At 40.5% G+C, this 126076-nt stretch overlaps 1 protein-coding gene across 4 annotated transcripts; it reads right to left on the reverse strand.

The window, feature by feature from the left end:
- Nucleotides 1–44014: 44014 nt before the first annotated feature.
- LOC135212171 (AMMECR1-like protein) lies at nt 44015–114262 on the reverse strand. Of its 4 annotated transcripts, none has more exons than XM_064245603.1 (7): nt 114014–114262; nt 105747–105890; nt 103833–103996; nt 93647–93757; nt 93242–93447; nt 79899–80029; nt 44015–46152 (listed from the first exon to the last, which is right to left on the reverse strand). In XM_064245603.1, exons 1-7 carry the CDS (start codon nt 114065–114067, stop codon nt 46123–46125), a joined length of 840 nt encoding a protein of 279 aa, XP_064101673.1. In that variant the 5' UTR covers nt 114068–114262; the 3' UTR covers nt 44015–46122. The 4 variants fall into 4 exon arrangements, with proteins under 4 accessions (XP_064101673.1, XP_064101672.1, XP_064101675.1 ...); XM_064245602.1 differs by lacking the exon at nt 44015–46152 and adding an exon at nt 56347–62553 and having other exon boundaries at nt 114014–114258; XM_064245605.1 differs by lacking the exon at nt 44015–46152 and adding an exon at nt 56347–62553 and having other exon boundaries at nt 113899–114037.
- Nucleotides 114263–126076: the final 11814 nt, after the last annotated feature.

Below are 126076 nucleotides of genomic sequence, written 5' to 3' on the forward strand. Positions count from 1 at the left end.
ACATCATTCAACAGCAAAAAGCATATTAGAATGTTTACACATGGGCGCGTGGGACTCCCGCCAACTAGACTAGTTAACTACCTAACCACCTTGATCAAAAGTTAAATGGCCATTCCAGCTTTGCTGAAAGTATAATTCCTGATGTACAGGACAGACGGTTTGTATATTGTGTAGGAACAATGCACTTTTAAAATAGTGTTCCCCGCATTCGTGAGAGATGCGTACTAGACCCCCCGAATAGCTAGAATCCGTGAATAGTTGAAATCCGTGTAAAATGCTTAAAAATGACATTTTCATAATAAAATAAAGTTTTAATTATACTTACCAGTAATTATATAGCTAAGAGTTTCACTCTCTGGCAGTTAAAATCCCAAAATTTGTGGGTTGCAATAATTTTCTATTTGTTTCGGTTAGGTAACAATGCCCTGCCCACTTTAGGGGCAAGAGAGAGGAACAACACAGCAAAGAGCTCAGTTTGTTTATGCTCATTAACATATATTCATGCTAGGGGATGGAGGGTGGGCTCCGATCATATTATGACTGGGTAAGTATAATTAAAAATATTTTATCATTGAAAGTGTCATTTTTAATTAAACAACTTCCCCCGTAATTATGTAGCTGATTCCTACATTGCGGGAAGGTGGGAAGCATGGATAATTCTACCTCAATTTCATAAAAATACATAGACCAAGAATAGAAAGAACATTGCCAACATTAATTAAAACGTTTGTCAATTCCTTACCTGATAAGAGAGTTGTAACAGGAAAATACTTCCTATGGTTGTCACTCATCTTGTCATGTAACGGCGTGGTGGTAAAGCCATGTAGCACCTATTACATAGTGGCACCTTTGCAGCAAAGGACAATTCCAATGGCTAACAAAGGATCAACATTAGTTGCCCCTGCTGAGGGCTCAGTCCCAACATATCACCAGAAAAGATTGTTACCTACAACCAAAATAATAAAATATCCACCACCACCCTAACAAAGGACTGAAGGGTACTCGAGGTACTTCATACCTTCAGGCTTCCCATAAAACCTCACACCTTGTGTCAAAGAGAAAAATATTTTAGGAAGGGTTGTTTCCTACACTTCCTTACCCAACATTACACCAGCCACAAGAAACAGAACCAGGGTACTGCAGTCTTCATACACCGTTTCAATGTCACGGAGATAATGTGATGCAAACACGGATTTGCATTTCCAAAGCATAGAATTGATAATAGAAGTAAGAGATAAATTTCTCTTAAAAGCCAGATAAGTGGCTACTGCCCTAATCTCATGAGCTTAGCCTCGCAGACCAGGAGAACGTCCTCCTCAACTGAAGAATGGGCTTCTCAGATGACTTCTCTTAACAAGAATGCTAGAGCATTCTAGATAAAGGTCTGGAGGGTTTTTTAACAGAACACCAAAGACTGCCAAAATCTCCACAGATTTCTTTAGTTCTGTGAAGGTAGTACTTTATGGACCTCACTCAGCACCGAGTTCTTTCCTCATCATCATTACCCAGAGCTTCTGTCAAACTAGGGATAAAAAAAGAGCAAGTCCAGGGATTAGAGAGAGACGCATCCTTGGCTAGAAACCCCAAGGAATATGAACAAATAGCATTCCCTTTTGAAAAACCTATTTTCTTATCAAGTGCATGAATCTTGCTAATCCTTTTAGCAGTCGCTAAGGACACAAGAAAGAGAGTTTTTCTAGTTAAGTCCCTCAGACTAAGTTCATGCAAAGGTTCAAAATGAGACCCAGACAACCACTTTAACACAATATCCAGATTCCAAGGCACTATAGGAGAATCTTTACGATAAGAAATACAGTAGTGCCTCAGGATACAAAATTAATCCGTTCCAAAGCGGCCTTCGTAACCTGATTTTTTCATATCTTGAACCACGTTTTACATGTAAATTGCCTAATTCGTTCCAAGCCCTACAAAAACACCACAGTAAATTATATAATAAAGCTAAATTAACCAATAAACAATGAAATACAACAATTTGGACCATTCAATGACTAACATAACCATGACTGTGTACCTGTAAATAAAGTGTATTAGTGTACAGGGTACAAGAAATACATATGTAGTAAAATATGGAACCTTACCTTTCAAGTGAAGCGATCTCCAAAAGTAGCGATAGAGGAGGACAAATGGCAGAAAACATGAACACTTAACTTTACGAAACACATTAAAAAATGGCAGAAAACATTAACACTTAATTTTACAAAAAACTTAAAATTAAATTTCTTTCTTTTTTGTCTTTTTTTGATTTTTATATACTTTTTTACACTTTTTTTTTTTTTTTTTTTTTTTTTTTTTTTTTTTTTTTTTTACAAAATTTCAATTTCTTCACCACTTTCAACTTTCTGTTTTTTCATATCACTTGGATCTTCCTGTTTGCTTACTACTACTAAAGGCCTCTTAAAAAAATAACTATCCAAGGAAGATTACTTCTGCCTGCTTTTCACAATGTTCCTGAAACGAGTCAGGCAAACGTCATGTACTAGCTGCTTTGATGGCTTCCTTCTGCTTAAGGATGGTGCCTATCTTCGACAGATTTCAGCCGTATTCCTTAGCGATCACACTCAACAGCATGCCAGCTTCATACTTCTTAATTATCTCTATCTTCGTCTCCATAGAAAGCATTCTCTTCTTTCCGTGAACTTCAGCAACATTCTTGGGACCCATGGCTAATTAAGTTAATTAAGTTCACACACAACATGATAGAGTATACAAGTAGAAAGCGAAACCACTATCACGAATTTACGTTAACTAATGAAATACGTATATGTGAATGAATGAATTCCGCGTGCGTACGATAATGCTGATGCGACGAAGTGGCCGAAGGACGCCTTTATGTAGAGGCATGATGGGATAGATGCTGACCAATAGGAGAGCAGGATCTTACAGCAGTGACTAGCATCAGGAACCAATGGGAGAGCTGAAGGATGGTGGCAAGTCTACTGAGTTAGCGGCACGCGAGTTTTAAAATTGTTCTCGGCGGTCCGGGCGAATCTCGGACTTCACAGTACACCCTTTCGCAACCTGAATTATTTTCTTATACTGAAGCAAAAAAATCTTCGTTTTTGCTTTCGTAACTTGGATTTTCCGTAAGTAGGGACTTTCGTATGTCAAGGTTCCACTATCAAACAATCTAATGAGATCAGAGATGTCTGGGTTGGAGGACAAGTCCAAGCCTCTGTGACAGAACAACAGTGCTAACATGGCCCTATAGCCCTTGATGGTATAGGAAGACAGGTTTCTTACCGACCTTAAATGAAGCATGAAATCAGCTATTTGCATCTCAGTGGTCTTAGAAGAAGAGATGTTGGAATTCTTACACCACTCTCTGAAGATTCTCCACTTATTCTGATACACGTTGCTAGAAGATCTTCTACACATGGAGATAGCCTCTGAAGCTCCCTTAGAAAACTCTTTCTTTCTAAGGAGTTTCTGGTCAGTTTAAATCCTGTCAGGGCCAGAGAGGACAAGTTTTTGTGGAATCTATGGAAGCGTGGTTGTCTGAGTAGCTGCTTCTTTTAAGGAAGCAGCCTCGGGAAGTCCACCAATAGATCTATGAGATTGGGGAACCATTCCTTTGATGGCCAGAAGGGGGCCACCAAGATCAGAGACACGTTGCTGTGTACAACGAACTTGTTCAGCACTTGCCTTACCAGACTGAACAGAGGGAAAGCATACAGTTCCTTGTCCGACCAGTCCAGAAAAAAAGCATCCACTGCCAACGCCTGTGGGTTTGGAACTGGCGAACAAAATAGAGGGAGACGATAGTTCCGGGATGTGGCGAACAAGTCAATCATCAATTTTCCCCATAGTTTCCAAAGGTCTAGGCAGACCAGAGGATCCAATGTCCATTCCGTCGGCAGGACCTGTTTCCAACAACTTAGCTCATCCACTAAAACGTTTAGCTTTCCCTGGACGAACCTGGTGACTAAACACGTATTGTTTCTTTCTGCTCAAATGAGATCTTTTGCCGCTTCATAAAGAGAGAAAGGCCGAGTCCCTCCTTGCTTCTTGACATATGAGAGAGCAGTAGTGTTGTCTGCATAGACCGATCGTCTTGTTCTCTACTTCTGATGCAAAGAACTGAAGACCCAGGCCTTTAGCTCCTTCACATTGATATGCGGAGATCTTTGCTCTAAGGACCATACCAGATTTCGCTTTGCTCTAAAAGCACTCCCCATTCTAGGTCCAATGAGTCTAAAAAGAAGTTCAGGTCAGGGTTCAGTTGAAAGAGAGACTTGCCTTCCAACAGCCTCTTCTCTTAATTCCACCTATGTAGGTCCTCTTTTTATCTCCTGTGTTATAGGAAAAACATGCGAGTCTGGAAGCTCCTTCCTGTTCCAGCTTGTTTTCAGATAGAATTGAAGGGGTCTGAGATGTAGACTGCCGAGTGACACAAACCGCTCCATCAATAAAGGGAACCCCAGCAGACTCATCCAATTGTTGGCCGAGCACTTGCTTAAGGCCAGAACTTCTTGTATCTTTCTCATGCAAGAATCTACTCTTTTCCGGATTGGAAAAACCCGAAAACTCTGAGTCACTATGATCATTCCCATATTGAATCTCCTGAGTGGGAATCAACCGAGATTTCTGGGAGTTTACGAGTATTCCTAACTCCCGTACTAAAGAGAGAGTCTTTTTGAGGTCCTCTGGACACTGACTCTCTGACTGGGCACTTAAGAGCCTGTCTTCTAAATAGTAGTGCCTCAGGTTACGAAATTAATCCGTTCTGAAGTGGCCTTAACCTGATTTTTCCGTATCCAGAACTACATTTTACATGTAAATTGCTTAATTCGTTCCAAGCCCTACAAAAACACCACAGTAAATTTTATAATAAAGCTAAATTGACCAATAAACAATGAAATATACAACGATTTGGACTATTCAATACCTAACCTAACCATTACTGTACCTGTAAATAAAGTGTATTAGTGTACAGGGTACAAGATCTACTGTACGTACATGTACGTACATATGCAGTAAAAGGTGGAACCTTACCTTTCAAGTGAGGCGATGTCCAAAAGTGGCGACAGAGGAGGAGGACAAACAGTAGAAAACATGAACTCTTAACTTTACGAAACATATTAAAAAATGGCAGAAAACGTTAACACTAAACTTTACGAAGCGCATTAACAAATGGCAGAAAACATTAACACTTTTTTATTATCTCCATCTTCGTCTCCATAGAAAGCATCCTCTTCTTTCTGTGAACTTCAGCAACATTCTTGGGACCCATGGCTAATAATGTAAGTAACTGAGTTCACACACGACACAATAAAGTAACTTACAGTACAACGAAAGTGAAATCACTAACACGAATTTACGTTAACGAACGGAATCTATGTGAAAAAAAAAAATTCCACGTGTGTACAATAATGCTGCCGAAACGAAATGGGAACTCCCTTACGTAGATGCATGATGTAACAGATGCTGACCAATAGGAGAGCAAGATCTTACGGCGGTAACTAGCATCAGGAACCAATGGGAGAGCAGGAGGATGGTGGCAAGTCTACTGAGTTGGCGGCACGCAAGTTTTAAAATTGTTCTCGGCGGCCAGGGCGAATCTCGGACTTTACAGTACACCCTTTCACAACCTGAAATATTTTTGTACACAGAAGCAAAAAAATCTTCGTCTTTGCCTTCGTAACCTGGATTTTTCGTACGTAGGGACTTTCGTATGTAGGGGTATGACTGTACAAGGATATTTGTATCCCCTGAAAGTGGAGCCATTTCGCAATGGGAGCCATTACCCTGGTAAATACTTGAGGCGTCGTTGTTAGTCCGAAGGAAAGGGCACAAAATTGAAAAATCTTCCCTTCGAACACAAACCAGAGATACTTCCTTGACTGGGGTATATGGGAACATGGAAGTATGCGTTATGAAGGTCTATGGAAGTTATCCAATCTCCCAGGAAAATGGACAACAGGACTGTTTGGTTTATTTCCATCTTAAACTTCATCTTTACGAGGACATTCAGGGTGCTGACATCTAGGATGGGCCTCCAGCCAGCCCAATGACTTGGGGACTACAAAGAGATGATTGTAGAACCCTGGAAAGTAACGATCTTGAACAAGTTCTACTGCTCCTTTTCTTACAGTAGAAATTACTTCGTCCTCGAGAGCCGAAAACCTCTCTGACCCTCTTGAATAAGCTGTTAAGATGACTGGTGTGCTGGATCTCTGTCTGGCCTGAAAGGACTGTCCTCTTGAGGGAAGAGGTTGCCTTAAAACCATCGCTGGAGGATCTCTCGGTCTTTTGAAAGACTGGGTGAGGAGATCCTGCGTACATTTCTTCTCCAGATCCGAAGCAATTTCTAAAACTGTGGTTTCAGGAAACAAGTGCCTCTTATCTAAGGGGGAGAAGTGAGGAAGTAACACCCTTCGACATGTAGGAACACCAGAGGTCCCTCTTCTTGAGCATTCCCAGCGTGTAGAGAGAGGCCAAGCCATGGGAACTGTCCCTAATTCCCTTAACGATACACGAGAACTTCCATCCAATCCACCAGGAGGTTTTCCATAAGCAAAGGGCAAGACCTAATCTTGCAGACCAGAGTGCCAACGGACCAGTCGAGAAAGTTGAAAACTTCAAATACCTTAAAAATACCTTTCAGAAGATGCACCAACTCTGAGGCAGACAACAAAATCTTTGGCGAAGAAAAAGCCGAGTGTCTGGCTGCGTCTAACAGACCAGATAAATCTCTGTGAAGAGGCGCAAACACTCGAGGAAGGAGCCTTTTTCATAGCATATTACAAGTATCTCCATCTGGAGATTCGTGAAGGCAGAAAACAAAAAGAGGTCTTGCCTTGTTCCCGCTTTTCAGCAAGCCAAGCGTCTATCTCTTTAAAAGCCTTCTTAGCTGAGGAAGACAAAACCATCTTTGGCATCTTCCAGGGTTTCAAGAAAGGCATACTCTCCATAACAAAAGTTGATTCAGGAGACTATAGAGAAGTTGGCTTGAAAAAAGATGGTTATGTGTCGAGCAAGAACTTCATTAAAGCCACATACGTTGAAGAGGGAGCCTCTTGATCCTCTGTAGCTTCGTCTTCAGACGAAATAGGAGAAAAATCCACATCTGCAGGAGCCTGAGGTGTGGCCGCATCAGATTGTGTCCGTGTCGAAACAGCCTCTATTGGAGATTGCAGCGCTGAAGTGTCTCGAGATGTCTGAGGAGAGATACCAAGGGAGCTTCGACCACTACTGGCACTAGCTGAACTGTTTTCGGCGCTTGCTTGACTGTCGCGGGCACTTGAACTGAAGAAAGCGGCTTATTTAGTAAAAGCAGAATACTGTCGAGCTTTGACTGAATGGGATAAACAGCAGCAGCAGCAACAGCGGGAGCCGAGGGAGTTGATGGAAGCTCCTGCGTGATGCAACCAGGCGCTAACTGGTGTGCTACAGAAGGGAGCTTGGGCGCTTGACTACGTTCGATGGATGCGCCGAACAACAGGTACAGGAGCTTGAAGAGGAGCCAAGAGCAACAATGAGCCTTGGGCGCCAGAGGAGCGTCAACTTCCGAGAGGCAGCTGGAAGAAAAAGGCTCTGTGCTGTCCCAATGACTGCAAGAGGGGCATGGATCTCTGGGCTTCTTAGTAGGAACCACTGGAGCTACATCCGAAGCGCCTCTCTTCAACAGCTGAGACTTGCTCCCCAAACGCCACTGGCTTCGTGGAGAGGAGTCATCCAAACTTGACAAGTTATGCACATCCAAGGAGAGACCTTTCCAACAGTTCTCCTTTGCAACCTGGGAAGCGACAACAGGTTGAACTGAGGGGGCGACTGCTCATGGGCAGACCCGACCGACCTCTCTTGGGCTATCAGTTTGACTCCTCCCCTGCACTGGGGAGTGTGACAGTGACCTTGCCTAGGAGCACTGGTGGGACGAACAGCCACCTCCTCCACTGACACAACACTATCACTTTTCGCCTTGTCCATTAGGACATACACAGATGCACCAAGCTGCTCCATAGTCTGTACTAACAGAGCAAAACGCTTGTCAGTCTTTTTTTCCAGAGTGGTGATGGGGTTGGGATCGGAAGTGCGGGAGCCTGAAACTGGAGAAGGCGGCTTAACAAGAAAAGTGGGAGTGGGAGGCAAGGAAATAACAGGAATTCTCAAATCTGAATTCAATTCAGAAGAATCCTGGCTAGCTGAATTTACATTAGCCCTAACCAAAGCTTTTCTCTTCCTGTCTCTCTCTAATTATTTTAAATGAGATTCCAATCTCTTCCACTTTAGTGCATAAAGTGTGGTTTATCATACGATTCCTTGGTTAGCCTAGTTTTGCAACCTCTAGTGCATACCTGAAGCTACCCGAACCTGTGTCCGCCCAAGGAAGAAACAAAAAGCAAAAAACAAAAAGCTAGTTCTTTATCAAAGAACCTAACACTGTCTAAATGAACAGAGTACTTCACCAATTGTGATTACAAAAGGAAAGTCCAATAAATTTCAGGAATAACTGCAACTGACAACCATAGCCCTCGGCTGGCAGAAACAAACTGAGCTCTTTGCTGTGTTGTCCCTCTCTTGCCCCGAAAGTGGGCGGGGCATTGTTACCTAACCAAACCAAATAGAAAATTAGCGTGACCCGTGAATTTCGGGATTTTAACTGCCAGCAAGTGAAACTCTTAGCTATATAATTACTGGGGAAGTTGTATAATTAAAACTGCCTATTTTGTTAGTTAAAACTAACTAAAAAAAAAAAAAAAAAAAATGTTTATATCTGGTTTTTTAAATAGTTTTATCACAAAAAGTGCATTTTATGATGAAATTGATTTAAAAAACGAATTTGTGGATATTTCTCATAAAAAATACTGCGAATACGGAAATTTCCCGCGAATAATGGGTAGATATGGTCCATGGAGAAATCTGCAAATGCCGAGAATGCGAATATAGGGGGTCCATTGTATGGCACTTGTAAAACTGGTAACTGACAGCCCTTTTCTTGAGGGATTCCATCTGTATATAGTAAATGCTTGAAAAAGACCTTCAAAATGAAAAATGTCACATTTAAAGCTAAAAAAACAATGAATTCTCTGCTTGAAGCATTTTGCCCCCTTGTGATTGATAGAATGGAATAATGAAAATTAAAATTATACATGGAAACTAGAAATGATAGATATGTGCCTTTAAAACAAAAGATTATGCATGCAACACCAAAGTTAGTATGTTCTCTGTATGAATGATCCAACAGGTTTTGAACTTTGGTTTGGCTTGGGCCCATTTGAGGGGTATTTACTCGTGTTACCTAAATGATTCGTTAGTCCTGATGTTATCGGAGATGCAGTTGCTTTGGGTTAGAGGCTGCCTCCTTTTTGCCACGAGTTGGGAAATTTCGTAAATCTGGAGAGGTCTGACCTCATTCTGGAGCAGTAGGCAAAGTGTTTGGGTATGTTCACAGATTTGGCAACTGTGAGAGCCTTCCCAGTGGAGTTGAGAGGATTTAGTGAGTTCGATGGATAACAGAAACCTTGAACTCTCCTTCTCAGAGATGCTTCTATTTCAGATGCACCAAAGAACGGTTAGTGCACACGTGAAAGGTTGTTGAAGGACAAACCTCATCTGTGCTGCAGATGTACAATGGGTGTTTTGCTAAGCTGTTGAGTTTTCAGCCAGATAAACTCCTAGCAGGAGGAACACCCTGGCAGATCAATTCCATCATCAGGGTCAGGTGGTAAGGACAGTGCTTTTTACACTCACGAGTAGCAAAAAGGGATTTTGACGGAGGAAAAATCTATTTCTGGACAAGGACCTGTGTCGTCCAGTGAAATGATTCCTTAGCACTCATTTCTAGGGTATAAATATTGCTATTAATACCAGAGAAAAAAGCTAATATGGAAATGCCAGAGTATTCTGGCTCGCTCACCTTATTCAAGGTATCGGTATGGTATCTGGGGCTAGTGAAACCACTACCAGAGGTCCCTTGCCATTTAGTCTCTTCATCTACAGAGGAGCCGATCTAAGCCCCACTACTCGCTACCACTAAGGCTAGTGCCTCGGATCTCATTCCTGGAGATAGCACCCAAGCTTGGGCCAAATAGGAAGGGAAAAAGAAAAAGGGGGTGGGATTTCACTGGGCGACACAGGTCCTTGCCCAGAAATAGATTTTTCCTCCATCAAAATCCCTTTTCTGGGCTCAGCCTGTGTCGCTCCGTGAAATAGTACCAGAGAATTGGCCCCACAAGCTCTGAAGAAAGGATGTATACAATTAACTAAATTTAAGGTAAATTAAAACTCTATTAAGATTAATTGTTATAATCCAGATAAATAGTTACAGTAATGAGCAACAACAAGTTTAAACGAACCTTAAAGCTAAGTATGTACAACATAGGGCTAAGAAGCCCGTTGAAGCTTACAATACAAATGGTGCGAACTAGGGAACTAGTCCTAGATACAAAACAAAACTGAAATCCATTACAAATATATACATCAAGTGCCATCCAAGGTACAGTACGACTAATAATGACGACTGAGCTACAGCAAGAATGCTAGCGAGGCAGGTAAGAGAGAGAGATGTAAGGAGAGACATAGAATAAACTACTTACTACTAAGTTAAGCAGTGTCAGGGGAAACTGTTTCCGGCTGCCATTGCTGGAAATTTAAGGGCTTCTAAGGACTTTAAATAGTGGCGTTTGAATACTGTCAGAGATTTCCAGCCTGTGTACTTCTTCAGATCATCAAAATTCATATGTTGAAAATAATTAATAGTAGTGGCTACTGCCCTAACCTCATGTACCAGTCGGAAGGATTGTGGGTTAGCCTGTTTTATAAAGTATAAAATCTGTTGTCTAATTTCTTTTAAGGAAATAGTGCCACCTTTTTCCCTAATGAACAGAGGACCTGAAGATATCAGGGCAGTTCTGCTTAAATATGCTCTTAGTGAATTAACTGGACATAAGGACGGGTCCTGTGGAAGTGAGACAATTTTCCATGGGGCCCACCTATCCTGTGGGTCCTCATTTTTAGCTAGGAATTGACGATCTGGCGAAAGTAACACTTCTCCTGAAGGGAGAAACTCTATATGATCTAGTTCTCTAGAGAGAGCCGACAGTTCAGAAATTCTGGCTCCTGAGGCCAAACTTATTAGGAATAATGTTTTCCTTAAGATAGCTAAATAATCACATGAGTCGTTATTAGTGTCAGAAGCCAATTTAAGGACATCATTTAAGAACCATGAGTCTAGCACAAGCCTTGGGGATAGATGAAAAATATGAATCTGTTAGATCTATTTTGAATCCAAACTGGAAGATCTTCTTAAGAGCCAATTTGGTAGTAGTAATGGTACTAGCTGCTAATCCTTTCTCGAACATTGTTCTGAAAAAGGTTATGGCCAGATTCGTGGTCATGGTTTGTGCATTTGAGTCCTTCAGAAATACAGCTAGTTTCTTAACTACTGAGTTGTATTGATGCAAGGTCGATTATCATTTGTCAGATTCTAAGAACCTGATGTTCTGAGGATCGATGTTGGCATCTTTCTGAGCTGCAAACTTCATGAAGTCCATAAAGTTAGGGCTTTCTGAATTCCTGAGGAAGTGGACACTGTCCGCGTTTGTACTAGTTGTGTCAATTTGGGATTGGGAATCCGTTGAGGTCGGAGTCCCAATTCCAGTAGAAGAGGGAACCAATTACTCTTGGGCCAATTGGGGGCTATTAGAGCGATGTGACCCTTGAATGTCCTGAGTTTGTTCAGGACTTTCAAGAGAGGATTCACTGGAGGGAAGAGGTAAATTTTCTTCCACACATTCCAATCTATAGCCATCACGTCCGTGGTGTAAGCCAGAGGGACCAGATTGGGAGCCACATAACAAGGAAGTTTGTGGTTCGACTCCGTGGCAAAGAGATCTACCTGAAGCCCTGGTACTTGTTGACAGACCCATTTGAATGACTTCTTGTCCAACGTCCACTCCGACTCTAGCGGAACTGACCGTGACAGGGCATCCGCCACCACTTTCCTTACTCCCGCTAGGTGAGTGGCTGACAGGTGCCATTTGTTCCTGTCTGCCAGGGAAAATATGGGTATCATGACATGGTTCATGTGGCTCGATTTGGAGCCACCCCTGTTTATGCGGTGGACTACCACTGCACTGTCTAATACCAACTTGATTTGAGACTTCTTGGCTGGATGAAGCTTTTTCAGGGTGAGGAACACTGCCATAGCTTCCAGTGCATTGATATGTAGCTGGCGGAATGGTAGGGACCAAGTTCCCTGTACCTTTTTGTACTGTGAGTAGCCTCCCCAGCCGCTTAGTGAGGCATCTGTGTGGATCACTAAAGCCGGCAGAAGGAACTGCAATGGAACTGTCTTTGACAGATTCTTGATATCCGTCCAAGGGCGGAGTCTCTTTCGTAAGATCGCCGGGATGGGGGCAAGCTTGTCCCGGGATCTTTTGTTTGCTCTTGATCGCCAAACCCGGTTTATGTCCTTTAGTTTGGCTTTCAGAAGAATGTCCACTACTGCAGCAAATTGGAGTGAACCCAAGATCCTTTCCTGGTTCCTCCGGGAAGTCTGTTTGCTTTTGAGAAATTGTCTTGTGGCTTTGGCTATTTCTCTCCTTTTCAACGGCGGTATTGATAGAGTATGAGAGTTTAAGTCCCATTGGATTCCTAGCCATTGGAAACGGGACTCCGGCGTTAGCCGGGATTTGGTTCAGTTTATCTGGAAACCTAGATTTTCCAGAAACCGGATTACTTTGACCGTCGCCTTGCGGCATGCTTCGATGCTTGTGGCCCACACGAGCCAATCGTCTAGATAGGCTACTAGCATTATTCCCTGAGACCTTGGTTCTTGAACAACTGTCTCCGCCAACTTTGTAAATATGTTGAGCCCGAATGGCATCACTTTGAAGGAGTAGGCCTTCTTTCCCAGTCTGAAGCCTAGGAACGGGCGGAACATGATAGTAGGCATCTGTAAGATCTATAGAGGTGGTGACGGCCCCACGGGGAAGTAAGGTCCGCACCTGTGAAACGGTCAGCATCCGGAACCTGTCGCAGTGAATGAATAAGTTCAGACGGGATGAGTCTAGAATTATTCTTCGCTTGTTTGAGTTTTTCTTGATACTACTCCTTTTTGAAGTTCTTGGGAATACTCTACCAATTCCGCTGTTGGTTCTTGATAAAAGGTGTTGGATGGAGGGGGGCCTTGAAGACAACTCCACCCTAGACCTTTGGACACAATGCTTGGGCCCATTTGCTGAACCTCCACCAATGCCGATAGAGATACAGCCTCCCTCCTACCTGGGGATTCTCACTGGTTTGTGGAAGGACGTCCACCTCATCCTCCACGGGAACCCCTGCCTCGGCTCGTGGCTCTTCCGGTGCCTCGGTGATGGAAGGAGCCTCTAGCTCTGCTACCCCTGCCAAACCCATTGAAGGCTTGAAACGGCGAAGTTTCAAATGCCGGGTTGTAAGCAGGAGAGACAGCATAGGAGGTTGAAGCCTGTGCTTGCTGAGACGGTTGCGTCAACAGCACAAACTGCTGTTGTGGCTGCGCCTTGGAGGTTGATGGTTGCGGTACCTGAGATACCGGAACCGCCTGTACCAGAGTTTGTTGTTGGGGGGCCTGGAAGTGCTGGAACTTCCTAGGCCTTTTCTTTGACTTGGGATTCGTTCCGGCGGACTCCGGTTTTCGTTTGGAAACGAGTCCCCAACGAACCCTTAGGCTCTGGTTGAACCTAGCCGCCTCGCAGTGCACTTCGTTCACTACAGAGGCTGGGAAAAGGTCAGTGCCCCATATAGATGAGGCGATCAGTCTATTGGGTTCGTGGCGGATCGTAGCTTCCGCCAGCACATGCTTCCTACAATTCCGCCGAGCTATGACGAAATCATACAAGTCACATTGCATTGAATACAATAGTGACTTGGCAATGATTTTAAAAAGCGCCTCTTCTCCGTAGATAAGAGACGATACCTCTGTCATAGTCAGGGAATTGAGAGACCTGCTGAGCCTCATCCTGGCGTCATATTCGGTCTGTATGAGGCCTTCAGAGAGCCTAGGTAACCTTTCGCTGAAAAGCGTGATACCGCACTCCGGCTTAAGCTTACCTACCGAGAAAGTGGCTGGAAGGTCCATCCAGTGATTGGCAGTTCCGGGGAGCAGAAGGGAAGTCGGTTCTGTCTCCCGGAGCTGAGGCATAGGCTCGTCTTTCATGGCTGCCTGTAATGTTAATTCTGCCACCTTAGATGTGAATGGTATAGGCATGTCCTCGTCTACGGTGAACATCGTAAATGGGCTCTTGAATGCAGTAACCTTGGTGTTAGTGCATTGCCACTCTTCTAGGTTACGTATCCATGCCTGTTGGGCTTGGTCCCGGGGAAGGATTACCGTCTCCTTCGGGACCTTGTCTTCCCTCCTCATAGCTACTTCTGTCAGTCGGACATAGCCTATGAAAGGGGGCCGGAGTCCTTCCGGATAGAACTCAAAGTCCTCAATCCTTCGAGTTCCACAGCCCTCAATCGTAAGCATGCCCGCTACATATGGAGCGTGTGCGGCAACCCTCCATGGGTTGTTCGGCTTGAAGGGAGGAAGGGTAGACGAATCCGGCATTGGCAAGCTCTGGGCTGCTTGGCCGGATTGCACAAGTCCTGTCGCCATATTGTCCCGGAGACCAGCCATAAGGTTCTCCTGGGTGACTAGTGTATCCGAAATGGATTGGATAGACTGTACTGATGCTTCTACGGTGGAGGATAGTTGAGCAAACATTTCTTGGAACATGGACTGAACCAAGTTCCCGACCATGCTGCCCATCTGCTGCATAATATTTGCTGAAATATTTGCAGAGAAAGCATCGGGATCGAAGGGGGAAGGCTCTGCCTTCTCCTTAGGAACCTTGGACCTAGACCCCTTAGCAGAGGATGCCTCGGGGTCGGAGGAGGAGGGTTGAGCCTCCTCCTTAGAAGTCTTGGTCCTCGACCCTTTTGAAGGGAGAGTCCACTTTGCCTTGTCAGCTCCGGGATGGTGAGCCGGAAGCTTAGCGACATGGCCGGTTCCTGACTTCTTGGACAGGGACTTTTGTAGCGATTTGTAGTCTCACTTGCCTTTATTTTTAGGGATCGCCAAAGTGGACTTCGGTCTGACCGACTGAAGTCCCCCGGTGAATCCCTGGAAAGAGGTAGAAGTGGAAGGAGAAGAAGCTCTAGATGGGCTCAAGGAAAGCCCTTGAACCTCTACAGTACCTGCCTCACCAACACTCTTACCGTGATCCATGTCGTCCACAGTCATGGGCTCGAGGTCCAGGTCAAGAGCTACTACATCTTCCGCGACCTCTTGAGTGGCCACTTCCTCCGGGGGTTGTGCGACCACTTCTTGAATAGTAGTGATCAAGGGAGCTGCCACTTTGGGGTCCACCACTGAAGTACTCTTCCCTTCGGAGATGAGAGTGGCCATCTCCTTGGAAAGGATGCAGGGTTGGCCCTTGGCAACGTTACAGCCAAACCCACCTACCCAGGCCTTCAGGGTGGTTAAGGTAGCGTCCCAGACTGCTTGAACACCCTGTAAAAGAGGGGTTATCATTAATACTTAAGACTAACACTTAAGATTAAATAGTAACTTACTTTAGAAAGCATATAAAAATGTCTTAAATTTCATTGATCCTCATTGTATCATTCTGTTTAGTCCCGAGTGTCACCTACCTCAGAGGAAACTTGGTCCACTAACTCGTAGCAGATCAAGCAGTTCTTGTGGTGCCAGACCACGGACAGCATTGCAGCCTACCTCCAAGCAATGGGTAACCTGTAAGTCAAATGATACATGAGTATCATCGTCAACCTTCCGGACTAGGTCCGTGGTTGTGATATGCCATTGACGCCGGAGTACTCCGGCGTTAACAAACAATATTACAATAAAATATGACCCAGTCTCGACCTGCTCTATTGCCGTGCACCTGTCGAAGCATCCGGCGGCAGGGGTAGTAGGAAAAGGCTTGAAACAGTGTGTATCCAGCGATGCCGGAGTTAAAACTTTACACTGAATCAGGATAACAACCTATTCCCATTATGCTGGAGTAAGGAGTAGTCCAAACAGGCACCGGGTGTGGAGCAGGAGGTGACCGGGTGGAGAGTTAAATACATGGCGGAGTTCGACAACTCCGCCGTAGTAAATAACTTATAACTAGAACAGGGTGGGAGTTAATACCTGGCGGAGTTAGACAACTCCACAGTCGTAAAAACTTAGACTAATAGCAATGGATGTCATTATGTGTAATAAAACATGCATGCAACATAGGGTATCCCTTGAAAAAGGCCGGAGCCTCAACACATGAAAGTCAGCTATCCTAATATCGGGCCTGGCTTACGCCGGGGTCCTGAACCCGCCGGGGCGGAGTTAGGATGTGCTGAATATATAGCAAGAGGGATACTCGACCAGCGAGCCGAGGAGAACCGAGCTCTACCGGGCCTGGTGGCCAATCAAGGCTCGGCCGAGCAGGGCTCCCCCCTACTCCCATTGAGAGAACGGCAGGGTAGCGGGCCAGCTCACCCAGTGTCCTCCCAGACACCTCCCCCTATCCCCCATAGAGGGGGGGGGGTGCTCGGATCGGCTGCCTGAGACAGCGTGAGCGAGCGTCACTCCACCGAGGTGGGTGAGATGGGGGGGGACTGGGAGGGGTCGGAAGCGGGGTGGCTCGTACGCGGTCGCCTAGGAACACTCTCGGCCGGGTGAATAGACACTCAGTGAGAAAGGCCAGGCAATCGAAGGAGGCCTAAAGGCCAACTGATGCCGTCTCAATGAACATATAACACATAAAATAACTATCCTGTCCTAACACGGGGGGAAGGGAAGTAAAAATGAAGTGAGAGAAAAAGAACTAAGTCCTAGAGAAGCTGGGCTAAAGCCAATCGATAAGATTGGGCAAAGCTTGGCAACTCTGAGCAGCTAGCCTAGATGCCGTGATGAAATAATCGAGGGGCAAGCAGCCAGGGTGGCTCGAGGGCAATAGGGCGAAAGGACCAGGGTCCTCCGCACAAAGGGCGCCTAAAGGAGAGGTAACCTAACAACTAGAAAGATACATGCATGTATGACAATCTAAACTGGAAGGCTAACTGGTAGGCTATGAACCGAGAGCATGTGCTCGGTCGAAGGCTATCCCCCGTGAACGGACTAATAAAATACGAATAATATTAAGAATAATATTAACGTCAATCAAATGCATCATTGATAATCCAAGTATGGTACTGCTAAACAATGCATCGAGCCCAACAGGTATAGGAGACCAATTGGAGCGCGTAAACAAAGCAACATGAGGTAGTGAGCCGAGCACGGCGGCGCGGGAACGGCGCCGCATGGGACGTCATTCTATAAAAACCTAAATAATTTGGTTTATCGTGCCAAAGGCAGATCCTAAAAAGTGTCAACCATTAATAGCAGTACTTAACTTAGATGCAGCAACAGCTTGACATTCCATGATGAAAGAAAAAGTTGGATATTCCAGAAACACAATCACAAGCAAAGAGAACGTGTGCAGCGAGAATCGTGCTATCGAAAGGAATGAGATCCGAGGCGCTAGCCGTAGTGGTAGCGAGTAGTGGGGCTTAGATCGGCTCCTCTGTAGATGAGGGATAATGAAAGAGGAAGAGACTAAATGGCAAGGGACCTCTGGTAGTGGTTTCACTCGCCCCAGATACCATACCGACACCTTAAATAAGGTGAGCGAGCCAGAATACTCTGGCATTTCCATATTAGCTTTTTTCTCTGGTACTAATAGCAATATTTATACCCTAGAAATGAGTGCTAAGGAATCATTTCACGGAGCGACACAGGCTGAGCCCAGAAAAGGCTGTTTGAGCTCTAGGTTCACCAGTACTTGATCTTTCATTACCACAGAAAAAATGGAATTTTCATTATAAAATAAAATTTTACTGCATACTTACCGAACAATTATACATACAGCTGTAGGTTCCCTACAAATGGCAGACAATAGATTCAAAACTTCCGCAGTGGCGCTGCCATCGCTGATGTAGGTGACGTCATCTCCCTCCACTCGAGGGAGCTACAGGTACAACTGCCCAGGTAACATCAATTCGTTCTGCCCAGCCATCCACCTGTGGGGAGGAGGGAGGGCTTTGATTAATAATTGTTCGGTAAGTATGCAATAAAATTTTATTTTACAATGAAAACTCCATTTTTATTGCAGTGTCTTACCGAACAATTATACAGCTGATTACCCATTGCAAGAATGGGGGCCTGTAGATGTAAGTTTTAATTAAAAAATAACATATGATTCTTGAAAATAAAGTACCCAAAAGCACTGTTAGTGCCTGTTGTACCTTACCTTGTAAGAGAGCTACTACAGGAGATTACTGCCTCGTAGTCATGGTGTTCACCCCTGACTCAACAAAGACAACAAAATATTGTCCTTGTCCTGGGCTAAGACCAGAAATAACTAACATGAAAAAACTGTCACCTACACCGAAATAAAAACCTTTACCCACCAAAACTAACACTAAAATGACTGGTGAGTACTCCAGGTACATTGTACCCCCAGACTTCCCTTTAACTCGTCAACCTTGACAAGGCGAAACATAGGCTAACAGAGGGAGCAACCCCCTATGTCGTTTCTCCCAACACGATGCCAGCTACCGAAAGTGGACCGAGAGACTCACAATCTTTGAACACTGTCTCGATTTCTTTCAAATAATGCGTAGCAAACACAGATTTAGACCTCCAAAAGGTACTTTGGAGGGTAGTGGATAGCGACAAGTTGTGTCGAAAAGCGAGGGAAGTTGCTACCGCTAGAACTTCGTGCACTTTCACTCTCAGTAAAGGAAACACTGCGTCGTTAGCTTGAGAATGCGCTGTGACAATTAATTCTCTCAGAAAAAAGGAAATAGCATTTTTTGAGAGAGGGCGAGAGGGATTTTTAACAGAGCACCACAAACGATTCAATTGACCTCTAATTTTCTCCGTTCTGTGGAGGTAATATCTTAATGCCCGCACAGGACATGAGAGCCATTCTTTTTCTTCCTGGCCTATCAAGTCTGTCAGGTTCTTGAGAACGAAGTTATGTGGCCAAGGATTAGATGGGTTTTCGTTTTTCCCGAGAAAATTGAGTTCCACGGAGCAAACTGCGTCGCCTTGAGAAAATCCCACCTTTTTGTCCATTGCGTGTAGCTCGCTAACTTGTCTAGCTGATGCCAATGCAACTAAAAATAACGTCTTCTTGGTGAGATTCCTCATAGACAAAGAAAGTAGCAGTTCAAAGGAAGAACCCGAAAGCCATTTAAGAACTATATCGAGATTCCATGCTATCGAACCCTTTGACGATTTGGAAGTCTCGAACGATTTAATTGGATCGGAAAGATCACTATTCTAGGATAGGTCTATTCCTCTGTGTTTAAAAACTGAAGCCAGCATCACTCTGTATCCCCTAATAGTCGAATGCGCTAAACGCTTAACCACCCTTAAGAAAAGAAGGAAATCGGCTATTTCGTTCACAGATGTTTCAGAAGAAGAGACTTTAGTTTGTCTACACCATTTTTTAAATACTCCCCATTTAGACTGGTATAGTCTGTTAGAAGAATCTCTTCTGCAGTTTGCGATAGCTTCTGCAGCTCATCTCAAAAATCCTTTCACTCTGACGAGACTCCTGACAGTCTGAATCCTGTCAGTGCCAGAGCGGATAATCCTTGGTGAAATCTTTCGAAGTGCGGTTGTCTGAGTAGACATCTCTTTAACAGAAGAAGTCTGGGGAAATCTACGAGCAAGTCGAGGAGATCTGGGAACCATTCTTTCCTAGGCCAGAATGGAGCGACTAATGTCAGAGAAACATTTTTGTGGAATGACACTTTGTTCAGCACCTGTCTTATTAGGCCGAACGGGGGAAAGGCGTACGCTTCCAGGCCCAACCAGTCTAGTAACATTGCGTTGACTGACCATGCAAGAGGGTCCAGGGCTGGAGAGCAAAACAGCGGAAGGCAGTTGTTCCTCGAAGTTGCAAAGAGGTCTATCATTGGCTTTCCCCAAAGTTTCCAGAGGTCTAGGCAGACTTTCGCATTGAGAGCCCATTCCAACGGCAGTACTTGATGACGGCGACTTAGTTCATCCGCCAACACATTCATTTTCCATTGAACAAATCGAGGGATCAGCGTAACTTGAAATTTTTCTGCCCACAAAAGCAGATCTTTTGCAAGGTTGTAGAGGGTGAAGGAGCGCGTTACCCCTTGTTTCCTGATGTAGGAAAGTGCGGTGGAGTTGTGTCCGTGAACCGCTACCACCTGTCCCGTCACGAGATGTGAGAGCGCCTGAAGTCCCAGGTACACTGCTAATAGCTCCCTCACGTTGATATGAAGAGAGCGCTGAGATTTCGACCATTCCCCTGACGTCTCGTTCTTCCCCAACAGGGCTCCCCAACCTGCGTCGGAGGCGTCTGAAAAGAACTGAAGGGTTGGGTGGAGTGGACGAAGCGAAAGACCCTCTACCAGTCTTGGTTTTGAAAGCCACCACGCTAAGTCCTCCTTGATTTCGTCTGAAATCGAGAATACTGTCGAGCCCGGTTGAGTCTTTCTGCACCATGATGCCTTCAGGAAGAATTGTAGGGGCCTCATGTGCAGTCTTCCGAGTTTGACAAACTGTTCCATCGAAGCTAGTGTTCCTAACAGACTGGTCCAATGATTGGCGGAACAGGACTTGCGGTCCAGGAAGTTCTGTACTATTTCCAGACACGACTGGACTCTTTGGTAAAAGAAAAGCCCGGAAAACTCGAGAGTTCAGAGTCATCCCCAAATAGAGAATGCTCTGAGTCGGAATTAGCTGAGATTTCTCCTCGTTTATAAGAAGACCTAACGAGTGAGTTAATGAAAGAGTCCTCTTGAGATCCTTCATGCACTGACTTTCCAACTGACTTTGGAGCGGAGAAGCCAGTCATCTAGGTAGAGTGACACTCTGATGCCCAGGAGGTGTAACCACTTTCCCAGCGGAGTCAGCACTCGCGTAAATACTTGCGGTGCTGTCGAGAGGCCGAAGCAAAGAGCTCGAAACTGGTAGGTCTTGCCCATGAACACAAACCAAAGGTATTTCCTGGAGTCCTGGTGAATTAGAACGTGGAAGTATGCGTCCTGCATATCCAGGGATACCATTCAGTCCCCTTGGTGAAGGGATTCCAACACCGAATGAGTCATTTCCTTATTGAATTTGGTCTTCTGAACGAACAAATTCAGTGCACTTACATACAGTACGGGCCTCCAGCCCCCTGATGACCTGGGGACTACGAACAGGCAGTTGTAAAACCGCGGGGATGGTCTGTCGCTTATCTCCTCTATGACAGCCTTCTGCACAAGAGTCTATTTCTCAGGTTAAGGCTACAAACTTCTACGAGCCTGGAGAGTAGGCAGGTAATGCGATGGGAACACTGGATAGAGGCGGAGTGTCTTTGAAAGGATTGGAGTAACCGAACCAGAGAACCTGGGTCACCCAGGGCTCTGCCCTTCTGCGACTCCATTCCTCCCAGAAGAGGCTCAGTCTGCCCCCTTCCGGAGCATGAAGGATTGAAGGATCACTTGGACGATTTCGTGTCGGGTTTGTTCAAGGACTTGGTCGGTTGTCGTAAATTCGATCGAGGCCTGACGAACGGTCTAGACCTGCCCCCTCAAAAGGGTTTCTTCTACAAGGGCGATTCCGAGGTGGTAGGCATCACAGTTGAGGGTTTAACTCGCTTAGAAGACTGAGCAAGTAAGTCATTAGTAGACTTCTTTTCCAGTGCGGAAAGTGTCTTGGCCACTGTTTCTTCGGAGAACAGATGATTCTTGTCGAGAGGAGAAAACAAAAGGGTGGACTTCTGAGGAGAAGCGACTCCTCTCGAAACAAAAGAACACCAGAGCTGTCTTTTCTTGAGAGTCCTGAATGCAAAGAGAGAGGCCAGCTCATCGCAACCATCCCAAACTGATTTGTCGGCACATGACAAAACCCCAAGCCAGTCCGATGCCAGGTCCTCCTGGAGTGTAGGACAGTCCTCTATTTTCGTAGCAAGGGCTCCGATCGTCCAGTCCAAGAAGCTCATATTCTCTAAAATCTTGAAAATATTCTTTACCAAATGGTCCAACTCGGGCGATGTAAAGAATATTTTAGCTGCTGCAAACGCAGACCTCCTATTTGCATCTACCAGGCCAGAGAAGTCCCCCTGGGAGGAGGCAGACACTCCCATGGAGGGGGCTTCTATATCACAAAGCGATCATTTAGCAGCCTTGGAAAGTACAAGCTTCGGGAGAAGAGGATCAAAATTCTTCCTTCTCATCAGGAAGATGGAAGCAGGCGACCTAGGAGCGGCTGCTACAAAGTAATCTGGGTACATGTCCAGAAGGCAGCATAAAAGCTTCGAGTAGCACGAGAGAGGGATAGAGTCCACTTCTAAGTCCTCCTCGTCATCTGAAGAGATAGGCGACAGAGTAGGTTCTTGATTTGACTCATTGTTCTTCGTACATTGTTAGCTTTCTTTCATCCAGTTCATCAGCTCTTGCAATAATTGTCAACGTAAAGGAACTAAATTCTCGTCTTCTTGAGTTGAAGTCGTAGTAACTGGGTTGTGGACTTCAACACGATCGACACCAGAGGTCTCTTGCGCCAGTTGAATTAAAGGTAAACTTTCGACAGCTTGATGAGTCGAAGATCTCGACGAACTCAGAATCGGTCGTTCCACAATCAAATCGAAGGCGGCTGTTGCTGTCGTAAGAATCCGAGGCAAAGTCCATGTAGCTACGCTACACGATGGGTGAGGGTTATTTACTTCTCCGTTCCTCTTCACAGGGGGCGGAGAGAACACCTTTTCAGTCGAACGTCTCTTCAACAGACGTGAGACTGAAGAATCACGCCACTTACGACGTCTAATCAGCGACGAATCACTCGACTCTGTCAATAACTGATTACAGAACGACACACTTTTCCAATGGTGTTTAGTTGAATCCTGCTGTCGCACCACAGGATCGATGGAGGAAGCGACTATCTGTGGGCAAACCCCAACAGTCTCCCTTGGACCTCCGGTATGTCTTCTCCCCGAGGCGGGGGAGCAGGACAGGGACCTTCGTCTAGGAGAACTATCGGGTCAGACAGCCACCCCCTCAGATTGCACTGCACTGACACTTTTCACTTCACTAGAAGTCTTTTCTATGAAAGACTTTACAGATAAACCTAACTGCATAAACGTATCAGGTAATACATCAAATTTCTTTTCAAATTTAGACTCGAGGCTGGCAATGGTGTCAGGAGAAACTCCACGGGAAGTTGGCAAGGGAGTTACAGGAGCAGGAGTAGGAGGACTCAAGATCGGAGACATAATAAGAGGAGAAGGAGAAGGAATAGGAGTAGGTGCTTCGATAGAAGAAGCAGAAGCTAAACTAGTTTTACTTTCAGCTCTAAGAGCCGCCTTCCTCTTCCTATCCTTAATTACCTTCCCCCAGTGAGAAACAAAAACTTTCCACTGTTGTTCACTCCAATCCTTGCATTCATCACAAGTAGACTCTCTAGAGCACTCACAACCCCTACACTTATGCACTTAGTGTGCGAATCATAGTTTAATACAATTAACATAGTTTTGCACCCCCCGGCACAAAACCTAACTACTGAAGGACAAGAGTCCGACATGATGGTAAGACCACAAAATTGCAGAAAAGAAATTCAGCTAACTAGCTTCAATCCCACAAACACGGAGTTGAGTACTTCACTGATATTGGAGAGATATACTTCCAAACATGAAGAAAAAGTCTGCACCGACCATCGATGTTCACCAGAAGCTGGCAGAGAACGAATTGATGTTACCTGGGCAGTTGTACTTGTAGCTCCCTCGAGTGGAGGGAGATGACGTCACCTACTTCAGTGATGGCGGCGCCATTCGTAGGGAACCTACAGCTGTATAATTGTTCGGTAAGACACTGCAATAAAATGACAAATTGTAGAATCAATTTGTATTTTTCCTAGTTAACAAACCTGAGGTCTTAACAATAGGATATGTCCAAGCATAGTTGGTAAACCGGTTAATACAATCAGAGATTGTAAGCAAGGAATCTGTGAGATCTGGCAATGCCTGCGTATACGAGGTGAGATCTGGTCGAAGACCGCGTCTCACCCCGTGGTACCCAGTCTTTTCCCAGCCCAGGAATAAAAAAAATAATTAATAGAGGGAAGGCTAGAGGTGGGCAGTATGTGTTAAGACCTCAGGTTTGTTAGCTATGAAAAATACAAATTGATTCTAAAATTTGTCATTTGCTCATATGCGGAACAAACCTTCAGTCTTAACAATAGGATAGCCTTATACTTGGAGGGAGGTATAGCCATCCTAAACTGGCTGGGAGTTAACCCACCTGACCACCCCCTAGAACAAGAGGAGTTCTAAAGGAGGTAGACAAATGCCCGTGAGACTATAGATAAACAGATATCTACAATTCAATTATGAGGGTTACAATACAATGATATATGAGTAGATTCATTGCATTTAAGGGACTAGAAGTAAATTCTGGCTGTTCAATAACAAACCATATGATCACAGAGGTCTTTTATTACTCCAGGCCTTCCCGTGCCAGAAGGTGGAGTATGTGCTACTGAATAGAGGGTTTGACATTTGTAAATGCATACATTCAACCAACAAACTATCAGTATGGCTACCAAACTCACCTGTATCAGACCAGGCCAGCATATGACACGTCTATTCCTCAACCTGCCAGAAGGAAGAAGAACGGAAATAAGAGAAAGAAAAAGACCAGCCCACTCACTCATTCTCTCTTTCACACAATCACCATAGGTAAGATACAAACTGTCCGGTCAAGGACAAGGATGAGTTGAACCACTTGTTGGGCAGCCACCACAGGACCTGGGGAAAATGTGTCCATAGACCTGTAGGTAACATCTCTCAAATAAAAGGAGGTGAAAGTGGATTGTCATAACCAAGACCCAGCAATCAAAACTCTACAAACAGCGAAATTTTTCTTGAAAGCCAGAGAGGAACTTATACCTCTGATGTCATGTGCTCTAGCCTGCACAGAATTCAGTGACAGCCTGCTTGATTGCCTCACAAATCCAGAAAGAAATGGTATTCTTGGAAACCTCTTTCTTTACACGTCCTGTACTAACAAAAAGCCTAATCAACCCAGCCAGAGGTGTTGAGTCCTTTTGAGATAGCAACGTAAGGTTCTCACAGGACACAACAAGAACTCTTATGGGTCATTAGCTACAAAGTCATTCAAAGAAGGTATGGAAAAGGAGGCAAATCTGTCATTATGTACCGAGGGATTGTGGCCACAAATTCTGGGACAAATTCGAAAGTCATCAACCCCCAACCCCCAGTATGTTTCACATCATAACTAAGGCCATGAAGCTCTCCTACCCTCTTTGAGACAGCCAAAGCTAAAAGGAAAACTATCTTCAGCATTAAGTTTCTGTCCGAGGAATGCCATAGGGGTTTGTAAGGATCTCTAGTGAAACTCTTAAGGACAAGTGAAACATCCCACGCGGGAGGCTTAAGTTCCCTTGGAGAACAGATCTGCTCGAAACCTTTGAACAATAAAGAGATCTCCCAGGATGAGGAGATATCTACACCTCTCAGGCATAACACCAAGGCTAAAGCTACTCTGTAGCCTCTGATAGCAGAAATAGAAAGACCTTTCTCATCTGAGAAAGACAAAAAAATCTGCTATGCGCTGAATTGAGGTTTTGAGTGGAGAGAAACTCCATCGACGACACCAACCACAGTATTTTGCCCATTTCCCTTGGTAGACTGCAGCCGAGGACTTCCTGAGATGGCTGGACATATGCTTTGTTGTCTCCTGAGATAATCCTCTTGCTCGGAGGAGATACTTGATAGCCTCCATCCGTTAAGAGACAGGGATTCTAATGAGTGGTGGAATTTTTCGACATGAGGTTGGACAAGTAATTGCCTCCATGAAGGAATTTCTCTCAGAACCTCTGACAGTTGAAACAGAAGATCCACAAACCACTGCCTGTGGCCACAGAGGAGCCACTAATGTCATCTTGAAGTTTCAAGCTCTCATCACCCTGTTCAGCACTTGATGGATCAGGCAAAAAGGAGGAAATGCTTACACATCTAAGTTGTCCCAAGGATGTTGAAAGGCATCCTCTGCTAGTGCTAGGGGATCCGCAATCACCGAGCAATAGAACTCTAGCTTCTTGTTGTAGCGGGTTGCAAAGAGGTCTAACATAGGCCTCCCCCACACCTGAAAAAGCCTATCCGCCACGCCCTGATGTAGAGATCACTAAGTGCCTAGAATTTGGTTCTGATGGCTCAACTTGTCTGCGACCACATTCTTTTTGCCAGGAATGTATCTTGCTAAGAGTTCCACCAAGTTGTCAGTTGCCCATTGATGTAATTCGACTGCCAGAGAGTGGAGCTGGCGAGATACTAGGTCCCCTTGTTTGTTCACATAGACTCCATCGTGGTGTTGTCCGATATCAAAACCACAGAATGATCCTCTACCTCCTCCCAAAACTCCTTCAGACCCAAAAAAGCTGCCTTCAACTCTTAGATGTTGATGTGCAGAAGCTTCTCTTCCGCATTCTAAACATCTGATGTGATGAGGTCCCCCAGATGAGAACCCCAACCCTCAAGAGAGGCATCCGAGAAAAGAAGGAAGTCCGGAGGGAGAGAGTTCAGAGGAACACCTATTAAGAGATTCTGATTGTCCAACCACCAACAAAGGTCCTTTCTCACCTCTTCACACAGAGGCACCTTCTGAAGAGGGGAATCTCCTGCTGGGGACCAGAAGTCTTTCAGTCTCCACTGTCTGGAACAAAGATGTAGATGACCATGAGAGACCAGCTTCTTGCGAGAAGACAAAATCCCTAGTAGAACCTGCCATAGGTGAGCTGACTGTTCTGGTTGTGAGAGCAAATTGCATGCTACTACTCGCAACTTCTCTAACCTCTGGTCCAAAGGAAACACTCTCGACGCTGCTGTATCTATTACCATACCTAGGTAAAGCACCTTCTGGCTGGGCTCTAGATTCGACTTCTCTAGGTTCACCACAATACCCAGTTCTGAACAAAGCCAAAGAAGACGATCCCTCTCTTGCAACAGTTTCTTCCTGGAGCTTGCTAAGACCAACCAGTTGTTGAGGTATCTCAGCAGGCAAATCCCTTGAGCATGAGCCCATGTCGAGACTAGTGAGAAGACCCTGGTGAACACCTGACAGGAAGTGGTTAACCTGAAGCAAAGAACCTTGAATTTAAACACTCTCTCTCCAAAAGCGAAGCAAAGAAACTTCCTGGAAGAAGGATCAATAGGAATCTGGAAGTAAGTGTCCTTCAGGTCTATTGACAGCAAGAAGTCATTGTCCCTTACTGCTGCCAACACCGTCCATGGCGTCTCCATCTTGAACCTTGTCTTCCTGACAAAATGATTCAAGGTGGAAAGGTCTATGACTGGTCTCCAGTTGCCTGTTTCCTTTAGTACGAGGAAAATGCAACTGTAAAAACCTGGGGAAGGGTGAATTACTTCCTTTATTGCCCCTTTGTCCAGCATCTTCACCACATCCTCCCCAAGAGCTAAGAACCTTTGTGAATTGTAAGGGTATGTCTGACCGACCAATGGATTGTCCGTGAGAGGGGGAAGGAAGTCGAATGGTAGCAGCTATCCCACCCATAGAACATCTACTACCCACTTCTCCATCCCATAGTCTCTCAACTTGGCCCACTGGCCCACCAAACATCCCCCTACCCGTGGCAACAGAGAGGGAGAGGCGCCCGTACTATTGACGGCCACCTCTGCCTCTTCCTTTAGCTCCCCTCCCTGACTTGAAGGAACAGGACTGAAAAGGACGCTGTTTGCCAGCCTTAGCCTGAGATGAGGCCCGAGGGATCCTAGCCGAAGCAGAGCCCCTAGGGGGTTTGACCGGAGAGGATCTCCTTACCTGTCTCTGAGGAAGAGGAATAGGGGGACGACGTAAACCTGCCTCCGACTTTAACACAGCTTGGTGAACCAATCTGTCCTTGGTATCAGCTCTTCGTCTATCAACCATGTTCTCCAACTCCTTCTTAGGGAAGAGGAATTGAGACCCCAAAAAATCCCAATTTTGGAGTGCCGACAAGGACTCAAGTGTCCACTGAGGCAGCCACCGAGGACAATGCTGCATCTCTCCTAGCTAGAAGATTAGCCCATACATTAGCACTAAAGTGGGACAAATAGGAGAATGCCTTACCCCCAGACTGCAATTGTGGCGGGATCACAAGCTTAAAAGCAAACGGGCAAATCTCCCCCCCCCCCCCCCCCCCACCAAACATAAACTTAATCAATCCAGCGGCCAAAGTCACCCTCAGTCACACTTTCCTCTTTACACTACTGAATACATGCAGGACAATTGACCTACACAAACCCAAAAACAAAAAAACTCAAAATAGATGTACTTACCCACCACTTCTTGACACACTCAGGGCGAGGAGCTGTACTGTCCACTGGATACATCCGTCGTAACACACAACCAACAACAAAGACAACAACCAAGAACAACAACCCCACAACCAAGGACCACAACCCAACAACAATACCCAAGGACCACAACAACAACTAAGGAACACAACCACAACTCAACAACACAGCAAACAACCAAGGAACAACCACAACCTAACAACAAACAATGAATACAACAACAGGTAAAGACCACTACATTAACAATCTCTAACACAAAAAACAACACAAAAAGGCAACACACACACCCAATAACAATACAAAGAAATCACAACAGCTCACCAACAACAACTCACATATTACTAAACAACAAATCAACAAAACACAAAACTTAACTGACTATAGCTATCAATGCCTTCACAGACCGCTGCCCACACTACTGACTATCACAGGTTCTGACTAAAGACTGACTAAAAACACAGAACTCTAACAGCTAGCTCCAGCAGACAACCCAGAACTCACCAACAGCCAATTCAATCGTTAACCATCCAACCACCAATTATCTACTCTCTCTCTCTCTCTAGGACACACAGACGTTGTCAAATGGAACTCCATAACTTCTCCATACTTCCTACCCCATTACATTTGACAATGTCTCCTTACACTCACAACACCCACACTAAATAGCCTTCCGCAACACTAACGGATGCTCGGATGCAACCCCCCTGGATCTTGTTTGAGGGCCCCCATACACACTCTCAGTTACACCACCATCAACTTCTCCCAGACCACTTCCAGTCAGACTACCATTACCATCTCCCTCACTACCATCCTCCCAAATCCCATTCACTATCTCATCTTCTAACTCTTGTCCGAATATCTCTCGTAACTCTGCCACCAAATCACTTACTTCATTTACACTCCTGCCAAACTCCCGAAGAGATCATTCATACTGCCAACTACATCCTTACCACCTGATTCCCTTCCTGGTGAAAATTCACTAAACCCTGACAATTCAAACCCACACACGCTATATGTATTATTCCTCCCCTCAAAGTCATCCATATTACATGCCTTATCCACCATTTTTACCCTAACACTAACCCCTCTATCATGCGGCTCTCGTTTCTCCCTTTCATTCCCTTTCCTTACCTTCTTCTGCTTTCTTTCATACTCAACCAACACCAACTACTGATCTTCCAGACCCATTTGCTCACTGACACTCGGCTCACATTTATTCACTTTCAACCACTCACTCATCCACACACTAGAGGACCCACCCAACTGAATCCCCTTTTCACTTAGTTTCCCAAATTCCCAGCCTGACTCATCCTCTTTCACCTACACACACTCGCCACGTGACCTTCCTTTCCACATTCAACATATTTTGCACGCTGTTCCTTACACATCCTAGCATAATGCCTGTTCTTCCCGCAGTTGCCGCAAACCATGTTCATACGGGTACCCCAAAATCCACTAGCTATGGGCCCTACCTGTCCACACCTGTAACACTTAATATCCCATCTGTCTTAAACTCGCTCACTAAATGCCCCGTTTGCCCACATCCGAAGCACGCTCCTAACGCCCACCGATATTCATTCTTCCTGTGTCCTGGCTTACCACATCTATAACACTGCTGCTCTCGCTTACAACTAACTGACCCTACTCTTCCAACACTCGCACTCCCATCTCTTTTAAGGCTAACTACACTCACGTTACTTGACCTAACGCTCCTATCTACCACTCACTCTGCCATTCGCCTCAGCCCTTCCAAAACTGCCTCCTTATAGCTTTTAAACTCTAGTACAACCTCAGCTACTTCAGTCCTAACACTAACACTCCTACTCTCTCTCATACACCTATCTAACTCGTAATCTTCCACTATTTCTAAAATGTCATTCCACATCAACCTTTCATTCATCCATTGCATTTTCTCCTCACGTTTCAGATTTATAAACTCATATACACTCTCTGGTGCAGTTGCCAACAACTTCCGCGCTAACTCCTTACACTCATTTATCCCTTCATCCCCAAACATTTTCATAGCTAATGTTTCTAACCTGCACACATACATTGACAACGACTCACCAACATTTATTCTTGCCCCTTCAAAATTTTGCTTTCTCCTATATCTACCATCCTGGCTTTCACACTCTCATATGGCACATTCCCTACTCTCATTACCCCATACATACTTAACAAAAATCCTGTCAAAAAGCTACCTAACTCTCTTGTTATCCCCATACTTAGCCTCACAATACTTCTCATATTCCTTAAAAAAGTCCCCTATGTCCCTACTACCATATTCCACGTATTGTGCACATAAGGGTACCTCTCTCATATACACAGCCTTTCGTACTTCCTGCTCACGCTTACTTTCGCTACTTCCATTCTGACCCCTCTTTCCCTCTTTTGAGTACAGCGAGTCAACTTCCATACTCACATCCATACTCCTGATTATGCTCTTTTTACCCTTCTTTCTATCAACCTGTTTCCACTCACCACTATCTAAATCACTCTCAGCCCTTTTCCCAATGTATTCAGTCCTAGTCTCATCCTGTCCATCACCCTTACTAGCCTTCTTTCCCTTAGTCGTCTTCTTTTCCTCAGCCCCCTTCTTATTCTTGTCCTCAGGTTTATCCTTATCCTGTGTCTTCCCCTTCTTTCCCTTACCTATCACAACCAAATCACCTTCATCACTCGTACTCTCATCCACCTGTTCTTTCACTTTCTTTACCACTCCTGGCCTGTCACAAGACCCATAAGCCTACCTCCTACTGCTCCCTCTCCCATGAATCCCTTCATCATTTCCTGCACTGCATTCATCATTAACCCAAATTTTTCGTCCATTTTCTCAACCATTCACTCTTCCTCTCCTTTCACCCCTTCTTTCATTTCTACTTTCGCACTCCTTAGCATTCCTTTCATTTCTTCTAAATTGCTCTTCAGCTCCTTACACTCTACCCTTAACCTCTCATTCTCCACTTCCAATCTTTCCTTAGCTTCCCTCGCCAAATGTAACTCCTCCTTCAGCCTCTTTATCTCCTTCAACCCTTCCATCCTCACTTTCTCCACCAATCACACAACCCAATACCCCAATTGTCCTGCAGCTGCCGCATCCACAGTCCCTGTTAGGGCACCAAAAATTAATGTGGCGGGATCACAAGCTTGAAAGCAAGCGGGCAAATCTCCCCCGGCCTTCCCCCACCCCCGCACAAACTTAATCAATCCAGCTGCCCAACTCATCCTCAGTCACACTTTCCTCTTTACACTACTGAATACACGCAGGACAATTGACCTACACAAACCAAAAAACAAACAAAAACTCTCAAAACACATGTACTTACCAACCACTTCTTGACACACTCAGGGCGAGGAGCTGTACTGTCCACTGGCTATGTCCGTCGTAACACAAAACCAACAACAAAGACAACAACCACGAATCACAACCCCAAAACCAAGTACCACAACCCAACAACTCAACAACAACACAACAACCAAGGACCATAACCCTACAACAACAACACCCAAGGACCACAACAACAACCAAGTAACACAACCACAACTCAACAATACAGAAACAACCAAGGAAAAGCCACAACCTAACAACAAACAAGGAATACAACCACAACAAAAGACCACTGCACAAACAATCACTAACACAAAAAAAAGGAAACACACACCCACTAACAACACCAAGAAATCACAACAGCTCACCAATAACAACAACAACTCACATATAACTAAACAAAAAATCAAAAAAACACAAAACTTAACCCTTAAACGCCAACTGGACCTATTATACGTTGACTAAAATTGTCTGTCGGTTGCTAAGTGGATGTACGGTACGTTGACTACGAAAAGTTTGTTTAAATATTTGCGGAAATAGGCCTAGTTTGCAAAAAATTTTAAATCACGCGCCTTGAGGGATGCTGGGAGTTCACGGATCACGTTGTTGTTTTGTTTACAAGTGTTACCCAGGAGCACATGTGCGAATTGCTTTCTTCTCGCACTAGAAAGCATCAGCAACGCATCTCAAAAATTCTTTTGTCACTTTGTTGTAATTATTGCACCTTTTATATTAGCCGTTACATAGTTTTATATATAAAAATGTGTGCAATTTCATGTAGAATACAACAAAATACAATGCATGGTTGTAGCTTTTATCAGTTTTAGAAATATTTTCATATAAATCACGATGTGCCAAAATTTCAACCTTTGGTCAATTTCGACTTGACCGAAATGGTCGAAAAACACAATTGTAAGCTAAAAATCTTACATCCTAGTAATATTCAATCATTTACCTCCATTTTGCAACAAATTAGAAATCTCTAGCACAATATTTCGATTTATGGTGAAGTTTTGAAAAAACTTTTTCCTTACGTCCGTGCGCGGTAACTCAGCCGAAAATCTCAGAAATTCTTTTGTCATAATGTTTGCGCCGTTTTATATTAGAGGTTACATAAACTTTTATATATATGAAAATGTGAGCAATTTCATGAAGAATACAACAAAAAATAACTCATGGTTGTAGGTTTTATCAGTTTGGAAATATTTTTATATAAATCACGATGTGCCAAAATTTCAACCTTTGGGCAACTTTGACTCGACCAAAATGGTCAAAAATAGGACACATTTCACGGAGCGACACGGCTGAGCCCAGAAATGCAATTGTAAGCTAAAACTCTCTAGTAACATTCAATCATTTTGCAACAAATGGGAAGTCTCAAGCACAATATTTCGATTTATGGTGAATTAAAAAAAAAATTTCCTTACCTCCTTGCACGGTAACTTGGCTGAAAATCTCAGAATTTCATAAGTCACCTTGTCGTAATTTTTGCACCGTTTTCTATTAGGTGTTACATAAATTGTTATACATGAAAATGTGCGCAATTTCATGTAGAATACAACAAAAAAATAACTCATGGTTGCAGCTTTTATCAGTTTTGAAATATTTTCATATACAGGACAATAAGTGCCAAAATTTAAACCTACGGTCAACTTTGACTCAACCGAAATGGTCGAAAAATGCAATTGTAAGCTAAAAATCTTACATTCTAGTAACATTCAATCCATTACCTTCATTTTGCAACAAATTGGAGGTCTAGCACAATATTTTGATTTATGGTGAATTTTTGAAAAAACTTCTTCCTTACGCCCACGCGGTAATTCAGCCGAAAATCTCAGAAATTCTTTCGTCACTCTGTCATAATTTTTGCTTTGTTTTATATTAGCTGTTACATAAAGTTTTATATATGAAAATGTGCACAGTATCATTTAAAATAAAAAAAATAACTCATGGTTGTAGCTTTAATCAATTTTGAAATATTTTCAAATAAATCACGATAAATAGAAACAATTCGACCTTTGGTCAACTTTAACTCGACCGAAATGGTCGAAAACCACAATTGTAAGCTAAAACTCCTACAGTGTAGTAATATTCAATCAATTACCTTCATTTTGCAAGAAACGGGAAGTCTCAAGCACAATATTTCGATTTATGGTGAATTTTTGGAAAAAAAAAACTTGTTTTTACGTCCCCGTGTTACGAATTCATGTATCATTTTGTGATAACATTTTCTCTGTGTTGCTTTGATCGTTTTACAATTTTTTATATACCAAAATCATTGCAATTTAGTGTACAATACAACGAAAAAAATGAACTCTTTAGCTTTAACCGTTTTGCTCACAGCGCGATTTGTATACAATTATACATGAAATTTTTTTTGCGCTGTCATATATTCCAATATTTATATATGATATTTTTTTTTCATTTCTGATGGTTGCATACTAAACTTCAGGCAATGACAAAAAAAGGAGCCACAAATGAACTCTTAATATTAAAAACTAAGCATGCTATGATTTTTTTTAAAAACTTTTTTTCCGCTTCGGCTTTAACTCCCGAACGCCGCCGGCATACGACAGACACTTTGATAAATAGAGGCTCAGTGTTTATGGGTTAACTGACTATAGCTATCAATGCCTTCACAGACCGCTGCCCGCACTAATGACTATCACAGCTTCTGACTAAAGACTGACTAAAAACACAGAACTCTAACAGCTACCCCACCCCCTTTCTCTCTCTAGAACACACAGACGTTGTCAAATGGAACTCCATAACTCCTCCATATTTCCTCCCCTGTTAAATTTGACAACGTCTCCTTACACTCACAACACCCACACTAAATAGCCTTCCACAACACCCACGGATGCTCGAACAAAGGCCCCCTGGATCTTGTTTGAGGTCCCCCATACACTCAGTTACACCGCTATCAACTTCTCCCAGACCACTTCCAGTCAGACTACCATTACCATCTCCCTCACTACCATCCTCCCAAATCCCATTCACTATCTCATCTACCCCTTCTAACTCTTGTCCGAATATCTCTCGTAACTCTGCCACCAAATCACTTACCTCATTTACACTCCTGCCAAACTCCCAAAGAGACTCATTTATACTGCCAACTACATCCTTACCACTTGATTCCCTTCCTGGTAAAACTTCACTAAACCCTGACAATTCAAACCCACACACGCTATATGTATTATTCCTCCCCTCAAAGTCATCCGTATTACATGCCTTATCCACCATTTTTACCCTAACACTAACCCCTCTATCGTGCAGCTCACGTTTCTCCCTTTCATTCCCTTTCCTTACCTTCTGCTTTCTTCCATACTCAACCAACACCAACTGCCGATCTTCCAGACCCAGTTGCTCACTGTCACTCGGCTCACATTTATTCACTTTCAACCACTCACTCATCCACACACTAGAGGACCCACCTAACTGAATCCCCTTTTCACTTAGTTTCCCGAATTCCCAGCCTGACTCATCCTCTTTCACCTACACACACTCGCCACGTGACCTTCCTTTCCACATTCAGCACATTTCACTTGCTGTTCTTTACACATCCTAAGCATGATTCCCGTTCTTCCCGCAGTTTCCACAAACCATGTTCATACGGGTACCCCGAAATCCACTAGCTAAGTACCCTACCTGTCCACACTTGTAACACATAATATCCCATCTGTCTTACACTCGCTCACTAAATGCCCCGTTTGCCCACACCCAAAGCACGCTCCTAACGCCCACCGACATTCATTCTTCCTGTGTCCTGGCTTACCACATCTATAACATTGCTGCTGTCGTTCACAACTAACTGACCCTACTCTTCCAACACTCGCACTCCCATCTCTTTTAAGGCTAACTACACTCACGCTACTTGCCCTAACGCTCATATCTACCACTCACTGCCATTTGCTACGGCCCTTCCAAAACTGCCTCCTTATAGCTTTTAAACTCTAGTACAACCTCAGCTACTTCAGTCCTAACACTGACACTCCTACTCTCTTTCATACACCTATCTAACTCGTAATCTTCTACTATTTCTAAAATGTCATTCCACATCAACCTTTCATTCGTCCATCACATTTTCTCCTTATGTTTCAGATTTATAAACTTATATACACTCTCTAGTACAGTTGCCAACAACTTCCGCACTAACTCCTTACACTCATTTATCCCTTCGTCCCCAAACTTTTTCACAGCTAATGTTTCTAACCTGCACACATACATCAACGACAACTCACCAACATTCATTCTTGCCTCTTCAAAACTTTGCTTTCTCCTATATCTAACACTACTCTTTTTCCTCTTTGCCTGTTCTACAATCCTGGCTTTCACACTCTCATACGGCACATTCCCTACACTCATCATTACCCCATACATACTCAACAAAAATCCTGTCAAAAAGCTACCTAACTCTCTTGCCCAGACTCTCTTGTTATCCCCATACTTGGCCTCACAATACTTCTCATATTCCTTAAAAAAGTCCCCTAAGTCCCTATTACCATATTCCTCGTATTGTGCACATCGGGGTACTTCTCTCATATACACAGCCTTTCGTACTTCCTGCTCTCTCTCACTTTCGCTACTTCCATTCTGACCCCTCTTTCCCTCTTCCGAATACAGTGAGTCAACTTCCATACTCACATCCATACTCCTGATTATGCTCTTTTTACCCTTCTTTCTATCAACCTGTTTCCACTCACCACTATCTAAATCGCTCTCAGCCCTTTCCCCAATGTATTCAGTCCTAGTCTCATCCTGTCCATCACCCTTACTAGCCTTCTTTTCCTTAGTCGTCTTCTTTTCCTCAGCCCCCTTCTTATTTTTGTCCTCGGGTTTATCCTCATCCTGTGTTCCCCTTCTTTCCCTTACCTATCACGACCAAATCACCTTCGTCACTCGTACTCTCATCCACCTGTTCTTTCACTTTCTTTACCACTCCTGGCCTGTCACAAGACCCAGTAGGCCTACCTCCTACTGCTCCCTCTCCCATCAATCCCTTCCCTGTATCCTGCACCATCTATTGCACTGCATTCATCATTACCCCAAATTTTTCGTCCATTTTCTCAACCATTCTCTCTTCCGCTCCTTTCACCTCTTCTTTCATTTCTACTTACTCTTCAGCTCCTCACACTCTACCCTTAACCTCTCATTCTCCACTTCCAATCTTTCCTTAGCTTCCCTCGCCAACCGTAACTCCTCCTTCAGCCTCTCTATCTCCTTCAACCCTTCCATCCTCACTTTCTCCACCAATCACACAACCCAATACCCCAATCGTCCTGCAGCTGCCACACCCACAGTCCCTGTTCGGGCACCAAAAAATAATGTGGCGGGATCACAAGCTTGAAAGCAAGCAGGCAAATCAACCCCCCCCCCCACATAATACTTAATCAATCCAGCTGCCAAACTCACCCTTAGTCACGCTCCTCTTTACACTACTGAATACACGCAGGACAATTGACCTACACAAACCCAAAAAACAAAAACTCTCAAAACACATGTACTTACCAACCACTTCTTGACACACTCAGGGTGAGGAGCTGTACTGTCCACTGGATATGTCCGTCGTAACACACAACCAGCAACAAAGACAACAACCAAGAACCACAACCCCAAATCCAAGTACCACAACCCAACAACTCAACAACAACACAACAACCAAGGACCATAACCCTACAACAACAACACCCAAGGACCACAACAACAACCAAGTAACACAACCACAACTCAACAATACAGCAAACAACCAAGGAAAAGCCACAACCTAACAACAAACAAGGAATACAACCACAACAAAAGACCACTGCACAAACAATCACTAACACAAAAAAAAAAAGGCAACACACACACCCTTACAACACCAAGAAATCACAACAGCTCACCAACAACAACTCACATATAACTAAACAAATCAACAAAACACAAAACTTAACTGACTATAGCTATCAATGCCTTCACAGACCGCTGCCCACACTACTGACTGACTATCACAGCTTCTGACTAAAGACTTACTAAAAACACAGAACTCTTAACAGCTAGCTCCAGCTGCACCAGCAGACAACCCAGAACTCACCAACAGCCAATTCAGTTGTTAACCATCCAACCACCAATTACAACCCCCCTTCTCTCTCTCTCTCTCTCTCTCTCTCTCTCGCTCTAGGACACACAGACGTTGTCAAATGGAACTCCATAACTCCTCCATACAATAGCCTAGCAAGGGAAGACACACTCACTAACCCCTCCGCCTACCTATCAGACGTGATCCTGGCTATTGCTGTTGACCACAAGTCTAACCAGGAGAAGCCACTGTAGATTCCATAGCCATAATTTCCTGAGACGACAGAGAAGGACTTTCAGATCTAACTTGCTCCAAGGTTAAACAAGGTCTCAGACAAATAACGTTTGGGTTAATGTGATGGGGCATCAGATAGACTGAATTTGTTGAATAATATTTCCTGTCGCTTGAGAGGAGAGGGAAGAAACTTAGATGAGCCCCTCGAATTAAGAGAGCCAACCCAACCTGACACCGACGCATTCACATGTTGTCAGACGGACTGAGCATAGCCTGTCAGAGGAAGTTCAAAAGAAGATCTTGGGTCATGGCTGGATCCCATTAAGGCCTCCAAACATGTAGGTGTAATAGACGACTGAGTCTGAGTCCTACATTCCAGATTGTTGAACCCACGAATGAGTTCAACCACTTCCGAAAAGGAAGACATAAACTCCTGACTTTCTCCCTCCTCCTGTTCTGGTATAGGAGACCAACAACAACAAGAAGTTGGTTTGATCGAAGATTCTCTATATGGTTGTAACTCACAAATGAGTTCAACCACTTCCGAAAAGGAAGACATAAACTCCTGACTTTCTCCCTCCTCCTGCTCCGGTATAGGAGACCAACAAGAAGAAGTTGGTTTGATCGAAGATTTTCTAGAGGGTGTAACTTCCAGGGCTGGTGAGACATCCCTCACACTCAAAGAACCAGCTATTGAAGGTTGTTGGTTGTCCGCCAACATAGACACCAAGGACCAATCCCTACTCAAACTCCTTCCAGATTCGTGTAACGAACCAGAAACACCATCGACGAAGTGATCACGTACATGTATGTCAGGCGAAACGTGTACGTGTTTGCGTGAGGGACAGCATACGCAATTTTGTGACAATACACGGGTGCATCTGTGAGACATCGATCATGCCCTGTCACGAGACACCGAACGAGAATGAAGCAAGTTCTTTGGAGAAGAACGGGCCTCAGGGCCAAGCAACCTCCCACTTGGATTACTTCTTTGTCCTGTAGCACCTCCACTTCTGCAACCTTAGACTCTTGATTGGAGCCTTATCATCCTTACGATGACGTACAGGAGCCGAGGAAGAGGGTGTGGGAGCAATTTCAACCACACCCACACGTACATGCAGGCTAGATCTTCGATCGTGTACAGACAACGGAGGTTCAATACTCCTACAGTCATGAACATGTCCAAGTGTAGGTACATGAGCATGAATAGACGACAATGTAGGATATTAGCCTGAAGAGAGGCAACTTTGTCAAGCAGAGACAATGAGGAAGACTTCTTCCTGCTGGAAACCTTGCCAGAATCTCGAACGTTAGTCCGAGATGTAGGGGCAGGAGAAGAGCTTCTCTTGGCAGGATGATCACGGACGAGAGGAGAAACATGGATGAGAGGAGAAACACAGACAGGAGGAGAAGCCGAACCACTCCCTCTGCTTAGAGAAGGAGAAATTGCAAAGTCCTCAACTCTCCAACGTCTGATATGATGACAACGAATTGATGAAGTGTGAGATGAAGATGAAGAAGAAGAGACTACTACTTCACGAGATCTCTTCACGGCAGGGGGTGGAGGTGAGGCCTTCTACTTCTGCACAGTCTCCTTCACAGCGAACACCGATAACTTCTCATCCAAATCAGAGTCCAGCCGCTTGAAGACCCCCTGAAACAAGGCCTCTGACGGATCAGCGAGCGCGGAAGATGGTGTCATAAAAGGCAACGATGACATCACAGCGACGGGATGGTGAGCGGCTGCTACTACTAAAGTCATGGACCGAGAGGATGCTGGGAGTGACGTCACGCTCTCCATATGACCAGAGCTAGTCGATGGCCTGGCTAACGGAGTTGCCTCACAAGATGACTGCCCGCATGACCCAGCATAGAAGAGGCCAGCAAGAGCTTGGGAAGGGGGGGGGAGAGGGACTACACGAAATGGGTCAACAAGCCATCCAAGGAGGGAGTGCCCCAAAGCCTAAGCGATGCCCAAACTGCCGCCATTTTGGAAGACTTCGAATCTGAAAGGCAAGATCATGATGAGGAAGCCTCCCCACCTTCGGGACGAGCATTGGAGCCCAAAGGAGAAGAGGTAATATTACACAAAACATCAGCCTGTGGCACTCCCGATACTTCCATCAACGAATCAATGGAAGAAAAGGAAGGAGACACAGGAACAACAGAATTAGCTACAAACAAAGGAGAAGGAGCTGATGACTTGTTACACGTAGGAGAAGCAAAGCCTTCCCAAGAAGGAAGAGTAGAACTCTCCGATACTCCCTCTTCCTGTAAAACAGCTTCCTCTGAGTCTTAGGCCAGGCAAAACACTCCGGACAAGGATTCGTTATAGTACAAAAGTTAGCTCTGCACCTACTGCAAGTGTTGTGTGGGTCCGTTACCCCAGACACTAAAAACCTCGAGCAAGGAAATCCTTGGACACCTGGACACATACACTGGCGAGGACAAGTAGTTTCAGAGGAAGCCATAATCCTAAACACAATCACTCAATCACACTGAAAAGAAAGAGCACAGGCAAAACACAACCGGCTTGGGAGGAGAGCAAAGCATAAGCGTCTACTCTCCAAGGCGGTTAGGTAAAGACTGGGCATCACGTGGTAAGACGCAGTCTTCGACCAGATCTCACCTCATATATGCAGGCATCGCCAGATCTTACAGATTCCTTGCTTACAATCTCCAAAAAAGATTGCATTAACCAGTTTACCAGGAGTGCTTGGATATATCCTATTGTTAAGACCGAAGGTTTGTTCCGCATATGAACAACTCCCTGTTCTCAGTTCTTCAATACCAGGTTCCTGGGCAGTGACAGAGAACACTTTCCAACACCCCTGGGATAAGCTAGACACGTACTCCTTTCAGCTTCCTTCACAGGGCGGTTGACAGTGTTTGTTACCCCCAGTCTCAGGATGATCCTGGCGGCTCCTGATTGGGTGCAAGTGAGTGGTATTCCAGTCTGCTGACTCTTTTGGCCAGAGATTCTCCCTTGGGGTTAGCCATCATATCCTGCAAGAGATTATCTTGTAGAGCTGCAGGAGAAAAGCCTGGGTACCTCTGTCATTCTTTCCAGGATGTGTATCAAGGAAAGTGTAGAAGGGGTATCTCTGGTCAGAGTGTCTTTTCAGCGGATCACAAACTTCATCCATCTTATCAAGTCAGCTTCTCACAGTCTCCACAGTGAAAGGCTATTGCTCAACCTTGTCCTATGTGGAATTATCCACACTGTTGAGAAACTTAGACTAGTCTTCGTCCTTGGGAGCTATGGCCTCCAGAGTGGGAGGTCTTGCTCATCCTCTGTAGTCTGACCAGGGTTTCTTTCAGTCTTCTGTCATGAGCAGTGGACAGAGATCTTACTTTCAAGACAGTTTTTCTCTCTTTTTTTTTGGTCCTAGCTAAAAATAAATAAATAAATAAATAAATAAATAAAAGAGGGGGGAGAGGGAGAATTAAATGAGCTGTCTTATCTAGTTTGGCACTCTGTAGGTTTGGGATCTCTGAAGTTTTGGTGAAAACTCAGAATTTCTCTATTCCAAAAGGGCAGTTCAGAGTTTCTTGATTCCCTCATTCCGAGAATTCATTGATAATGATGCTTTTGTACCTGGTTTGCACTGTTAAATTTTACTTGAGGCTGGAGTGTAGTAGACTTTTTTAGTACAGGAAAGTAGGATGTTAATCTCCCAGGCATGCAAGAAGCAAATGAATTCAGGGGCATGGGGCCATCCTTAACTTTTCAGAACTTCAGTATTTTGAGTAATGAAGGCAAGAGTTTGGCATAGACAAAGCACTTTTGGCTCATTCCATCTGAGGGATGTCGTCCACAAGTTCTTGGATACAGAAAAGAATCTTGCAAGTACTTTATCGAGTATAAGTCTGGAGGTGTGAGTGTGAAGTAGCTGGATTTAACTTTCCTCTCTCTCAAGAAGCAATGTCCAAGTGTTGCCAAGTGTGTCAACAGTAAAAGAAATTGTAATGAATATGCCAGACTATTCTGAGTTGGTATAGGCATAGAAGAAATCCTTGACCAAATAGGGATCCAACAACAGACTGCACTGGCCAGACTTAGAAGGGACCTAAATATCTTCAGTGGTAGTACCCCAACAGGCATCTTTTCATTTAACAAGATGCTATATTAATCTCCCTATCACTTTATGTTGTTATCTGTATGATAGATATGTCTTTCCTTTACTATGATGACTGGCTGATCCAGGTGTCTGTCTGCTCTTTCCTTGAGGTTGCTATTCTGTAAATATCCTTTTCATCTTCCTTTACCTTTGACTTGCTCTGTAGCTCTTCCAATAGCCAGGCCTGATATCATCTTGGCTTCAATCTCCTCTTTTCTATATTGTTTCTCATCACCTTGTATGCCTCGCCATCCTATCCTTGAAAGCCCCAGACTTCCACTTTGCAAACCTCTACCTAATATAAAGAAGACATAAGCAAACTAGAAAACAGAAGCCCTCTGCATGAAGGTTTCTTGCTATATAATTGATAAACACCCAATACAAATATGGTATAGAAAACTAGGAACTAAGAGATCTCACCGTAAAGGATCCTGACTATATGAAAGTAATAGACCTTTATCATAAAAAGTGGTACACGCAAAACAACACACATGGAATGCTCTAAATGAAGGATCTTAAGTTAAGTTAAGCATATCTTAGTTTTACCAGACCACTGAGCTTATTAACAGCTCTCCTAGGGCTGGCCCGAAGGATTAGGAACCAATTGGTCACCCAGCAACGGGACCTACAGCTTATTGTGGGATCCGAACCACATTATACGAGAAATGAATTTCTATCACCAGAAGTAAATTCCTCTGATTCCGCATTGGCCGGGCCGAGAATTGAACTTCGTACCACCGGATTGGTGGCTGAGCGCAAAAACCACTCGTCCAACAAGGAACTTATGAAGGATCCTGCCTATATACTGTAATTATTATAAATATACAACAAAAGAGGCACGTGGAATATATGGGGGAAAAAATATTTGTCTGCATAATGGATCTACACCATACATGATGAAACCAGAACTTTACAAAAACTGACACATGCAATACTAGGAACAATGAACCTTCTATAAGAAGGATTGCCCCTAATTTAAATGACTTCATAATTGTTACCTTCCAAATAGAAAATGACAGGCAAAACTTTTTGCTTGGAGTCTTCTGCATACAGGATCCTGACTATTTCATGTTGGAAAGGAACATTCAGGACTGAAAAAAATTACACCTGCAAAACTTTATACAAGGAAAGAGACCTTTAAGAAAATGATGGATGCAAAACTAGAAACAATATAAAGCATCCCATCTATGTAAATGATAAAAAAAGATCTGCAAGGCAGAAAAAAAGTCTCTACCAAACTAAAAACATGTCTTCTGCAAAGAAATTCCACATCTATAAATGATAGCATGGAACTTTTAAAAATAAAAGATGATGTATATATGAAAAACTAGAAAAAAGTATAAAAGGTTCCTACTAAGATGATTGATGGTAAATAAAATGTTAAAAATATTATAAAATCAAAACTAGACACGAGTGCCCCACATGCAGGATACTGCCATATAAATGATAAAAAGGACCCTCCAATATGAAAACCAACTTTCAAAATGATTTTGACCTTGTAAATGATAGAAAGGGACCTTTCAAATATAAATAACACTTGCAAATCTACATATAAGACATTCTTTGCATGAAGGATCATAATTTAGCAAACCTGAGGTCTTAACGTTTTACTGCCCACCTCTAGTCACCCCTCTATTTTTTTTATAGTTCCTGGGTTGGGGAAAAGACCCCGTCACGGAGTGTGGTGCGCTGTCTCTGACCACCTCTCACCTCGTACGCACAGGAATTGCCAGATCTCGCACATTCCTTGCTATACATTCTTTGATTGTTTTAACTGGTTACCAACTGGGACTTGGAAATTATCCTATTGTTAAGACCTCAGGTTTGTTAGCTATGAAAAATACAAATTGATTAAAGATTTGTCATTTCTTTACATGAAGGATCATAGTATATAAATGAAAAAGGAGCATCAATTACGAATGTTTACAAAAGGAAACATGGGGTACGAACAATAATCCTCTACATGAATGATCCCGACAAAAAATAAAAAAAAAAAAATTATAAAGACCTTGAATAAAGTATGGAAAACAAGGAGTCAAGTCTCTTCTGCTTGAGGGATCGTGCCTTTATACAGGATAGAGGAGAACATTCAAAATAAAAAATTACTCATGTAGCACTAGGAACCAAGAATCCTCTGCATTAAAGAACCAGAGTACATAAATAAAAGTTAAGGTCCTTAAAAATAAAAACACCTGCAACACTAGAAACTGTGGAGCCTCTTACGTATATGATAGGAAGGGACATTTGAAATGAAAAAAAAAACAAAACACTGGAAACTAAAAGCAGCCTCTGGTTAATGAAATCCTCCTCTATAAATGCAGGGAAGGAACCTTCAAAATATGAAAAGTCATGTGTGTAAAGGATCCCAACTGAATGATATTAAGGTAGTGTCCCTTTAAAATTAAACTTAAGACGTGAAACATTAAGAACAAAAATGACTGCATTAAGAATCCCAAGCATATAGCACAAAGTGACAAAAAAAAATCAGAACTAGAACAGACTGACTGGCAGGAAGGCTTCAGATAATATAAATGATAGCACAGAACAATCTAAATAACACAATGAATAGAGGAGCAATCTTTGTGAAGGACATATATGATAGAATTTAATGCTTTTTAAGATAAAAAAAATTAGAGGTCCCTGTATATGGAGGACCCAGTCTATATAGATGATATAAAGGAACTTCATGTTTAAAAATGCATTTTAATACAATCAAATCCTTTAAAAAGACCATTATAGTACAAGCAAAACTAGAAACAAAGAGCCTTGGGTATGAAGGATTCCAACACTATAAATCTTATAAAATGAACTCTGAAAATGAAAAATGACACATGCAAAATGAAAAATGATCTTGGGAATGAAGTATCCAGTATATACGTTATGTATAATGAAAAACTTTAAATAAAAAATGACACGAAATACTTTTCAACAGAAAAGATCCCACCTACAAAAATGAGAGAGTAGCTACATTCAAAACAAAAAAATATCTAGTGGAATAGAATACAAAACAAGAGTCGTCTGCATGAAAAATCTGCCTATATAAATAATAGAAAGCTGCTTTTAAAATGAAAAATAACACATGCCACACTAGCAACAAGACATAGACTAATAAAAACAAACAGTAAGAATAAAAAGTCACCAGCTGAAAGAATCCTGCTATATAAAGGATAAAAGTGGACTTTCACAATAATAAAGAAAATAAAAAGATCTAGACACCATAAATGATCGAAATGAACCATCAAAGTAATCTAGTGTCTCACATGCCAAAATCTAAATTTTCTTCAATATTACAACATGCAGAGGCCATCGAAGGAACTGATATAGCTGGGGGACTGAAAGCTGTTACAAAATAGAGGTCTCATACGACTGAAGATGTTGAAAAATTGTTGCTGAGATGTTTCTGAGGCCATCATTTGAGAAAAGAAAAAACAATTACATGCTGGCCTTTTGAAGACCACCCTTAGAACGAATGCTGGTACAGCTAGTACACAAATAGTATACTCAAAGCAAGTCTTGGGTGGTTTGAGAAATGTAAAAGTGGGATACACAGTGTACAGTATGGTGAGGAAAAGGGAGGTTGCCAATTCTGACAAAGATGGTGCTGAGGATTATCTGAAAGATGTAGAGGATGAGATTCTTGTTCCCCAACAAGTATTCAGTTGTGATGAAACAGTCTTGTTCTGTAAAAAAAAAAAAATACCAAAGAGGATCAATATCACTAGATCTCTCATACATGTTTGTACAATGGGAGAAGTGCAACGCTTTCCTAGGAAATATCACCCTGATAAAGCTGAAAGAAACCATATTATAAAGCTGCTAAATGACAGTGCTATGCCTCACTTTATGAAATATTAAAATACAAGCAAAAACAAACATCACTGAACAAATTTCCAGTGAGTGAAAAACAAAGTGAGTTTTAAGGAGAAAGTACTAAAAAGAAATATGCAAGGAAAAACCCATGAAGCAAAGTTCTCTGACATTTCTATGGAAGGGGACGTCTCCTCTTCTTCTTGTTCCTCACCTCCCTTCACATGACCACCAACTCTCCTAAGGACAGAAAAAGTGCGATTAAATTTCCAATTTCGTCTATTCTTTTAGCTTTTTAAACACGATTTAAAAGTCCTCTATATTTTTGCAATTTTTAGGCTCTGCGAGGAATTAATCCAATTCACATTGTTTCTTTAGAGACCGGCACTTGGAAAGCCTTTCGGAAAGAATAAGTTAAGAGTACAAAGGTACCAATACTACATAAATATACATACTATACTCAAACACGTGTCTTATCAAGACTCTGAATCAGTCCATACTTCTTTGTTTTTCCTTTTGGCAAGCTTCTCATGAATAAGGAAAAATTACTTGAGTGCTCCTACATGAACTTGGAAGCATTCTGGATCAAGAATGCTTCTAAATTCCTGTGGAAGTAATCAGGAATAGTTCGTTACCATTTTGATGAGCTTGCATATCCCGTTTCTTTTTTGTATTTGATGTTTCCAGCACAAGTGTCAGTTTTTGATACTATATAACATATCAAAACTTCAGCTCTGTGTTGTCACACAGCAAAACAAATTGCTTCAAAGATGAGTTAATTAAAAGCTTTGAAAAATCAAATCTTTGAAGCCAATTTTCTCAGAATGGGAAAAAATGCCTTACACTAGTTCTTCTAACTAGGGTAGAATTTTTTCTTACCCCTGAGAAACTTGTCAGAAGAGAAAAAGTAGTACAAACTGATGCAGTCTTGATAAGAAGATAGTATCTGCAAACAATGCCACTGACTTCAACATATACATGTACAGTCAAACCTCGGTTTTTGTATGCCTCTCGTTTCGTACACTTTCTCTACGAAATTTTGTGTCGGATACCGTGCGTTTCCTTGGTTTTTGTACACTTGGAAATGCTCCATCTGGGCCCCGTATCAACCGCCCAAACAAAGCATCCCATCTTCTTTCGTGACCCATTTTGCTTTTGTGTTCATTGTTTTTGTGCGTTTTTTATTCCAGTGCAACTGCTAAATAAGCCATCATAGGGCCAAAGAAAGTTCCAAGTAAAAACAGCAAAAAAGACAATAGAATTTAAGAAAGAACTTGAAGCAAAGTGTTGGAGGAAGTTGCATGCAAACCTCAGTGAGAAAATGCCTACAAGCACTGCTGTTAGTGAATTTAAGGCCAGCACAGGCTGGTTTGAAAAATTCAGAAAACACATGGGCATAAATAATGTACCTACTTCAGGGAATAAGGACAAGTTTGCAAAGAGGAATGATGTAAAATATTTTGTGGAGAATTATCATCCCAACAAAGAAGTTGTCTCCAACATGTTTAATGATGATGCTGTGTTGAACTTGAGGCAAATTTTAAAGAAACACCAGAAACAAATGTCTCTGGACAGTTTTGTTGTGCGACAGAGGTCCAATAACTCTCAAGCTGGTCCTAGTTCCAGTAAAAAATAAGAAGGGAAGTAACCTCAGATAGGGCCAATAAAAAATGAAGAGAAGTAACCCCTTGATACCTGAAGCCTTTCTGGAGGGAGATTCCCCTCCTAAACAATAAACTCTTCTTCCTCTCACTCCTCTCCATCTTCCATACACTAACAAGGGTTTTCCATAAAGATAAGAGTGATGTTAAATGTTCATTCATCCATTTCTTGAGACGCGTTGTTACCCGAAAATTGTCGTAAGCCAGAACATCATAAAAAAAACCTAAGAAAACCTAACTTTTAATGCTTTGGGTGCATTGAAAACTATTTAAACTACATTTTTATTGCATTTTTCATCAAAAAAACCTTCAAATATTGATTATTTTGCATTTTTGGTGTTATTTCTTCTGCCAGATGAGCATTGTAGGCGTCGTAACCCTGGAAATAACTTCTGATGAATATAATTGAAAAGCGCCTTAACATCGGAACGTCGTAAGCCGAACCCATCGTAACCCAGGGACTGCCTGTATATATATACAGTGGTACCTCGATACGAAATTATGAGCTTTTCGTATCTTGGACCGCATTTTACATGTAAATGGCTAATCAGTTCCAAGCCCTCCAAAAACACACCCCAGTAAATTTCATAATAAAGCTAAATTGACCTATAAACAATGAAATACTACAACAATTTGGACCATTCGATACCTAACTTAATAAGTACTGCTAATATACCTGTAAATAAAGTGTATTGGTGTACATGGTATACAAGAAATACTGTACGTACATACGTACGTATGTAGTAAAATGTGGAAGCTTACCTTTCGAGTGAGGCTATCTCCAAAAGTGGCGACAGAGGCGGACAAACGGCAGATACGTACGTATACTTAACTTTATAAAACACATAAAAAAATGTAAGGAAAACAAACTAAACTTTACGAAACACATTAACAAAACTGTAACACTTAACTTTACAAAAAACTAAAATTAAATTTTTTTATTTTTTTTATTTTTTTATTTTTTTTTTACTTTTTTATACTTTACATTTTTTTTTCTTTTACAAAATTTCAACTTCTTCACCCCTTTCAACTTTCTGTTTTTTAGTATCACTTGGTTCTTTCTTTTTGCTTACTACTCCTACTAAAGGCCTCTTTAAAAAATAACTATCCAAGGAAGATTGCTTCTGCCTACTTTTGACAATGTTCCTGAAATGACACAGGCAAACGTCATCGAACTGTGCAAGCATATGACCTGTGTAAGCCTTTTCAGGGTGTCTCTTTTCTACGAATGATTGCACCTTATGAAAAGCAGCTAGAGCATCCTTAATTTCTGCCGTTGTCATAGAGTCGTCGTCGTCCTCCTTGCCGCTGCTAGAGAACTCCTCTTGAACAACGTTATGTTGCATGGCCTCCAACTCCTTCAGGTCCTCCGTTGTAAGCTCCTCTTGGTGCTCCTCGAGAAGGTCATTGATGTCATCCTCGTCGACGACCAGCCCCATGGACTTGCCGAGTGCAACGATCTCGTCAAGATCTGGTTGCAAAACAGTTTCAGGATCGTCAACTGTTTCTGAATCTGCAGCACCAGCTTCGCCCACGTTGAATCCCTCGAAGTCTCGGGCAGATACGGCATCAGGCCAGAGTTTCCTCCACGAGGAATTCAAGGTTCGCCTCGAAACCTCCTGCCAAGCTTGGTCGATGAGTCGGATGCATATTATGATATCGAAATACTCCTTCCAAAATTCACGCAAGGTGAGGTTTGTGGTATCGGTGATGTCGAAACATCTCTTGAAAAGATGTTTCGTATACAGCTTCTTGAAGTTCGATATCACTTGCTGGTCCATGGGCTGGAGGAGAGGGGTGGTGTTAGGCGGAAGATAAAGAACCTTGATGAAGGAATACTCTGCTAGGATATCTTCCTCGAGGCCAGGAGGGTGAGCAGGGGCATTGTCCCACACCAGCAGACATTTCAGAGGGAGGCGCTTCTCTTCCAAGAATTTCTTCACTGTCGGGCCGAAACACAGATTTACCCACTTGGTGAACAAAAGCCTCGTTACCCAGGCTTTCGCATTAGCCCTCCACATCACTGGAAGCTTCTCCTTAAGCATTCTGTGGGCCTTGAAGGCTCGAGGAGTCTCAGAATGATAGACAAGAAGGGGCTTCACCTTGCAATCCCCACTGGTGTTCGAACAAAGTGCGAGCGTAAGCCTGTCTTTCATAGGCTTATGCCCGGGTAGCTTCTTCTCTTCCTGCATGATGTACATCCGATGAGGTATTTTTTTCCAAAAAAGGCCAGTCTCATCACAGTTGAAGACTTGCTGAGAACTGTAGCCTTCCTTAGTCATCATCTCGTTGAATGTCTTTTTAAAGGCTTTGGCCGCTTTTGTGTCCGAGCTGGCCGTCTCCCCATGCCGCACCACCGAATGGATGCCAGTCCGTTTACGGAATTTCTTGAACCACCCACGCGAAGCCTTGAAGTCTGGAATTGGCGTTGATGTCCCTTCTCCTCCGTCGTCTTCGGCCTGGGCAATCAAATCGCCGAAAACAGCGCTGGCCTTGTGGCAGATTGCTGTCTCCGTTATCGTATCGCCAGCGATTTCTTTGTCTTTTATCCAAACAAGAAGAAGCCTTTCCATTTCATCGTGCACGTGGGTCCTATTGCTGGACAAAATAGTGACGCCCTTGCAAGGTGTAGCTGCTTTGATGACATCCTTCTGCTTAAGGATTGCCTATTGTCGACGGATTTTGGCTGTATTCATTGGTGATCACACTCAATCGCATACCAGCTTCATACTTCTTGATAATCTCCATCTTCGTCTCCAAAGAGAGCATCCTCTTCTTTCCGTGAATTTCAACTTTCTTGGGACCCATGACTACGTATATACTGTACGTAATTATGTTATGTAGTACGTATATGTATGTAGTAAAGTTCTCACACAACATGATAAAGTATACTACGTACAACGAAATCACAAACGTATTTACGTTAATAAATTACATCGTTAGAACGAACAAATACCGCGTGTACGATACAGATGATGCCGTGCAGTGGCCGAAGAAGCACGCCGCTACGTAGATGCATCATGGGAGGGATGCTGACCAATAGGAGAGAAGGATCTCATGGCGGTGACTATCATCAGGAACCAATGGGAGAGCGGGAGGATGGTGGCGAGTCTACTCAGTTGGCGGCGCGCGAGTTTCTAAATTGTTATCGGTGGTCCGGGCGAATCTCGGACTTTACAGCAACAACCTTTCATATCTTGAACAATTTTCGTATGTAGAGCCGTAAAATTGTTCATATTTGCTTTCGTATCTCGAGTTTTTTGTAAGTTGAGCCTTTCGTATCTCGAGGTACCACTGTATATATATATGTATGTATGTGTGTGTATGTTTGTATATATACACACACAATGGCATTGTTCACATATACTATCTTGTTTTCAAGACTTTGAATCAGTCTGTACTTCTTCTCTTCAGGGAAGCTATATGTACAGACAGCCCTTGGTTAATAGCAGTATCAGTTAACGGCTATCTAGTTTTACGACGCCTGTCTAGAGATGCTGTTAACTGGATTTTCAGTGCCGATCTCTGGTTAGCAGCGCCAATTTCTAGTTAACAGCACCGCCAATCTCTGGTTAATGGCGCCGTTAAGCAGGTTTTTAGTGCTGTTATCACTGATTTTCGGTTAGCAGCATCGGCTGGGAACGGAACCCCTCCTGTTAACCAAGGGCTTCCTGTACATAAATATATGCATTAGAGGCAGTCCCTGGTTATCAGTGATCCGGTTTTATGGGGCTTGTCTAGCGCCAAAAATTGCTGAAAATCGGGAAACTGTTTGAGCGCCGATCTGTTCAAGTATGAGCACTGAATGAATTTTTCTCATAGGGAACAATGTAAATTAGATTAATCCCTTCCAGACACTAAACAATACACAAAATTAATACATTTTAATTCAAATTTACACGTACAATATACCGTTTGTTTTTTTTGTTTGTATGGTGTTTTTACGTTGCATGGTTATTCAGTGGTTATTCAGCAACGGAACCAACGGCTTAACGTGACTTCCGAACCATGTCAAGAGTGAACTTCTATCACCAGAAATACACATATCTCACCCCTCAGTGGACTGTCGTGATTGCTACAGATAACATGAAAAGATGTGACAATTATTCTGAAGTATTAATACCTTTACATTACTTGGGGAAAATTTCACTTCCAACAACACCTGATATTAGGCCTTGGTTGTGCACCTGCAGCTATATTTCTTTCTGCATGGCGTATTAAAAGTGGGCTTAATTCCAAGAAAAAGTCAGCTGATTCCCAGACATATGTATATTTCAACTGCAATTACAATACCTTATTCTAGGATGTATTGCACATTTGCTGCTACTTCGATCATCCTCTAACAAGACATTTTTGTACTGTGTTACTGAATGCAATTAGAAAGGTTATGGTCACAACAGAGTGACTTTTCAAAGAGTAAAGAAAATGGCAAAGATATAATGTGAGCCATTACCACTTAAATTGTCTGTGTTTAATGAAACACTGATATTACTGATGCTCATTTCTGAGTGCTTCGTTTCATTTCACTTATACACAGAAGAACATTATAAACCTATGAACACATAATATCAGCTGCTGAGACACAAGGTTTTGAAGTTGGTATTTAGGCATTATTGCAATGGTGTCGATGAACTTTTCAAGGATATGGGCTCAGGTTTCATCTGCAGGTTTTGTAAAAATGAAACAGCCTAACAATCTGGTAATAGACTGAAGAATAATTTTAAAAGGTGGGTAGGGCTTGCTGGATGTGGAATCCTTTAATGATTGGTTTTCTTGTTCCAGACAGAAAAATATTTCAAGGTTTGTGATAAAAATATACATATTTTTAAGGGAACAAAAAAACTCAAATTAAGCTATAAAGCAGGAGTATTTTAGCAGACCACGTCAACAACTAGGGACAGGAAATAAAGACAGAGTGGTCCCTACATCTTCACAAGGGAGGTGGGCTTTTTAGACTTTAGGGAACTGGTGATCAACCTGTTTGCAACACAGCTAAACAGAAAGCTCCCAACGTTCTGCTCTCCCATTGCAGACCCCTTAGTTGACCCTAGAGGATGTCTTCCAGTACCCTGGGACAATTTGGATGTCTGTACCTTTCCTCCTTTCAGTTGCCATTCCAGCTGAAGTCTTTCTCAACTCAGAGAACAGCCAACCCCCACCTGCCCATCACATCAAACTTCCAGTCAGACCAGACAATCCTACTCTCCATCCGCAACCCAAGCACCTTTTAGGTCACAGACTCCTTAGGCATCCTTCAGCCCCCAGCAAGACAAGGTATCTGCAGATGAGGTTTTCTTTCCTCCACTTCTTATGAACCTTCCAGTAAGGCTTCCTCCACTGGAGGCTTAGGTCATTATTGCTCTACATTTCAAGTATCACCTGCTGTTGCCTGGACCATGCTCTTTCAGGCCTTATGCTCATGATAGAAGTTTTGGGCTTTAGACAATGAGGTCTTGTCTACACTTAAGGATGCAGCAATTGAGGAAGTGGATTTCAAGTAGTTTGGCTCTAAAGACAACCTCCTTTAGGATGAAAATGGTAGAATCCATGGAGAGACCAATTTGGGTCATTTGACCTTTAGGACCAAACTTCAACATCCATATTCACCTGTCCTTAGGGAAAATATCTTCAGTTTGGATTAGGGTGGGGAGGGGTGGAGCATACTATAGCTGGTTCACTTCAGGTAGATTCCTGGGTGAGCCATATATCTACAAGACGTTTGTTTGGCAGGCGCCGATTGGCTGGCTGGGAGCTGCCTACCTCCCGGTACCAGCCAATCAGCGGCTGCCAAACAAACGTCCCGTAAACATACGGCTCATCCAAGAATCTACCTTAAGTGAACCAGCTATAGTTCTGTGCCCAGAGCTTTGGACTATTAACAAGTTTGCAGGTCAACTGGAAGAAATCTCAAAGCAGATGCTATCTGCTTTGAGATGCTTAACCCTATTCAAGAACCTGTGCGTCAGTCAGAAGAATTCATTGGCTGTCATCAGCACTTAGCCTGTTTCTTTCCTGCCTACCCAATCCTAGCAGGAAACAATCAGGCATTTGGTATTGTTGGAGAAGTTGGTGCCCTACAGTCACTCCAGTCCACACTATCCAACTGCAGCTTATGTGATGCTTGAAGGCTTCAATAAAGTCAAACTTCCCAGTACCAGTGATGGACAATCTCTGGTGAGTCCCTGTTTCTCTGGACCATAAGTCCTGTTCAAAGGGGGAGAAACACCTTCACAAAGTGTTACTATATTTGAAGGTCGCTTTTCTTGGCCTCCATGTAAACGAGACCTCCTTCAAGAGTCGCAACATCAGACTCTGAACAACACCTCTGCTACTCCATAACACAAGAATCAGGGGAGCACCCACTTCAGTTAATTGTGCCATCTGGTGCTTGAGGTTTTTGGGTAGAGGAGCATGAAGTTACCACTGCCAGGGGACTGAAATATGGTTGTCAGTGCCCTGGGCAGGAAATTTAAGAGCTTCTTTTCTGAGTGGTCATTACATCTGGATAAATGCAGGATGATTTGGGACTTGAAAATACAAGTGTTTAAGGATTAAACATCCCCCTTCTTCCTCAGGGAAGTACTGCAAAGCTGCAAGCATCAATGAACATGTGGACATTCCCCAAAATCTATTGCTTCAATACCAAATTATATTAAAAAAATGAAGCTTCCTCCTCCCACCCTCATCTATTCTCACTGGCAATTGTCAAAATCACAAATACAGATGCAAGTAATAATTTTTCATTGGCCTTAAGTTTAACAAAGATCCGCACCATGGGCTTTCATACATTTGCAGGTATGTGCTATAGCAAAATAAATGTTTCACATCATAAATCTTGAGACACAACAAACCCAACTGGTGTTAATGTAGATTACTACACAAAAAGAAGGGTTATTTTGCTGCTAAACAAAATTAAGATCTTGAAGCAGCGAGAGGGGTCTAGCATTACTCATAAATAGTGCTAATACTAAACTAAAGGGAGGTGCAATTAAGGCTTATTCAAAGGAATCCTCCTCAACTATTGTGCACAGAAGTATTCTCAGTTAATAAACCCAAGTAATTCATTAAAATTAAGTTATGTGACTTACCTGAGAGGATAGAAGCTATGGGTAATTGCAATAAGATAATCAACGCATAAGATATGACAACCTGCTATATATGTTCTGTAATTCCTGAAGAACTCCACTTCCTGTCATAAAGTTACCAAGGTTATGTAACTTACGGTTAAAGTAAGAGTGCCATCTGATTAAATTAGTTGTTAAAAATGAAAAACCTTATATCATTTTGTATTTTACATAACTAACAAACCTTCGGTCTTAGTGTAAGAATAAATTCTCTGGTGCCAGCTCTTGTTCGGATAAAAACAACAGGAGTTGGTGGCAACTGGCATCAACCAATAGGGGACAGCGGAAGCTACATGACTTGCCTTACCCCACCTGCACATAATCAATTCAGTTTCCTTCAAGCCCAGGAAAATATGAGGGGTGGCTTGAGGTGAGCCATATACGTTAAGATCAAAGGTCTGTTAGTTATGAAATACAAATTGATCTAAATTTTGTCATTTGTTCACATAAGGAACAAACCTTGGTATGATGGAGTTAATCTCTCTATTGCCTGCTGGTAGAGGAGAAAAAGAAAGAGAAAGGAAGAAGACCAGCCATCTCATTCACTCCCATTTTCATACCCACCATCACAGGTTAAATACTAACTGTCCTGCCAGAGGCATTGGATGAGCTACACAACTTGTTGAGCAGCCACCACCAGACCCAAGAAAAAAAAATGCCCTCGGACCTGTGGGCTACATTCTGCAATTAGCAGGATGTGAAGGTGGTTTGGTGAAGCCATGTACTAACTGCCTTCAAATCCTGTGAACCAATAAGTTCTTGAAAGCGATGGTAGGGCCTATGCCCCGAACTGTATGGTCAACTCGTGAAGATGATGGGGAAACAATAGCCCCGATTAAAAAAAAAAAAAAAAAAAAAAAAAAAAAAAAAAAAAAAGTGGCATTGGTGGGCAGGAAGTGCTAAATAACCAGCTTCTTGAGAAGAGAGGCACTGAAACATCTTGCTACAAAGATGCCTAGAGAGAAACTGAGCTGATGATGTGATTATAAGGTAAGGCAGGTTGCATAGCTTCATCCGTCTCCTCTATTGGCCAACCCAGTTGCCATCAACTTGTTTGCTTTAAACCGCACTCCAGCTAGTGCCAGAGAATTTATCATTACACTAAGACCAAGGTTTGTTCCATGTATGAACATAATTGTTTTGGTCATCACTCACAGCTCTTTGCAGTGATCTCTTATTTCACAAACATAATATGATATTCTCAATTACTATTTTCTAAAGTAACACTGAACATAAATAATCTTTCCTCTATATTAACTAGGTATTTTCAATTGAATTCAAATCTCACGCACAAGAGAGCTAAGAAATGTACATGACAGCAGAACCAAAAACTCTTGCAGAAGGAGCAAGTCTGGATTTTATAATTGTTATACAGACATGAACTGAAAAGTTTATATCAATGAATAATATTACTTGCTTTGGAAATAATTGCACAAGAGTGATATATATGACCATACTCAAGCTTGTATTTTTCACATTTATCTTCCTGATGGATGCATCCTTACATGGTATATATGCCTTCTTTTAGCAAAAAATAATAAGTGTGGTTTATGTTACGAAAAGGCACTTGCTGATATTCTGGCATTTGTTGTCATTGGATACATCCAATGTAAACTATAAAAAAATAACAAGACAAAAATTATAACACCTGGTGAAAAAGGGCTTTATTTTCATTGGAGATTCTGAAGTGAATTACAATAACTTTCTACCTGTGAAATGTATTCTACAATTTCTATATAAAATGCAAAAGTTCTCATATCATACAACATTCACTTATGTTACAAAGAGCCACACACAAAAAACTCTTAATCAAACAAACAAAAAGTAAAAAAAAAAAAAGACGCTATGAACAAAACTAAACTAAAATGCTTTCCGTTTAAAGGTTGTTCCTGAAGAGGATGTACATCACAAATAATTTCTAATGGCAAAAAGATTATTTTCAAAATATTGTCATGAATATATGAAATTTCATCAATTATAAATTAAAGATATATGGCAAAGGTAACAGAAAGGGCTAAGCCAGCAGAACTTGTATGAGACATAGATCACACTGGTCTTCTGAATGAAAGCAAACAGAAAATGATTGAAAAGAGCTTGAAAAATTTGGCAATAAATGTTTTCTCACTGAAGGTTATGTTTTGTTCATACGTACATCCAAACAAAAACTTAGGGTATCAGCCACCTTAGACCTCACCAAGATCACTGTAAAGGCTTAACCACCTCCTTCAGAAAAATAAAAAAAATACAACAAAAATCAAAACAGTGTGTAAGGCCTAAACTGACTTCACCTAAGATCATTTATGCTACAAGAGGCCACTCCAGAAACAAGACAATCAAGAAAATTTGTCTCAGAGAGAATAACTAGGTAATAAATCTGAAAACCAAGATCATCTTAAATGCAAAATTTTTCATAAAATCTGAACTAATAAACCTTTTATACAAATGGCTGGGTTTCTTTAAAACATCTGCTACTTTCAGCATAGTTTGATGTGATAATGTTTGTGGAGTTGCCCAAGGGTCCCCAGGCTGGCAGAAGGCACCAATATTCAAGACTCGTGTGACATATGATATTAAAGTACTGTACTTAATGCACAAGTAGCCCTTTGGGGATCCAGCTTGGTAATGGAAGGCCCACATTATTATTCCAAAGTCCTGATAATCACTGTTTTCATCTCCCAACAACTGCTTGCCAAACACATGCAAAGCATCCAATGATAATTATTTCTTATTAATCATAGGTAGATTTTTTTTCATTACTGATCCCAATCAAAGCAAAATAGTAGTCAATCATGCTAAAATTTTCTGTCATCAATAGCTATTTAGCACATATGGGAGCATGCTTCAAAAGGCTTGCCATCCAATTCATAACACTTCTTATCTTCCGTATTCACTTCTAATTTAAATTTGTAGCTCACATGACAAACTCCAACTTAGAGAAATACCAAATATTCTCATAGATATCTTGAATTACAATCTCTCCCACATGAATACTGTAATGCCATGCCTAGGACAATAACTTTGTTAATTCAATTCTAAATTAACATCTCTTTCTACATCACAATAAAATCTCTGCCAATTGTATATAGATATATATATATACTATATATATATTTATATATTCACCAAATCTACTCATTGTAAGTCAATACTAAGTAAGATTTTGGGGCCAATAATCAACAGATTACCATATATTCTTAATGCTGTTCACAGAAAAGCATAAAATCTTGAAAACTGATATGAAAATTTAGCACAAAGAAAATATTGTATTCATGATGACCACCACCCAAAAATGACTAACTTGCCAATTCACGACTTTAACTTTCAAGCTTAACATCTGAGAACAAAAACATCACCAAAGCTGTACCTTTTGAATGCTTACCCAAGATTATAGTATGTATAATGCCTGGATAGATTTTGATATCCTAAGAAAAATGATTAACATGCATAAAATTCTTATATACTTTGAAATGCAGTTACACAAGCATTGTATCATAATACAGTATGTAGTTCTGAATTATAATATGAGGTTTACTAGAAACTTTGATCCTATTCAAAACTGAAATTTGAATGAGAGGTACATCTGGCCACAAATGTGGTGGTCAACCATTTTGCAACTAACCGGTCTACAAATCATGTCTACAATATTTCTGATAACTTTTGAATTTAGCTTTTATTTAACTCTCAGTATTCTTGTATTTAATTTTTGAAAACCTATCATCAAATTAATCATCACTTGTATAAAGTATAAATGCACATACCATACAGGCGCACCCAATTCATACCCTTCAAAAGTGAAACACACTGGTAGTGGTCATTCTGCTACATACAAAGTTCAAAACCCAGTTTCCCTGTCACTAATGTACTTTTTCTCATTAATAGTTTTATGCTAAGTACAGTAAATCAAGCAAATTTCTGTTAATGACTACAACTCCTTATAACAGAAAATATATTTTTTCTATTACGTTCTACTGAAACAATCATTCAAAACTTGACTTTCCTCTCTCTCTCTTTTTCTCAGACTCTCAATATATCTGCACTGCAAATAGATAATAACTATAAATTCAAGAGATATAGCAATGAATAACATTTATCATAAAGTACTTATAAATTACTTACACCTCAGTGAAAATTCAGCTAAACTGCATACAAACAGAACAAAATTATGTGACTTTAGTGCTTCACCACACATGGTACTCAGGATTTAAAAAACAATATATTCAACATATGAGCACAATTCACACAATTTCCACCATTAGCTGCCTTTGCCAAAGGACAGGTCACTAGTGCTCAACAACATACAAATACACAATGGCAGTGGTTTGGTTTTGTCTTCAAGTCTTTTATCTTACACCTATGTAAGAAATGTATGAGGCATATTCCTTCTAAAAAATGGAAAGGGAGAGCTACTTCACAATCTGCTATTATAAAATTGCACCTTCGTATTGTAAAAGATGACAACATGTCACAGAAACAAATCTATAAAACTTATCTGAGAACTAAACTTGAGAGAAGTCTGCTGACAGCTTCAATAATAAACTATATTTGCATATATCAAAATGCATACAATAATAATAAATTTGGCACAGCACAACAGGAATTGGAGGTGGCTGCATCATCTAGAGAGGATGAAGTTTCCAGACAGTGATTCATCATTAAAAATACTCAAAGCATAAAATAGTGACATCAATAATTTACCCTACCTCTTTGAAAATAGTTAACTGAAATTTCAAACTTCGTTTACTACATTAAATAAAAACAAAACTTTTGATGTGCCACTAAAGTTGCTACAGATGGATATCCTTCTCAAAATAAAAGTAAAAGAAACTAAACAATGACATTCCCTCAAAAAACGGTGCAATAGTGTTGAGATGACCAAAATTATAATATAGTACAAAAGCAAAAATCCTACAGCTTAAAACATTCATGATAACTAAATGCAACAGGCACACATTAAAACTGCCTGCTACATCCCTGAAACAAACCTATTACATAAATAAAGGCACAAGCCACGAAGGAAAGTGAAACACTGTAGCAGCTGCAAGATCTTTCGAAAGACCTTGCAGCTACTCCAGTGTTTCACTTTCCTTCGTGGCTTATGCCTTTATTTATGCATTTATCACGTTCCAAACTTTCGTGATTCAGTTATTCAAACCTATTACATGTTGAAAATCTTCCATTTAACTTTTTGTGACCAGATTTACCTATCATGAAATTTTGTGATTCTACCTCACAGTCCAACACAATATTAAGTACTCTTATGAAAATAAAGTAATTTATTGAATTTTTCACATGTTCAAGTCATGAAAAAATTATGCATACAATGTACACTTAATTCATACATGCACAAAACCTGTGTACCCCCAAAGACTATTCTAAGACCTTACATCAACTTTCCCCTAAACAAGCATGCAGGAAACCTAGAGGATTTTTTTTATCAACTTTTTAACTTTAGTTTTTTTCTTTAGCAATTTTGTTGCATTTTTTATTTTTTTTTTTTTCAAACCTAACATCAACTTAAGATCTGGTTTAAGTACATTCTATACCTAATTAAAGTAAACATTTTAATCTGTCATAAAAGACTTTTATGAATTCAATTAAAATGTAAATTTGCTCCATTACAGAACCAAAGCAAATTCCAATGTATTATGACAAAGTTGATTAGTCAATATTGCTTCTGATGATCATTCATTGAATGTTGTTAATTAGTATATTATATGCCCAAATTAAATTTTGTTGTTCATCACTGTATTTTCTATGAGTCAGCATCATCTGTGGAATTTGATTACCTTTCTCAAACTCTGAGGAATGTTGGTGACTATCTAATGTTCAGCTAATTCCAAAAGATGGTTTACTATTTGCACCATTTTTCCATGTTCAACAAAAAATGCACTCATGCCTAAATGAGCAACCATGGTGCCATCCTCAGAACTAGAGGCATGATAGGAGCCACTACCTTTCATTCTTGGCACTACACAACTGCCATTTCAAGCCACCTTTGGTATAGTCTATCACATGTTATCACTGAGATGCACTTGGTATAGTTTGGTAACCTCCCGTCAAATTAGCTGCTGCAGACGAGGTGGGTTGGCATTAATGTTTTAGTGGGAATGTTTCATTTTCTAAACACCTCTTAGTCATCCTAATATATCAACTATTCCCACACAACAAACATTATAACTGTAATGTAATAACCGTATAAAATGCATGTCGTTTACTAGTTTTTCATGTATCAACAACAATGTACATGAGATCTTTTCAATAGTTAGTTAAGAGTGAGCTGTACAAGACACCATGCTCACGACTAGGCAGTCTGATATTACAGTATATAAAATTAGCGGCAAACAAACCTCGGTAGATGATGAGTAATGCTAGTAGCTCTTGTTGCACCTTTATGTATGGCTTGTTGACCATAAAAACTTAAACTATCAGCTTCATAAAAATCTACTGGTGTACAAAAGAAAAATCCCATATCCAACAATGTCTTTTTCATAACATTTATTTTTCTTATTGAACTTCTAACTCATCAGAATGTGAAGAGCTTTGTCAGCCGCTGAATGTGAAAGACTGGTGTGGGTTGGGCTATATACATGCCCTATGATCACAACACAGGCGGACGGGAGTGGGAAGGCCAGCTGTACAAATAAGAAAACTAATAATGATAACTACAATAATAACTAATAACAATAATAATGGAATAATAATAAAAATGACAAATAATGTAATGAGCATCATAATAAAAATGTGCTTTTTATCAAAATGAGCTGACCACTTTTCCAGACTCCACACACTACGTAATGTTTTTCATAAGCGCAATACCATGTCACCTGTAGATCAGAGTGTTTCTCCTGACTGTATATATTCTTGTTCATCATAGCAGTTCCTATATTAAAAATCAGCTTCTTTATTTCTCTCCTCAATCATATGCTTTTTATTTATCTTCTCACAGCAACCAGCTCGTCTTGATGTTGAGCAGGAGTATTTGATTCAGATCAAGCATGAGATAAATGATAATGGCACTTTTTTGTAACTTAGCAATTAAAGGGGCTTCTGAAAACCATACTTTTACTTTTTCAGCTTGCTCATAGGATATGGAATAATTAAAAATAAAATGAACAAACTTAAAGATAACATTCAACACTAATCCAGTAATAGACTAACATAACCAATACCAACCATCAAGAGTTAAAAAGGCCCCTTAAAAAGTCCGCCAGCCTGTTGGATGCTCTACGTAAACCATCCATGCATCCTTCTCCCCCTTGTAGGGGGCCTCCACGGTGAGAGCACCAAGCAGGGCACCCACCATGATTCATTAGTGCCACATCTTGAGCTGGAGGCCCACACACTGCCAGTTCATTATGCCCTGAGCTGGTAACACACAAGAGAGATGCGCCAAGCCCTGAGTTGCCCACTAAGTCAAAACCCAGTGGTGGTGTGTTGGTAGTGGTTGTTGTGGTAGTTACAGTTGCTGAGGCTCTACCACTGCTGTTGATACTGCTGCTGCTGCTACTACTACTGCTGCCTCTAGCTGAGTAGTGGTGAAGGTGATGAAGAGGTGATGGGGGAGATCTTAGATTGTGATGATGATTATGGAGGTGGTTGCTATGAGGAAGAAGCTGATGATGAGCATTACTGTGATGAACCAACATTGGGCTGGTGCTGTTTTGGTATTGCTGGAATGTGGAGGGCTGCTGGTGTTGATATCCAGGGTGACCAGTTTCTCGAACACCACATCCACTACCATTACTAATTCGATTCAAAAAGCCACTTTTACTCCCTCCACCAATATTTCCACATCTCCCATCTTTCATATTCAGCGAATGCTAGCACCGACGATTCCTCCAGTAGTTCATGTAATCCTGAAGAAGTATCAGTAATGGAAAAATCTTAGCAGTGTGATAATACAAATGGCAAATAATCTAGCATCTGCGATTCTTTTTCCATATACTGTACAATCTGACCTTTTTATCAAACATAAATGATTACTTTCTCTGGTTTAGTTCTTTCAAAAATATTCCAACTTAATTTCAATACTATACAGTCCACTAAAAGGATTTTAATGTCTACCCTATTAAATATTTTTTGAAATTTTTATCTGGTACCTACTTATGCAATGAACTTCACTAATATTAAACATTTCATCAATAAAAGATAGTTATGGATAAATGTGTTACTTTATTCAATTTTAACATAACTCATACTAAGTACAGCTGTAATAGCCTATTTGACTTATGCAAATGGATACTGTGAGTGTAACACTTAGCCTAGGTCAACAGTTCACACATGCACATTTTGTATTTCGTGTATGGCAAAACAATATGGTAACAACTGATACAAAGTTGCTGTATAAAAAATACTCTAATGATAAAACCATGGTAGGCTGTGGGTAAAGACAGGTAAGCTACCTACCTACCGATTTGTCATTTACAAGAGAGAGGGAGAAAAAAAAGGGGTTGCATTCTTTATTCAGTGTATTTATTATGCAGTATATATTTGTTACAAATATGGCAAAACGGTAAATAATTGCCTTCTGCATAAAGTTTTCAGTTTATAGTATTAAGTGGTCCCCCCGTAATCAAGGGGGATGCGTACCAGAGCCCCCGTGAATAGTTGGAACCCCTATAAAAACTCTGAAAACAGCCTATTTTGCTAGTTAAAACTCAAGAAAAACCAAATAAAATTTTTATACTGGTTTTTTAATAGTTTTATCACAAAAAGTGCATTTTATGATGAAATTGATAAAAAAAAACAGAATTTCTGGATATTTCTCATAGAAAAATACTGCGAATAGGCGAATTTTCCGCAAATAATCCGGGGAAATGTTCCAGAGAGAAATCCGCAAATGTATGAGTCCGCGAATTCGGAGAACGCAAATACGGGGGGTCCACTGTAATGTTTATTGCTTATATGCATATACAGTTATGTAGTATTGACAAGATTAGGAAAGAAGGGTACAGAATTACCCTGGAACACCCATAGATTTTTTTAACCTGCCCTTAACTGGATTTTGCCATTCAATGCGGCCTTGGCTCTACCAATCCAGATATTTGAGGGATTACTATAAATAAATTCAATGACAGCAGGCAAACAGCTATACATTCCAACAGGGGTTCCAGCAAGACAACAGCTCACATGATCAAATTATTAAGAGACGTTTCGTGCCCCAAGACATTGGCACATCATCAGTCTGGAATAAAATTTATTTTTTTAAAAAACTTTAGTTTTATGTTTTTTAAAAGAAGAAATTTTATTCCAGACTGATGATGTGCCAATGTCTTGGGGCACGAAATGTCTCTTAATAAATTGATCATGTGAGCTGTTGTCTTGCTGGAACCCCTGTTGGAATAAATAAATTCATATATATATATATATACACACTCAGGTAGTCCTCAGTTACTAGTGTTCTCGGTTATTGGCAATTCAGTTTTACAGGGCTTGTCTAGCATCAGCACCAATTTTTGGTGCTGATGTGCCGATTTCCACTTATCAGCGCAGATAATTGGGTATTGGTGCCAATACATACCTAACAGGGGCGTCAATAACCAAAAATTTTCAACTTTTGGTTTATATGTACACAAGCAGTCACCACTTAACGGTGGAATCTGTTAACGGTGTTTCGGATTTAAGACTCTTGGCTAACAACGTCGTTAGCCAGATTTTTAGTGCCAGTAAGCGTTGGTTATCGACGGGAGTTCGATTCTTGGCGGGGGGCTGATAAGTGAAAACTGCCATTAACCGAAACTCGGCGATTCATGGCACTTATGGCGCCGATATCCGGTTAATGGCACCTCTACTAGGTATGTTATGATGCCATAACTCTATTATCGGTGCTGGAACTTGGCGTGTTATGGTGCTATAAATCGCCAATTTTACAGCGCAAGATAAGAACCTTAAAACCGGATTGCTATTAACTGAGCCCACTGATAACCAGGGCCTGCCTGAATTGGTAAGCAATTTTTAGCACTGGTAAGTGGTTTATTGGTGTCGGTAAGCAGTTTATAGTTGCCAATCAGTGCTTAAAGCATGGCAAACACCATTTACTACAGTAATTATTGGGATGCTCCAATTAACGACAATTTTCGACTATCAGGCTTCGGCTGGGAACGGAACCCGTTGTTAACAAGGGATACAGGCAGTCCCCAGTTATCGGTGAGGGTTTCGTTCTCATTCTCAGCGGGGTGCTGATAAGTGAAAACTGCCATTAACTGAAACTCAGTGATTTATGGCACTGAGTTTCGGTTAAAATACAGGAAGTTGCGTACGTATAACCATCTTAGTTTGTTTCAATATTTTTTTATTTATTTTGTTTATTCTAGAGTGTGTGTGCAGCCTTGACAAGTTCAGCAAATATCACCTGTAAGCTACAATATAGTTCAAAGCTTCAAGTAATACAATGTGTACAGTACTGAAGTTAGTGTACTGTAAACAAGTTTACTTTGTACGTACGTATACTTTAGGTCAAGAAAATATGTACAAATTTCAGTTCACCCAGTATAATGTAGGTTATGAAAATACTGTATGTACAAATTTCAGTTTACTCATTATATACTGAAGGTTAAGAAAATATATACAAATTTCATTAAGTACAGTACGTATTATGTATTATAATGTAATTTGGTATTTTCATCTCCTGAATTAGTATATACGTATAGTGATCATTTTTGAGATAAGACCCATAGAAAATTCGCAAATTAGTGAGAGTTCCCCAAGTGGAAAAGTGATTGTACTATGTATTGTGTTCCACAATAATCTGTGACAAAGTGAAGCGCAAAAATGTGGGGTCCTACAGCAACTGTCTCAGCTCTCTACATCCCACCAGATGTAACAACAGCGTACGTTGGTTATTCTCATTACATGCCAGGTCTGTGCAAAATAAACATCCACACCAGTCCCATGCCTTTTCGTCATGGAAAGTGGGTGGGTTTGAGGACTCACAGCTGCTACCAAAAATAGACTTTTCTTACATGAAAACTTTTTTTTCTTATAGTGCAGCTGCTGTTCAATCTCAAAGGAGGTTACAAATGAAATTAACAGGTGATGAAATGACTTAGCTGCTAATAAATAAATCCCAAAAATCTAGAATAATTTTTGGTCTGAAGTATAGCCACAGGTTATCAATGATTTCCTTTACCCTGGATACCTATAGGGTTTGGCAATAAAGAACAGAAAACAACACTTGAACCAATGCTTATATATATTATTCTTTGTGGTTTAAAGGTGACTTATCTAATCATGTCACGTCTGGATACAGGATTATTGTGCCTTCCCCAGTAATATCTCAGGACAACCCTTACTCTCATGCAATAGTACAGTACTCGTCACAATAATAAACCGGGTAATGCCATTCAGTTTAGAATAATGTGCCGGCTTTGATGACTTCTGTGCATCCTTACTGAGCATAACATTCCCATTTTTTATCATTTAGTTCGAGGGTGACTACCACCTGGATAGTATCTCATGCGTGACCGTGCTGTTGTTCTTCCCCAATTTTCACCACCTTGCACTGGGTAAAGTGGCTATTGTTCATTTATTATGGGCAAAACAAAAGACTTATCATCTGAAAATAATAGCTTTGAACTGAACTGAATATAGAATTTATGCCATAGGCCAAGCACTGGGACCTATGAGGTCATTCAGTGCTGAAAAATAAATTAATAGTAAAATGTTTGAAAGGTGTAACAGGACGAAAACCTCACAGCTGCACTAAGAATCAATTGTTAGGAGTGTGTGGAAAGTGTGGAAAGTAAGATAGAAGGAAGAGAATATGAAAGGAGGTACAGTAAAAGGAACAAAAGGGGTTGCAGCTAGAGGCTGAAGGTACGCTGCAAAGAACCTAAAGTATAATATTTATAGTGCACCGCATGAGGTGCACTGACGGCACTACCCCGCCATGGGGTATAGTTTTGAAGCAATCTGGCTTTCAAACCAAAGATATAGTGAATCAGACCAGTATTAGTGAGTGTTCGAAAGTATGTGGCAATGTTCAGGGATGATGAGAGTTTGGAAATTCCTAAGACTTTGAAACGGCCTGGGTGCCCCTGTATGATCTGTAGAAGGGCTACAAGTGTGTTGTGTTGAAAAGGGACTTAAGAGGAAAAATCCTCATTTAACAGCTCGTAGAGTGAAGGAATTGAAGCCTGGTGTATTTGCCGAGTGTTTTGTTTGAACAATAAATTGGTGTGTGAGTGAACTTGGATACACGTGCCACTGCCTGACAAAGAAACCCCTTTTAAGCCTTCAGCAGAAGCATTGGAGGGTTGCTTTTGCTAAAAAATACTTTAATTGGAATGAGGAAGACTGGCTCGATGTTCTCAGGTTGGATGAAGTGACATTTACTGTGACTGAAGGAAGAGAAGGACCAGTCCATGCTACCTGGGGACTGTAAAACACCCCAGTTCTTTGATGATAGGGGTTTAGGGTCACCTGTAATTCTACCTGAAACTTCAGTTTCTCAGTTCATATATTATGAGCTGTTAAACGACCATCTCCGAGAGTTGTTCAAGTTAACAGGGTCCCGCATCTTTTAGCAAGATGGGGCACCGTGTCAAACTGCCGAATCAGTCACGCAGTGGCTTAGGGATTGTGAAATTCCCTTTACAGGTGACTGGCCTGGAAACAGCTCTGCATCAACCTGACAGAAAATTTGTGGCACAATTTATAGAGGCACTGCAAGGCAAGGACGTCACCTCCCTACCCAACCTTGAAGCTGCTATCAGAGAGGTATGGGAAAACATCCCCAGAAACCCTTCGAAATCTTGCCCTATCCCTCTCTAAGAGCCTGAAGGAGGTAAAGAACAGGAAGGGAAACCCCACAAAATATTGAAGGTAAGAAAAAATGTTTTCATGTATTTTCTATGACTTTTTTCTTCAAGGTATTGGTATGACAGTTACCCAGTTTATTATTTTGACAATCACTGTATTTCAGGAATTTCTGATGCAAAGTAAAGTCAGAGGTTATCAACTGTTTTCTTCATTCCAAATTAGGGTTTGGCAATAAAGAACAGGGAACATATGAACCTACAAATGTGGTTCTACGGTGAATTACCTAATTATGTTGGGTCATGTGATGGATTACTGCGCCTTCACCAGTTCAGGAATACTGCCTCTAATAACCACTCAGTACACTCAAAGACTTCTTCGAGGAAAACATTTCTGAAGAAAGTTAACAATATAGTAATCACCTTTTGGATGCCAAGTGACTTAGGAAAGGAGTGAGGGTTTGCCTTTTTCATGAGGAACACTAAAATAATTCTCAGCCCACATAGAGTGGTTTGTTTGCTTAAGGTTTGTTTGTTTGTTTGTATTGTGCTTTTACGTTGCATGGAACCAGTGGTTATTCAGCATTGGGACTAACGGCTTTACTAACTTCCGAACCATGTCGAGAGTGAACTTCTATCACCAGAAACACACATCTCTCACTCCTCAATGGAATGGCCGAGAATTGAAGCCGCGACCACCGAGGTGGGGCGCTAATACCATACCAACCACGCCGCTGAGGCGCTGCTTAAGGGTGTAGAAAAAATAGGATCGTCTGGCATGTTTGCCATGATATCTAAGTAGGTAAACCTTAAGTGCTTGAACTGGGCATATCTTATATGAAATACAGAGTTCTTTTATCAGAAAAGGGCATGTTTTCATTTTAAAAAATCCTCATTATTGGCCAAGAATGATAAGCCAGGAGACATGTAAAGGACATGTAAGTGTATGAGTGGTGAAATGTTTACATTGTCTAAGAGTCCAGTATGCTAATCTAGCCCCTGATGCCAAAGCAGTCAAGAGGACTGCCTTTTGGGCCATATAAGTTTCAGTTGTATTGGGCCCATGAATTCAGGGGAGGACAGGAGTCTAAGAACCTTGTTCAAGGGCCAGGTAATGGGGAAACCTTGCAGGAGCTGACCTGTGCAATAAAAGACTGGACAACAGAATATACAATTTCTATATTAAAATCGATTTCAAAACCCTAAGTCAAGGGTTCCGCCAATGCTACCTTATACCATGGTTGTTGAAATAGCAAGGTGCTTGACATTATTATTATTATTATTATTATTATCATAAAGGGTTAGTTTATCCAGACCTCTGAGCCTAATAAAGGCTCTTCTCTGGATGGTTGGCGCTTGACCTTAAAATATTATAAAATGTAAAACTGTTACAACAGATTTCAACTGGGCTCTCAAGTGAGGAGGCAATCTAACCACATTTCCCATATGAACTGGTATGTTGGATAATGAAGTTCATAGTTTTTGCACTTGGTACCTAACAATGTTAGGCAAGTAATCTTCACAGCAGACTAGATTTAAAAATCCACATGTGAAGGTCACAGCTCAGAAAGGAGGAAGCATAGATGACTTCCCATTCTGTCTGGGATAGAAAAATATGGATGGCAATGGAATATATTCTCTTACCTATTGTTAAAGAAATAAGGAACCAATGACTGTTTAGCTAATTCAGAGCCACTAGGCAAGCAGTTCCATTGAAAGCTAGTAGATTGTTCAAAGTTTTTGAAGTCTGAGAAAATGAAGGAAAAAGCTATATCATCCTCCATTCATTCCAGTCTTAAACTGTTGCATCTCTTGCTATTGCTTGAATATCCAGATTTGGATATACATAGCCTGGAAGTTGTTGGTTCTCGCATGTGGCAAGCAGACCCACTTCCAGATGTGGAAGCCTGTTAGCAATTACTGACTTGAGAGGAGCTCAGCATGAGGTAGACGGATAGAGCATCTTCCCAATCTTTGATGAGGGCAATTGCAAAACCTCTGCCTGGCACATGAGATCCAGACTTTCTAAATCATAAAGTCAAAATCTCAGGATTTGATCTATCACAAACCCAAACTACAACAGGCACAGTCTTCCTTCCAATTTATCATCTGGGAATCCTGGGCAGTGCAATGAATATTCTTAGGTCCTTCCTTTCTAGTTTGAGTGCTGTTAGGATGATACAGCTGGCTGCAATGAGTAGCCCAGAAAAGTTCCAGCCTCAGAAAAAGTCTATTGGACGTTATGTAAAACTTGTTCCTATTAAGAAACCTTCTAACTGGAGCCTACAAAATACAACACTCAGGTTTCATCAGCACTCTTCTCTGGTGGCTCCCCAGATTAGTCAATCATCAAAGGTAGGTCACCAGTTAAATTCCTTAATTCCTGAGCCCCCTTTAAATAATTACAGTATATATAAAATTTTTTTAAGAACAATGTTTGTTCAAATCTGACGAGTCAAGGATCACCTTCATTTGGAGGAATGCTTCTTGGGGACTCTGAAGAGCAGTGGTAAATAAAGCCATCTTTCCATTATATGGCCCTTTTTAAAAGGGGCCTGGTTTTTGGAAAAAACTACTTTTGAGGAGGGGGTGAGACCATCTCTACCCAAGCCTATTGAAAATTATGCTGTTTTCCCAAGGGGTGGACTTCCACTGCATGTTATGCTGTAATATACAATGGTTCTGATTCACACCAAGCTTTCTTAGGCTAAAGAAGAGGAAACTATCAAGAGTATTGTTTACCAGATTTACCTTTATCAAGAACAGTATATGTTGTGCAATTCTGTTGTTGGGCACGCTCAAGGAGCTGTGCGACAACACTCTCCAAAAAAGGTCCCAACAGATATGGGAAGAATGCAATTGGGAGGTTACATTGGGGAGTGAAATGCTGGATCCCACCAATGCTTCCTTCTACTGCAGTGACTACTGTTCTGGAAGGCTCCTGAAACTCTTTAACAGGCAAAACCTAACATTAAATCCAGCCATGGCTGTCCTGAGATTTTTCTTGTAGGGGTCCCAAATTGCTGGGTAGCCTTGTCCAATAAGTGTTTTCCTTTCATAAGATAAAAAAGTTGCCCATCTCTTTGTAGCACTAACAGATACTGGGATGGTGCAGAAAAATGGCTTTATTTCTGCTGTATACACTCATTTCCCCAGTCATCACAAAATTCTGCAATTCTGTCTTCATGACCGATTGTTTAAAAAATGAAGAGACCAAAGGCTGATGCCTCCAAGACAGGTTATTGGTTCTGTGAAATTGTTGTTACGCTATACTCAACAATAAACTGGATAAAGGTTGCTTCTATGGCTTTTACTAATAAGACTGCTTCTATAGCTAACATTACTATATTATTAGGCTGGATGCCCATCTCCTTCAATGGTTTCTGAATCCCCACTGAAGGAGGGACAGGCACCCTTCAGCGTTGGGGAAGTCCGCTCTGTCCCAAAATGCAAAATGCTCAACCTCAATTAGTTTTCCTTTCATTAATGAGGTATTTTCCATCTGGTGAAAGGACACACACTGAGGTGTTTCGCTAAGGATTATCAGTATCATTCTTCGCTACGGGTTATCAGTATCATTCTCACAAATAGATATTGGTGCTAGTAATAGTCTGATTTGAGGTTTCATTTTCTGACCTGGTCTTCTTATTATGACCAGTCGGAGCTCTGGGCGTGAGTAAGCTGTTTCTCATTATCCATTCTGATTTCAACAGGATCCAAGTAAAGCAGAAGACTGTCTTCTAGTTCTTCTGGATTCAAAAAGGAAAATTTCAGTGTCTATATCCATTTCATGTCAGGAATCAGTGACCTCTCTTCCAAGGAAAGACTTCGTCTCCATTGGAGGAGTTGAAGTGGTAGTTCTTAGAATCCAATGCTTTTGGAGTATTGACCCAAATGTGGATTATGCTCAGAGAAGGATGGAAAGACTGCTCAGTTCAAAGAAGAGATCATCGTTCAGGATTCAGATTTATATATGGTTAGCCTTGACGATGAATCTCTCTTTACTGATGAATCCAGTTACAGAAACCATTGAAATTATTTAAAATCACTTGCTCCCTGACCCTGACTCCATTTTTAATAATTTATCTGAATGTTATTCACACAATTTATAGAACTGGCTATGCTGGCCACAGCCTTTCTTTTAAATGGCACTCTGTATACGCAGGTGGAGGATGGTTGCAATGGGGTCACCTCTAGGACCTACAATGATGAACACATTCATGGCCTCCCTATAGGAGGGCATCATGGATAACTGTCCCCGAGCTACACTCCCTTAATATACTGAAGGTATGTAGACAACACGTTTGCTTTGTTTCAACAAGACCATGACAGAAATGTCCTTAGATTTTGTCAACAGCCAACATCCTAACATTAAGTTTACTCTGGAGAGGGATACGAATAATAAGCTCCCTTTCCTCGATCTCCTTGTCTCCAGAGACAACAATGGTTTTTGTACAGGCACATTTTGAAAGTTCTTTCACAGAATGAGATGTGAATTTCTATAGTTCCTGTTTTTTAACTTCAAAATGAATGCTATTTCAACTTTACTATACATAAAAGTTTTTACCCATTCTTCGACTTGGGCCATGTTCCACGATGAGGTTGCATTCTTGACAACTTATTTTAGGAATACAGGCAGTCCCTGGTTATCAGTGGGGGTTCTATTAACTGGAAATCAGCACAATATAGCTACAAGGCTGGTTTCCAGAAGGTTTTATGATATATGCTGAATGTTAGAATAAATCCAACATCTACTATCACAACTGTTCCAAAAAATGGTAAATTTTCTAAGACAATTTGTATTTTTCATAGCTACAAACCTGAGATCTTAACAATAGGATAATTTTCTAGCACCTAGCTGGATCTGGTTAAATCAGGGGTGTCAAACTCATGGCCTCCGGGATGGTCTTAAGTGGCCTGTGAGGTGCCAAGAGATTTTTCAACTCGCTACTATAACTGTTAGAACTGAGGAAAATTTAACTAAAGTTACAAAACTGTTAAAACAAGACATAGTAAGTTTTACCTTACATTCATATGACAATAATTTATTAATTTATTTCATAATATAATTGCTGGCAATAAGGCTCTTTTAGTGAAAATCTTAATGAGTCATAAGGAATAAGTAATTACCAAATCTTTGATGGCCCTCAAGACCATAACCAAGTGCATGATTGGCCCTCGAAAGGATTTGAGTTTTACACCCCTGGGTTAAATCGTAGATGAGAAAGCAAGGAATCTAGTGCGATATGGCAATGCGTGCGTATATTGGGTAAAAGCCGGTCAAAGATCTCTCACCCATGCTAATGCATTCAGTCTTTCCCAACCCAGGATGTCTTAAGAAGACAGAGGGGCGGCTAGAGGTGGGCAGTACAACGTTAAGACCTCAGGTTTGTAGCTATGAAAAATACAAATTGTCTTACACAATTTGTCATTTGTTCATACGCGAACAAACCTTCAGTCTTAACAAAAGGATAGACCTATACTTGCCAACTCCAAAAGAAAGATCTACAGGAGAGGGACTGATGCCCAAGAGAAGCTAGATAAACTGATATCCAACAACTCAGCCACCAGGTTATGTACAATATATAGGAAGATTCATTGCAGTAGGGAACCAACGAGAAACTGACTGTTCAATAACAAACCAATGCACCAGGGTTCGTTATTACTCCTCACTCCCACTTGCTAGGGAGCGGAGTATATGCTACTGAAAAGAGGGTTTAACTATTTGAACACAAAGCAACCAAACTATCAATATGACTACCCTACCCACCTGTATCAGACCAGTCCAGAAAATAACGAGTCTATTCCTCAACCTGCCCATAGGAAGAAGGAAAGGAACAAGAGAAAGAAAGAGACCAGCCAACTCACTCATTCTCTCTTCCACACAATCATTTTAGGTAAGATACAAATGTGCCTGGTTAAGGGCAAGGATGAGTTACATGATCTGTTGGGCAGCCACCACAGGACCTAGGGAAAAAGTGTCCGTAGATCTGTGGGCAACATCCTTAAGATAGAAAGAGGTGAAAATTCTATGAACAGCCAAATTCTTCTTGAAAGCCAGAGGGACCAATACCCTTGACGTCATGTGCTCTAGCTTGCACAGACATGGCGGCGGAATCATCAAGAGTCAAATAAGCCTGTCTGATAGCTTCACGTATCCAAAGAGATTGTATTCTTGGACACCTCTTTCTTTGTATGCCCTGTGCTAACAAAAAGCCTATGACAACCTGGCCTAAGATGTCGTGTCCTCTTAAGATAGCAATGCAGAGCCCTGACAGGATATTACAAAAGCTCTTAAGAATCACCGCCCACAAAGTCATCCAGAGATGGAATGGAAAAGGAGGCGAACCTATCATCCTGCAACGAGGGATTCTGGGTCTTGGCCATGAATTCTGGGACAAATTTGAAGGACACTGACCCCCAAACCCTGGTGTGCTGCACATCATAGCTTAGGCCATGTCGCTCCCCCACTCTCTTCAAAGAAGCCAAGGCCAGGAGGAAAACTGTTATTAGTGTCAAGTTCCTTGTAATGAACGACGTAAAGGCTCATAAGGAGCTTTAGTGAAATTTCTCAAGACCAAGGAAACATCCCATGTTGGAGGCTTGAGCTCTCTAGAACATGACTGCTCAAACCCCTTAACTAGCAAGGAGAGTTACCAGGAAGAGATGTCGATACCTCTAAGACGTAACACTAAACTCAGGGGCGCCCTGTAGCCTCTAATGGGGGAAACAGACAAGCCTTTCTCATCCCTGAAGATCAAAAAGTCTGTTATGCGCTGAATAGAGGTTCTAAGTGGAGAAAAACCCCGATTATGACACCAATCACAGTAAATCACCCATTTGCCTTGGTAAACAGCAGAGGTGGAATTTCTGAGACTGGTAGACATATGTCCTGCTGTCTTCTGAGAAAAGCCTCTCGCCCGGAGGAGATACTTGATAGCCTCTAACTATGAAGAGACAGGAATTCTACTGACTGGTGGAATCTTTCTAGGTGTGGCTGACACAGAAGATGCCACCACCAGGGAATCTCCCTCGGTAACTCCAACAACAACGACAGCAGATCTGGAAACCATTCTGCCTGCAGCCACAGAGGGGCTACCAATGTCATCCAGAGACTCTGCAAACTCATCAACCTGTTCAAGACTTAGCAGATCAAACAAAACAAGGGAAGGCATACACCTCCAGGCTGTCCCAGGGATGTTGGAACGCGCCCTCTGCTAACGCCAGAGGATTCAGAACCACTGAACAGAATACCTCCAGTTTCCTGGGTCGTAAAGAGGTCTAGCATAGGTCTCCCCCAATCCTGGAAGAGCCTGTCTGCCATGGCCTGATGGAGAGACCATTCTGTGCCTAGGATCTGATCCCGAAGAGTGAGCTTGTCCACGACCACATTCCTTTTGCCTGGGATATACCTGGCCGAGAGCTCCACCGAATTGCTGACCACCTACTGGTGAACCTCGACTGTCAAGGCGTGAAGTTGACGCGAAACCAGTCCCCCCCGCTTGTTCACATATGCGACCACTGTGGTGTTGTCTGGCATGAGAACAACAGAATGTTCCTCTACTTTCTCCCAAAATTCCTTCAGATCCAGAAAGGCTGCCTTTAACTCTAAGACGTTGATATGTGGCTATTTGTCCTCCAAACTCCAAATGCCTGAAGTAATGAGGCTGCCTAAATGGGCGCCCCAACCTGCGAGGGAGGCATCTGAAAACAGAAGGAAGTCAAACGAAACAGAACAAGGAAGAGCACCCTTCAAGAGATTCTGGTTGTCCAACCACCAACGAAGATCTTCTCTCACTTCCAGAGACAGAGGAACCTTTATTAGGGGTGAGTCCCCTGCCTGAGACCAGAAGTCCCTCAGTCTCCATTGCAGAGACCAAAGATGAAGTCGCCCATGAGGGACCAGCTTCTCCAGAGAAGACAAAATCCCCAGAAGAATCTGCCACTGATGAGCTGATTGATCTGTCTGCAATAGGAAGTCGATCGCCACTACTTGCAACTTCAACCTCTGATCCAACGGGGTAAAAGATTTGACTTCTCTTGGTTCACCATGATGCCGAGTTCCAGACAAAACCAAAGTAGGCGATCTCTGTTCTGCAGCAGCTTCTCTCTGGAACACGCTAAGACCAACCAATCATCGAGGTACCCCAGCAAGTGGGCCCCCTGAGCATGAGCCCAAGTTGAGACAAGAGAGAAGATTCTTGTGCACCTGAGGGGCTGTAGTCAACCCAAAGCACAGGACTTTGAACTCATAGACCTTGCCTCTGAGAGAGAAGCGAAGGAACTTCCTGGACAATGAATGAATAGGGATCTGGAAGTATGCGTCATTTAGATCTATCGACAGCATAAAGTCGCTTTCCCTCACAGCTGCCATCACTGATCGCGGGGCCTCCATCTTGAGCCAAGTTTTCCTGATGAAATGATTCAAGGTGGATAAGCTGATCAGAAGACTCCATCCCCCTGACGCCTTGGGCACCAAGATGTGTCTGTAAAACCCCGGAGACAGACGCACCACTTCCTCTATTGCACCTTTGTCCAGCATTTTCTGCACTTCCTCCTGGAGAGCCAAGAACTTTGGAGAATCTGGGGGATACGCTCGCCTGAGCAGAGGTTTGTCCAAGAGTGGGGGAGAGAAGTTGAATGGTAGTAGATACCCCACCCGAAGGACATGTACCCACTTCTCCGCCCCATAACTCTGCCACTTGGCCCACCAGGCAAAGGAGAGAGAGAGGTGCCCAACCTATCGACGACTCCCCTTACCCCTTATTCTGCCCCTGGAGCCCCTTATTGACCTGTAAGAGCGGGACCGAAAGGGACGTTGGTCCTCTGACCTAGGCTGAGACGAATGGGAGGGCCCTCCCGAAACCGAACTCCTAGACGGCATACTAGGTGACGATCGCCGTACTTGCTGCTAAGCAGGAGGAGGAGGAGGGGTAGAACATCTCCGAGAATGAGACTCTGACTTGGACACAGCCTGGTGCACCAATCTGTCCTTCGTGTCAGCTTGCGGTCGGTCTGTCGCATCCTCCAGCTCAGTCCGAGGGAACAGGAACTGAGATTCTAAAACACCTCAATTCCTTAGCATCAACAAGGACTCAGGGTCAACCAATCTTGCCATCCTGGACAAAGCCGTGTCTCTTCTGATCAGAAGAACAATAGCCTACAAATTGACGCTAAGGTGTGCAAGATACAAGAACACCTTACCCCCAGACTGCAACAAAATGGCAAGAGAAGAAGCACTCACCAACCCTTCTGGGAACCTGTCAGATGCAATCTTGGCAATGACCGTCGATCACAAGTCCAACCATGACACAGTCTGTAATATGGAGGATGCTGTAGACTCCAAAACTGAGGCATCCTGTGAAGCAAGGACAGCGCCACCGACCTCACCTGCTCCAAAGTCAACCTTGGCTTCAGACGTATAAAGTCTAGGTTAAGATGACGAGGCAACAAGCAGGCAGAGTTTATAGCATAATACTTCCTATGCCTCGTGAGTGGTGGAGGAAGCAACTTGGAAGAACCCCTTTGACCGAATGTGACCTGTCTCGATCTGAAACAGAAGCGTTTAGCTTTTGCAAGACCAACTGGACATGCCGTGATAAGGGAAGCTGAAATGATGACTCAGGATCTTGCGTAGCTCCCAGCAAGGCTTCCTCTAAGCAAGAAGGAGTGAAAGACAACCGAGTCTGAGATCTATCTTCAAGTTGTTGAACCCACGAATGAGATCAACAACTTCGGTAAAGGAAGACAAAAACTCGTGTCTCTCCTTCCTCCTGCTCTGGCAACAGAAACTGACGACGAGAGGAAGATGTAGGCTTATCCAACACGCCTTCCTTGTGCAAACCAACTGTAGACCCAGCAGCCAAAAAACTGAAGTGCCAGCAGACCTGTCCGGACTGATGCCAAGCGCCAAGTCCTGCAATGAACCAACCACAACACTAGGAACACCACTACAAACACTCACAATAGACGACTCACGTACATGATCATGTACACGTCCCTGCGGAGCAGACGCGCGTACGTGCGACAGAGAAGCGTCTCGAACTCTTGACATAGAACGAGAATCGCTCGGAGTCGAACCTCGAACAGCATCAGTGGGAGGGGGAGACGAATACTCTGGCTGCACTAATTCTGCGTTCATAACTTTCGATCTTTTCACAGGCGCCTTGAGATCCTTACGACGATGAATAGGCCCTGGTGCAGAAGAAGCATAAGAATCTGCAACATACACACGTATGTGTGAGGTTGCAACACACTCGTGTCTTGAAGAAGAGGACAATGCAGCCACAGCAGATTGCACAGGGGATGAAACACTAACACTCTCGGGAACACGGACATGCCGCTCCTCACTCGTTGACAAAGAAAAGCCAAAGTCTTTAACCCTCCAATGCTTGATACACTGATGCGGCAGAGATGGGGGGGATGGAGGAGAGGATGACAGCACTGATTCCTTACACATCCTCTTGGCAGGAGGAGGGGGCGACGCAACATGCTTGCTCACAGCCTTCTCAGCCAACAAGGCACCAAACCTATCTTCCAAAACAGAGTCCAGTCTCTTAAGAACCGCCTGACATAAAGTCTCAGACAGATCCGCAAGAGAGGACGCAGACGACACGGAAGGGAGAGGGCGCGTCCTGGATGGCAGCGATGACTTCACGGGAGCAAACGATGATGACACAGAGGAGCGAGGCAGCGCAGCTGCCCCAACCAACGACGACGACATACTAGGGAGAGATGACACTGAGGGAACTGGGAGTGATGTCACGGCTTCCCCTCGACCCAAGTAAGTGGCAGAATTACTGGTGGAGCGATACAAACTGGCTGACCCCAGCCACCAACGTAGAGAAGGCCAGGGGAAGGGGGAGAGCTGGGGGGCTGGGTGGGGGGTGGGGGGGGGGGGGAGAGAGAGAAGCATCTGTGAAATGCATCAGCAAACCCTCCAAAGAGGGTGAACCCCATAGTGAAAGCAACGCCCATAGTGCTGCCATTTTGGATGTCTCCAATCCTGAAATCTAAGAAACCAATGAAATAGCCTCCTCCCTCGCATGAAGCAAATTAACCTGTGAGGAAGAGGGGGCGATATTACACAATGCCTGAGGACCACCTCCCGATACTCCCAATGACGAATCGATGGAAGAAAAGGAAGCAAACAAAGGCACGACAACACTAGCATCATGGGGTGTGACTGCGGAAGAAGATAAAGCATTGGGGCGAGGTAAGAAAACCCTTCCCACAAAGGAAGGGTCAAAACTCTACGATACTCCCTCTTACTATAGTATAACTTCCACTGCACTCTAGGCCACGCACGACATTCCGGGCAGGGATTCGTTATGGTGCAAACATTAGGATGACACCTACTGCATGTGGAGTGTGGGTCTGTAGCTGAAGAAGCTAGGAAACGAACTCGGGAAACCTTGAGTTCCCGGGCACATAACACAGATAAATACAAAGCAAAAACGGGCAATGAACCGGGTAAAAGGCTGAGAGAGGGCAAACGCGACTCTCACCAGGCGGTTAAGAAAGACTGAATGCAGTAGAGTGGGTGCGCGTTCTTTGACCGGTTTTCCCCCAATATACGTACGCATTGCCAGATCTCCCAAGATTCCTTGCTTTTTCATCTACGATTTAACTGGATCCAGCTTGGCACTAGAAAATTATCCTATTGTTAAGACCGAAGGTTTCTTCGCGAATGAACGAAAATTTATGCTAATTTTCTCTACCTATATGACAACACTTTCAGGAAAAAATGTCTTGACATATTCCAAACAATGTTCTCAGCTGTGGACTGGAAACTTATACCCAAGAATCCTTAAATTCACGAATCATCTGAGCCATCTTGTCTTCACACACTGTTTACAAATATGTGTGCCCAGGATGTGATCGTGGGATTTACGTTGGATGCATAAGGAGGCTACTATGGGTTTGTATACTTTTAAAAAGGTAAAGTTACAGAACTGGATGTAAACTGACTAATACAGAACATTCAAATATAAGAAACCATGTAAAAATGTGTGAAACCGATACTGATGATAAAGATTTTTCTATAATGGGACAAGCTCGAAATGCAAATGTACTCAAATCTATTATTATAAAGAAGACAGTCCCAACACTAAAAACTCACACCACCTCTGTATAACTGTTTATCGCTTAACCTTTTGTTTATGTTTTCCTCCTTTCGCCTTTCTTGCTTTTGCTGGGCTCTTGAGAAAATTTACATTGTTACTCTTATTACTTCTGCAGTTTAGGTACATTAATGTGCCTATTCCCCCTGTTTTTATTTGTATTATAATTCATGTATATAATGAGTTTTATGCAACTTTTTGTAAGAAGATTGTTGTAATCATTGCAGATATATAATATACATAAAAAATATATACCATACTAATATATGTAATTAATCTACACATCACCTTCACAAAAAAAAAAAGAAAAAAAAATCTACTTACTTGAAAAGTGACTGAAATCTTTTCACTCTGATACCGTGTAAGCTTAATACTTCGCCTAACTTCCCCGGTGACAGGTCCTTTGTAGCCTCCCTTCCTGAGTAATGAATCAATTGTCTGTTCATGGTCCCAACCTGAAAAAAAAAGGATAAAGCAGACATAAATTTTCTTATTTATTAAGAAAACATAGCTGTTACCTCTCTAAGGTTAGTTTAGTTACTGTAACACACTAGTAAGCACACATCTTTAATACTAACCACATTATACTGCTTTGAAATCTTGTATGTCCCATGGGTGACCATTTTAACAGAAAACACCCTGTACCAAAGTTCAAAAGCTTGAGGGGCAAAAGAAGAAACTCAAGTCTACACATTTTATCAGTTTTTTATTTAATAAAGATCTTTAATCTCTCCAAAATATTTGGTGAGATCTTTGTTTGTAGAAATGACATCAACAAGTAGTTTTGTACCAAATTTCTGGCAAGAGGGGCCCTACTTTGCAAGTTTTTGGGCAAATGATAATCACATTCAATTAGTCCTTGGTGAAAGTATATGCTTTGGTTCATAGATAGATAAATTATGGAGCTCCATGGATACAGACAGGTTCCTCAAAGACTTCATAATCCATCCATGCTGACATCCTTAAAAATGAATAAAAAATGAACATAATCACAGGTGTGTCTATCACTTTTTCTAATCTATTCTTGAATTGGCCAGGAATGTTGCTAGAAAACACTCAGAAGGAAGCCTTTACTATTTCCTTAAGATGACAAACCTTAATACCTTTGACTGACCTGTAAACTGCCACAAGCCACCTCTTCACACAATCTTCCATACTTTCCAAGGCATCAGATGAATCAGAATTTAAAAACACATACCTTTCAGAAATAATGGTGTTTTGAAGTCTTTTTCTTTAGACCTCTTGAAACAAACTCTCCATCCTTAAGATGTCTGCTGAATATAGACTTACACATTAATCAATTGCCTCCGACCTTAAGATGCCTTTGGCCCCCAGATATGCATTGCAAGCAACCAATCTCAAACCTCCCCTAAGACTGCCTTATCCCACATACTGGTAACTTGTTTCTTCCAAGATCATGAACCTCTCTTACCAAACAATATAGGCCTGGAGAGCTGTTGGAGTTAGCGATAAACAGCAATGATGCAAAAACTGACTACTAACTCTGCAGCAGGAAAAAGCTGATATTAAGCCATCGTATTTGATACTAGCAATGTAGTGCTAAACTTACTTCTTCCCTCCATCCTTCCCCCAACATATAATAAGGTATCATGGCATCTCCTGGAATTAGTTGGAAAGAGTTTAACCTGAACACCAAGCTAAACATCTTAAAACTCTAAGAGGTTGTCCCAAGCTGGGATGATAATCAAAATCAAATAATATCAATATCAAAACTTAAATTAATATTCTGAAAATGCTGCTATTTGCCTTCGATTGAGATTTCAACATTCACAAAATTCATGGTTAATTGCTAATGTTGCCACATCTTTCTATAGTCGCAATGGATTTATATCCAATAACCTCATCTGTTTATAAAACATTTGAGCTTAATTCTATGATGGGATATAACCTCATGTTGTACTAATAACTGCTGACTGCCACAAAATGCTTTGCTGATTTTTCTTCTGTGACTGATAAACCTTCCTTAAGGGTATCGGCGGCCTGTAAATTTGGTGATATTGGCTCAAATTCGTGAAAATGAGTTATCATCATATTTTCATAGATCTGGGTCCCGGCCATTGCCACACGTAAGATATCGATATGAAGCCTTTTAAACAGTTTAAAGGCCAATTAAAGGCCACACCCAAGTAGAGAATTAAAGGTCTGATTAGGGGTGGTTTTACTATTTCATTTTGCATTCATTCTTCAAGTATTTGTATTTCTTTTCATTGCATTTTGTTTTGTATGCCGTACAATATGTTTTCCTGATAGAGATGGCAACTCTTCCCATGACTGAATAATGTGAGCCAGTTGTCACGAGAGAGAATTCTTATATCGGTTTTGTGTAATCGTGTATTTGTTATTTTCAATCGTTTGCAACACTTCCTTGGACTTTTGGACATCAATGTTGCATTATATATATTACCAACATACCAAAAAAGGAAGTTTAGTACACAAAGGGAAGCAAGCTCTCGCAATATCAAAACTTATCTTGAAGCTTAAAATATAGACAGCTTAAGTTGTGGCTTCTCACATGTTGCCACCAACCATGTGGGCTGAGGAGATGCCAAGTATACTTCCTATTACGAAGCTCAGAGTGAAATCTATTATTTCCATGCACAAATATATCAAGATGATGATGATGATGATAGCACCAACAACTTTGTTTTGAAGTTATCTGATGATGAGGAGGGGGAGGAGGAAGAGAATGAGCATTTTCAACATGTAATTGCTGTCCCTGACATAGCAGGTGATGTCGGTGTTTTATCAGGAGCCAACCTAAGGAGTTTTTTATTGAGAAGTTATATAACTGAAAAAGATCTTCTAAGTGTAAGCAATGATGGAGAAATAGGTTCATCACCCTTGAGAGTTCTAAAAGACGCTTTTAGTTCGACATATTGCTGGCAGCGTGACAGCAATATAACACTCGAAATTGATAAAAACAGTTTTGATGTTGACTTGAAAGTAAAGTGTCTGTGTGAGGCGCCATCTGTTTTCCAATAGTATACCAAAGTGCAAGCTATTGAAAGTGTGACAACAGAACATATCGGTGAAACAACGGCTTCATTTATACAGGCGACCCTCGGTTAGCGGCAGGGGTTCCGTTCCTGGCCACCGACGCCAAGCGATTTTCGCCGCTGAGCAATTTTAAAGCCTACGGCCACCTCACACCTTCTTTCGAAACTCTAGACCAGTCAAAGGCGCCGTAATCCCACAACGGCGCAATAAGTAAAATTATATTTATGCAGTATAGTACTATAGAATTTACTGTACAGTGCATGTGGGTGTCTAGAGTATGTAAAGATATAATAAAGTTTATACAGTGTACAGGTAGCTGTAGTGTTCAGGTTACTGTCATTAGTCTTACGATAGTCCGATTTTATGAGAGATCAAATTACAATGGCCTAACTTTATCCATCTTCTAGTTACATAAGTTCAATAACAGCAAAAGAGAATGATGAAAGTATGGTTTTAACGTTATACTCGTTGCGTGAACGTGTACAGCCATGAACAACCGAACGAGAAACGATTTTTTTTTCTAAGTATACAACAGAACTGGATAACATCTGTTTGGTTTGTATTTCAATCATCGTACTACAGCACAACATTAATGCATTTGTTATAAATGGCGTTATGTATAGAATAGAACTGAGATATCTTAATGTAATAACTTTATTCGCTATAGATCAGAGATCAATATAGATTAAAGATCAATCGGGAAATATACTGTTAAATTTAAACCTAGTTATAACTGAAGCTGAGAAAACTGTTCAAGCTGCTAATGACTATTATCGTACATTGGCAACAAGGATAAAACTGCAGTAAACGTCTGCCATCAAACACAACTAGATAAAATTGGGATAAAATCATTTTAATCAAAACTACTGTGCTTGAAAGAACACATTTTACTGTTGGTTTTACGCCGATATAAGATAAATAACGTAAAATTCGTATTACGATGATATAAAGGATTATTGCGAACGGAATCACGTAATTTTTTACGCAGTAAACATGCCGCCAACGTAATCTGTTAACAAAAAAAAAGTAGTTCATATTCACAACGAGACTTATTCAATAAATATTTCCACCTAAAAACACGCTGTATAAAGAAAAATAACTTTGTCTTATATAAGTCAAGTATATAGATATTCGGTTATGCTAACTAGAAGCAAGAGCATTCGCTCAGAATTGCGTTATGGTGAAACAAACTCGTATTCATCAGCTGATTTCAAACCACAACATTGGCCGCTCCACGGAATACTGGCTTAAATTTGCCGATATTTTAAAATACAATAATATGAGAATAAATACAATATTCTTGGATACAGTGAAATAATGTATAACTTTTTAAAGGAATTATAGAAAAGATGCATAATTAATAAAATAACACAATGCATTTTTCGGAACTGGCGGACAAGAACGAACATGAAAAAACATCCCCTGACAACGTGGAGCGTAGTTACAAAGGCTGCCTTAATTTGTATCTTATTTCTGTACAAAAATGAAAATACCTTTACGTAATATATTTTCATACACATTTTAAACATAAAAGCATAAACATTTAAAAAATTGACACATCGATCGCTAAATTTGCACTCTTTTTAACTCGATATTTTCGGAAGAGTGGCAGGCGGCGAAATACAAGAACGAACTTGAAAAAACATCGTAGTCGATAACTTGAAGGGCAGTTTCAAAAGCTGCCTTTTTATCATATTTCTGCACAGAAATAAAAATACCCTATCCGTAATACATTTTCATACACATTTAAACATAAAAGCATAAACATTTATAAAATCGACACATCGATCGCTAATTTGCACTTTTTTTTAAATCGATATTTTCGGAAGAGCGGCAGGCGGCGGCTCACAAGAAAGAACATGAAGAAACATCGTATTTGATAACGTGAAAGGCAGTTTCAAAAGCTGCCTTTGTATCATATTTCTGTACAGAAATAAAAATACCTTTCACGTAATACATTTTCATACACATTTTAAACAAAAGCATGAACATTTATAAATCGACACATCCATAGCTAAATTTGCACTTATGTAACTCGATATTTTCGGCATAGAACAGCGTCAGAGGCATATATTTTACCCTAATACCTACGTAATAACTCTCCATAACATTTGTTAATATAATTTGCATAACCTTTATGGTCTGAACGGCATTTCTACAAATGTATGAACTCGTTAGACAACGGCGCTAGCAGCGCTGTTAACTGAAAATTGTGCCTTATTTTTTTAATGAATATTTTTGACGACCGCCGTAAAACCGATTCGCCGTTGAGTGATTGCGCCGTTAACCGCGGGCTGCCTGTATATAAAAATATGATAAATGGGGAGGCTTGGCAGCCTTGAATAACACTAGAATTGCCTTAGGTTCCTAACCTTTAGCAAACAGCACTTACCAACTTCATAGAGTATATTGAACCGATTGTTGACCAGACCTTCAAGGAGTCCACGACAGAAGTTGATAAAGCTATATTTGATTATTATGAAAGCATTGGGGTCAAACCAGATGAACATGGTAATTTACCTATCGAGGTAATATATGATGGCACCTGGATGGAAAGGGACATCAATCCCCTATTGGCATAGGGCATAGGAGTTGTTACCAGTTTACACTAAGTTTGTTCTTGATGGGGAAGTTTTCAGTAAGATATATAATTCCTGCAGTAATTTGAATAATAAAACTGAAAAAAAATGAACTAACAAAAGAAAAATATGATGCAGGTTATGAAAAACATATACAGTCTGGAAAATGCAAAAAGAATTTTGACCAAATCTCTGGAAATATGGAAGCTGCTGGTGGTCTCGCATTGTGGCAAAGATCACTAGACAGGAAATTCATATATAAAGTATTTGTTGGTGATGGGGATTTGACAACATATTAAGGAATGAGGGTACTGGTCCTTATGGCACTCCATATCCAGTGCTCAAGGCAGAATGCATACACCATGTTCAGAAAAGGATTGTCTTTCATCTTATATAAGGCCTTGAGAAAGAAATATGTTTCGAAATATGTAACAACAACAAATAAAGTTATGTTTAGGGGTGAGCTTGGAGGACTCAATAAATTGAGTGATAGAAGGGTGATAAAGATTGGAAAATATTTTGGCATTGCAGAAAGAAATGGAGCTAAAGATCCCACTGACCCTATAGTTACCATGAAAAAAATATAATTGTAATCTTTTTACATCTGACTCTAGTGATGATAAAAATCATGATCATTCTCAGTGTCCTGTTGGCACAAATAGCCGGTGCTTTTATAATTGTGATTTGGCAACGAATGTATCTCCCAGGAGTCACAAGAAGATAAAAGTAAAACTCCAACTTACAGAGGAACAAAAGATCCCAGTTCGCCAAATATTTGAAGAGCTTTCCTCTGATGATTTACTGCAAAGATGTGCGGAAGGACACTCTAAATCTAAATGAATCGTTCAACAGTAAAATATGGGCAAAGTGTCCAAAGGTCAGACTTTATGGGAAGGATACTGCGACCTTTGCTTTTCATGTTGCTGCAACGGAACATAATATTGGACAGCCTTTGGATTTGGCTTTTAGCCCATTTTGACTGTATCGTCGGTCTTTTGCTGTTGGCTTTGTTAGCCTTTTGGTTTGGCTTGTTTCGCCTTAGTTTTAGCTCTTGGTTTTGCCTACTGATTTGACTATTTTGCAGCTAGCAATTTGCTGTTGCTAATAAGTATCTGAAATTTATTTATGATCCATAATGAAGTTACAATTTGCTAGTTAATCATATTTCGTTAAGTTGTATCATGGCAAATTTCAAGATTACTGATTGCTCGCTTAATGGGTTTAAGGGAGCTGTTACTAGAGCACTACATAGTGCTACAGCAGCTATTGGTGTAGCTAGTCCAACTTTGATGACTGTGAAATCCAATGTGGAAAATTTACAAAAGCGATGGAACAAATATTTGGATGTATAGGATCAATATATCTCCGAGAGAGATTCTTTATTGATCTCCGAGAGACATTCTTTGAGTAATGATGAGTTTGATGCACTTGAGAAGAATCATGCTCAATATGAAGTTTTGTATTATACAGAGACCAATAAATTATTAGATGTTTTAGATCAACTACAGAGTGCAGTTCCTGGAATTTCCAATCCTGTTCCAACACAACAGTGTGCCAGGGTTCGTTTACCTGAGGTAAAGATTAACAGCTTTGATGGAAGGGTAGAAGAATAGCAAACTTGGTGGAACAGTTTTCCGTTCATTAGTTCATGATCGTAAGGATATGGACAAGGTATTGAAAATGACACACTTTAACCCTCTTACGCCGACTGGACGTATTTTACGTCGACTTACAAAAGTTTTTTTTAAAATTTGCGGAAAAATACTTATAGGCCTACCAGCCTAAAACTTTTGAATCACAGGCCTTGGGGGATGCTGGGAGTTCACGGATCAAGGTGTTGTTTTGTTTACAATCGTTATGTAGGCGCGCAAGCGCGAATTTTTCTTGCCGCACTAAAAAGTATCTGTGACACATCTCGGAAATTATTTCGTCACTTTGACATAATTTTTGTACCATTGTAAATTAGCCGTTACATGAAGTATTACATATGAAAATGTGTGCATTTTTATGTAGAATACAACAATAAAATACTCATGATTGTAGCTTTTATCAGTTTTGAGATATTTTCATATAAATAACGATAATTGCCAAAATTTCAACCTTCGGTCAAATTTGACTCTACCGAAATGGTCGAAAAACGCAATTGTGAGCTAAAACGCTTATATTCTAGTAATATTCAAGCATTTACCTTCATTTTGCAACAAATTGGAAGTCTCTAGCACAATATTTCGATTTATGGTGAATTTATGAAAAAAATAACATTTTCTTTACGTCCGTGCGGTAACTCTTCCGAAAAAATCATACGTGCGATTGTGGTAATGTTTGCACCATTTTAAATTAGCCGTTACATAAAGTTTTATATATGAAAATGTGTGCAATTTAATGTAGAATACAACAAAAAATAATTGAAGGTTGTAGCTTTTCTCATTTTTGAAATATTTGCATATAAATCACGATAAATAGAAAAAAAACCACATTTGGTCAACTTTGACTCTACCGAAATGGTCGAAAAACACAATTGTAAGCTAAAACTCTTACAGTTTAGTAATAGTAATATTCAGTCATTTATCTTCATCTTGAAACAAATTTGAAGTCTCTAGCAAAATATTTAGATTTATGGTGAATTTAAAAAAAAATCTTTCCTTCCCTCCGCGCGCGGATTCTCTGCCACAAATCTCCGAAATACGTACGTCCCATTCTCGGAATATTTGCTCCGTTTCATATTAGGCATTTCATAAAGTTTTAAATATGAAAATGTGCGCAATTTTATGTAGAATAAAACGAAAAATATTTGAAGGTTGTAGCTTTTCTTATTTTCGAAATAATTGCATATAAAAAATATATATATAAAAAAATTCAACATTCGGTCAAATTTAACTCGTCAGATATGGTCGAAAACTGCAATTGTAAGCTAATACTCTTACAGTACAGTAATATTCAATCATTTGTCTTCATTTTGAAAGAAATTGGAAGTCTCTAGGACAATATTTAGATTTATGGTGAATTTTTTTGAAAAAAAATATGTTTACGTCCGCGCGTTACGGAATTCATGCATTATTTTGTGATAATATTTTCTCTGTGTTGCTTTTATCGTTTTACAATGTGTTATATACCAAAATGATCGCAATTTAGTGTACATTACAATGAAAAATAAAGTAACTTTTTACCTTTAACCGTTTTGCGCACAGCGCAATTTGAATACAATTATATATGAAATTTTGTTTTTGCGCTATCATATATCGCATTATTTATATATGATAATGATAATTTTTTTCATTTCTGATGGTTGCATACTAAACTTCAGCCAATGACAAAAAAAGGAGCCAAAAATGAACTCTTAATCTTGAAAACTAAGCACGCTGTGATTTTTTGAAAAAAATATTTTTTCCGCTTCCGCGCTCACTCCGAAACCACTCCGTTGATCAAATCAGCACAGGTCTTGCCAACCACCTTGAATTTCATGATAGGATACCAAATAGTGCCAAATTACATCTGATGGTGATAAATTTCCACAGGATAGTGCCAAATCTCAAGTTAAGAGATAAAGTGAAATCCTCCAACCAGACATGGCAGGAATTTACAGATAAGACTCAGATTGGAACTTATTTAGTTGAAGAAACATCTTCTAAAAACCAATGTTTATTGTGTTCACCAGATAGTCACAGAGCCAGACGATGCTCAAAGTATGCTGATGCAACTTCCCGAAGAAGTAGGCTGATAGATATGGGACGGTGTTCTAGATGTTTAAGAAATAAGCATAATGAGTCTATCTTATTGTTAAGACCGAAGGTTTGTTCGCATATGAACAAATGACAAATTTTCTAAGACAATTTGTATTTTTCATAGCTACAAACCTGAGGTCTTAACATTATACTGACCGCCTCTAGCCGCCCTTCTATGTGTTAAGACATCCTGAGTTGGGAAAGAAGCGAGAAAGTCACTCTGATTTGAGCTCAACACAACTAAACAAAATTACCTCGCAATCACCCTCAGCTGCTTTTCAAACCAAAACATTGATCGCTATGTTTGTATTTTATGTTACAAACAAATAGTAACATGAAAATACATATAATATTATTGGATGCAGTGAAGTAAAGCATAGCTTTTTCATCCATGGAAAAGATGCACATCCATTATGTTTGTATTTTATCATACAATACAAATATGTGAGTATTACATACTTGAATTCTATATCTCATGTAAGATGCGGCCCCCTTAAAATTAGCTCCAAAATTATGGCTTCAAAAGTCGCATGATACGCGAGTATATACAGTAGCTCCTTCACTAAATCAAGATATCCACATTTATAAACATACTTGGAGAGCCATAAAGTGGAAGTAGTTCATCATCACCTTCTCTCAGTACATGGAGAAAAATTGTTGAGTCCCCAAGGCAAGGATTTTCAAGAATTATCTGCTGTACAATCCTGGAATCATACAGTCATTACTGTTTGTAATAGGTTATTTTTAAAAATTTTGCAGGAAAATGACTCATGGCAACTCTTTGGCAACACTCACACCACAACTCAGGATATGAGGGAGAACAATCTTCCATTAGCTTTCCTAAAGGAAGGTTCTACATCTCCCCGTCCCAATACACCTCGCAGATGTTTGCCCATAAATACTATACTCAGGGATTACTGCTGGTTTTATTTCTTATCGTTTATAATACAAACAAAGTATGTTTGTGTAACTGTAATTTTGCACAATAAATTACAAAAAATATTAGAACGAACATATATAGCTCACTAACAGGTGTTGCATTTCCCCATTCCAGTACTTCATCTCGTAAATATTTGTCCATAATATACATACTCAGTGACTGTTGCTAATTCTAGTTCTTGTCTTTTATGATATGTGAGCTGTAACTGTAATTTTGGATACTTTTAAGAGCGTCTTGGAAAAGAGGCCCCGAACAGGGTTGGAAATAATGTCCTATATAAGGTACAGAAAAGTCTTAAAATATATTTTTCCTTATACCCTGAGCATTTGGCCATCTTCCACTTTCCATAGATTTTTTTTTAACTGGCTGACCTTGAAGATTGCTTGGTCTCAGGATGTGATTAATGTATATTTAGCATGGCCTATAGGGATTAACAATCATTTGGCAAACCAACAAATTTGTAGCTTTGCCAAAAGACAATGAGCCACAAGCATGGCCTAGTTCAAAATTGGTGAACTGCTGTCACACCAGCCACATATTTGTGAAACTAGTGGCATAGTTACATCACTAAAATACTGTCTTGCCACTGGTAACTGCTTTTAACTCACAAAATAGCAAACAAACAAACTAACCCAACTGTCATGACCAATTAAGAAGATTTTTTTATGTAATTTGTAATTTTCCTAAATACAATATACAAATCAAGAGCCTTTTATAAAGAGAGGTATCCTTTGGTGAAAACTGGACCAGATGTTCAATCTTGGTAAGAAGGTACTTCTCTAGTGGAAAAAGGGGAGCAAGGGTTTGTATCTCTCACTCCCCCAACAGTAACACACTTCTTTTTAGGCCACAGGGAAAATGTTGGAGGGTTAAGCTGGGTTTATCATATATGAAAATATATAAGGCTCTGGTTTGAATACCTACGGAAAATCTATATTACTTTGAAAAATGAGTTATTTGTTCTTATGGGGATATAACCATCACCTTTTATATACTATATATATATAGGAATGATTTCAGAGAACCATTACATCAGGTGCAGTCCTGATCATGGCTTCCAAGGAACCGATACTTTCAAAATGAGATAAATGCACAATTGCTCGTCTTCTTAAGCACAGTACTGAAAAATACATGTGGTGCCTCCCTGGAGGTATCCAAGATAATGTAATAAAACAAGTAAAAAAACTCAAAAGGAATCTCCCAAATTTTACCCATCTGGTGCCATAAATTCTTTACACTGGCACCAGGGGGTGAACAAACATACTAAGCAAAAGCTCAGCAAAAGACTAAACCTTGGATAAATCTCCCACTTCAGCGTGCATACAATAACTTTACTAATATCAAGAATTTGCCTCTTTGAAAATCCAAAAAAGCAAAGGATGCCATCTTGAAAAACACCTTGTGTGCCGGAATGCAAGAAAACTCCTTGATGCATCTCCTAACTGAGGGGGAGAAGCCCACCTCATAGAGTTAGCACATTCCAATGTATTGAGGACACAAGAGGCCTAGTCTCTCTCAACCCCACCTCCTCAACTAAATGAATTGGAATATAAAATCTGGGGCAAAGGCCAAATGCTGGAACCTATGTGGTCATTTAGTACTGGAACTAAAAATGAGGATAAAGAGATGCACAATGATAAACAAGTTGCTGAAACCCAAAAGACAACTCCTCTACAATAATCTCCTTGACTGCCAGCTAGGCTTTCAAACAAGATTCTTAAACTTATGGCTTATATATCAATTCATAACAATCTTTTAATTAACCCACTTACTGTATTGCATGTCCACCACTTACTAAAGAACTGCCATAACATTGTGTATGATATAAACAAACAAAACAGGAAACCAACTGATTTGTGATTTTGAGGATTTTATTTTTACATCAAGTATGTTATTTTACCTTTATGTACCCATTTTACATTTATGAGAAAAAAAAATCCAGAGATAATCAATTTCTTTTAGCTACTAAAAAATTATTCTCCTACTAATTATTTCGGAAGTGGGCCTGAATCAGCCAATTTGAAATGAAAACATCAGCCTAGCCTACTTAAATGCATATAGCAGATGATCAGTTTTTTATATTATATTGATAACGTGATAATCTTACTATAATGGGTGTTATGTCTGTCCGTCCGTCAGTCAATCAATCACGTCCAACCGGCTGGTCCAATGAGCATGAAACTGGCAGTTATAGTGAAACCTTAAGATGGTTTATAATGGGGTTTCAAGCAACAAAAGGCACCAAAGGCACCAGAGGGGCCAGGGCGTTTCCCCAAAATGGGGCTGGTTCAGCTGATAGACTTAATAACGTTACGAAATTATCATACCTAATTTTTGGTATAGTACGTAATAAATAACATGACTTCTGATTTTCGGTATACATAGTAAATATGACTTACTATCGAATATTGTGGGGGTAAGACATCAATGGCACCAAAGGGGGTCAGGGTTGTACAGGGTGTGACGAGAGAGGGAGTGAGAGAGGGAGAGTAGAGCGGGTGTTAGGGAGAAAAAAAGGGTAAGAAATATAGAAGGTTGGAGAGAGAGAGAGAGAGAGAGAGAGAGAGAGAGAGAGAGAGAGAGAGAGAGAGAGAGAGAGAGAGAGAGAGTTTATCGGTTGCCATTCAGAGTTACCCCGGGCAGCACTAGGTTGGTCAGTTAGTACAATACAAATGGATTCAATAAGATACCAGTTTCATTACCTTAAAAAACAGCTATAAATGTTTTTATGACTTATACAAATAGATACCGTAAATATAACACCCAGAGAGAGAGAGAGAGAGAGAGAGAGAGAGAGAGAGAGAGAGAGAGAGAGAGAGAGAGAGAGAGAGAGAGAGAGAGAGAGAGAGAGAGAGAGAGAGTTGTATTTTTTCCATTGTATTTATGCAGTATATTTTGTTACAAATATGAGGGAAAAGGTAGATAGTTGCCTTTTGCATAAAATTTTCAGTTCAAAAATGAATGGTGGTTGTTTATCAGCATATTTACAGTTATGCAGTATTGACAAGGTAATATGAGGAAGGGAATTGAGTTACCCTTGAACACCTGTACGTTTTTTTATTTGCTCTTATTCAGATTTCACCCTTCTTTGAAGGGCACTGGCTTTATTAATCCGGATAATCGGCAACAGCCAAACTAGTGAATGCACAGAGAACCATACTGAACAGGGGCAAGAAGAATTCTGCCAAAACCTAAAACATTCAAGAGAACAGGTGAACTAGACAGTTATCTTGGTCAGCTAAGAAATTAATCTCCTTTATTCTGAATGCCAACGGCTTATGCTGGCATGAAGATGTATAGCTATCTTTTAAAAGAAAGTAAGATTATGTATCCCAATTAATGGAAATTAATCTCTCAAGTTCCATTATTTGCAACCAAACGAAACTACATATCATTGAAAATAATTACCCTGTTCAGGAGCAACCTCTGGTAGGTAAGTAGCTGTTCGTTTGGCACCGCGTTCATTTAAGAACTCAATACGAATTCCATGAACTCCAATATCCCAATCCCTGTAGTCTCTCCCATCTTCAAAATGACGAAGAATAGACACCGATACTCCTAACCGAGGCAGCTCATCTCTTCCAATGGGCTGAAATCTGGAATCCTTGAAAGCACTGAAAAAAATAAAATAAAATAAAAATTATGCAATTTGTTATTGCTTATTACAATGAAAGAAAAAGTAGTACAATAAAAAAAGTCCCTCAATAGAAAATGAGCCTTAAAACAGCTCAGAGATGTCAGACAAAGATATAGCAAAAAATTTCAGATAACACAAGATTTCTCTCTAATTACTCTAAGGAATGGAAAACTTACCTTGTTGCTGCATACTCTCGGAGCCCTGCATGTAAGCTTATATGACTAAAAGTTCCCATGCACCCTCGTAACCGCTTGTCCTTACCAACCTTCCAGGTCACAAACAAAGGACTGTAAAATAAAAAATTATAAAGTTATCAGTGAAATCCTTCAACATAGCACAGAAATATTACATTTACAAAAGTTTTAACACCAAAGTGCTAATATTCCTTCATTCCTGCACCAACGGTGCAAACCAATTTTGGCAGCCATACTCTGGATTCAGAGGCCTCTATTCCATCAGTTATTTTGAAGCTCCTTACCCTATCAGTATTCTATATGTTTAACTGCTACGTTTTGGTCATGAACTGCCCTAGGGTGGGGTTTCTCCCTGGCTGATAAGAAAACTTACTAATGAATTTATTATAAGGAAACTCACTACATAATATATATACATGGTATGTCCTTAAATCCATGGTAGAAAGGTGAGCGAAAAACTGGGGACTTGGAACAAGTACTACCGTAATTTATTCTACAATTTCAAGTTCACACTGAATATAATAGAAGTTGACAGACCTTTATATAAAAAAACAGAAAGGGGTAACGGGGTTACAGTTTGTTAATCTGGGCAGCATGTTCTTTAAGTCATAGAGACAAGGAAAGAGGATCAAGGGACAATCCAGGATGGAGATTTAAATTCCTTGTTGATGTGGCTTCAATAAAAATGGATTCCAACAGATTCATTTTGCGGTGACCTTTGACCCTGCAGATTATTGAGGAATTATCCCAGTTAATAGCATGGCCTGTCTTAAGCCAATGATCATCAATGTCATTATTCATTGAGCCTCTTGATATAGCATATTTGTGCTGAGAGCATCTCACCTTTAGATCTTTCAATGTTCGCCCTATATAAATCTTATTACATTCTTTACTTTACAAGGAATACTGTATATAATATTGTTTAAATTTGATGGGTTATTCATAATTAGTTTATTTCTCAAACTATTATTATATTTAAATATTAAATTACTATCAATAGTTTTTAAAATGGGTACAGCAGGATGAAATGTTGCAAAGAGAATATGCTTAAGTTCTTTGTTAACACTGGTTGGCTTGTAATGTGTCTTTTTAGCTTTATTTTTTGGAACTTCGTAAAAATAAAGCAAAGATGACATTGCAAGCCAACGAACTTAAGAATGTACCATTTCACCCTACTTTGTATTTAAATGTAATAATATTTTGAGAAATAAACTAATTAAGAATAGCCTATCCAATTCAAACAATATTGTACTATACAGTATTCCTTGTAAAGAATTAAATAAAATTTATATAAGGCCAACATTGAAAGATCTAAAGGTGAGATGCTCTCAGCACAAATATGCTATATCAAGAGGCTCAATGAATAATGACACTGCAGATCATTGGCTTAAGACAGGCCATACTATTAACTGGGATAATTCCTCAATAATCTGCAGGGTCAAAGGTCACCGCAAAAGGAATCTGTTGGAATCCATTTTTATTGAAGCCACATCAACAAGGAATTTAAATCTCCATCCTGGATTGTCCCTTGATCCTCTTTCCCTGTCTCTTTTGCTTAAAGAACATGCTGAACAGATTAACAAACTGTAACCCAGCGTCTCCCATTCTGCTTTATATATACATAAAGGTCTGTTAACTTCTATTATATTCAGTGTGAACTTGAAAATGTAGAATAAACTACGTTAGTATTTGTTCCAAGTCCCAAGTTTTTCACTCACCTTTCTACCCTGGATTTAAGGATAGTATCCCCAAGCACATGTTCCTTTGTGCTACACTGATATTATATATATATATATATATATATATATATATATATATATATATATATATATATATATATATATATATATATATATATATATATATATATATATATATATATATATATATATTGTATACGTATATATATGTGTGTATATAAATATATATATATATATATATATATATATATATATATATATATATATATGTATATATATATATATATATATATATATATATATATATATATATATATATATATATATATATATATATATATATGACAACATTCCACAAATACTTAAAACCCCTCTAAAAATGCTTAAACAGCCTATTTTGATAGTTAATAAACAAAAACCCTCTGAAAATGCTTATGCCAGAGTTTTTTTAATAGTTTTATCACAAAAAATGCTTTTAGTCATGAAAATGATACAGTAATTTGTAGGGCGTCTGCTAGATGAGTTTGATCTTTCTGCTTCTAGTTGTCTGTTCAATGTAGGTTTGTGCAATAAAATACAAACAGATTCAGCTATGGTTAATCTATGGTGACTACTATGTTCTGAGTAGATAATGTCTGTATTCTCTACTAGTTCTTGTGTTGTGGGTTTGTGGTTGTGATGGTCTATGTAGTGTTGGTAGATGGATCCGTTATTTCTATGGGCCTGTAAGCATCTTTTTAGGGTTGTGGAAGTGTGACCACTACGTTTTTTCGGAGGACTGGCACATCCTCTCTTGGCAGGTAAAGTGGTAAATGACGTTGGTACGTTCTTACTTGTCTGGGTTCTGGCTGGTATTATTTCTCATTATGAGGGAAGATGTCAAACTGGGTTTACAGTAAACCTGTACATTGATCTGTTTGAAAGGAGCTTTAGGTGTTATTCTTCTCTCGATGATGTTGGTCATCACCTTTTTCTCTTCTTCAAATCTATCATTATACAGTCATATCCCTACATACAAAAGTCTCTACGTACGAAAAATCCAGAATACGAAGGCAAAGGTGAAGATTTTTTTGCATCTGTGTACGAAAATAATTCAGGTTGTGAAAAGGTGTACTGTAAAGTCCGAGATTTGCCTGGGCCGCCAAGAACAATTTTAAAACTCGCGCGCCGCCAACTCAGTAGATTTGCCACCATCCTCCCGCTCTCCCATTTGTTTGTATGGTGGTTTTGTTTTTGCTTGAAACCAGTGGTTATTCAGCAACGGGACCAATGGCTTTACGTGACTTCCGAACCACGTCGAGAGTGAACTTCTATCACCAGAAGCTCTCCCATTGGTTCCTGATGCTAGTTACTGCCATAAGATCCTGCTCTCCTATTGGTCAGCATCTATCCCCTCATGCATCTGCGCAGGGGAGTTCCTCGACCATTTCGTTTCGGCAGTGTTATCGTACACACGTGGAATTCGTTCATTCACGTAGATTTAGTTTGTTAACGTAAATTTGTGTTAGTGATTTTGCTTTTGTTGTACTGTAAGTTACTTTATTGTGTTGTGTGTGAACTTAATTACGTACTTACGTTATTAGCCGTGGGTCCCAAGAATGTTGCTGAAGTTCATGGAAAGAAGAGGATGCTTTCTATGGAGACAAAGATGGAGATAATCAAGAAGTGTTAATGTTTACCGTCATTTGTTAATGTGTTTCGTAAAGTTTAGTGTTGATGTTTTCTGGCACTTTTTAATGTGTTTTGAAAAGTTAGGTGTTCATGTTTTCTGCCGTTTGTCCTCCTCCTCTGTCGTTACTTTTGGACATCGCCTCACTCGAAAGGTAAGGTTCCACATTTTACTACATATGTACACACATGTACGAACAGTATTTCTTGTACCCTGTACACTAATAAACTTTATTTACAGGTACAGTAACGGTTAGGTTAGGTATTGAATGGTCCGAATTGTTGTATTTCTTTGTTTATTGGTCAATTTAGCTTTATTATAAAATTTACTGTGGTGTTTTTGTAGGGTTTTAAACGAATTAGGCAATTTACATGTAAAACATAGTTCCGGATACGAAAAAATCAGGTTACGAAGGCCGCTTCGGAACGGATTAATTTTGTAACCTGAGGCACTACTGTATTCAGTTCTACGATAAATTCTATTTTTTAAATTGTCACCTGGTTTCCTGGTTTCGTTAGTGTAAAACTGTTCGATTCTTCTTCGTTACATCTTCAATCAATGTAACAAGAAGAATCGAACAGTTCTATACCAACTAACCCGGAAACCGAGTGACGACGATAAAAATATCATCACTTATAGAATTGAATACAATGATAGATTCGAGGAAGAGAAAAAGGTGATCACCAACATAATCAAGAGAGGAATAACACCTAAAGCCCCCTTTGGACAGGTCAATGTACGGGTTTGCTGTAAACCCAATTTGACATCTTCTCTCATAATGAGAAATAATACCAGCCTGAACCTTTAACTGCCCAGAGAGGATGTGCCAGTCCTCCAAAAAAACGTACTGGTCACACTTCCACAACCCTAAAAAAATGCTTACAGGCCCATAGAAATAATGGATCCATCCACCAACACTACACAGGCCATCACAGCTGCAAACCTATGACACAAGAACTAGTAGAGAATACAGACATCATCTACTCAGAACATAGTAGTAGCCATAGATTAATCATAGCTGAATCTGCTTGTATTTTATTGCACAAACCTACATTGAACACTTTCTAAATCACACGCTTTCTCAAGCCCCACTTCCACCCCCCCCCCCCCCCTTTCCACTCTTCCTCTCCCTGTAATCTGTACAGTACCTGCATTCTTAATTCTGTTTTGTTTGTTACCACCAGAACACACAGTTTTTGTTTTCAATGTTTCACAAATTAAATTATGTTCTACTAGGAATTTTATTATATTGCAACTTATATAACTGTAAATAAATTAAAATAAATTTATTTACAGTTAAATAAAAAAAAAAATTTATTTTGTATTTAATGTTATTGTGATGATTTTTTGTATCATTATGGTATTAGTGTAGAACATATTATTATTGTTTGGACGCTACATATCAGTCCACACACTGTATCAAAACAACAGGACGCTATGTCCCGATTATACACTTTGAAGAGGTCACGACAAGTGATGGAACAGCTGTGGTGTTATGTATATCAGAGTTAATCTTGGTTTTTTGTGCAACTTAATTTTGAAGAACGCAGATGATTCAGAAAATTTTGTCAATATAATATGTGGATCAACAACCAAAAAGCCATAAGATTCACGAAATCTGCATACATACGGTACATTTATATATATTTCTCAATTATGAGTAATGTTTTTCCCATGATTTTTAATTAATATAAATTAATTGAAGGCTAGGATCTACATTTAGACAGTTCAGAAATCAATTTATGAAGATTAGGATCTTTGTTTGTTTGTTTGGTGTTTTTTCATTGCATGGAACCAATGGTTATTCAGCAATGTGACTTCCGAACCACGTCGAGAGTGAACTTCTAGATTAGGATCTTTGCCTTTAGATATTGTAAAATCTAAATGAAGGGCAAGTTGTAAATATGATACATCTAAGACTCTTGTCAATACTAATTCTATTGTACTGATTCATTTGCATTTAATTAGTACAGGTACAGGACTTACATTAATGCATTTTGGAATGTTGTCATGATAACTTTCTTTTCCATATTACAATGCATTATCTCTTCTCAGTTGACTGTCAGTATCATCTGGCGTGAATATGGTCACGAATATGAGATATTAAGAGGAATTGATTGACATAGTACATGAAGCTGATGAACACCTGAATGTACTTATGAATGAATTCCGGTATTGAAGTGAAATAGCAAAAGCTCACTGCTATGAAAACTATTACAAAAAAGGTAGGAATTACATAGATCAAATATTGTAGTGAAGTGTATAGAATCTAATAATCCCCCTTCTGAAGGCTTTTGTTGATAGTATGACAGCCTTCGACAGTGTCCACAGACCAATATGTCACTATGGAACTCCTATCGACTATGTAAAACTGAAATTATCAATGAACAAAGTACGTAGATGCAAAGTTAATGCTGATGGGATCTTGTCAAGGGATTTTGTAGTAAACAATGGCATGCTGCAAAGGAATTTGGTTTCACTTTGCTGTTTGCCCTCCTAATACATTTTATAATGAAAAAATTGGTTACATGTAGAACAGAAAGTTTAGATTGGAGTAACAACAGAAATTGAGACTTCGAATATGCATACAATAAATTTCTATAAGCTGAACATCATAAAATTTACCAAAATTGCTTTATAGAATGCAGCCCATACCTAAAAAAAATGCCAACTCAAATCTATATTTTGAAAAAAATAATAATGAGAACACAGTACACTTACAGGGATGAAACAATATTAGATAAAAAATTAATGAGGTTGGCTTTTTCAATATCTATGTACTACAATGATCCAATACAGAACCTCTAAAGTTAGAATTAAGTGAAAGACTGAGAAAGGTAAATCATAAATGGCAGGCTGAATTAGATTTCAAAATCAAATATGTAATGCAGATTGAAATTGCATGAGAAAGATAGTACACTCAAGTCTGTACAATTTGTGTTACTAAATAAATATGACTCTGGTATGACAGTGAAGCTATATCTAAAGGGTTTTTGTTGTAGATTTAAGAATAAAGGTTTAAGAAAAACACTAGGAGTCAGATGGCCGGATAGTTAGAAATGATATCGTAAAAGAAATTGTAGAAGCTACATATGTAGATGAGATATTAAAAAAAGAGAGCTTTGGAGATGGCTTTGACATGTCCTTCACACAACCCCTGGAAGAATAGTATGGGATAGTCAGCTGAGCTCCTGTGACAAGAGAGTTGGAAGACCCAGGGCTATTCAGACGAGAATAACTAGAAGGGAGACTGGAGATGAGTATCGAAGATTAACACACAGGAATGACATGAATGCCAGAATTACAAGGAGACCCTTTGTATCACAGTATTGATAATAATGGTCATCTGTTATTGGACATCAAAGTAAGCATTTAGAAGGAAGGGCAACTGTATGAACCTTTGTACCTAAACTTGTATCCATCATTGTGCCTGCTTTTCTTTTACTTTGTTCTATCTTTTCCTCTTACACATGTAAGAAGTTGACATGGTTATTATGAATGCATGAAGATGAGCACAGGGGAAGCCTTAAATGCTACCAGGTCCTCCTATATTCTATCTGTCTATGTAAGGCATTATGTACTGGACTGTTTATCCAAAATGTTCTCACAATAATACTGATATCTTCTCTTGCCTACCAACCTATATCTTATATTATTTGCTGCATATTTCATATGACTGGCTTGAAGGATTATTAAAAATAAGTTAGGTTTTATTTAATAAATCTTATTATTTATGTTATTACCTATTAAATTTCTTCATTTTTGTCAATTCTCTAATCGAGTTAACAAATATATGATGGAGTTTCTAATTAAATTTCTTTCACTGCCTAGTTTCCAAAAATTACATTTTTGTCAATTATATTTTGGTCATTCCCACATACTTTGTTTAAATACCTAGTGTTGCTATAGATCAATACACACAGGAATTGGAAATGTTGCTACTTATAAAATATATAAGAAGTCATATGAATCGTCAGTTTGAAGAAGGATCAAAATTATGTAATTTCTTTAAATATGATGAATTCCACAATTCAACACAGGGCTTGATCTACTGTATTCCAATTAGTTACTTTCATGCTCATTATTCCATATACTCTGCCATTTACTGATTATAATGGGTTTTAGAGATATTACGTACTCACTAACATGATCTAGTCATAATACTTAAATACTGCTTTGTTGTTTTATTGGCTTCTTTGCTACCATTAATGCTTAAATAGGCAGGAATTCAACATATCAGAGTATTTACAGTTTTACCATAATCATAATTTAAGTAACATACGTGACAACTTAATTTATTGCAAAACAGTAGTTTTGGATTATAATTCTAAGGGTTTCAATTAAAATTCTAGTAACTGAAAAGAAAAACTCTGTGAGATCACAGCATTTTTTCATCTTTTTAAAGGACGATCCTATAGTACATAATTCTTCTGCAAAAACAGAAGCCTTGTTAGACAAGGACCATTGATATATTCTGTTGGATGATATGGATACAAATCCCACTCCTGAAGATTTAAACCCATTAGTGTATTTGGATATGTGATGATCTCTACTCTTTAAATCAATCTCTTCCTCTTTTCTACATATTTTTTACAAAACATAACTACCAGTTGCTACCCTAGTACATACATTATACAGTCAAAGGACCAATAAATACATCAGTCTGTCCCAAGTGGGGCTAAATATAGGGGTGTTCCCAAACAGCAAACCTTGTATTAGGTAGTAATTAGGTATCTAATAAAGACTTTTATATTAAGAATTTTTTACCATGACTCTCATGGTTCATCAATGACTTGTTAAGCAAAACAAGTTTCAAAAGGTTTCTCTCTCAGTACATTAATCATCTGTTGACACAAACTTACTCTATGTATTGCAATTCCCTGTTACCCTTTCCTTCAGGAATCACAAAGCTCCTCTCTCTCTTCCACACTTCCTACAGTAAAATTAATCACAAATAAAAACATTCAACTGTACAATCACTTTCGCTAAAGAACCACCAACCAAACTTACTCAAAAGAGGTGACAAAAGAAAAACCAAATTGCAAGTTTCTCAAGGTGGCAGCATCTTGTGTCAAACCTGAAGTTTTAGCATTAGTTTGCACTTCTCCTCCCTAGCTGGAAGTAGGTTTTTGCCACAATGTCTGCCAGTCCTTGCAGAAAATAATCCAACATATCAGGTCTCACCTCCACATAGATAACAGTGATTTCAATCTCCCAGGGCTAAATTTACCCTTAGAAAGCTAATATGGTGATTCTTCTTGTGCTCTACCTTAGTTCCTGCTCATTGAGTGTAAGGTGTGTTCACTGTCCATTGCTGCAGATGTTCATGAAAAGAAATATTTCAGGACCTTGATGAACCATTACACATCCAATGTGAGATTCTGCATGCCTTGCCACCATCAAAGAACTTTTTTGACATCTGATATGGCAACCAAATGACTGCCTGGCTGATAAGACACGACCACAATCTGAGAAGCTGGTGCGACAGAAATCTTGTCCTAAGTAGCTGTGCAAGACCAGCTTTTCCAAGATATGTGCAAAGAAACTTTAGCATCTTCTGTTGGGCTAACTAATGCTTGCACCATCCCCAGGTAAATGGCCATTTATTTAAGGCAAAAGGTTTAGCTTCTCTATGCTAATATGCAATCCAAACTTATGAACCCGATGAGCTGCTGCAGCTCCTCAGGTGATGCCATAACCAACTGGTCATCTCAATATCTTCTCAGTCAGATGCCATTTCAGTGTGACCATGCAATTACCAGTACAAGTACTCTTATGAAAGCTTGAGGAGCTGTCACCAAGCAGAAGCAAAACATTGTACAAAAAATGACATTTCCTTACCAAACACATCGAAGGAACTTCCTTGAGATGGATGGATAGATGAGCAGATGAAAATAGGCATCACTCAGTTTGACCAAAGCCACAGTTTCCTTCATGAATTGTTACTATTATTGAAAGAGAAAAATCAGATGTATACTTAAGATAATAAAATGAATATGAATACTACATTCAATATGCCTGAATGGCAATCCTGCCATGAGAATCATGTCTAGGGTACCCTGCTTTGCTGTGAACAGTGCTATAGACCACGAAAAAGTGAAGCAAGTAGTTGCTGTGAACCTATGGTTCGAGAAGGCGATAAAAATAATAGAAAAATCTGCAGTCTTAGAGCTTAAGTGTACTGACTTTCTCAAGTCCCAAGAATCTATCTTCTATGAATGTAGAAAGTGTACAATGAGCATTCAAATTACCTTTGAAAGTGGTAGGTAATAGAAAAGACAAAAGAGAAATGCCTGAATCAGTACAATTTGATGTACTGTACACGGATGAGCACTGGTAAAAATAAGGAAATAAAACAACACAGACCTAAAAGAAAAAAAATAAATAAATAAACAATAATGTACCTCCAAATAACCCTCTCACACTCCAAAGAACCCCTTTCTCCCACTTTCTGCAATCACATTCCATTACTATTCACGCCCAGGAATATAATAAGTAACAGAATTTACAGATAGTATGTGAGAAAACAAAGCATGCTCTGTTGTTTGGGCAATTTCATTCATTTGATTCATATACTCTCAGCATTTAGAGACAAACATTGGGTTTCCATATTTTAACAAGTGTTTGAGCTGGGTAAACTATAGTGTACGGTGCAAGGTTTAGTAATATGCGTACTAAAATAAGAACCTACTGATGGAAGAAAATGGCACAGAAACTATCAAACCACCCTGCACTAAAACATATTTACATCAAAGACATGAAAACCAAACACCACATGTGAGGAACTGGGTGTACTTACAAAGGTTCGTTGGTGAAGTCTGGAATGCCAGGGGGCTCCATGTTGTGCAGATGACTATAAAGAACATCAAAACAGTAAAAACACATCTCTGGGCTAGCTACTGGAGTAAGGCCATTTCGTAAAGTACCATTAGCTGTTGGGGCAGTGCCATTGTAACAGCAAACCTGTAAATATAAACACATTTAATTGCAGAGACCATAAATAAACATACTGGATTTAACAACCAGTCACATGGCCACTCAACTGATTGCATAATCACTTGATTACTACTGTATAGCAATTTCAAATATGAAACATCAAGTATATCATAAATAGCCTACATGGTTAGTTTTGATACTTAAATCTCAATAATATATAATCTCCAGCTTTCCTGAAGACCTCAACTGGAAGAGTCCTCAAGCATGAAACTATTAACATTATTTTACAAAGTATTGTCTGAATCTAATAACAACAGGTAAGATACCCTAAAATACACACACTAGTCATTTGTATGCTTTCAATGGCATAAAGTGGAAAATAAGAATTATCTAAATTAATCAAATGCTAATATGTACCAACGACAATGATTTGAGCTGCCATTAATGTTTGGTCCTCATAAGAGGAATCCTTATAACAATGATCAATATAAAGATATGGAGAAAGGTACTTCACAGGAAGTGAGACTGCATGCTTTGAAGTAATGAAACTGTTTTAAGATATCTAACATGTTTTTACATCTGTACAAATTATCACTTTCCTTTAACATGAACATATCCTAATGCAATGAATAACAATTTGCTGAACTGAAGGCAGGAAACTACCTCCAGCATAAGAATGACTGATGTATTGTAGATGACTACATAGTTCTTTAAGTTTTGGAGAAGGACATTTTAATATAAAATTAATTTACATGCTAGGAAATATTATTGTTTCAAAGTGTTACATGTGTTCTAATACACACACAGATCCTTAGACCTGTCAGGATTGAAGCATTTCCTTGGGACAGGAGGGAGTGATAAATCTTTGCTAAAGGACCATTGATATCCTTTCTAATTTAAGTTACAGTGAGGTAACATAAACTACTGCAGCTTTCAAGATCTAATGGCCCATAATATTCAATTTTACATTGTGGTCCCTTAAGCCTATTAAACTCAGGAGTGGCAAGGATTGGTTCATCAATAACCACAAGGCTATCTTCCAAATGAGATGCAAAATAGAAAAGACAGCATCTATCACGTTTGATGACTGCCTTACGGTAAAAGGGATAATCTGTGCTCCTTGGTAAAATTATATGAAAAGTTATAAAAAGATAAGAGTATAATAACACTGAAATCTTAAGAGACATCCAAACTTTCATAAATATATGAAAAAAACTTTCATAAATATGTGAAGATAAGAGTATAATAACACTGAAATCTTAAGAGACATCCAAACTTTCATAAATATATGAAAAAATATAAAGTAAATAAATCAAACTAAGGAACAATACAACACACTTGAAAAACTAATTTCATCTGCACATTGCAAATAAAATCAGAACTAAATAGTAGTTACAATAAGTCTATTTACAAACAGAGAAAAACAAAAAGCAAACAAATACCAACAACATTCATGCATGCAAAACAATGGATGAATTGTTACCAAAAATGTATCATCCATCACAAACCAGACAATAGCAAAGAATGTTAAAAGTAAAGCAGACTTACAAAATTTGTGCAGACTTGCAACAGCAATATAAAGGCATTAAACAACCTGGGATGTAACCTACAACAAAGAACTGCATCTCTTACTAAATGTTCAACTCTGACTCTCATTTATCTGTCAAAATTTCAACTGACAGCAAAAGGGCTTTTGTAAAATGTGGGTTTGTATTTGTAATTCGACACTTCTAACTTTGACGGCTATTCTAACGTGAATATGAAAAATTTAACTCACAGAACGATTACGGGTAGACGCAGGATTCAAATGTCCATAAGGATAGCCATATTTCTGTCCCTTTCCAGTAGATGAGTGAATACAATGCCTTAGAGATGACCGAAGAGGTTGTGGCTCATTCCCTGACTGGGTCTCCCTTGCCATCTGAACAAAGTATTAAAATGATGTGTAAACAATGGCATCACAAGAAAAACGCATAACCTACACAATTACTCCATGTCCTTTGAGAAGTACTGGAGGGATTTCAAGCCATTTATTAGGAGAAGAAAAAATAAAATTTTGAGCAATTTCAATACACTATTTCATAGCACACATACTTCAGTTTAACATACATATTTTGTTTGAACAAGTGACAACAGATCTGAACGACTCAGAATGTGTTGAGCTTACACTGGCACAAGAATGGGTGAGTACCAGCATCCACCCTATAACTGTTACATGTAGGACAATAGTTTGACAAACACTATTGGAAAATCTTCAAAAATGACAAATTTAGTTGCATAACCCCAAGACCATTTTACAAAAAATAAATTTATCTGTATTTATCTAAGAGTTCATAACTGTTAATTCTATATGCTAAGGTCAGTAGTATACAGAATGATTATGAATACGGTATATGTATACGTAATTATCCGCAAATGATCATATTTCTATGCTTCAATAACTTCGAAGGAAGCTAACGATATATAAAGAGAAATTTACACTGGAATAGCCAACGATACTGTACTAATAAATGAACATTTTTTAAAGAATCTATTTTGGTACCTAATGTTAAAAGTTAGTGGACATCTTCATGCCAAAGGTTCAATCAGCATTCAAAGAAAAATGAATTCTTCAATGACCCGGATGGATCTAATTCACTTGTTCTTCACCAGGTGTGTGCAGAATGTTTTCATTTTAGTCAGATTTCTTCTTGGCAACCCAATATGATGTGGGGAGGCTTATGGGAGGTGTATTTTAATAGTAGGTAAACCAAAAACATTTTATCATAAAAATGTTAATTTTTTGGGATGAATCTTACCTACTGTTCAAGGTTACCCAATACCCATAATTGTGATAAGGAAGATGGGATGATGCAGCTACAACCAAGAGAACTTCAAGTTTTTTTTTATAAGAAACTTTCAACATTCTAACCTGTATTGAAATCCTCCCTGGCAAGTACTACTGCTAGAGGTGAATCCACAACAGGAAGTATATGGACTAGCTCTTATGAATACCAAGGTCAGAGAAGCCTTAGAGAAAGTTACCTCTTTAAAAGAAGTGTCCGATAAATGACAGCCCAAAATTAATAGAAATATCTATTACATACAATGTGCCTTCATGGGCCCCACATCTCAAACCCAGGATTTAGAAACTAATGATAAGTGAAAAAGCTACTCAATCATTCAGTTTAGGAAAACACTGTCCCTGCTGTGACTAAAGAGCTACTATGGGCTTTGTAATTCTCAAAAGTAATGATAGGCAAAAACAGAAAACCCCCAATGCTCTGTGTTACTATGTCTCCTAAAGGAAAATTCATAAAACTGTACCAACTGCTTGTGTATCATGAATTATTAGACAGGAGTTTTGGCCTCCTAAATCCACAAAATCAATGTTTACACTCACCTCTGAAGCTATAAAAGAGCTTCTTCATTTCTGACTTCAGAAGTAAATTTCAGGATTTCAACAACCCTAGGAAGTACTTTTGCCTTAAAATTGTTCTTAGCTCTGAAAAGGGCAGGAAAGAAAGGTCCGTTTTAGCTATACCTATTCCTAACAAGAAACTATTCTTAGCACCTAAGGAAGCACCCGCTAAGGAGGATGCAGGAGCCGAACAAATCACAATTGAGGCAGCAGAAGAGGAAGGGCTGCTAACACTGATACAAACAGTGGTGGCAGGAAGAAATGAATCACAAGGAAAAAGGGGAGAAAAGGGAAGGAGATTGGGATTGTAAGACAGAAACAAAAGGGGTAGGTTCAGCAATAGACAGGATAACATCAGCTTGTGTATTAATACTTGCAGATGACAGAACACTAACCTTAAAATTAGGCTTAATTGCTAAACTCACTGGGTCTAACTCAAAAGAATAAGTTGCTACCACCAGAGCTAAGAGGGGATGGTGAAGGCAATAACTACCAAGTAAATTTATGTTTACCAAACCACCCTTCATCAAATAAGGAGCAGAACCACTCACTCAAACTAAAGGGAGGGTGAGACGCAGTTGAAGGCACAGATCCTTGCCCTAGATACAACTTTGTTCCCTAGCAGAGGAGGCTTCCTACTGTCAGAGGACAATCCAGAGGTAAGGCTACAAGTGGAAGAGGGCACTTTCACCTTGTACCTTAAGGGGCAATGCAAAAATGGACACACAATATTAAACACTGATGCCCTAAACCATAACAAACACTGGTGAATTGCCTAACAAATTAAAATCAAACTTACATCATATTCAAGATTACAATTCTCTTTTCCAGAACTGAAGGGGGAGCAGATGACAGACCTGGTAAGGAAAGAGTATCACAAAGTGAAACTGGTGAAGGAATAGGAGAAGGAGGGGAGGAAGGAGGTCAGTGGAGGAGGTAGGCATAGATGCTGAAGCCAGACGGAAAGGATATGGCCTACCACCTACTCTTAATTAATTGCCTCTTAATCTATCCTGGTCTCTCTTCTTCCTATACATACTTAACAAATTTTTTCATTGCCTGACCCGACCAATCAAAACAGTCCTTACACCTCTGGCTGAAATCACATTCCCTACCCTTACAACCAACACAAATGTCATGACCATCATGTTCTGCTGAATACATCCTGTGAACATAAAATTTGTTTCTGCAGAGCCTAACACCCTTGTTTTTCCTGCTTCCAGTAAATAAGGTCACAATACCATGAGTCAGCAAATAACAGCCAAAATATTCTATGAATGCACAGGCACATCAGCCTTCCAAAAGACCAGAAGAATCCTGAATAGAGCAAAAATATTTTGCACATACCTGGTGACAATTTTCTTTAAATGCCAATTGTAAGGTTTTTCCAAACAAATTTCATTTATGGCACAATAAGTGTTCTTGTTTTGTCTAAAAAGAACCTTTCAGCATTTTTCCAATACCTAACTACAGTAATACCTTGACATAAGAGCAGCCCAACATACAAATTTTTTGAGATACGAGCTGCAACTCGGCCCATATTTTTGTCCAAGATACAAGCGGAATTCTGAGATACGAGTGTTTCGGGAGGCTGCCGCTAGTTGGCGCACGGGTCCAGCATCAACGCAACCAGCATCTCATTCTCACGTTATCCGCAGAATCAAGTCGAATCTTGAGAGCTGTGCTCGTTTTTTGCATCATTTTTGCATTTTTTACCGAAACTTTTTGAGTGCCAACATTAAGCAGAAGAAAATGTGTATAAAGGAAAGTGGTGAAAAGAAGAGAATGATGTCGACAAAAGTAAAACAAGAAATAATAGAAAAACATGAGCACGGTGTACGAGTGATTGAACTGGCAAGGCTGTACGACCGCAGTACATCTACAATTTGTACCATCCTTAAACAAAAGGATGCCATCAAAAGTGCAACACCAGCGAAAGGAACTATGTACAATTCTGTCTCCCAATTAAGGACAAATATCCATGAAGAAATGGAGATGCTTCTGCTGGTGTGGGTGAAAGAGAATGAGCTGGCAGAAAATACAGTGATGGAGACTGTAATATGCGAAAAGGCACATATTATCTATGCCGACTTGAAGAAGAATGTGCATTTCTTTTTTACAACTAATTTTTTGGTTTCATTTCAAGTAAGGAAAGTGCAGTTTTAGTTTTATCTAAAGTAAAGAAAATGCAATTTTAGTTTAAATTGTGTTAAAGAAAGTGCTGTTTCAGTTTACGTGTCTACACTGCCTGCATCACTTCCTCCCTCCCTCCCTCCTCCGCCATTCACCTCCGTTAGCGGCACTCATCTGTCTCCTAGGTAAGAATACAGTACTAAATACTAACACCTTTTCTTTTACATTTCATATATTTTGTTATGCATTGGTAAAGTATACATGTGTGTTTCTTAATTAAAAACATGTCTTTTTTCATAATTTAGGATGGTTTGGGGATGTTTCACATGGCTGGAACGGATTAAATCTATTTCAGTTATTTTAAATGGGAGAAATTTGTTTGACATACAAGTAGATTGACTTACGAGCTCGGTTACAGAATGAATCAAACTCGTATCTCAAGGTATTACTGTACTTGTAAATAGTGTGAAGTATGGCTATTAGAAACCAGTGAAGTGGCATACGATACAAAAGATACTGATATTCCTTGGCCTCTCCACGTTAATCTGAATTGTTGAAATGAAACAATCATACTGGTCTATAGCTCTTCTTTCCAGTTCATAAAGTTCAATATTGCCAAATATTCAAGAAAATTCAGTCAATACCAGAAGGATACAATTAGATCTTACCAACTTCTAAGTTACTCAAGATTCATAAGCAAAACAGTACAAAAAAAAGGTCATATGATCCAGAACCATCTACTACTTTATGGACTTAATCTACCATCCTCATTAGGCAAAACAAACCAAAGCTAAGGCAACCATGAATAACCCATTTGGTGTTAAATCCTTTTTTTGAAACAGTGCTCTCACCAAGTTTCATATAAGATCTGAAAGAAAGCCCTAAGCCTTGTGAATGTTAACGCCAAATTCTAAGACCAACAGTACTTCACAATACGTACTTGCTAGGTTACACAAATAATACAGTATGTATATTACTTGCAAGGTTACACATACAATCTTAATATCCTCCAAAGGAAGTGTGAGAATACAAGTGCCACAGTGAGAAGTGGTATCTAATGACAATTAATATAGATAACTATACAGTATATGATTGTTCTTGTTACATACATATCTTGTTTTTTTACATGAAATCACCTGAAAGACATTTCATCTACTCAAGCACCCTATCCCATATTTAAAGTCATTATCTCCTTTCTGGCAATTTCAAATCACATTTTTGCTGAACTGATACATTTAAGACCATCCTCTAAGGTGGCTCTTAACACCCTCCTACATTTCTTGTGTTGAATAACAATTCTCATCTTGGTTAGTTTGCTGACCTCTTGGTCAGTTGGTTGACCTTGTCTTCACCAACATTTTTCCCGATTCCTAACAAATTCTATTACACAAGGTAAATCCCTAATTTCTATTAAGGTAGCCTTTAATCAGCTTGTACTTCAATTCTTAGCTCATAACTGACACACCTGGTACTGATAATCACAATTCTGCACTAAGCATACCCCTCTTTTGTCAGCTAGTAGGTACGTTTTCAATGTCTTATTTAACATTCAATAATTTTCAGAAATTTTCTATGGTTCATGCTACCTATTACAGTCACTGTGTATTTTCAACCAGGAAATAACAGTTCTAACAATATACTATTCACAAGCAGCAGCAAACTACCTTCCTATGGAGGGGAAACAAAGTAGCCAGATCTTTGTTATAGCTAACACTCAGTAACAAAAAAAATATATTTTCATCTAAATGTAAGTCAAATTGACAAAAATAATTAATTCAAACTAAAATTAAGTTAACAGGATATGGCTACGCTATCAGAGTAAAAATCTGACAAATTTAATCAGAAATATCCAACCACAAGGAACTTGCCCTGGAAACTAGTAACCTAATCAGAAAGGATAATGTTTACACCTTCAAGAATAAATAAACAAAACTTCAGGAAAAAAAAATCATTCGCTATAAAAATTAAAAGCCCCTGCACACCCAGAAAGTAAAAACACAACTAACAGTCCTTGTTGCTCCTGCAACATTTATACGTATATCTCTATAACTATCTATGCTTCCACCAAACAGGCATTAAGCATAAAAGAAACAGCAGTATTATTTAGTGTAGTTTCTCTTATAAAATTTCACAAGTTGCCTATTAGCAAGTTCAACAAGGAGCATTTTATGGAATTTTGATAAATTTTACATAATTCTTTTAAGGAAATCCTTAGATAACTCATAATCCCTTTGAGTTTAGGTCGAATCCCTGGTTTCTGGATGGGGAGAACATGGGTAATTGGTATACAGAGATGCATGTTAACCCAACCTTCCTTAAGCTATGGCTCACCTGACCCAACCTACAGCTCCATAAAATATGGGGTACTATATACAAAGCTACATCATAAAATCATATAGTATATGTATACCATAAACTCAACGTACATTTGCCAGAATTTCAGATGGAAATTAACGGATATAGGCAACAACAGAGCATTTCAGATATACGTACACTGCTGTTAAAATTATTCGAAACATGCTAAAACCTATTCAAACTAGTACTTATTTCAATACTAGTTTAAATTACCAAAGGCTTGTAAAATTTTACCAGGGTTGCTATAACCTGTTATATTTCCTAAAACAGTAAGCAGTTCCATTAAATATGCTACAATAGCTAGACTACATACAAATGAACTGGTTTTTATTAGCATTATATAATCTAGATGATCACTATTTCATTTTTACACCAAATAAGTATTATTAATGGCACAAAACTTGAAAATCAATGAAAGAACTCTAAAGTTTCAAGGTTAAACAGATTACGTACAGACACCTTTAAGAAACTCAAGGAATCCAAAATCCTTTGACAGTGACACCACCTATCAAACAAGAAACAAAGAATAGAGATATAGGTCAAAAGTAACAAAAAAATTTGACAAAACATTTGTCTTTGGCTAATGCTACTTTTGTTATAATCAGGAAAACAGAAGTACATTGGAAAAAAGTACATAAAAATAAATATGTAATATAACAAGAAGTATAGTATAACTTCTGCATCCTACAAATATTTCAATACATATTTGTACATTAGCAATGCATTTATGGATGTGGTTGTAGTAACCATGGTGGTATAAAAAATCAATAATAAAACAAAGTAACATTGGGCTGCTAGTGAAATGTTGTTTATTTACAGACTCACATCTGTTTTGAGGCCTGCCACACGGCAGGGAGTCAACTTTAATCAATGACAGTAAGCTCATAAGGAAGGTGCATCTAGAATGCCTTCTGAGCTAACCTTGAAATGCTTCATAATGAACCCTACTCATATTATTGATGGAAACCTAATGCTGTTGCTATCTATACAGGCTTCTTAACTGAACTGAATATAGAATTTAGGCCAAAGGCCAAGCACTTGGACCCATAAGGTTACTCGTGCTGAAACGGAAATTGACAGTTAAAGGTTTGAAAGGTGTAACAGGAGGAAAACATCGCAGCTGCACAATGAATCAATGGTTATAGAGAGTGGAAAGTAAAATAGAGTAAAGAGAATATGGAAGGAGGCACAGTAATAGGAACGAAAGGGGTTGCAGCTAGGGGCCGATGGCAAGCTGCAAAGAACCTTAAGTAATACCTATGCAGTACATCGCATCGCATGAGGTGCACTAACAGTACTGTACCAATTTGGCTGGTAGCATAAGCTTTGCAATTACTTGGGCACCTTACCTAGTCCTTTTGATTGCAAGATTGGTCCTTCAGGCTTCGCATGAACTAAATGCTAGCCTGACATATTTTGGATTTCAATCTAGAGACAAGCATGAAGCCAGGCTTTTTCATCCTTTTCAAGACATCAATCAATAAAATATACCTGAATCCTATCTTTATAAGACATCAATGAAGAAAATATCCCCAAATCCTATTTTTAAAACACTTCAATGAATACAGTACCCAAACTATTTTTAAAAGACATCAATGAATAAAATATACCCAAAAACCATTGTAATAGACATCAGTGAACATAATGTACCTGAAAACTATTTTTAAAAGGCATCAATGAATAAAATACCCCAGATTCTTATTTTTAAACGCCCGTGAAGGCTGCCAGGTTGATTTACACGAACAGCAGTTTGACTATGTGATCCACAAGGTAAAAAAAAAAAAAAAATCCGCCAGAATAAACAAATAAGACACCCAACCAGGCCAGCCTAGCCATCTCCCGAACAGCCGAAATAAAGACGAACGACGAAAATAGAAAAGGAGTCACGACGGGAAAGGAGCAGTCGACGGAATTCAGAGGATTTCCCATTGTCCTTGAGCTACGCTATGGAACTCCAATGACCCACTTCGATTAAGCCTAACACAAGCCTCGATGGAGGGGGAAATTGAAAACCACCACACTCACGAGCACTCGCCCTTACCTCTCAACGGCCTCTGCTTCGGCAGGAGCGACTGGCGACGGGGAAATGCGACAAGGGAAGCCCACAGGGCCTTTTATACTGAACGTCTGGTGTGAGTAAATAGATTGTAGCCTACCTGTGGACCGCCGTTTAATTTGGGCTTCTTGGTCCCACAGCATCCGGAGGACATGGTGGTGGCAGACGTGATGGGCGGTTGCTGCTGAATGGATGATGAAGGGATGGCTAACAACGGGTGAACGATGAATTTTGAGGGATAATAGATGAAGCAGATCTTTTAGAGCTTTCCTTCCTCACTTCTCTCTCTCTCTCTCTCTCTCTCTCCCTCTCAACACACACCAAGAATCACTCACACAGCTGATTCTAGGTTGCGTTCTCATACGCCAACATAAATAAAGATATTTGCTCCTTTATTTCGCGTCGCAAGCTGCTTAAAATGGATCAAAGCGCGCTATTAAAGGTGATTAAACTCAAATCTTTAATCAGTGTCGCGATTTCCGCTGCAGATACTGTCGAGAAGAGGGAGAAATAATTTAAAGGTCTTAGCAATAGAAGACGCCGCCTTTGTTTCTGCCACCTTTCATTTTCATATGAAAATAGGTCAAGGGAATCATATGGCTCCTTCCACAGGAAGAATAAACAAACATAAACTGAATCGTAATGTGAAGAATCTTCGTTCTTCTCAGATAGCTAAGAATATTATATATTATTTGTGAAAATAACAATAATCGAAAACTGCCACTGCAGTGTAAACAGTTTTCTCTTACGATGTATAATTCAGGTTTTCTTTGAGTATGCCACTAAGGTTGACTTTAGTTATGGCTATTTGTACATCACATTTGCAAATTCAAGACAGTTTAAATAGCTTACAAAGGCGATTATACCAGTACTTATCGTGACAAATGGATTAATTTCATTTTAACCAAATAATTTTTTCTTAAGGTACGACCGTTCTCTGAATCAACAATATGTCAGACTATAACTTTCTTGTGAAACCTATATACTGACTCAAAGGAATTTAGTCGCACGTGTACTTCTTTTGGCATAATAAGCTAAATTGAGTGCTCCTCTTAAATGACAATTTTTACCATGAAATTCGAGTCTTAATTAATCATCCGCTATAGGAAATGAAGTTAAAAACTTAAACATTTAACTATCAAGCTCAACTTGGCTACTTTATTTTCTTCATAGTACAAACATTGACCCTCTGCATACCGACATTCTTATCGAATTTAACCTATTTCTAGACTATCAAATCTATGTCCCTAAGCAAAATCCACTTAAATTTGCTTTGAAGGTTAAATTTGATCCATCCCGTTGTAGATAGATTTTTAAGATAATGTCACTAAACTTGGTATATGTTGCAAGTGGGATTATACCCACATCATTCTGTATTGGGAACTTGAAATTCGATGGCTCTTCGTGAGAATAGTGATTAAGTTACGATACGAATGGGAACGTATAACACGCATAAAAAGAACCACGTGCTGACTTATTCCAAATGTCAGAGTATGGACAGCAGGAGAAGAAGAGCAAGTTCAAAAATTATTAAAAGTGGTCTGTAATTGATTGGGGCAAGCTTTAAATCCTTAGATCTTCTATTTTTGTTTATAAACCTCCACGGTAAAGCGTAAGTCTTTGTTCATAGAGTATTTTAGCTCACTTCTGGAAATGACAGAGATGGTTACAATAAAAGCTTACGTTGTGAGACTTTCGATTTATGAATGAACAACGTGGAAAGTCGTAATGCGCTCGTCTATAATGAGTTGTCTGAGTCACATGGATTAGTTAACAATGGTGCTTGTGCATCAACTTCAGCTGGACTGCCATTCAATCTCGCTCTTTTCAAGTTGTATCGAAAATATCTATGTATAAGATAACAGAGTTTAAGAGAAGTACATCATCATTCCAGTACATAAGCTTAGAACATTGCTGTTGAAAAACAATGTGATAAAGAAAATAAACCATAGGCTCTGATGGAGTTTCTCTCCACGTCTTCATTAATGAAGGAATTCAAAATATGAATAAAAATATAAGTATTATTCCTTTTTTATCCTGGTAACCAAAGGATATTAAGAGCAAGGCTGTATAATTATCTTATGAATTTTTATAATCCGATGGATATGATGTGTCCATTGATTGATAAATTTAAAACCGTTAAGGACAGATCGTCTTAGTTCAGTAGCGAAACGTTGAAATTAATGATGCAATAAAGAGGCAAAGAAGACAAATTGGCAAAGCTAAAGGCTGGAACTGCATAGGAAGAATATAGAATGGTAAAGAACTGTTCCAGAAGCAAACCAAATGCGGTAATCAAGAGATCCTAGACGCATCAATGACTACGAACGAAAAATATTGATTTCTTGATGGTTTTGTGAGGATACAACAAAGAGGCAGGTAGAAACAGTACTAACTTTATTACTGTTGTTTAAGATTAAGCTGGCCTTGTACCAGCACGGGCTCTTGCTCACAGAGCAGCCCGTAAAAACTTTATTACAGGTAAACACAGGTTATAAAAAGGTAAACACAGGTTATAAACAGGTGTGCGGACGGATATGCAGTTGCCGACCGACACTGACACAAAAATGTCTTGTCCTGTTGGAGAAAGTCTTGAGGCAGGGAGTGAATTTCCCTGTGGTCTCTCACAGCCTGGCGATGGAGATGTCCTCGACATCGGCCGTCGTCGGGAAAAACTCGCCTGGGAATGCCAAGGTTTCCCCGTAGACTTTCTTTGCAGGTGATGCATCACTGTTGGCCCTCGGGGCAGTGCGAAGGCCAAGGAGGACCCAAGGTAGCTGTGCCTTACAGTTGTTGCCCGAGCAGCACACCATCTGGGAGTCCTTCGGGGAGCGATGGAACCTTTCCACCATACCATTGCCTGCGGGGTTGTAAGTGGTGGTGCTGTGGTGCAAGGTCCCCATCAGGCGAGCCATGGCGGCCCACAAATCTGACAGAAAGGCAGGCCCGCAGTGCGTCGTGATGTCGTCAGCTGGAGAGAAGGGCTTCCGCGCAGGCGCTGGTGGTGGCCTCCATCATTGGTGTCGCTTCAGGCCATCTGGTGGATCGATCAACGATCGTCAGGAGGTATCTGTGACCTCCCGACGGAGGAAGAGGCCCCCCGACGTCTACGTGGATATGGCCGAACTTCCACTGGGGCTGGGGAAAGCTGCCAACGCCTGATTCGGTGTGCCTGCCGATCTTGCTCGTCTGGCATGAAACATGTTGTCTGGCCCATTTCCACGAGTTCTTTCGTTTGCTATGCCACATGAATTTCTCCGTCAGGAGGGGCGTTGTCGTTCGGCCCAACGGATGTGAGAGGCCGTGGATGATCTCGAAGACCTTTCTGTACGATGCTGGAACCAGCGGGCGGGGGCATCTGGTGCTGACATTGTAGAGGAGAATTGTTCCCGAGGGACTGAAGGGCATGTCTTCCCATCTGAGGGAAGTGAGTGTAGTGCCCCAGGAAGTCCACCTTCTCGGCGCCGAAGGCACACTTGTCGAACTGGACGACCAACCCATTCTCCTGAAGGCGCTGCAAAACAGCTCGGATATGCTGCAGGTGTTCTTCCAGGGCCTGTAAAAAATCAGAATGTCGTCTACATAGCAGACACAGAAGGGTAGGGCTCCCAGAATGCTGTCCATCAGGTGCTGGAAGCTGGCCCCGGCATTCCTCAGGCCGAAGGTGGAATATGAGAAAATGTAGGACACCAAACAGCGTGAGGATGGCTGTTTTGGGGACGTCCCCAGGGTGGGCTGGTACCTGAAAATATGATTTGAGAAGGTCCATTTTTGTAAATAGTTTTGCCCCATGAAGGGGCACGGTCAGGTCCTGCATGTTCAGCAGTGGGTAATGATCGGGTGTAGTTATTAGATTCAGCCAGCGGTAATCCCTGCGGGGTCTCCAGGTTCCGTCTGCCTTCCTGACCATGTGGAGGGGTGATGCCCAAGGGCTGGAGGTCTTCTTGCAGATGCCCTATCTGCTCCATTTCCACGAAGGTCCTCTTGGGGTCCTGGCGAAGTTCCAGCTTGAAAAGGTCAGGGAACTGAAGGAGGGCAGTGCGTCGAGGAGGTGTTTGCGGCCCACATCCACCAGGAGCCCGTGTTGCACCAAGAAGTCTGCACCCAGGAGGGGCCCCTTGACGTCGGTGATGATAAAAGGTCACATGTAGGTCTACCCCAGGATGGATATCCTGCAGGATCTCGTGCCGTAGGAGCGGATGTGGGTCCTGTTCGCGGCCATAAGGGTGGCCGTGGCGTCGGGGGCGCAGCTGCGGTCCCCTCCCGAAGACGGAAACACCGATGGCATCGCCCCAGTGTCCACCAACATCCTGCGGCCAGAGATCTCGTCGTAGACGTAGAAACCTATGGGTTGTGGCCTTGGGGGGCCGCGGCCATGGCTGCCCTCCCCAATTTTGACGGGATGTAAGAACAAGGTCTCTCATATCGTTTGGCATATTTGCCGAATTTTAGGTGATAATAAACCAGGATGGATTTTAACCTCGCTACTGTGCTGGGGGTCTCCTCTGCTGCTGCATCGTCCTCCATCAGGTAGTTGGCCAAAGGCGTCGATGGGACGGAGAAACTGGCCACCCAGGAGGCCTCGGTTAGTCTCTGGGCTTTCATGACCAACTCGTTGTCGGATAGGGCATTGATCTCTCTGATTTGCTTGCGCTCCTCTGGGTCCAACTGGCAGAGGAATATCTCCCGCTTAAGGCTGATCTCTCTTCGTTGTCCATAGCTGTCCAACTCCAGCAGGAGGATGAGGTCCATCAAGCTGTCCCAGGAGACCTGTGGGTCTGTGTCACGTATAGGGCTCGTGATCAGGTCGAGGACTCGAGCGGCCCTGTCAGTGGTGGGGAGGGATAAGCTGTCAATTAGCTTCGCCTTCAGGTCACTGTAGAGTATCGGGCCGGTCTGCGCAACCATCCATGGGGACATGGCACTGTGCACCTCCTCCGAAAAGGTCCCCATGATGAAATCAGCCTTGCAGACTTCTTCCAGGATGCCAGCGATCCGGAATTGGCTTTCTGCACAGATGCACCATATGGCTGGGATATGTGCGAAGAAAGGCGGGAGCTTCACAGAGGAGGGTGAGACTGCGCGCTGGGGTGAGGCAGGTGTAGGGGGCGTTGCTGTCCGTCCCCAAGGAACCTACTGCAAAGCCTGGTATGTCCCCCTCACAGGTACGGGCGAAACCCATCGAGAACGCCAAAACACACCTGGGAGATGTGCCGTATTTAGTCTGCTAATGGCGTCGGTGTCGTCCTCGGAAAGGAACTTTCAGAGACCTAAACTAGGGTGCCGTCTTTAGTCCGTTAAAGGTCTCTGAAGGTGAAAGAGGCTGTATTTAGTCCTTTAGTGGCTGAGCCAAAACCGCTGATCACCGTTACTCTGGGGTCACCAGTTGTGAGGGTACGACAAAGAGACAGGTAGAAACAGTACTAGCTTTATTACAGGTAAACACAGGTTATAAACAGGTGTGTGGACGGATATGTAGGACGTGTAGTTGCCGACTGACACTGACACAAAAATGACACGATCTGACCTGGATTTGTGTTCCTTGACAGACTTATTTACAGGAGTATTATTTGCTACAAATGGCTAACATAATATAAGAATGATATTTCGAAAAGTGCTTAATACAATGATGTGAGGTACAACATAGACAGGAAAACTATGTACATAAAAATTAGGAGAAGGCATTGTCCTTACAGTTTAACTGGCAATGTTTCATTTCTCGATATAATGTGTTCGTATCCCACAATAAGCTGTAAGTCCCGTTACTAGGTAAATAATTGGTTCCTAGCCACGTAAAAATATCTAATCCTTCGGGCCAGCCCTAGGAGAGGTGTTAATCAGCTCAGTGGTCTGGTTAAACTTTAAGATATACTTAACTGGTAATGTTAAAGGGAAAAAAGGCTCCCTGGTGGTGCCAGTGATCAAAAGCTGGCTGAATTTTTCTCCAGCTTTTGGAAAAATAAAATGGAGAAAAAAAGGTTACATCTGTTTAAACACTGAATCAGGTCAATACAGAACATGATCCTATTATATATGACTATTCAATAGTGCGATTAAATAATGAAGATATCATCAGGATTAAGAAAGCAAACTGTGCATTTGATCTGATAGTAATACCCTTATTTGATTGAGTGGAAAATTATTCACTCCTTGCTAAAGTAATGGTGAAAGCTATAAATGCCAGTATTTCTTAGTGAAGGTTCCCTATATCTGCGAGAGTATATCTACTATTAAATCAGTTTTGAAATGTGCACTTGACTATCAGAGTTCATAAATGCCTGTTTCAGATTTACAATTATGTCAAAAAATGCTCGAATATGCTATTCTTGAACAATTCATCATTCCCTCTTGAAAGGGTAAATGCTTAGCTAGATGGTCAGTCAGCTTATATATATAGATGCTAAACACTGTTCTACAGAGATGCTCCGCTGAAATAATCAATTAGAATTGATGGCTTCTGAATTTTTTCTAAAAGATTTACAGTCAACTGGAATTGTTACTGGTGTTACACCTTCCTATTAATTCGTTATAAGAACATTTATGCTGTTTGAAGTGCACGAATAGCATCAATGTCCTTTCGAAGTGCTTTCAAGACTATTTTAGATCCTGTGAAGACAATTCAGTTCGTCTCGCTTTCTCCATTATGAGAAAAAAAAAAAACTTTGCAACCTAAATGCTCTAAAACTCTAGTTAAGGATTTAAGAATTGCACAGCTAAAGAGGGATTTGGACGTTATTTATGTAATAATTTTCGTTCTTTATTATTAGTTACCCCTTGTTATTTCTTTACGTCATTTTCTGTCATTGTAATTTGCGATAGAAAATGCTAGAGAAAATGCTGTGGAAACTGGTCACAGTTCTCAATATAAACACTGCGTAAACATTGGTAGATCTAGGGGATAACTCCGCGTCGGGTATTCCGTTGGAAATTAGTTTCCTAAACATTGGTAGATCTAGGTAATAACTCTGCTTCGGGTAGATCTAGGTAATAACTCTGCTTCGGGTATTTCTTTGGAAATTACACTTTCCTATAGAATTTGGGTTGCTTATTAAGAATTTACCGTTATGTTTGGGGGGTCGGCTATAATTAACCCCCGGGGCTAGTATTAAACACAGAGAAATACCTTGGCTGTCGTATTCTCGGGAACGTTCCTTGCAGTCCGTGCGAAGTTATTTCCTAGAATTACCTAAACATTATTTTCAGCATAGGGAATTGTATGTTGACTGCATCCGTGAATTTATTTAAGCAGATTCATTTAACATTAACTAAAAGTAATAGGTAAGAAATTAAACTCACGGGAAAATTTCGAAGCGTTGAAATCCACATTATACACAGATGCAATTCTTCATTTTAGAAATAAGATTAATATTTATGCCCATGGGTGGGGGCTGTGGGGAATTATCACTCCACTTTAGTTATAAGGTTCTAGGCCTGATGTTATGGCCGATAAATTCGGCCTTATGGGCACTCAGCCCGTACTCAAGGACAACTGTATGGTAATAGAAATCCGGAGTTTTAACACTTCTCATTACAAAAATAAACTCATGTTTAACTGAAATCAAACTCCATCAGGACACGAACACGTACATGGCCGCCTCAAAGAAATGAAAAGTTAATCTTCGACAATTTAATACCTTGCACTCGCAATTTAACATGATTAACTCGAAACAATACTCTAGAACGATGTAAGATTGCTGATGCAACAAATATTCTACTATTACTTACGTTAATCACAGCATGGTCACCAGCAACTCCACAACCCGCACACAGATTCACTCATGTACTCGAGACAGGATTGCTCCCCCAATTAAGGTGGCCTCACACTAGGCCTTTTTTTCTCCAGCAGCGAGCCGTTGCTGCCGAAAATGGAAAACCTGGAGCTTTTAGCTCAAGATTTTGGCTTCCCGACTGGATGGGAGGTAGCGAGCACGAACCGCGAGCGACCGCGTAGTGTAAACAAACAAGATGGCTGCTGCTGATAGGACGTACTCTCAGACCTTCGGCTTCTCTTCTCCTGAGCCACTCTCAAACCCACAAACGTTTTTTGTTACTCTTGCATTCACGTAAGATTCCGAGAAAACACATCACTGCAGCACATCTTGCAACAGTCCGACAATTTCTGGGCGCCATGATGATATCAGCTGATCAGTTTTGTTTACTTTTTCCTACTGCTCCTCGAAACCACGAGGTCCTAGTGTGACGATACAACACTTGCTTGCGAGCATCGCTGGATGCTGGCCAAAACCAAGAACAAGAAATGACTAGTGTAATACCAGCTTTAGATGTTACACTTATGATCGGCAGAAGTGAAAGGATCACGACGCACTCCGTGCATCACATTTTATAGTTGTGCGGACTAGTGTATTTTGATGCCATTAAAGGCAACTAGAAAATCTTAAATATTACTGTTAACTATAATTTTAACATGCCCGTAGGAGTGTGTGTGTGAGGGTTGGGGTTTAAACTCAATCAAGTGACATTTACCAACATATATAGGAAAAGAACCATTGTTCTAATTGCCACCAGCTTATCCATGGAATCTAAAATGCGAGGAGGAGGAGGGCGGGAATCTGTTGAGAAAAAAGTGTGCGTTCTTTTTTCACGACATTCTCCAACTTCCAGAAAGAAAAGGAAGAAGCTGGAAAAAGGCTTTGAGGTCAGCTGTTGAGGCAATGGTCATGGTACAGGGTGCCGGGGTCTTGAGGTGTACACAGCACTACAAACGTGTCTAGCTCATGACGTAAACACAGTTACAACAATCACAAGTGATCACTCTTAAAAGGATAACATCATCAATCATGACACAATAAGGAGAAGGATTGTGCAAAATGTAACTCATTCAAGCATAATTAGACAATCACATGAGCATAAATCATGAATGTAATCAATAATAACCAATAGCAATAAAAAACAACACACATCAATAAATAATGCAGACAAGAAATATATGAAATCCCTTATCAATATTACACAATAGCAATGTATCGCAAGGCTTTTAATGGTAATTCAATAGCAAGGAAATATTCCTATCAGCAAGCAAACTCAACGATCATATCTTGAGATCGTATTTCCAATAATTCAACTAATATCATTTCAATACTCGTCACAGAGCCCAATACATTCCAAACCAACTCATTGGTAATAATAATGTGCAATAAAACGTACGATGGTATCACTTTATCATTCAACCTGACGTTGCAGGCAAGAAACTACAATTAGACATGCATAATATTATATATATATATTACGAAACCGACCAATAAAGGTAAGATTGCAACATAAATGCACTTATAGATCGGTACGATCTCTAAAGGAAGAGATATCTGAGAATTTTGCTCACCTTGCTCTTAGTTGCTTACTCATGTCTTCAATATTCAACAGTCTTACACAAATCGAAACAAAAAAACTGAGGGACCTCGTCCCGACTAATAGAGGAGTTACACAACGCACATTCAAAACATGTCTGCAATGGACTCATTTTACACAATCATTACTCTTGGTGGACCGCTTTAGTCGGTCTTGTGAGACGTAACGTCACTAAACATCACTTATCCTAACTCTAAAACCTTCAAGCCTCTCTTCAATTCGCGCTCTTCCATAGTTCACCTCGATAATTACGCAAAACATAAACACAAACACCACTAAATTCGTCTTTTACCCACTCCGACATTCACTTTCTCTGTTGTACAGCAGCTTTCCTCTTCGGACGGACACCTGCTTCACTTACTGTCTCACTCATGCCTGCCCTATCTCTTTCACTTTCACGACCACTAATGTTGAGTATCACGGTCTGTCGACTCAATTCTTTTTCACTTACTGCATTCTGTATCTCATAGTTCCCTGCCTTGCTACTACTGTCGTCGATCTGGCTACTCTCTTCTACTTCTCTCTCTTCGTCGTGCGCATTAACCTCGAGCGGGACGATTTGCTGCATGGAACGTAGGCACTCCTCGCCTTCGAAGAGCACTTTGAATGACCTGATGACCCCGTCAGAGTCAGGGTACACTTCGATGATCTTACCAAGGTGCCAATGACTGTGCTTGCACTGGTCGACCTTGACCAACAAGATGTCGCCTACTCTCAGGGCAGTCGGTGAGGCTTCTCGTAAGTCGTGTCGTTCTTGTAGAGACTTCAAATAACCCTCCCTCCAGTTACGTCGGAAACGTTCAAGGGTGTCGGTTAACTTGAAGTATTGTTGATGCAACTGTTGAGTTGTCAGCATAAGATGAAAGTCTTCGTGGGGTACCATGGGTGGTAGCCATCTAATTACATCACCTCGGATGAGGTGCAAAGGTGTGAGTACTTCATCCTCACGTTGATCTCCTGTGTACATTAAGGGGTGGTTGTTCACAACAGCTTCCGTCTCCTTTATCAATGTTCTTAACTGCTCCTCAGTGAAGATGGCATGCCGAAAAGTGGTTGCCAGCGTTCACTTTACCGCCCCATAAGGCATTAAAAAAATCCTCCTTTCCAGGGAGAACTGGGAGTCTGAAAGACCCATTTGATGCGTTGTTGACTGACGTATTGCTGAGTTACTTCCTCGTCTTGGACCTCTTGTAGGAAGGTACTTGCTGCCCTAAATGTCATAGCACTGTCGCTATACATGGTGTTAGGAGCGCCATGCATTGGTGCAAAACGTCGCAACAACAAGATGAACGTATCTGCATTTAACTGGCTGCAATAGTCCAGGTACATGGCGTGGGTCGTCATGCATGTTATTATCAGGATATGCCCCACTCCATCTTCTACTGGGATGGGGCCCGTGTGGGCGACACCAACTTTCTAAAAGGGGCGCATCATGAGGAATGTCAGTTGGGAGGGGCAGAGGTAGCGGTCTTCAAAGAAAGGGTTTGAAGGCTAGGATGCAGGCACGATATCCCCCTACGAGTCTCTTGGCCTTGGCCCTCAGTCCTGGGCACCAACAATCCTGGCGAAATAGAGTCATTAAAACATTTACCCCACAATGGAGATGCTCTAAATATGAAAATACCAATTTACCTTTAGATGGCAACAATAACAATTCAGATTGAGTTTCTATAACATTCACCAACCTACTGCGGGCAAAAACTAGGCCATCCCGCATTACTAGAAATAATTGACTCACAAAATTGCTAATATGAGAAGGAACAGGTATTCCATTTTCAAGAAAAGCACAAACAGTGGGCAGGTAATGTCGCTGCTCCAAATAAACTAACTTGCTAAAAGGATCTGAATTGCATTTCCCAAACTTAAGCACATAAACTAACTTGCTAAAAGGATCTGAATTGCATTTCCCAAACTTAAGCACACAGTTCATAACTTTGATTAATCTGACAAACTCTACATTATTCCCCTGCAGTTTCCACAGTTCTGCTGGCGGAGTCAATGTGCCTTCATCACACATTTCTCTCAGGCCGCTACTACTACATTATATGTCTGGAGCAATGTCCTATACTCAGGAATCCTTTCCTCGTGCAGGAACGTAGGTCCTTCCTGACGCATGGGATTTTGTTGGAGTTCAACCAAGGCACATCCTCAGGTCAAGATGTCTGCTGGGTTTTGCTTAGTGGGGACATGTTTCAGTTCGATGCTGTATTCCTGTTGAATAGAATCTCCCCCACACAGTTAGAGATAAAGGTCTTCTTATTCCCTACTTCGCTATCAACTCGAGTGATTGCTACCCTGCTGTCGGTCCATACCTTGGAGGAATAATGGGAGGAGACGCCCCGCATGGGTCAAACCGTTCAGTAAAGTGAAGCCAGTTTACCGCGTGGCAGCCACGCCTACGACTGGCAAAAGAGAGACAACACCATAAGGATTAATAGAAACGCTTCAGTTACTTTCCCATCTTTTATTTTCATAATGCGTCTTTTCATGGCATAAATGAAGGCGAAAAAGTGTTAGACATTTGATCATTCTTTTAAAGAACATAGTATATCATCCCATCCCACTCCAGCTTCCCATAACTCTTGAATCAAGACTTTCCCCTTTACAAAAAGCAGAGTAACTAGCCCAAGTGGATCAAAATGGGTGACTATCAGAGACAACAACCTTCTTTTAGTGAGTGTGCTACTTTCTACTTCCCTAACTTTCTCCTTACTATTCTTCAAATTGATCATGTCTAACTCTCTATCATACCATAATACCTCACTTTATTACTCAGAAATACAATACAAATTTTTCA

The sequence above is a fragment of the Macrobrachium nipponense genome, chromosome 40 (genome assembly GCF_015104395.2).
Source record: "Macrobrachium nipponense isolate FS-2020 chromosome 40, ASM1510439v2, whole genome shotgun sequence".
Lineage (NCBI taxonomy): Eukaryota > Metazoa > Arthropoda > Malacostraca > Decapoda > Palaemonidae > Macrobrachium > Macrobrachium nipponense.

Excerpts from the sequence above, each read along its gene's own strand:
- LOC135212171 (XM_064245602.1), bottom strand. The coding sequence starts at position 114,067 with ATGTCCTCCGGATGCTGTGGGACCAAGAAGCCCAAATTAAACGGCGGT. Across the intron at positions 93,758-103,832 it reads GACTTCACCAACGAACCTTT|TCCTTTGTTTGTGACCTGGA; the intron begins GTAAGTACACCC and ends TTTATTTTACAG. Across the intron at positions 62,554-79,898 it reads AGATTTCAGTCACTTTTCAA|GATTACATGAACTACTGGAG; the intron begins GTAAGTAGATTT and ends ATACTTCTTCAG.